Genomic DNA, 110,407 nt, shown 5'->3' with positions numbered 1-110,407 from the left:
CTTCTTTTGGTTATCGTATGGTTAAATTTGACCCTTTAAAGGATGATCTTGCTAGATACACATTTTGTGGTACAAAGTATCTTTTTAGCTATGAGGAACTCCTGGTGATAACTTGATTTTTAGATTAGATAGTCATAACACACATGATTGCAGTGCCCAACTGTAAGATGTTGAAGATTTCCTCCTGGTTTTAACCTCCTGATTACAATCCTTATCTGCAAACACTTCAAAATAATAAAACTACACTCTGTGAGCTTTGTTGAAAATTTAGTAGACCCCTGTACTGCTTTAAGGTAAAGATGACAGATTATTAATAATTGCCATAGCGCTGTAGTTCAGATGTGAGGGAAAACTGATGTAAGAACGGGTTTTGTTTTTAAGAACGCAATACGAGGTGGCCACTTGGGCCATCTACAGTATGTTTAGGGCGTAGTTAATAGATTTGAGGATCTCATCCAGCTGTTTGTCATAAGAAGCCAGAGTGTTGGCCTCAGCTACATGGCTGGGTAGCTTGCTCCATACTCCCCCAAACCTTTGTGTAAAGAATCGACTCCTGTCCTGACTGGAGGACCTCATTCAGCCATTTTATGACAGAACCCAGGGCCTCAGCTTTAACAACATAGATAAGTTGCTTGCTTCATAGTTTTGAAACTAAAAGCCTTTGATTATTGATGCTATGCATATAACTGTGGGGAATGCAGCAGAAATGCTTTGGGAATTCAAGCTAAGACTGTCCAAGTAACATTTTTTTTTTTGCCATCCATTTATGAAATTATTTTCTCTGTGGGTTTTTACGTGTTGTCTGGAATCAGAAATGGACACTGACATCACTGGCATAGCACGAGAGTGAGCACCACTGGAGGAGTGAGACATCTCTTACTCACAACTCCACAACCTCACAGAAGAGTGAGCATTCATTGTAAAAGTGATCTAGCATCACAGCAGAGTGAGCATCACTGAAGGAGAGATGCAGCTCTCGATGACAGCACTGTGAGATCACAGCAAAATTCATGCTAGCTGGAGTTTGGAGACTACTATCTGTGCCATCACTAAAATCGGGGCCCTGTGCAGCAACTGGAGAAGTCGCGCAGCTCCTATTGATAGCAATACAAGATCACAAGCATAGAGCACTGGAGCCCACCCAACTCCTGTGGTCCATGACAGAACATTTTTTTGTTTTTAAACACCTTTTAGAGGTGATTGCCTGCAAGTGAAGCCTGGAAACAAGTCTTCAAACCACAGAAGACAAAAATAGATTGAGATCTATCTATTTGGGAGGAAATGAAGTGAGGAAGTTGAGTTGCTCTTATCTGACAAGTTACGTTTCTGCAGATTGCGCCTGCAACTGTATGGTGCTGATGGTCAGGTGGGAGGGATTTTTTCTTTATTTCAGATGTAATCAGAAATAGTTTTTGAACAAAACCTTGGTCCACCAAGATGTCACATCTATCGGATGCTGCTATGTGCTATTCTGAGTCCAGCCACAGGCCTGCTCGCGACCCGATATGCTCTCACAGAGAGGCGAGAGAGCAGGTCTGCCAAGTGTGTTTATCTCCCCTTGCAGGAAGGAAGCTGGTGGTTTTGTCTTGAGGAATTTCCCAGTTTTCAAATCGCGACGACCGTGCGCGCACTGCCAAAACAACATCTGCTGATGTGACGGTTTTTTTTTTCCCTCCTTGCAGTTTTTCTTGAAAAACTGACAGTAGTGTAATGCGACCCTTCCAGCCCTCGACTTGTCTGCAAAACTTGTTTCCTGCCCTTTGTCTTGGGTAAAAGCTGCACTATCTGCACTGCACCTCTGTTGTTCTCGGGGGCTTGGAGTCAGAATTGCTGGGTTCATACAAATGTGCCATTTTGAAGGACCAAAGAGCCCGCAGGTGTGAGCTGCTTGTTTTAAGAGCTGTCCCTCCTGTCAGATTTGTGCTCAAAGAGCACCACCAGCTTTTAGTCAGAGCAGAAGCTGGGGTTGAAGTGTCCCCTCTGCTCCTTGTACATCGCTGGCTCTCTAGTTAATCAAAAGAACCATTATAAAAAAAACCCTACTATTTGTAAAGCCCCATACAGTTACAGACTGGCGTCTAATAACTCTGGCTGTACACTGCAGTCAGAGCACACCCAGAGGACACAGACCTCAGCTGGTGTCCATCAGAGGACAAACACCAAGCAGGACCTCGGTTATCCATAGGAACTTGGTCCCATTGCTGGACGGTCCCAATCTGTGATTCCTTTGAGCCCAGCTCCACTTCGTGATACTTTATTTGGTTATGCAATTGCATGTCCATTTCTACTGTGCGCCGGTTGAAGGTCCTCTTCCTTTGTCAACTGCAGTACACTTTGTAAGCCCGGGTACAATGTGCTGTACTGTTTGGGGCTCCCTGTTAGTGGGGAGTAAGAGCTGGCGCAGGACTGAAGGGGGAAGGGCGCTGTCCTCGGAATCTAGCCGTTCAGAAACGGCCGAGAGGCTGCCCGTGTGCAGCCGCGCGCGCACGGCTCCTTAATCTCCCCCTTCCTGTCTGCAGGAGCAGCAGGAGGAAGTGAGAGCAGGGCTGCGATCATCCCGCGCTCGAGTAGCCCGCCTGCTCTTCTGCTTTTCCCCCCCGGAACTTCCCAAAAGCAAGACACAACGTGCAGTAGCGCTTCTTGATTTCGATTCCGCTCCGAGCTGCGGTGGGGAGGAGCTCTTTAGCTATGGAGCCAGGGTCGTGCGACGTGTCCCAGTCCACAGAGAGGGAGTGGGTTTGGGCCTCGCTGTCCTGCTGTCTTTCTCTCCGCCTTGTCGGAGAGAGGCGATGTAGAAACGTGGCCAAGGTCCTGCAAACCGCACGACGCCTCCAGCTGTCCGACATCTTGGGGCAAACCGAGCGCCTGCCTAATGGTGTTTTTGAGAGCCTTCTTTCACACCCCTTCGTGTGGGGGCACAGGCGGCAAAGTCATAAATGGCGCTGGGGAAGTCGCTGACTAAAAATGATTCACACCAGTTACAAGCAGCTTGTTTCTTTATTACATTATTACTTTGAGTAATTGGCAGTTAAGGGTGCTTTTTAAAGGAGCATATTTCCAAGTTAGATTTCCTGTAAAGGATCACCATACAAATTTAAACTGAGGGAGTTGTGCTTAACGTGTCTAATGTGTAAGTGCATTATATAATATATACTGTACTGTACATGAGCTGTATAATGAGTAAATACAATAGTTGCTCACTTGAATGTGGTTTTATGTAATCTGACCTGCAGTGCTGAAGGGTGTCACTGTGGCTTGGTGGGTTCTCACTGATTCAAGAGTGGTGACTTTCTGTGTGGAGTTTGCGTGTGCGCCCTCTGCCACACTGTTGTCACTAAAGTGTCCGATACAGGGGCAGGGTGTGGCCCTAACCTGCACCTTGTCCTTCTGGGATAGGCTCTTGGAATGTTGAGGGAGTCTGGAAAACGGTACCCAGCCATGTTGTTGAAGCCGATGACCTGGAGATTCTCTGATCAATTAGCTACTAGGTACCGAACAGGCCAGATAGACTGAATGGACTCCTCTTGTTCAAGACCTTTCTTCTGTTCTTAATATGACACTTCTTGTTGCTTGAATCTTTTGTTTGATTGCTTTTTTATAAGAAAAATGACTTACTTTTTGTACAAAATGAGAATTGTTGCCATGTTGCAAATAACGAATGTAATGAAGAAAACACAATTGTATTGTTATAGCCTGCTTCCTATAACTATAGTTGCTCATCACTGGCTGTGAGCATTGATGAAATGGAGACAGCAAGCTGAAATCTGTCATGTTCCCCTCTTAAGAAGTAGCTCTTTAGAAAAAGTACCAGTTCCTGGTGCTCTTCCCTGGTCCTTGTTCCTTTTTCATTCCTGATCCCTTCATTAAAAGCCTAAATGGATGAGCAATGTGATCCATTAGACCTTCCTCGTTGTTTTCTGTAATTTACGATTATTTCCAAGTCCATCTAAAAACAGTTGCATTGCTGATAACACCTCAGACGGGTCTAATACCTTATTGGTGAAATCCGGTTGAGTTCATTTAAGAGCTCAGCAGGAACTAAAGCAAGAGGACACAGGGAGCACCAGGACCTGTACTGGGGTGTCCCACCTTAGTGTGAACAAGCTTCGTTAAGAATGATCGCTCGGAGACAAGGTGTCGGTTATAAATATATATACACTTTTATTGTTAAGACATCCAGGTGGATGCTGCACATTGGTGGTAGTGGAGGGGAGTCCCCATTACCTGAAAAGCGCTATGAGTGGAGTGTCCAGAAAAGCGCTATATAAGTATAAGCAATTATTATTATAATTATTATCCAGACACATCGCTGAAGAGACGTGTACAGATATCGGGGGAGCCTCTGCAAGCGATTGTCAGGGACTGTCGATTTACTGTACATCTCAGGACTCGCAACCCCTAAAGATACATTATTGCACTGGTGTCCTGTAATCTAAATAACGTAAATGTAATTTGTCATTAATGTCATGTGAATTTGATTTGCCATTGCCAAACAGGAAATGAGTCCTTTTCAAGAGCGTGATTGTACAGCTCGTGGCGGGACGTACCGTAGCTCTACATGGCGGCAGCCGTCAGGAGCCTTTCTGCCGCGGGGTTTTGAACAAGCCCCGGGGCAGGGCGGCAGTCCGCAACTGTCCGGTGCTTCTCTCCAACCGCAAACCTGACAAACTCCTCCTGGCGACGGCGGTAAATCGCCCCGAATATCAACAAACAAGGGGAAGACCAGGTCCTCAACGATTTAACGTAAAAACGGGTACATTTACGCCAAAAGCCTGTTCAACCCGACACGTTTTCCCTCTTCCCTGTTAAATGAAACTAGAAACGTCCTCACAAATGTCAATTCAGATAAGTTGTGTCGCCGCTCTCGGCCCAGTTTGCGACTGCTGATGTTGGGAAAATATTGATGCACAGGAAGTGGACGAGAGCTATTTCCTGTCTGCAGTGACACCAGTGCCAAATTGAAATATTTGTCCTCTTTGAAGGCAGGAGGGTATCTACACTTTTGCTGGTCTTGGCGGCAAAGCAATAGTGAACTTCAGATTCTTTCTTGCAAAAATAAGTTCAGCCTCTTTCTCTCAGTCAGCCCTAGCGGTATGTTGCAGGGATGAGTGGGATAATGATGTGTGAACATAGCTGCCTCTTGAGAACAATAAATAGTTCTGAGATTAATAAATGGTTGGTGCGCTTCACAAAGCTCTAGCTACATCTTAGTATCACAGCACAGGCCATGTGCAGACATAGAACTGCCCGAGATGCCAGTACTGGCAGATGACTCCCAGCACCGCACCAAGTGATCACAGTGGTTAATTGCATCGCACCTTCAGTAGTTTAGTTACTTAACTCTTCTCTCGGAGTGTTGAGTCTCTAACCTTTGACCTCCGGATAGCAAAATCAAGTTTGTTTTAGTTTGAACAGAAAGACGCTCACCATGTAACCCAGTAACAAGCCTCCTGCGGGGAGGAGGGTGAGGTTAATTACAGGCAACCCAACCCTTCGTTAACTGCCAGACCAGCGCGTCTCGCTCCTGTCCCAAAGAGTCCCAGCCCCACCTCTTTTATAGGGAGTCCACACTTTTTTTTTAGGGACTAAAAACCCGGAACCAGTTTGTACCTTCCCCGCTCTCTGTCACCGTCCAGAAGCTGGGCTCATGTTTGATGTTTCATCTGGGCAAATTCCGAAATGAAAGCTAAAGCTGATAAGATCCTGAGCTCAATACGCTCATAGCAACCTCTCTTCCAGAAGCTGTCTCATGTTGCCTACGTCAAGATCCGTCAGTCCTGGCCCGTGGACAGCAGATGCCGCGATCCATCTGATCTGCAACCCTGCCACTCTACGATGTGGAAACAGAAAGGCCAATGGGGGTTGTGGTCTCAGAGTTGGCTCCAGCGGGACCTCTTGATAGATCTTGATAGGTCTTGGCTCCAGCTGGACCGTTCTTTTAAAAAGTGGCACTCAATGCCACTCAAGATCCCTTGACCCTGGTGCTTTGATGGCGATTGTCGCCTTCAGCTGGAGACCCTCCATGGCTGGGCCTGCGTGACCCCACGCCCTCTGCAATCTCGATTTCTCGCCAGCCTTTCATCTCAGGGTCCAAGAACTGAAACCCAACTCTCCGCGTACACCGTTCCGCCCCCCCTGCTGGCCTGAACTAGAGGGGCTGTCAGAAAGACGTCCAGTGGCGGCGGCGGTGGTGGGAGGTATCCAGTCTTCCTGACCTCGAGATCCAGGGTAAGGTCTGAAGTTCACATTCCAGTACTTCTTGCTCGGTATTTTAGACCCGGAAAATGTCTGAATTTCAGTGCCGGTGGCGCAGATGTTTGGTTCAATCCAGGTAATTCCAACAGCAAGGCTCGATGGTGTAGACAGGAGGTTACGGAAGGGGCTCTCTCCTCTGTCCCTTTCTCCTGCCATGCTAAGAATGCCTCTTGCATTCCCCGACGTTTCGGGAATGTGGAAGGTCCCGATCCTTCCTGTCCTGCGGTGGGAATTGGAGCACTGGCCCTGCACTCTTCCCACGGAAAGAGCCCCATTCCGTGCTACAGACCCCCGAGACAAGGGCTGCTTGTGCAGTTTCCCTCTGCCTGGCAGCTGTGCGTCTCGGGACAGGTTTGAAACGGGATCTACCATTCCCTGCTTTCCGTAGTGAGAACCAGACGACGCCCGTCCGTCGCTCGGCGTCCGGTGATCCCTCTGTCCGGCTAGACGGGCGTCTGCGGCGACTCCACCGAAATCAGCCTCTGTGCAGCCGTCATGGCTCTCTCCCTGGAAGAAACAGAGGGACGACCCGTGAGACCCATGAGCCTCCAGCACGATCTGGGAGCGGGGTCGCTTTCCCTAACTCCTAGCAGAGGAAGACCTTGGCTGTGGCCAGAAATAGCAACCCTCTTCCCCGACAACCGCTCCACCTGTCCCCCAAAACTGCAGTGTCCCCGTGTGAGTTTCTGTCCCACAAGGGGGGTCTCATCAAAACCATTCTTTTGGAGTTTGGAACTTGATGCTCAGTTTCATCCAGCAGTCCAGAGACACGCTGGTAGGTTGATGGGCTTCTGGTCCTGGTGTGAGTGTGTATTTGTGTCTGTGTGTGCCCTGCAATGGACTGGCATCCTCTCCAGGGTGTACCCCGCCTTGTGCCCATTAGTTGCTGGGATAGACCCTGGCTCCCCCGCGACCCTGAATTGGAAGAAGCTGCGTGAAGATAGATGGATGATTGTTCAAGCGGGGAGCGGTGTTAGTGTGCTTTTCAAAACAAAAGCTGCAAAGAAACACACAAATGTTAATTCCACGCTGAAAAGTCCAAGAAACACAACGTCTTTGCTCTGGAGCTTTCTTCTTCAGCTGTGAGGGAGAGAGAGGAAGGCCGAAGGGATAGAAAGCACAGGAGAACAGAGGACCAAGCAGGTGAGAACAGAAACAAATGACGGGAGATTTGGAAGAGAGCAGTGAAAAGCTACATTCTGTAAATGGAGAGGATCTAAAAGCAAGTCAGTCGGTTACTGAGAGGAGGGAGAAGGTGAGATCCATGTTAAGGATGATCTTGACTTCTGATGCTATTCTGGAATAGAGCCCAGAAAGCTTTGTGAAGGGATGCTGAGAAAAAGCTCATAGAAAATCCTGGCCAGGACTGGTGAAGTGGGGAGCTGTCAGCTTAGACCTGTGATTCTCACTGCTCTGGCATGTTCCCTGAGACTGTGCTGATATTTGTCTAGCTTTGAGCATTTAGCAGACACGTATCCACAGACTAGGCCTGTGAATGTGGGATCCACTCAGGAGCATGACTCCTGACAAGCATGAGGTGAGGAAGCCTCCTCAGGGCACACAACTTTCTATGTAAAAAAACAAATAGCGTCTCTTGAACACAAAAAAGCCAGAAAGAATTTATTTGGGTATAGTTTTGCCCCGTGTGGTTTAATTTGAGTATTGGTTGGAAGAGTTAATAACACACGAGAGAAACTGAGAAATCTTCAGAAACATACAGTAGGAGTACAGATGGCTGTGCTGTGTGGGACGACTTCAAGGGACAGACCACAAGGACATTCAGTGGACACCCTAGGAGTCCAGGGCTGAGCTGAGCTGTGGGCCTCCAACCCAGAGCCCCCAAAAACCGTTTTGTGGGCAAGCACATTGCAAGGGATCCACTCTGTTAGAAAAAACACTTTTTTAATTTTATTTCTTACAACTCGAAAACTCCAAAGTCTAATAACAAAAATCACATCTTTCATCTTGGTGAGTTTAACCGCCAGATAAATGCTCAGTACGGTTCTGAACAGATCCGTTCCAAATGAGTCACTATACAAAGTTTCGCGTCTTTATCTTGATGATAAATCACGTGATTTAAAACCACGCCGTCTATCTTGGTTGCGGGCTTTTTCTTAACGGCAGTATATGGTACACAGTTTGTGATAGTTTGCGTTCGATGATGTAATTCAGGCTTGTGAACATCTGCGGATGTGTTTGTTAAAATCCCTCATTGTGTGCTGTGGGATTTCTGCAATGTTTGCACTATAATGCATTTATTTCTAGCCACATGCTAGTGTTGCTTCTAACTTGACTTGAAAGACGTGTTTGTCACGCATAACAGACTGAGATATGTGTAGCTGGAACTCAGGAAAAGTGAGGGCAAGCAGAGAGGCAGACATGCCACAGTGTGACAAACTACAGTGTTCGCTCTATGTAGCTGTACGAGTCCAGCCAATACTATCAATTTCCCATTCTGACATTGACAACTTCAGATTCTCAGCCATCTCCAAGCCATTTAAGAGCAGAAAGCAATGTAATGATTGGTTAACCCAATTCAAATTATAATTATACAGCACTGTGCCAATGAAGCACTCGGCTGAGCTACTGAGACACCAAGGGTTGGGAGAAGATTCTCCTTTAAGGCAAACAGACCCAGTAAACTTAAAAGCAGGAGTGGCCAGTCCTGGTCCTGGAGAACACCATCAGGCTGGTTTTATTGATCACGCCTCTTAAGTCTTAAAACTCGAGGAATAACTGTCTGACCACTGAACTGATAAGTTCATATAAGTAGTCAGAGGCTGTTTGAAATAATCTTGAACTCCAGTCATCCCAAAGATCTCTGTTCCTGTCTTAAACTGATTAACTTTCTCTGTTGATGAAAACCCACGTGTTCCTACTCGCCACAGATTTGGAACAGAGTCAAGGTGGTGTATCGGACCTCCTGGACTGTGGGTCTTCAGGACCAAGAGCAGGAATGGCGCCCTTCCCATCCCCCATTTGCCCCGTGTCCTTGCAGTGACAATCCAAGGTCAGCATGGCGTGCCGTGTCTGAGCAGCACTTTCCCATAGCTGGGCGGCACTGAAATCGTTATTCGTGGTTTTGTAGAGAACGGATTCCCAATTCCAGTGCTCAGGACCCCCCCCCCGAACACCACCTGTGCTTCAAGTTACAGAATTAAATCTTAATTGAACTAAATGAAAACCTAATTTAATGGTGATTCATCTGAGCTCTTGTTGTTTGACCTCTAAAACATGTTACATTAAGCTTCCCATGAGAGAAGGCCATTGAGCCCATCTAGCGTGTTTGCTAGTTAGTAGTTCACTGATCCATTGATTCTTCAAAGAAACTAGGGTATTGGCTTGGCTGGGCAGTCTGTTCTACACTCCCACCACCCTTTGTGTAAAGAGGTGCCTGCCCATCTTGATTGAAGGATCTCATCCAGCTCTTACTTGAAAGAAGCCAGGGTATCGGCTTCAACAACATGGCTGGGCTGCCTGTTCCGCACCCCCACAACCCTTTGTGTAAAGTGGTGCCTCCCATCTTGATTGGAGGGTCTCATCCAGCTCTTACTTGAAAGAAGCCAGGGTATAGACTTCAACAACATGGCTTTGCAGCTTGTTCCATGCTCCCTTCACTCTTTGTGTAAGGAGCCTCCTATTCTAGGTTTTAGTTGTATTTCTCCATAGTTAACGCGTGTGCCCTTTGGTTCATATGTCACTGTTCATTCTGAAGAGGTTCCGGGGGTTGACTGCACTGAAACTGAGTTACACAGTCGCAGAAGCAGAAGACATTCAAAAGCTTATTTTAGTGGATAAGCCTCCCTCCATAGGAGGAGAAAATGGGCTTCATTACTCCAGACAGGATAAGAACTGCTACCAGTGGAATTTCATCTGGTTGCTACTTCTAAATGCCTCTTTAAAAACACATATTCAAAATGGGGATTTGTGTCCAGATCATTTTTGCATCAGTGTTGCATCACTCTGAAAACAAACAAGCTTTTCAGCAAAAAAAATCCTTGTGATGAATCATCTCTTAAAAAGAACTGAATCAGTCCTATTGCATGGCGGTTGTTTTTATAATGGATGAATTTCCTTGAGATTTCCGTAAACAAATTAAAACTTCAATCTCCTTTCTTATTGACAATCTCTCCCAGTCTTCCACAGCCACCCAAATCTGAAACAATTACAGATATTTGCAGATTGCAGATAATTAGCTTTCACTACCCAGTTTTAAACGGGTGTAGTTTTACTCGCCATGACAGCAGGTCAACAGTCTTAATGTTTTAACGGAAGGGGTGATACGTATGTAAATAAAATAATGAATAAACATTGTAGACCTAGGGCTGCAAATTCAATTTTTGAGTTCTTTTATGTGTAACACATAAGCAGGACACTGTGTGGGTGTTCAGAACCTTAACAGGAACCATCTCTCCCTCTGTTATCGTTTAATTTAGGCTGCCCAGCCACAGCTGGACGAGACCTGGCATTTGGGACAGGAGTTACTTCTTTACACAAAGAGTGGTAGGAGGGTAGAACAAGCTGTCCACCTGTTGAAGATGATACTCTGGTTTCCTGCAAGAAACAGCCTGACGATCTTTGCATCAATCAATCTACTAAATACCAAACGAACCAGATGGGCCTAGTGGCCCCCATGTGTTTGTGACATTTATGTTCTCACACAGTTAAAGTATTGGCAAATATCCAATCTTTTTTGCTTGCAAATGTTGTGCTGATGGCTACTTCAGTAGTAGTAAGAATACAGGCGTGCATTTAATGGAAAGTTTAAAGAAGCCGATCTGAGCTTCTGAAAAGTCTAAACTGAGCTAAATTAGTAAAATTCACACTGTGGCCCCAAGAGGCCCCTCTGGTGGTATTTACTGTGAGTCAGCTGCCCTACAGCTCTGCTTTCAGTATTTGAGTATATGGAAAAGTATAATACAGTATCCATTACAGCATAATAGATAACACCGCCAGTAGGGGTCAGTATAGCAATTCCTGTTTAGATCTGGTGGTTCTTGTAGGGTGTGATCTCTTCTGAAGCCCCTCCACTGGGGGATCCATCCATGGGATTGGGTGTGGGGGTGGACAGAGGGCTCCAAGTTTTTTAACTCCTCCACACGACCCTGCCCCACTACCCAAGGACAGCGCCCCCTTGAGCTGGGAGGAAGTAGGACACCCCCCCCCTTCTTTCTCCCCATGCCCCCCTGTCCCGCCCTCCCTCCCCGGGCCCCCGCGGCCTTACCGGGGCGGGTGGCGGAGCCCGGGCCGGGCGGCGCGCACCGTCCACTCCAGCACCCCCTTCAGGTTGCAGTAGAGGCAGGGGAAGCGGTGGTGCATCTTCTCCAGCAGCTCCTCCTTGCGCAGGCCGTAGATGACGGGCGCGATGCACTGCGCCAGGCTGAAGAAGGCGAAGTTGACCACCCCGAAGAGCTCCTTGGCGCCGGCCTGCAGGTGGCCGGCCCGGTTGAGCAGGTGCAGGGCGAAGTTGACGAAGGTGGGCAGCAGGTAGACGGCCAGCTGGGCGCCGTGCATGACGATGGTCTTGCGGCCGATCCGGTTGCGCCGGCTCAGCACGCCCAGCCGCCGGCCCTCCAGCAGGATCCGGGCGTAGCTGAAGAGGATCAGGCCCGTGCAGAGGCTGAGCAGCACGATCTTCTGGACCTCGCCCTTCTTGAGCTGGTCGCGCCGGCAGGTGCTCGGGTCGGCGGCCACTGCGCCCGGCGGCAGGAAGAGAGAGAGCGGGATGATCAGCGCCAGCGCCCAGGTGCCCAGCCCCAGCAGCCAGGGCCGCTGCCGCCCGCAGAGCGCGCTGTACTTCAGCGGGAAGCAGATGGCGCAGTAGCGGTCCAGGGCCATGGCGGTCAGGGTGAGCAGGATGTTGGAGGCGCTGGTGACCAGGACGGTGACCAGGGTCAGGCAGGCCCCGGCCGACAGCCGGGCGCCCAGGTAGATCTGCAGGTAGAAGGCGCTGTTGACCCCGAAGTAGACCAGGCCCGAGAAGAGCAGGTGGAAGACCAGCACGAAGCGCGCCTGCCCGCGCAGCTCCTCGTCCCGCAGGATGGTGTAGTTGATGATGAGGTTGATGAAGGCCAGCAGCAGGAAGGAGACGGCGGAGGCGCAGGCCCGCACCGAGGCATACTCCTGCCCCGTGCCGTTGCCCAGCTCCTGCCCCGTGGCGTTCATGGGGGTGGCTGGGGGTGTCTCCCACGCTGTCCTGGCTGGGGGGTGGGGGGGTTGCTTGCTTGCTTGCTTGCTTGCTTGCGAGGTCGCCTCAGGAACGGGGGAGCAGGTGGCCTTTCTTGCGCCTCATGGCTGCTGGGTGAACTCCACGGCCCGCGCTCCCCTCCGCTGCTCGCCGGCGGCCCGCCTGCCCGCGACTCTGCTGCCGTCGGTGCCTCCTGAAGCCTGCGTCGAGCCCAGGGCCGCTGCCGGCGCTGTTCTGTTGACGGGAAGGTCTGAGCACTCGCTTACATGAGCCGGGAATCCTCCGGTGCCTGTGGTCCCTTCTCCACCGACACCGCCGGTCAGACGCTGGGAGACGGGCACGGGCGGCAGAAACAGGTCTCGCAATCACAACAGCCAAGGAGCAGATAAGCAGCGACGATCTGCGCTCTCTCCCTCTCTCTCGCTCTTTCACACACTGATCGCTGCTTCCGTTGTTGTTGAACCCTCCAGCGCGGCGCGAGCAGTCATAACAGGAGCGCGGACGAATTGCTGAGCTCAGAGGAAGAGCGCACACTAGCGCTGAGCACCGTTTCTGGTCTCCTTTGATCTTCCTCCCCCTGACAGAAACCTAGTAACAGTGACAGGGCCCCTGAGGAGGCTGCTGCTGGTGATGATGATGATGATGATGATGATGATGATGATGATGGTGAACAGGTCAAGGCTCACAGTTCATGAGAGCACATAGAGAAGTCTGCTGTAACAAAATGAAAGCCGGCTGTTTTTGTTTTTGGTTGATATTCCTAAACGTAGGTATAGGGCGGGGGTGGAGGTGTGAGGGGGGTGGAAACAGTCTTGATGAAAGGACGCTATATAAAGTTCACTTGTAGCCCGATAATAAAACCGTGGTGGTGAAGGGGGGAGGGGTGTCTGAGATCCTGTATTTGAACCTGAATTTGCAGAAACCTCAACTGTGTAAATTGTAGGTACTTCCCAGAGCATGGGGATAACCTGTTTTGAGAGAAGCAGAGAAGAGGAAGCCGCGAGACAAAAACAATATGTGCAACGTGACAGAATTTTTTTGAAAAAAGCTGGGAAGCCGGTGAGCTCCGCGGGGCCTGCTGGGCTGTGGCTCTGCGCTCAAGCTGCAGGCTGGCGCAGTTCCTGAGAACACGCAGCGCACGCCGTGGTACCTACCATGGAAATTTTCTGGTGATTCACGCCGCCACTCAGAACGAAAACTCCAAATTAGTCAACACACCCCCCCCAGCCTGCCTTCAAACAATAGCGATTGAAATTAATAAATCAATTTGACATCTAGACTCTTTCACCTCTTAACGAAGTTCCCGTTGGCTTTCAGCTCTTTCTTCTTTGCTGTCGGAGCAGATGAGGCTGCAGATGAAAGGGCACTGTCTGGCTCCTCCAGACCGCTGTGTGATAGTTCAGTAGCTGAGTGCGACTGAAATTGTGTCCAGGTTTCTCCACAGGGCCCATCCCCCAACAGGGAAGCCTGCTCCAGACCCCCACCACTCTTTGCGTAAACACAAGGTTTCCGTTCCCCTTCCTTGGTTAATTCTTTTATTGTCCTTTGTCCTAGACTGAAGAGATTGAGCTCCCCTGTATATGACGGTTCCCTGAGGCCAGGAATTTTTCTGAACGCTCTTCTTTGAAAACCTGAGCTTTCTGAACTGCGCTTGGCTACAGTGTCTCCACGATTGGCATCACAGTGCTTTGGCTATTGGCTACAAACTTTACTTTGTTCTCGCCCGGACTTGTGTGGCACTGTGTGTTTTCTGAGCTAGTCTGCAACAAGGAGGCTGAGAGTTGGGTGTTGGACGTTTCTCCCTATCTCAATGAGAACTAGTAAATGAAACTTTTTTTTCCCCTGAATTTCCCATTCTCAGGTGTCTCTCGGGGTGTCGGCCTGGCAGCTCACCCATCTGGGTCACGGTCCTGGATCGCAAACCACGAAACCTGACGTCCTCAGAAAACGGACTGCAGACAAGACGCCAGTCCCAGTCTGCCCGGTCTGCCCACTCTGCGGCCTGCCTGACCGAGTGTAGACCCCGAGTGTAGGCTGGGCCAGACCTTGCTCCAGCAGGCTGTTGTCCATGTTCCTGCATTTAAAACACGTTAGAAAGCCCTTCCTTTTGTAAGTAGAGTGGAGTGCATGTAACGCCAACACCTGGCACAGTACATTTGAGCGCTGCACTGCACTGCAGCTTGGCTTTGTGCCTGTCGGCTTGCACAGGGTCAGAAAGGAAGCTGATTCTTTTATGCAAATACCCTGAAGGTGTGAGAAAGGTGAACAGTTGAGCTGCGGTTCAGAAGGTGGTGTGTGTGTAGCAGGTTGAGTGCCTCCAAGCCAAGTTAATGTTCATTCCTCTCACTGTACATGTGACACCAGGCTGAGGTATGGCCTATAGTATTGTGGTATATATCATCACCTAGTGGTTACTGAATGCACATTACTCAGTTTGGACCTATGAAAGGACAATGGGAAATTTGGCCAGGAGACTGGGGTAACACCCCTACTCTTTTTTAAAAGCATCCTGGAATTTTTAATGACCACAGAGAGTCAGGACCTCAGTCTTCCATCTCATCCAAAGGACTGCACCTCTTTTAAAGTATAGTGTCCCTGTCACTATACAGAGGCATCAGGACCCACACAGACCATAGGGTAAGCACCCCCTACTGGCCCCACTAACACCTCTTCCAGCAGCAAGTCAGTGTTTCCCAGGAGGTCTCCCATCCAGACACTGACCAGGCTCATACCTGCTGAGCTTCAGTGGGTAGCCAGTTGAGAGCTGCAGGGTGATATGGCAGCTGGCATATTTTCTTTTACATTTTCAGATTTTCTTCACAGGTTCTTAAATTCAGATTTACTTCAGGCTGAGCTCTTGGCTACATCACTGTCCAACACCCCCCACCCCCCCTTTAAATTTCACTAAACATTTACCGACCAGTTGAATCATCAGTTCTACAATGGAGGTAACTAACAATTACTTGAGGTAACAATTACTTGATCTGTTCTAGCCTGTATTAAATGTCATGACCTGCTAAGAATTAGGTTCCGAATAAAGTGAAAATAAGTGTCAGTAATCCTGATGTGCTATCAATCACATTGAATTTAGAGTCCACTGCTCAACAGCGCCGTCAAGTGAACAATCTAAAAAGGTTGTGCAGTGCCGCCCTCTAGTGAGATGTCCCGAGAATGCAAATTCTGTGCCTCGTTTTACCAGATTTGGAAATTTTGCATTTGAATATCCGTATTTGAATACTGTGTGAACAGTCAAATTAAATGTCTCCAATATTACACTGTAGCCCATTGCATTCTCTCCAAAGAAGGCTTTTAACTAGCATGTCATGCTACAAAACTAAGAAGTAATCGGTTTATCATTTTCTCCTTTTTAAATAGTTAGCAATTCAAAGAACATTTATAGTTTCAACTCGTCTGTCAAGCACCATGTTAAAAAAGGTTAGAATGAGCAATTTCCTTCATTAAAGACCATTGTTGTGCTGTCTATTTTAAGCAAATGCATAAACCTGGAAAAGTATCAGGAAATTGGATTATATGTTTTGTTAAGACCACTATGTAGTAAATTAACTAAATTAACTATGTAGTTAATACCAGAACTGCAAAACAACACTAGAAATGCTACCAGTATCTCACATACGGACTTCAATAATATTTGAAAATGTTTTTATTTGTTAACTAAACAACATCTGAAGATAATATATTCCGTAGTGTGTTTGAATTGAAATGTTTTTACAATTAATGGATCCACAATCCCATCCATTTTCCGACTGCTTTATCCAGTCCAGGGTCTTGGGGGAGCCAGAGCCTAATCTGGCAAGCAATGCCACAAGGCGGGATACACCCTGGATGGGACACCGATTTTCCCAGAAGCCAATTAGCCTACCAGCATATTTTTGGACTGTGGTAGGAAACCAGAGCACCAGGATGAAACCCACACAAACATGGGGAGAGCATGCAAACTCCACACAGACAGTACCCCAGGGTTTGAACACAAGGGTAGCTCTGTAATGTTGCCCATTGTGTTAATTTGATTGCTGAATCCTAGCCAAAGATGCTATTGGAATAAGTTCTCCCGGGACTGAGGGTTTTAATGATATAATGAAATGTTCAGTAAAGTGCAATGATCACCTGGTAAACTAACAAAAAAACAAACTTTTAGCCTTTTCTCATTACCTAGTAATAACTACAATTCACATTTCACTTGCACATTACAAAGTCGTATATATATGTAGATTGAAGTTGAGAAAGTCATACATTTCAATAAACATCTACCTACATCTCTGGTAATATTTACAAAGCTACCCGTGGCTTCTCAAAGGCTCCTTTCACTGGCACAAACCAACACAGACACAGCACTAACAGATACGGTGGGTTTAATTGTTTATGCTGTTTGTAGGTGCGCCAATTTCATAGAGTTTTATTGACCCTATATACAGAAAGGTTTTTAAAAAGAGAAAATATATTCACTTATAGGTGAATCGCAGGCTGTGTGCAAGACCCGGGGCTGTGGAATGCTTTTCCCAAATACATGAGCGAAATCTGGCACTGTTTTAGTTGTGGTTCCACTCCCATCCCAGAGTTTTAAGTCTCATTCTTATTAAAAAAATATGCTTTTTGTTGTGCAAAGGGCCATGAAGGGTATTTGGGAAGTAAAGATTCTTATCTAATAAGAATAACTGAGCTTCAGAACAGGATGTTATTAATTCCCTTTTACAGAGTTAGACTCTTATCCGAGTTGACATTTTGGCCCGTTTCTGATTTTCAAAGTTTAACAAACAGGGACAAGGCTGAGAATAAGGCTTATTTGCTAAGCAGGGTAAAATAAGTCATAGCAACACGGCGTCAGTATACAGGTCAGCTGCATGAGTGGCTTCCAGTGTAACCGTTAGAAAACCAAACCATTTACTAAACCAAATATTTACAGCGTAGCTTACTGTACCTCATCGCTTACTAACCAAAACCTCCCTGAAATAATTATTTCTGAAGCCACACCAGGTTCCATAAAATTTCACTGAAAGAGAAAACACACCACGGGCTCTAATCTACTTTACCCGAATTCCTGTGTCCGTGAGCCCGGAAGCCACATAAGGATTTCTGAGCCAATCAATCGTTTTGATCATTCGATGGATCAATTGATTAGACAGCCCCATAAAGAATCTGGTTACTGGTTTCGGAACTTGAAAGGTCCCCCTGCAGTCATAGCTGGCACTATTTGTGCTTCGAAAGTGCTCAGGCAACAGTGCAGGGCGCCATGGTGCACGTGCCAGCCAAGAGACGTGCACACAGGTGATCGCAGGTGATTTCTGCAGGTACCGTCTGGGTGTGGACTTACTTGTGCAGGTAAGGAACGTCAGGGAAGGTATGCTTAAGCTCTGCAGTGCACAACTAATACTGTTAGGATCTGGTCATCAAGCCACTAAAAAGGTGTTAAAGCGGCTCAGAGTTCAACAAGCAACACAAATGATCCCTGGCCTCAGGGTCCTGTCGTCTATGGACAAGTTGAAGAAGCTTCATAGATGTTTTGGACATAGAAGAGGAAACACTTCCTCTTTACTCGAAGGGTGGTGGGTGTGTGGAACAGGTTTCTCAGCCAGGTGGTTGAAGCCCAAACGATGGGGACCTTGAAACGATGGATCCTGCACCTTGAAACTTTACCATCCAACAAGTTAGATGGGGCAAATAGCCACCTCTCCTTTGTCAGCATTCCAGCATGCTCCTGTTTGACAGCTGCATCCACAGATTTTTCCAGGCACAGAGAGAATAGCAAACAAATTAAGACAAATATCTCCGTTTCTTTGCAGACTTCCTGTTTTGAAAAATTAAGCTTTAGAGCCGCGTTCCAAAATTCTAGCTCCCGTTGAGAGGTAGCTATTTATTAATTCTGGTTGGGGTTATGACATGGCTTTTCCTGTCAGCTACTGTCTAGACTCCTCCTCTTCCCCCCACGTTTCTGACAACAGGGACCTGAGCAAAGTCTACAAGCACCACTGAGGCAACCTTCCTGCTGCTGTGACCTTTCCTGCTGCAGGGACTCGGAGCAAAATTTTTTTAAAAAAAACTGGTCAAGACCCTACAGGTGAGGAGCGCTATTTTTTTACTATGTTAAAAAGGGGGCTTTAAAAGACAGTGGAACCAAATGAGTGTTTTGTGTCATCGTTTCGCATAAAATCAAAATTTGAACAGAGCTTGGGGTCTCCCAGCTAGGAGACCAGAGCACACGAGAGCCTAAAAAAAGCTACCCAGGACAGAAGGCAATTCTGCCCATTCAGGGTGTTTGGCAGCTAGGAGCTAATTGAGCCAGGGGTGTCATCCTGCTGTGCCTTGAAAGAAACCAGGGTATCGGCTTCAACAACATGGCTGGGTAGCTTGTTCCAGACTCCTGCTACCCTTTGTGTGAAGGAGTGCTGCCTGTTCTCATTTTTAAAAGCTTTTCTGTGTAGTTTCCTCTTAGTTTCACTCGGGGAGCTGTGTTTTCAGTGCACTGTAGATGGAAAAACTGCTGCATTTAGACCAAGATTGTCTGCTGTTCTTTTAAGCTTCCTTTGCGATTAAATCTTTTGTATGTACGGTATATGGGTGTGTGGGATATTGTTTGAGCACGAGGGCTGAGGTCAAGGGGTGCATCCTTTGTTTAATTTTTTGATTTATTGAAAGATTTCACTGGATTTAAGTTTAATTTCACTCAGCTAGTTCCTCCCTGACTCCTCAGGAGGCAGCTACTTCTCCTTCTGTTTTTGACTTCCATCCGAGAGCTCAGAGTAGTCTTGTTGTCACATGAAAGATGGCATTATAGTCAATGAAAGAGATTTTAACTGGAAAGCACACAAAGTTCCCTCAATTCCCTTTTGCACTGTGTGCAATCAGTGACCTGTGGACATTTCCTGAGTGAGTCTTTGGCTCCGATCTTCTCCTACCATAACTCCTAGTGGATATTCGCCAAGAGCAGTGTGAGGAGAGAACAGCACACAGGAGAGAAGAAAAGTGACACAGGAAAGGAGCCCTGTCCAGTTTGCTTGAGTTGCTTGCTTATTGGCTGTGATAACATGGCTGGACATCTTGTCCTAGCCTTGGCCAGCCCCTTGCACAAACGGGTGCCACCTGTTCTTGATTCTAGTTGCACTTCCCATATTTTCCATTCTGGTTCCTGTTTCACTGTTGATTCTCAAGAGGTCCGTTGGGTCGTCTCTGACAGTGACCTTTGTGGTTTCTGAACTCTTGATTCATGTGCCCTAATCTGGTGTTCAAGACTAAAAATATTAAGTTCCTTTAGTCTGTTAGGGTAGGAAGCTCCTTTCAGCCCAGGGCTGCCTGGTGGTTTCTGTTACGTGTCTCTGTCCCTTCTTGCATTCCCACGCGCGCACCCTGTAACAAACGCTCATGCCGCAAGTAACACGCCAATCACCGTTCTCTCTCGTCCCTATTTAAGTTCTCCTTTTTCCTCATTTCCCTGCTCACTATTGCGGATTCTCCTCGAGCTCCCTAGTGCGTGTTTATCTCTAGCTTTTCTCCAGTACCTGATCTCCTTGCTTGCTTCTCGTTTTCGATTTCGCCTTGTGTTTTGGATTGTTGCTTTCTCGTTTTAATTCCGTGTTCCGACCTACTCGCCTGCTTCCTGGATTCGACTTCGCCTTGTGTTTTGGATTGTTGCTTCCTCATTGACTCTCTGTGTTCAGACCTCCTCACCTGCTTCCTGGTTTTTGTTTTTGCTCAGTGTCTTTCTCGGTCTCCTGAGTCCTGCATAGGATCCATTGACCAGATCAGCCCCATTCTGACAGTTTCTCTCTGGACAGTTGGCAGAGCAGCAATATCATCGTATGCAGTTCAAAGACTGACCGTCAGTAGTGTGAAACTAAAGCACACACATGTACCTGGAGGGGGACAGCTGTGAAACACTGCTGTTTACTGAACAAAAACGTCTCCTGTCTCTGTAAGTGTGCCTTCAGAAAGCATGAATCCCCCTCACATTTTTTTTCCCCCAATTTCTGTTGCAAGCAATAGATGTACAGTACATTTATATGGAATTCTGTCACTGATCTACATATGTGACTTTATAATGTCAATTTAGAATGGAAGTTCCGTCAAATGTTTAACAAGTAATTTAAAAGAAATGCAGCAATGTTAGGATGTAATAAATATTTATTTCAGTTATGAAACTCCAAATCGAGCCCAGGTGCATCTAATTGTCCTTGTAAGATCACTCTCAATCTTGAAGGGAGTCGTGCTATGGTCAGTTCAATTGGGTGGATGATTTCAGGAGACATACCCCTGTCGTAGACTGTCCTTCAGTTGACAGTATATTTCAGTGAGGGAACTCTAACATGAAGACCAGGGAGCCGCCTGTACAACTTGTGATAGAACTGTTAGGAGGGGTAGATCTGGACAGAGAGGTGTATAAAACATATCTAGGGCACTGAAAGTTCCCAGGAGCACAGTCAGGTCCATCATCAGGAAATGGAAAGAATATGAAGCTACTCAGACTCTTCCTAGAGCAGGCCGTCCATTCAGACTGAGCAAGAGGACAAGGAGGCCCTTGGCCAGAGAAGTGACCGGCAGCCCAGTGACCACCTGGACAGAGGTAACACAGTTCCACGGCTGAGATGGGAGAACCTTTCCAGGGACAACAACCTCTACAGCACCACACAGATTCAGCCTCTGTAGGAGAGCAGACAGAGAGAAACTACTCTTGAGAAAAGCCTACCTGGAGTTTGCATGTCCCAAACCCTGAGACACAAAAGATTCGCTGGTCTGGTCCAGTTAAACAAAACCTGAACTCTTTGGCGTGAATGCAAAGCACTCTGGCTGGTGCCAACTGAACACAGCTCATCACCTGTGTAACTCCATCCCTGTCATGAAGCATGGTCCTGGCAGGGGTGTGTTATAGTAATACTTTTCAGCAGCAGGGACTGGGGCTCTTGTAAGGATAGGCAATTAATAGAGGCAAATACAGGCAAATCCTTTAGAAGAACCTGATTCTAAAGACAAAAGACAAGGACTCCATGTATACAGCCATATCAACACTAGAGTGGCTACAGAACAAGAAGATGGATGTCCAGTCAAAGCTCAGACTTGAATCCCATTGAGAATCTGCAGGTCCTGTGCAAGGATTGTGTCCACAAATCCCAAGATGCAGTTGTGCAAAGCTATCACAGACATACTCAAGAAGATGCAGACTCATTGCTGCAAAAGCAAAATGTGCTTCTGTAAACTATTGACTTGAGTGGGCAGATTTATGAATGTCAGTAAATCATGTATTTGCTTTTCATTTTTCATGAGCTGTTGTTACACACAAAATATTTTGGTCCTTTTAGGTTGCTGAATGTATTGTGTGAGTGTAGGGAACGTAAATCATTTCAGTGTATTAAAAGAATCTGGTCGTTACACAACATTTTGCAGCTATTCAGGGGGTGTGAAGGCAATATTTTCTGAAGGCACTGTAGTTTTCTGGTTAAAGATGCCAGGTCAATTTTGCAGCTGGTTTCTCAGTGTACACAATAATACATTGTTGTAAATATTGACAAAGAGCTCTTCTGTTCAAGCAATGTAATAACATATTGACTATAATTTCATAATGTAGTAACCAACATAATTCCACACAGTTCTGCAGTAAAACCTTTGTTGCAAAGTCTAAACCTTACAGTACATATCTTAGGAATGCTTCCTAATTAAATTATGCATTTTCAAAATAGGCTTTAGACTGCCACAAGAGTCATGAAATTAACTGTGTTCAGTCTATTTTTTGGAGGATGAGAGTGGTTTTGCTTAGAGGAAATTAGATGAAGTCTTTTTGGGGGCTGACCGCATAGGATTTCCTGCATGATCTTTGATATATTATAGGGCTTGTAACCGCAGCATGATCTCTGCCTCAAACCAGGTCAGACATCCGAACTGAACAATGCTTGTTAGATTTTATGGAACATAAGACCATAAGTCTTTGGGTCTGAATTTCCCTGATCTTCCAAAGCCCATGGTCAAGGATGATGAAATGTTTCTTCTGGTACAGTCATGTGCTTTGTTTCCAAGAATTTGATCATTCAGTAAAAGATGGCTTTTGAAATGACACAGGCTCAGGCTCCGGCCTACTCATCTCAGACTCAAAAGCACTTTGAGAATAGTAAGAGCTTCTAGCCTTTTCTTTTCTCTACTGTGCCTGCTGAAAAAGCAGTTCACTGGTAACTGACTGCACAAAGATCACAACAGTAGTTTTTTTTTTTTAGTCTTCTAAAATCACTACCAGAAAGAAATTGTGTTGATGTCCCTTCTGGACCATCATTCATGTTAAGAAAAGCTTGTCATCTTGCAGGTTGTTGGTTTTCATATGCTGGCAGTGTTATCTGTGCAGTTTATTGGTGCGGACCAATAGAGGTGGTGAGATAGACTCTGTTGCTTCTGTATGGTGTAACAAAGTTTCACAGTCATGTCTGGCTGCTGTGCTTCAGAAAGGCATGAAAACACATTCGAGATGGTTCCTTTTTTTTGGCCCTTCTATTGTAGTTACTCAAGCGCAAACACCCGTTTTCTTGATCAGCGATCTGCTGCACCACAAGCTCCCAGATAAAGGCTTTTGCTAAACTTCAGCTTCAAGAGAATAGCCTTTTCTCCGCTCTGGAGATCTGTCCACTGACTGTGCTCCACTACTGCTGCTGCTGCAGTGATGTGTGTCATTGGCCTGTGTGCCTCATTGATGAGGGTCCAGTAGCCTTCCAGTTTGTGTGTTTGAGAACGTGTGAGGTTGGTGCTGGAATTTGACTCTGACTCTGAGCAGTGTTGTCCAGAGGCTGGCTGGTGTCACTGTGGGACAGTGAGCTTCAGGACCAGCTGGCTGAGGGGGCTCGTCTCTGGGCTCTTGGCTAGGCTCAGCACACTTTGTGGCAGAGTTCTGGTCTCTGCTTTTTAGGTGTAGTCAATATTTTATTGTATATATTTATTTGCAGTGGGTAGTGGCCAAATTCAGCCCTGCACACCATGTCTAGTGTTGTCCTCTGCACATGGAGGGTGTTTTTACAGAACCCTCTCTTGAGGGCTTCTATGGGGTGTTTGTCCCTGGTCTGTGAGTGGACCCCACACTTCACTGCCATACAGGGCAAGGGATTGAAAGATGCTTTTAAATATTCTGAGCCAGATTTTAGTGAGGAATTGATTATTGTAAAGCCTCCTTCTTGTGGCATATAGAATCCTGCACATCTCGTCCTTCAGTGCCCTCACTGCCAAGTCCAAACTCCCTGATGTGCTTATTCCTAGATCAAAGTAAGTGTAGCTGGGATCTGTTCTTCAATCACACATTACAGAGTTTTGGCGTTCTTCACAGATGTCACTTTGGTTTAATGGTTCTATGTTTTTTTGACAAGTTTTTAAAATTTTTATATGGACTGTTGCATTTTGGTTGCCCCATTCCACTGAATTTTGATTGATCCAGAATATTCAGTTTTTCACAGAAGTAATTTGGTTTGACTTCTCCATTTCTAACTTGCTGGCTTACGTCACCTTTTTTGTTTTCTTTGTAAGGCTGCAGTTGTGGTTGGTTATTATCTTGCAGAATCATGGGCACAGATCTGCGTTGTGATCTCATGTTTTAGACTTGAAAGTTCTTGCAGTGCTATTCTAGTGGTTCTGCCATCTGAATCAAACCATCCTTCTTTTGCTGTGGGTTCTTGATTTTTTAAATTGCATTCTTTGAATGTTGTATACATTATTTTGTATGTGTGAAAGCCAGTGGTTCTCAAACTTTTTGGACCAAGTACCACCCCTGATCAAACCAAAGCATCCAAGTACCGCCTCCAAGTCATCTTCCCATAGGAACCACAGAAAATCTCAATGACCAACATGAACGCGCCAACACACACTCAAACACAATAAATATTATAATAATAAACTTTATTTGATATAGCGCCATTAAAGGTGGCTTCTCAAAGCGCTTTACAGAATGACAACAGGAACAACAACAATTAAAAATAAACAATAAAAAAGCACCATTTCAGTGAGAGGGGTGAGCCTGTTTAGTTGAGCAAAGCAGATGTAAATTCATTGGTTGAGCCTTGATACAATTCACAACAGTCTTAACAGATTTTAAATCCTCAGGCATTTTCTTGACTGCCAAGGCCTCGCAATGCATGCTGCAGTGCGTCCACTTTGTATCTGGAGCAACCTCTGATTCGTGCAACTACACCGCTGTCGGCTTATCATCGCTCTAGCACCGTCTGTACAAACTCATTTTACTGCATTTTATCCAGTCGATGCCATTCTCTTCGATCAATTCATTCAGAAGCTGAAATATTTACTCTCCTATAGTTCTTGTTGGTAGCAGCTTACAGAACAGAAAGTGCTCATGGGTTGTGCCCTCAAACTCATATCTAACATGAATGAGCAAATTGGCCAAACAAACGACATCTACACACTCCTCTAATTGCGGTGAAACGCATCTGCTCCTTTTGACGTGCTCCATCAGTGTACTTTTGACATCATCTGCCATATCAAGAATTCTACAAGTGAATGTCATTTGAAAGGGGCAGCAGGTCGAGCTTTTTGGCAGCTTTTTCTCCACACGTAATACGTGTCAGCGCCTTTGCCAACAGTAAACAAAGTTCTCTACAAATAATGTGGGGCTTACCTGCTTTAGCAATCCACAAGCTTGTGTTTTCCCCGTTTCCATTTCAGAAGTCCGTCTCAGAAGTTAAAAGAAATCTTTATTTCATGCGCATGGAGCGAAACAGAGAGACGCTCTGTGTATTTTTCTCCAATTAACCTAGAACATTTCTAAAATATTTTTCTGTTATCTATCACGCTTTCCTGTCCGCAGAAGTTTGCCAGTGTTCCAAAATCACGGTCATTCTCCTACCTCCCTGTGCGCTGGAGATAACTTTTTTTAAATACAATTGGTCACTTACAGTACGTTTGTAGCACACATTCCTATACAATGTTATAGAATTACATAGTAGCTCTTGTGTCCACTCAAGTATTGGAGTGCGCTGTATCGCAGTACATGGGCTGCATATTTGACACATAAATTAATTTTATTAAAATATAAAATATGAAAACCCTTCCAATTTTTCAATACGCACAACAAATTTCCAGGGTCATGTGGTGTACCACCTGGGGGCGCTCGTTTTGAGAACCATGGGTCTAAGCTGTTTGTAGCCCCTCTGTGTGGCTGGGCTGTGTCAGTGTGCCCATGTGCTGGTGTACAGTGTAATCTGGAGGTGGGCAGAGAGGGAGGTTGTTGCCTGATAGTGAACACATGAATAGAGGAGGGATCCAGGTCAGTGACAGCATAGTCTATCATGATACTGGCCAGAACTAAGCTGGAAATGAAATCAAGGACTCCCCTCTGGACAGATCTATAGCACCTCATGTCTGCTCTTGTTGCCTTGGTGTTGCGTCTGTATGTGAGTGAAGTGACAAGGTGTGTGTTACACAGAAGATCGTCCACATGTACAAGTGCCCCCCTGTGTGCTGGTGAGGTCTGCCAGTGTGCATGCTCATGTATTGAGGTCTGTTGTGTAATCTGGTATTTCAAAGGCTGACTTTGACAGGCATAAGAGGGCTCTTCTGTTGTTGGGCACTTGGCTTTTGAGACTGTAATTCAGTTTCAGAGCCTGAAGAAGTTGATTGGAATCAATGAGAAGGACTCTATCTTTGTCTCTCTGCAGTAGGCCAGTCATCTCACTCTCCCTACGCTGGGCACGTCAACCCACTAGAGTAACCATGGCAGTAGTGCAGCAGGTGACTACCGTGACCACATCTCACAGCAGTGCTGAATGGAGCAGCGGTGTGTGTGACTGCTGCTCGGACCTGGGAGTCTGTGAGTATCGCCCCACTGTAGGCACTCGCATGCAGACACACACACACACACGTGCAGATGTTAACGCATGCCTGCATGGACCTGCAGTCCATATAGACGTGCGTGCAGGCATGCACACGAACACGAGTGGACACTAACGCACGTAAGCATGCACACGAACACAAGCGGACGCTAACATGATGCAGGCATGCACACGAACACTAGTAAAAACTAACACATGCAGGCATGCACAGGAACATGAGTAAACACTAACGCACACAGGCATGCACACGAAAATGAGTGGACACATAACGCGCAGACATAAACACGAACATGAGAGGATGCTAACGACGCAGGCATGTACACGAACACTACGCAGACATGAAGCCAAGCAGACGCTAACGCACGCAAGCATGCACACAGATGACGCAGGCATGAACATGAACACAAGCAGATGCTAACGCACGCAGGCATGCACACAAGCAGGAGTGGACACTAACACACGCAGACATGCATACAAACAGGAGTGGACACTAACACACGCAGACATGCATACGAACACGAGTGGACACTAACACACGCAGACATGAACATGAACACAAGCAGACACTAACGCACGCAGGCATGCACACGAACACAAGCACATGCCAATTCCGTTTTACATTCTACAAAGACAACATTTAATTTAGAAAAGCACTATATGCATGTATGTCCACATCCTGTTACAATCTTTGTGGCCACACTTGGTCTGATGTTCTCTTTATCTTCCCCCACATGAACAGAATGTGATCACGCTCATGCATATGCACACACACACTTGTTTTTTTGTCCGTCAAGATAGAAACTTGCCTTTGGCTTGCATTCAGTTGTTATTAAATAATTTTTTATCAAGAAACACCAGAGCAAGCAGTCACGGTGAATTATGAGAATGCAAATATTAATCACCTCTACAAATCACCTCTCTCAAGGGTGGAAGGCAGAACTGTATACAGAGACTTCCAATTCTGCTTTTGCTTCAAGTCAAGGTTAGCAGCCATGGCCAGCTGTTCACACTTAGGGTGACTTGGCTAACGTAAAACTGCTCAGCACAGCTGCTGCCTTTGATTGGCTTGAAATGTATTAAAATTATCTTTAGGTGGTTCTGCTTTCTAACTTTGTGAAACGGGTCAGAGCTAATTAAAAACGCATATTTTCTTAACTCTTCCTTTCTCGCTCTTCCTATCTAGACATCTGTCAATATCGGTAGAAGTGATTGCAGCATTAACAGTCAGTCAGCAGTTATCACTTGAATTGACTGGCATTTCTCTTGGCCAGGCTGCTGCGGGATGTTCTGTTTCCCCTGCCTGATGTGCCAAACGGCCTCCGAATTCGGCTGGTGCTGCTGCATGCCCCTGCTGGAGACCTTCTGCTTTGCCTACACTGGCATCAACCCCCTGCCCTGCCCTGTGTCCATCTGCCTACGGAGCTCCATGCGGAAGAGATACAGGATCAATGTATGGGATGCAGAGTTGATGACGGGAGAGACTGGAAATGAAGGAGGCAGAGAGAGAGAGGGATGGAATTTGTGGGAGGCAGAGAGAGAGATGGGAGAAGAAGGAGGCAGACAGAGGAATGGGAGACGAGGGAGGCAGGGAGAGGGATGGGAGACGAGGGAGGCAGGGAGAGGGATGGGAGACGAGGGAGGCAGAAAGAGGGATGGGAGATGAGGGAGGCAGAGAGAGAGAGAGATGGGAGATGAGGGAGACAGAGGGATGGGAGGTGACTGAGGCAGAGAGAGTGAATGGGTGGGAGGTGTGATGAGCGAGAGAGGGAAATGGCTGGAGATGGGAATAGAGTGACAGAGTGCCACTCAGGGATCTGTATTCATTAGGGTCTTCCCCTCCTGCCTTGCAGGGCAGCCTGTGTGGCGATTTCTGCACCCTCTGCTTCTGCTACTCCTGCACCTGGTGCCAGATGGCGCGGGAGATCAAGAGACAGCGTGGCAGTTCCAGCGCAGTCACCACCACCACCGTGACCCATATCTGAGGAGGTTCGGTTTTCCCCACCAGAACAAAGGCAGAGCATTCCCGCCTCCCTTCCAACGTGACGGACAGAGCTGGCTCAGGGCAGCCTGACCAGAACTGAGAGCGCCTGATATCTGCTTAAGACATGATTAACAAAATCTGGAAGTACATACCGTCTGCTTTAACAATAAAGGCATCCAAGAATATTCTTAGTTTATCATGTACCAAGGCTAGCAGCCCTGGCTTTACACCACATATGGCTTGGAATTGTACTGAAACTGTTCTGGATGGGTTTTCTGTTTATTTTGTATAAAAAGCGTCCTTCTGTATCAATGAATTGAATTGAGTCAGTGCTTCATCAGCTTTGGTTCCCGTGTGCACACGTCATAAAGGTAATTTTGCAGCCTACGCATGCTGACGCAGCTACCCACCGTGTCTCCTTTGTTGGACACAACACTATCATGATATTACCGTGATATTACAGTTCTTTGCAGTGCTTTTACCATGATTTCCCTGTGCTTTGCTTTTACCATACATTCTCTGCCCTTTAGACCTCTTTCACCTCCATGACCTAACACAGACACTCTCGTCCCAGAAGCAGAAGTGGTGATAACCTGTCTTCTGCATGAGTGAAGGGATGGGGTAGGCCATATTGTCTTGTGCTCCTGAGGGTACAGCGCTCAGAGTGACCCCCTTCAGGCCGGGGCTACAACTGCAGCCCTAGGTCTAATGTTTAGAGTGTGCACATTCCTTGTGAAATTTTGCATTCAAGCTTGAACTTTTAGTGGCTTAAGACTTGCCTGATTTCAAACCTAAGGTCTTAGTTATTTAGTTATTATGATCAGATTATAAGCATTGCCTACAGTACATCTTTTTTGGTAAAGATTCCCAACTCAACTTCTTTCCAGCTGTAATATTAAACATTTTGTATCCACATTTTTAATGACTGTAAATAACTTCCATTTATACATTTGTAAATTTGTAGCATAGGGCATGAAGCGAATAATAAATTTGCTATCTTGTGCTTATTGGGGCTCAGAGTTATTGTTAAGAGGAGTGGATTTATGTTTTTGAAAGGCTTTTATTTTACTCTTATTTTAAGAAATCTTAGCTAAAACCAGCTATCCCCACTACACTGTCTTCTTCCTAACAGACATGGGTGTCCAACTGCTGTTGATTTTAACAGATGTTTATTCAGGGGGCCAGTTCTCAAGTCAGTCCTGTCCTGATCTTGCTGTTCCTCCATGCCTCCCCCTCAGTGGTCCTCCCTGTGTGTGTATGCGCCATGCACAGGCGACCGACAGCCCTCCTCTCTCACTCCTCTGCAGTCCTGGCACCTGTGAGAGCTGCACAGAGCACACCCACGCCACCCCACACGCATGAGCGCACGGATGCACACAAGACCACACATTAAAGCCATTCCAACAACCACAGTTGCACATCCAAGTGCACACACAGGTATGCCCACAAACACCCATACACACACACACACAACACCGAACAATCATCCAGTCCAACACACATGATTCCATACACAACACCCCACACACATCCATGCATACAGTAGACACAACATGACACATGCATCCAGTCCATCACACATGATCTCACACACAACACCACAAAACACACGCAAAGAGACACAAGACCACACACACACATACGCGCGCGCGCGCAGCGGCACATCCAAGACCATGCAAGCAAACATGCACACACACAATGCCACACAAACATCCAATCCAACACATGATCACAAACACAAGCACACCCACAGACACCCATGCACACACAAAACACCACACAAATATCCAGTGAACACACATGATCACACACAAATCACACACAAAGAGACACAAAACCATTGTTGTTAAACTCCACAATCTTCTCCAGTATAGTGCAATCCAGTCCCAGTGCTGTGAACTGAGCTGTCCCTCTGTACTGGGTGTGGAAACAAGGTGGCCTGTTTCTCTCTGTGCGTACACCCACCTGCCTTTCAGTGTGAGTACCTGTCTCTGACGGCTCCCCCGTTGCTCAGTCCTGAGGCAGACAGGTGTCTGGACACCGACCGCATCAGCGAGCCCACGGCACTGACACTCTCCAGCTCCAGACCCAGCTGGCAGAACATAGAGAGTGTGCGCTCGGTCCTGGGAGAGGGGGACAGAGGGAGAGAGGCTCTGGCATACAGACGCCGGACAGAAGCTCTCACCGGAGGGTGAGAGGTTCCGTCAGGCTGAGACCTGCCTCATTCGGCGAGCTTCTCCCTCCCTCTCCTCTCATGCCTTCTTTCTCTCCCTGTGTGCACAACCCCTCCCTCTGCCCCCCGCCTGCACGCACAGCACAGCAGAACCTGACAGCTGAGCTGCCTGTAGGATACATAGGATCTAACAGGAGTTTGGAGCTGCAGGAGAAACGAGCCAGCTAAGATTATTCCCGAGGTGGATTCTAGAGGACTGTCGGGCCTGAAGTCTAGATCTCACCCCTCTAGACCTTCCCCTGTAGGGCCACCTGAAATCTGGGGTTTCGGGCCTCAAACCAAGCAGCACTAAAGAAAGGCATTTGGAACAGCTGCTCTCAGATCAGTTTCTTTCCTAGAAAAAAAACTCCCAACAACAATGTCTATTTGCATGGATGTTAAAGGTGATCAGTTTGAATACTACACTAATTTTGCATTGATTTTGGTCAGGAAGACCTCTTGCGTCCCACATTCAGTAACTCACTGATTATCAAAGGCAACAGCCCCTCTAGATGTGTTGCAAGTATTTTTGACAGTATTTTGGGTCCACATTTCAAAGTGCCATAGACCTGCAAGAGGCACCCTCTTTCTGTGCACTTCCCCTTCTTAAGAATTAAGAAAATATTGGCCAGTAGCCCACTGATATTGTACAGCGATTAGATTAGTGTGAACGGAAGAGGCTTAGAGAAGGGACGGTGTGAGAGCACCATGACTCACGAAAGGCCTCTTTCAAGCAGAAGCTGTCACTTTAAAAGGACACAACCAGCAAACCCCGATGCCACAGAAATAAGGTAAGAGGAGTGCTGGCTTTTTGTAGATGCCAGGAGTCCTGCCTGTCCGTTTTATATTCTGCTGGGCCAGAGTTTCTACTCTGTTTCTAGTCAGACTCTTCAGAGTAAAGGCTAACAAGCTGCAAGGACAAAAGGTTATTCGTAATCGTGGGATTTGTTCAATCAGAGAAGAGTACTAACAGGCTAAGAATATTAAACACGTCCCACTACTTCAAATACAACAGAATAAAGACTTGCCTGTCTTAACCCACAACCCACAACATCTGAACCCACAACCTTTCATCTTCAAACAAAGAGCCCTTACCATTATTCCACACTACCTGGAGTATACTCATTAACCTTATTATAATGTATATTATATACATTATAACAGAAGAATATGAGACAAGATTCACAGGTGGACCCTTTAAAGTAAGAGAAAGGGCTGTTTCCTGGTAATGAGGGGGTTAAGGGCTCTGTGATCTAGCCTACAAATAAAACCACTAAAAAGACTTTGTAAGGCTCACAGCACTTTGAGAGCCATACATCTGCAGACAAAAGTGTGTGAGGAAGCTGGGAGCAGCTGGGGACAGGCAGTTCACTATTGAAAGGCTGCGAGGTCAAGGAATAGGAAGTGAACACAAAGACAGTTAATTGAGCAGCACATCCAGTAAATACACTGAGAGGGAGGAACTGGAGGAGGAGCCAGCCAGCTACAGTACGTCTGCTGGGAGCCCCAGGAGCCTATATCACCAGCGCCACATCTCTTAGTCATAGCTGAAAGCTGGAAATGGAGATATGACCACAGGGCTGAACCCACATAAGCAGGGTGGAGGAGTGGTGAAGAGTTCCTGGTTTGCCGCATTGCGGCTAGGGGTACAAGCATTTGTCGCAATACCATACACACTGGCTTATTACAAATCCTTAGACCTTCGGCCCAGCAGGAGTAGTATAGAAGTACATTCTTATAACATCCTGGAATTTAAACAGAACCAGCCCTTGTCGGAGCTTACAGAATCAGAAAAGAAGAAGAGACTTAGGGAATCCTGAAAGTTACAAACCCTGTTTTTGTTTTACTGGGAGGAGTCACTACAACAATATAAGGTCAAATAATTATGGGTTTAAAATTTCACAGCAACAACTCAGGCCCAGCAGATAGGATGAGGATGTAATGGCAGGATGGCATTGAGGATCCGCGATATCCCCAGAAATCCGAATGTGTGAGCTGCTAGACAGCTGGAAAGAGTAGCAGGACTGTACAGGAAAGGCTGATCCCCCCCCCACCCCAGATCTGCAATTACAGGACAAGGGGGGGGAGGGGGGGGTGATTGACCAGTATACGCAGAAGGAGATGGGCAACAGGCACTGATGGATAGGACTGTCTTCTATAGCACCTGCACATGCTGGCAGGAGGAGCAGGGGTTGTCTGCTGCACAGGCATGTTCAGCACTTCCCGAATCCCGCCAGGACATCCCAGTGCTGAGCTCCTTCCCAGGTCCTCTTCCTGCCTCCGGCTCAGTCGTGGACCATACTCCCCCAGGACTTGCTGCTATAATTCCTCCCGTTTGCCCTTTCCACCTCTCATCCTCATCCTCTCTACATTTTTCCAACCCCATGTCAAGTTTCTGGGAGAGGGTTTTCCGCCGGAGAAATAAGGCAGATGAGGAGAGTTCTTCTAATGATAGAAGATCATTGCCCTCGATGGGTGGCAAAGAGATTGCTCTGTAACTTGTACAGAAGGGCTTTGGCCCCCGTCTTGAAGATGGTCAAAACCTTGGCTTTGTCCTTGAAACCTGCCAGGTTTACTTCTTCATTCCTGATCAGCACGACAAGAGTGTGCAGGTGTAGGCATAAATGATTATCGTGAAGCAAACGCCACACACACACAGAAGGCACTGGACTGGAGACCAAGATGCTTGGAGATCTCATTCTGCTGCAGGTCTCATCTGCCAGAATTGCCACCGGGATATTCCAGGCAGAACACATTCTTCTGCCCTTGAAGACTTCGTTGCCAGGGCCAGGCTTGCAGGAATTCAGTCTTCTGAGTAAAACAAAGCAGTTCCGGAACTGAAGGAGTCCTTCTATGCTTCACCCCGTCCGTACTGATCCTATGCTACTCATCGTCCAGGTACCTCTTTGAGAGGGCCAATATTTGCACTGCCTTTGACATGAATCCAAACAAGGTTGTCGGTTATTTGTGTTGTGAAACAAGGATTTTCCTCCTTCCCAGTTTTACTCCCAGTTTCTGTCACACTCTCTCCATCTCATCCCCACTCTTTCCCTTCCCCCTCTTGGTTCCTCTTTCCCTCTCCCAGTTTCCTGCCGCGCCCCCCATCGCCCACCCCCTCTCTCTGACTCACAGCTCGGTGATGTTCAACGTCTGCTCTTTCAAGCACTGCAGGCTGTGCAGAATGTCACTCTGCTCCCTCTGTCCACACTCCCACTGGTTGATGAAACTGTGGAGCTTGTCTTGGAAAGCCTTCAGGGCTAAGATGGCCTCCCTCCTCTCCTTCCGGTCCTCTGCACACTCCTCCCCCAGCCGGGCCAAGCCTTCCCTGTGGGAGAGGGAGGCGGAGTGGAAAAGGGGGCTGACAATCAGGGCAATGTAGGCCAAGGGCTTGTGCATACAGCTATAGGCCCTAACTATTAGCATGCAGAAGTAACCCCTTACCTGAGATCAGAAATGGCCTGGAAGCTGACCTCTCTTGCCCTGTGCTGCTGGGCACAGGTGGGTCCGGGGTGGGCGCTGTGATGGGGGTAGGTGGGTTGGGTGGCGTAGCAGGGCAGACAGGTGGCAGAGGGGCTCCGAGACAGGTGAGCTGGGGGCGGGGGATGGGAGGGGTGTGGGGAAGGAGGAATGGGGCTCGGGTGGGAGTGGGAGGAATCGGGCTCCGTGTGGAGGTGGGCAGGGTGGCTGGGATGGGCTGAGTAGCAGGGCAGGCAGGTGGCAGAGGGACGGCGGGCCAGGTGCGACTGAGGCAGGGGGTGAGGGGCATGAGGGGGAGCGTGGGGGTGCTGTGGGTGGTGCCAGGCATGGTGGGAGACTGGCACCCAGTGGTGGGCACATCTGGGACGCTGATGCTCCCCATTCTGTATCTCTGCCAGCCTCCGCTGCAAGGTCCGGAGGGTCTCCTGGTGGGACAAACAGCGAGGAGATATGAGGGGCAGGAAACTAGGCTGCCGATTGAATAGGCAAGGCTGGTTGGGCTCTAAATTTAGAATCGCCAATCATGAGCTAATAACACCCAGTCTGGAGTAGCCAGCGCCATGCTCTTCTTCGCCACAGCACTCAGGGAGGAAAGAGGAAGCACAAGCAGCCTCCTCCAATACGCCCACCTGCGACTTGCTTGGCTTTCAGCGCATCACTAGCACCACTGCCCCCTCCTGGAGGTCCAGCGCCATCAAGAGGAGCTCTGCATGCCCGCGGGAGTCCAGAAGGCCACAGGGAACCCAGGAACACCCAGGGCCATAACTGAATAATCCCACCCATCCCACCCTGGGTCTGTCCCAGCCAGCTCTGGACATGACTCAGGCTCGAACCTGTGCTTTTGTTGGTGGAGCTGCTCATGAGGCCCACGGGGCTTGTCCTTATTCTGATGAAATGTGTGTGATGATTTAGCCAGCAGAAAAGGAGGTGCAAGGCCCATCCTCATAAAGAGAGCACTGGTGATTCAGAAGGCGTTGCGGTGTGTGTGTGTGTCTGTGTCTGAGCTCGCGGGAGCGCTGTGCATGTGTGGACTAGTCAGTACGTGCCGGAGGCTTTGTCTGTGTCTGAGTGTGGGTGGAGGCTGCTACTTACCTGTATGGCCACAGAGCTGCGGTGAATGAGATGCATCTTCCACTTCACTTCCTCACTCTCCCTCTGCACCCCCATACACTCCTCCTGATGGACAGACGGACAGTTACAAACCCTCTGGACCCTCCCACCACTCCTCCTGATGGACAGACACAACTAAAAACCCTCTACACCTAGGCCCCAGGCACTTTCACCCTCTAAATGTGCAATAAGAGGGGTAAATGCCAATTGAATGACGTCAATTAACATGATGCACTTTAAACTATTCTGATTCTAAATCATGTGACAGACAGACCGACAGACCGACAGACCGACCCACCGACCCACCGACCCACCGACCCACCTCGAGTTCAAACAGGCAGTGCGTGATCTCAGCCGGCACCTGGCACTTGGGAAGGACTTGAAACCCCTGCGGATAAGAAGCATGGAAAAACAGAAAAATCATGCACCATCTGCACTGATGGGCACGGCAGCCAACTCTCCTCCCAGCCACCCAGCTCTCCTTCACCTGAGGCCCTGCTGGGGTCACGACGGTGGCACACATGCCTATACCCAGTGCCCCTCTTGCCCTCTTGCCCGTGGACTCGTGACACTGAAGGAGCTCTGAGCAAAACAAGAGCCCACTGAAGAAAACTGATTTCAGTAAGGCTTCAGTTATCTCATGAAAGTGGGAGGGAATAAAAACCAGCAGGTGTGTGTGGGTCACCAGGACTGGGAACCAGTGCTGTAGAGGTATACAAGGTGAATTTAAAAGTCATCCCCTTTAAGATCGAAGGCTTTTAAAAAGGTTATCGGGTTACAAGTTAAACCTGCGAACGGTTACTTGTCAAAATGAACGAGCTGGAGGAAATGGTTCTCAAGAAGTATTGTGGGATTTTACATTGTTACTAACAAACGAACAATAACCATGTTTTCATTTATCAAAACCAAACACGTAAACCATTGTTACAAAATACCGCCCGGCTGTACCTTTCCCCAACACCGCTCGCAATCAGACGTATGTACAGTACCTGGGTTCCACTGTTATCTTCTCCAATGGAGGGTACTGCCTTCTTCTCCTCGGGTATGGGTGTCCCGGTCTTCTCTTCCTTTTCCACATCCTCTTCCTCCTCTTCCTCGATACACAGCAACGACTCCTCCAGCTTCTCCAAGATCTCCTCGCCTCCCTCCTCCTCTTCCACTCCATCCGCAGTCTCCTTCCCAACTTCCTCCTCCTCTCCTTCTAAAATAGACGCTGTCTCCCAAGTCTCCTTCTCCTCTTGGGATTTCTCCTCCTCCTCATCGCGCTTCCCTTCCCCTCCACCTGGGGGCAGCGCGCCAGGGCTCTTCACTTCCTGCGCCTCCTCGGCCAGTAGGGGGGGAGTCTTGAAGACATCCTGGGCCTTGCTGGTCTCCTCTGAGGCACTGGGGGGCTCTGTCCAAAGAGTTTCTGCTCGCCGCTCGGCACTGGAATCTTGGTGGGGCGAGCAAGAGGAAGAGCAGAGGAAGATGATCAGAAAAACATGCAAGACCACGAGCAGATCATGGTGGTACACGCTAGATTTAAGAAGCGACTTGATACCACTATTAACTATCAACAGAGGTACAAGTATTAGAGAAAATGTGCATTCAGGCCTTCCTTTACAGCAGAGATCGCTCAGGATTGCCCCAGGCAAGCAAGTCCTACAACCACCCTAAACCACCTATTTCTAATGCTTGAGGAACAGCCCTTGGGTAATCGATCAGATAAGAAGTTATTAATAATTAGTAATAATTTGTCATTAGTAATAATGGCAAGCTCTCAACTTTCAAGACTGATACTTCTTGTTCGGACCCAATTGCTTGCAGGCTCCGAGACAGCAGATTTGAACCCATTTGCTCGTTAGCTATGTGCACAGCTCTGCTCTCGAGATAGTGGATTCGAACATGGTCGCTCAGGATCTCTTCAGGAGCTCTGAGCCCACACAGGTCCCTTCCCTGTGCAGATTCATACTCAGTTGCTCATGTGCTCAGAGCATCTCAGGATTGCACAGTCCGTTCCCTGAGCGGATTCGAACTCTGTTGCTCAAGGGCTCAGAGAACGCACAGCTTTGCTCCCTAGACAGAGGGTTCGAACGCGTTCACTCAGAACCGCACAGCTCCTTCCCTAAGTGGAATCAAACTCGGTTGCTTGTGGGCTCGGTTCCGTGCACAGCGCGTCTCCAGAGACAGCAGATCACTCCCCCACGGATCACTCCCCCATGCCGAAAGCCCAGGCCTCCGCTGCAGCCTGCAGAGAGGGTGAAGAGGGTGACATCGCTCCTGCCACCGGCTCAGGCAGGGGGCCGCGTCTCTGCCCCTCTCTTACCGGAGTGCGTGGGCGTGGGGTGGGCGCTGCCCTCCAGGCTGTCCAGGGACATCAGGCTGTCGGTGGCGCGGTGGCACAGCTCGTGGTGCAGCAGGTTGGTGGAGGCAGTGGAGCGGCGCACCCCAAGACTAGAGTGGTAGGGGTGGGGGTGGGCAGGGAGGGGCACCCTAGAAACACACAGAAACACATGGAGAGACCCACCCACGCTCAGCCAGGCACATTCTTAGACTGGGAACACTGGACCTGTTGAGTCATTTAATCTTCAATCAAACCATTTAAACAGATGAACATGGGTACAATCAACAGATGAAAGCATAACATGATCATCTGACAATTAGTTTTAATTACGCAATAATATACTAAACGTGACCCCTGTGACTTTTTTCTAAGGACTCCATTAGTTAAATTTCACTGATTCCAAATCACTGATTGTTCCAGCTGCTGGGGCACTTGTTTCAAACCGCGGAACTATTAAAATTGTGAAAGACTTAAAAAGGACAGTGGTAATGTTCACTTTGGAAAACAACAACAACAACAACAACAAAATAAAAACATTAAAACCCGTAGTAATGTGAAGAGATATTAACAACATATTAGAACTCCAAACCGATTTAATCGTTTGCTGAATTAGTATTTTCTTCAATTAAGGGACTCGCTCACTAAGAACAACCGCCGGTCAACCCACCTGTGAAAGGAGGCGGCCTTCCTGTGTCCGCTCTGGAAATCTGGAAACCTGACATGAACCAGGGCGCTCTCGCTGGCCTGGCGCAGCTCCCGGGACTGCCAGATAGTGGTGAACAAGGTGCTGTCGGACATGTCCGGCCTCGCTCGGCGCTCTCAGACTGGGTTAAGAGTGAGAGGTGGAGGGAGAGGAATTCTCCGTCTGTCGCTGTAAGCTTCCAGGTTTGTCTGCTTCCAGGTTTCCGCGTTTTCTGTCTTCTCGCCGCGCTGGCTCAGCTACCAGCTCTTCAGCTCCTCGGACCCCGGCGACCAAACCCCTCGCGGTCAGTGACATCACAGCTGAAGTCGCCCGTTCACAAAGGGGGAGGGGTGACGTCAGGGCTGGTCTTCCCGCGTCACATAAGAATATTAGTTACGGCTTAGTAACGGGCTTGTTTTCCAAAAATAACCCCCCCCAACGAATTCAAAATTTAATAAACCGAAAACAACCAACGCAATCAAAGACATCCAATTTTTTCTTCTTGTTTTTTCTGTAGACCCGACAAGGCGGTCTGATTTGTGAATGCTTCGTGCACTGTATATTTCATTGAAATTTTCTCGCCCAAATCCTTTGATATCCCTCCACAAGAATGCGACTATCGGTGTCGAAACTTGCTGTTAGCTCCGTAACAAGCTTGACAAGCTTTCACTTTAAAAATAAATGTTTTTCAGAGGCTTTGGGGTGTATGGTTTAGACCACTGGCATCTAAAAACATAAAACTGACCTGTGCAGAAAACTAATACTTCTGCACAGGACATCTGAATGCATACATGGCATAAATGCAAATAAATACACCTACATACTGTATATATAGACTTGCACTGTTAAAGTTGCATTAAATTATTTTAGTATTAAAGTATTTTAGTAATTAGTAAAATGAGAAAAATTGCATTGTTCCTCTTTTTACGAAGATTCATCTTCATGCAGAAACAATTCTAGAGATAACCTCTACAGAGGTTTCAAACAGTGTATACACCAAAGTGGCTTAGTACTGAGACAGTTCTTTTTCAGCAGCAAAATTATTTTTTTGCCTGCATAGATGTGTAGAATTGCAATAAATTCATCAGACTGGACAGGTGAAAGTGCTGCGTTTCCTACTGTAAAATGTTGTACTGGCTGCAGAGGCAGAGTAGACTTTGAACGGCGCTTCATCATGGAGTTGAAGATTCTGAGAATGTGAATTACAGTATCACTCAAAGACAAAGTCGATGAACTCTCACCCTACGTAAGCTGCATTAGAACAGTTGCTCTAATAAAAGAAAAGACTACTGGAGGTCTTGAGGAAAGTGTTGATGTTTGCAACACGGATTCCTGACTGTGTCTAGGGCTTCAGCGCAGCACTGGAAGTCCTGACACCCTGTATGGTACCCCAGTCCTGTCTCCTGCCATCTTTGCTGACGCTGACGGGCATCCTCTTCCATCACAGGCCCTGATGAGTTACCTACAGGAGGCCATGAGGTTTTGAGACAATCGAAATACCTCTGTGACTGAGGCCCGTCGCGCATGTAGACAACACAAGCCCACCTTCACCATGGTCCTGGACTCTGTTCAGCCTGGGCCAGCGAGGGGTGTGAGGACAGGGCCATGGGGGTTGGGGTGCAAGCCCATCCCTCATTCCGTGAGCCAGTAGCATTAAATCAGGGCACCATCCGCTGGGATGGTAAGTTGACAAATAAGTTCTGGATCCCAAGATTAAGTTTAAACAACTGAGTTTATTGCATGCAAGGAACAATAAGATCAAAGAATTGTTCGTAAATATAGGCACAAAACTCCAGTTTATATAGCAAATTTAAGCCATTTCTGACACAAATTGTTACCATGGTAATTGGGGGAGATCACCTGTGCTTGGACATTCCCAAGACCTTGAGCACTTTCAATGGCCGGGTCTCATCTTTCCTTAGTTAGGGAGTCTCTATCTTGCACTTGGAATCTCTTTATCAGTTAACCCCCATCCCTGCCATGACTCAAAAGTGCTTAAGCATGGAATGTCAAAGGAAGTCTTTGTGCAGAAAGAAATCCATTCACCATTTTTTCACATCTAATCGCTTTCTTCAACAGGGGAAGGGGAAGAGTGGAAGAAAGGAATCTTCTTTTTAACTGTTTGTGAGCTCAGATGCATGGACCCTTGAAGTACAAGGGATAAGAATGCAAATCGACATGGAAAAACCACTACAGACTCAATCAACTTTGGTTTACAGCTCAGAGTGCTTGACAACCTTGACAGAAAACATGAGACACAGAAAGGGTTAACATGACATTAAAAGCATAGGGACCCATTGTTACAAATTGTTTGAGTTTATCAGTAACTTACAGTGTCTGTAATCATTCAAAATCATTTAGTTGGTCTAAATGATCTTAGAAGATAATTACATGCTCGCTGTCTGATAAATCACAACAGATCTCAACAACAATAATAAAATGAATTTATAGAGTTTCATCCTAAAGGATTCCAAAGCATTTCACTGTATTCCCATAGAGGAATTCATGGTTTCACAGACTACTTGGAAATTGTGACATTATCTTAAAATGAAATTGTACTGCTTGTACACTGACTTCCTGAAAGATTAGAGAACAGAATGGTTTCATGGCTGCATGACCTATCCTGTCCAAGTCTCTTGCAGGACTGCATCCAATGCATTTGCTTGTGTGGTCCCATATCTCCATGGGCAGCAACCCTAACCCTAACCCCTGCGCTCCTCTCTCCTCACTCTGCTGTGATCTCTCAGTGCTCTCAGTGAGAGCTGCGTCTCTCCTCCAGTCAGTGCTCACTCTGCTGTGATCTCTCAGTGCTGTCAGTGAGTGCTGTCTCTCCTCCAGTCAGTGCTCACTCTGCTGTAATCTCTCAGTGCTGTCAGTGAGAGCTGTGTCTCTCCTCCAGTCAGTGCTCACTCTGCTGTAATCTCTCAGTGCTGTCAGTGAGAGCTGTGTCTCTCCTCCAGTCAGTGCTCACTCTGCTGTGATCTCTCAGTGCTGTCAGTGAGAGCTGTGTCTCTCCTCCAGTCAGTGCCCACTCTGCTGTGATCTCTCAGTGCTGTCAGTGAGAGCTTCATCTCCTCCAGTCAGTGCTCACTCTGCTGTGATCTCTCAGTGCTGTCAGTGAGAGCTGTGTCTCTCCTCCAGTCAGTGCTCACTCTGCTGTGATCTCTCAGTGGTGTCAGTGAGAGCTTCGTCTCCTCCAGTCAGTGCTCACTCTGCTGTGATCTCTCAGTGCTGTCAGTGAGAGCTGGGTCTCTCCTCCTGTCATACTTCAAATGTATCCATTTTATTATTGCAAATTTAGGTAGTTGAAACATTCAGGATGTGTATGTTTTTAAATGGTTAACTGTGGTAGTTAAAACATCCATGTGATTTTCCCTGGAAGTTGAGAGAGCCAGATGTGGTGTCCTGCATCACATTCAAGTTAAGCCCAGTTGTTCACATCCAGGGTCAACAGGGATCACTTCAGCCCTGCACTACTTCCAGTGGCCAGAAGGGTGTATTCAATATGGTCTGAATTTAAGAAAACACATGGCACAAACAGGGCTGGATTTTGGTGTCCGTAGGCCCGAGTCACTTTCACTGCGAAATGTGCAAATGAGGGGTAAACACCAATTGATTGACATGATGCACTTTTTAACTATTCTCATGCTGAACCACGTGATTGATGGAGCGAGTCGAGTGACCATCACTTCCATACTTCTAGTTTCTAGAACAGCTGCTAGAGAGCGTATGATTACTGATTTGGAGCACCTAGAGTTCATCGCAAGCGTGTTGTTTCAGCTCGTTTTTTGTTAGTCACTAGTGTTTCCCTTCTTCGTAGGCCCTAATAAATATAATAGGTCCTAGGCATTATGCTAAGTGTGCCAAGTGCAAGATTTCCCATTTGGCACTAATAGGCCATTCCCTGCCTTCATTTTTTCCACAAATTGCAAGAATCTGTCAAAGTATCAAGCCTGGACTTGAAGTGTCTCTGCCTCCACATCATTTCCTGGGAATTAATTTCATGCACTGCTAAAACACCATGTATAATAATAATAATAATAATAATAATAATAATAATAATAATAATAATTGCTTACACTTATATAGCGCTTTTCTGGACACTCCACTCAAAGCGCTTTACAGGAAATGGGGACTCCCCTCCACCACCACCAATGTGCAGCCCCACCTGGTTGATGCGACGGCAGCCATAGTGCGCCAGAACGCTCACCACACATCAGCTATCAGTGGGGAGGAGAGCAGAGTAACGAAGCCAATTCATAGATGGGGATTATTAGGAGACCATGATTGGTAAAATGAACAGCGTTTTCTATTACTGGAACAAAATTGGTTTTGAAGATGTTTTCAGTTCTGCCCCCGTGTGCTGCTCACTGAGCTCAACTTCAAAATGTCAAGTTGGATCTACAACCGAGTCCTCCTGGGCCCCCAAAGGGATGGGACTATCCTAAGGCAGTCCAGGCTTCGCTAGAGTTCGGTCTCCTTCTCCATCTCGAGCTCTTTCGTTTCTGTCTTGTCGTCATTCTGTTCTGTCTCTGGCTTCTTGAAGAAGCCCATCTGCACAGAGAAAGGGTAGCACAAGGCCATGACTTGGTTTAGTGGTTACAGGAAAGACAATCATGGTTGAGAACATTTGAAAAGTTAGAAATGAGAAGTGAGAGGAGCACACAGTGCCATAGCTATGACAGCTGTACTGGTGACAATCCGACATGAAAGGTACAATTCACAGCAGCCAATTACACTGCACCTAGATGTGCTGAGGAGATGGGAAGGTTCCTACCAAAATGTCCATAAAGTCTCCATAGAAACCTATAGGTTATATGTAACCTATAAAGTATCTTTGCAAAGTGTGCCAAAACAAGCTAGAGAAGAACGGCCTCATCTCGTTTGCGACCTCTCTTTTTAAAATGTTCATATTCGCTATTTACCTTGGCCATTGCCAATGAGATGATGATGAGGATGACGAGGCCACCTATAACACTGCCCACAATAATGCCCACCAGACTGTCTTGCCTTGGCACCTCCAGAACAGTGTTAACCTGCATGGGATGGGAAAGAAACATTGGATTATGTAGTTGTGCACAGACTTCTAAAATCCTCATCACAGAACCCCTGGCTGCTATGATATGACTGGAAAGTACTCCCAAACATCTTGAAAATTCACCCCCACAAATAGGTTCTGGTATTTCATCAACTTGGTACTCAAAGTTTTATTACAGAAATACCACTGTTGAATACTGCAAATATCCCGTGTGCACATCTTGCATTGTGAAAGAAATTAGTACAATATACAATGTGCTGTAAAACACCATTAGTAAATTGGCACCACATTGTGGCAGGTCATTTCATTGTAATCTTGAGCATTCAATGGTTTAGATAGATAGATAATACTTTATTAATCCCGTAGGGAAATTGATGGGGAAATTAGTCACTGGCATCAATAATTGCTATCACTTCACTGTGGTTTTACAGTGCCTTTGCTTTCCTGCATATCACTGTGGATTTACCATGATTGCACTGTGCTTTATTACAACTTCCTGTGCCTTTACCACAACTTCACTATTTTGTCCCACAGAATAGAAGGGTAACTAACTTCAGGAAAAGGGTCTGATTGGCTTTTAAACTGCCACGTTTTCTTTAACAATGGTACCCATAGCTGACCATATGAAAACAAGACTGCTTGACCTAGTCAAGCCACAGATTTCCACAGAACTGACACCTTATTGCTGTTTTGCAGGGATGAGTGCGTGTTGGAATTTGGAAAAGGCAGCATACTTACGGAAAATCGATTAACACTACTTGATGGGAACTGGATGTATTTGCGCTCATCAAAGGATAGGAAGCTCCAGCTTTCAGTTGTAACCTGCACACCATTCTTCTGTGACTGGACAAAAGGCAAAAGAGATTCATGCAATCAGCCAGCATATGTAGCAACCATTTTCCAGGTCTTAGTGTTTGGCTAATGATTTTAGCCAGTTCCATCATAATTCCCAGGATCATTTTCTTTCCCCTTCAAACTCAATACATGTTGAAAAATCTGCAGATTCTAAATGTTTTATTAATGCAACAGACAGCTATCAGGAAGGTTTACAAGAAACTACTTATGACTGATTTTCACATTGAAATGCAATCTGCCCATAGTCATTGTCAGCTGTAGTCACCAGTGTCATCAATCCATCTGATTTTCATTCCCATGTAATCCAGTAGAGCATCAAGGTTCCCTGGAGCCTAATCAGCCTAATTGGGTGCAAGGCAGGTTACACCCTGGATGGGACAGTCTATGTGAGGGGGGGACAAATGAGCGTTCCCAAAAGGACAACAATTTTGTACTCAAATTGTCCAAAATGGGTCTGTGATTCAATTTCTGCTGACACAAATCAAAATGGAAAAGAGCCCACGCCTTGTGATACAGTAAGTGAGGCCTCATCTCCTCATGCCCAATTTCAGGCACTGTCAGGGTTCTAGCCTGGTAGCAGGATTTTGGCCCTACCTCAGGGTTTCGGATGATATTCCCTAAAAACGTGAAGGTTACTTCTTGATTCCTGGTCAGCCGGTCAATTTTGCAGCCAAAGTGGAGGCAGAGGGTTCCGTTGCAGAACTGAGGAGGAGAACAAGCAGTAAGAGGAGACCAAGAGTATGGCTGTTTGAGAGAACATGGCATGGACTGCCTTATAGGTTCGTGGGTATTAGATCATCAGTAAAGAGGAGTGAGCCACTTCCAGAGGTGCCCAAACATGCCCAGGACTTGACACTCCACCATGCTTCAGAGCTTGAAGCACAAAGATGAATAAGGGCAATTTTGAAACATGAAGAAAAGTTTTACGGAGAGAGATGAGATCAAAATAAATTTTACCAAAGTGATGGGAAGGATAAAAAATAATTACAGATGTTGTGAAGAACACCACCCAATCTGTAAAGAGTGACAGTATGCATGGCTGTCAAAGGAACTGTCTCACTCATGTTTCTTCTTGACATAACTAATGATGGCAACAGGAATTCTGAAGGAACATTATCTGCTTAATTCTGGTTCTCAATCTTCAAGACACTGTGAGGTCTTTAGACTTTATTAGGTCTATGAAGAGTGACATAACTGACTTTTACTAGGCAAACAGAAATATACTGTATATCTATGTCCACACAACTACTCATCCATTCATGGACTGTCAACTCTTACCTTCTCTAATGAAGTGGTTCTTTTGTCATTCAAGGACTGTTCGGGGGTTGGATGAAGGTCTCCTAGTCTGATGCAATCCTTGTCCTGCGGGGACAAACATCTTTGGAGAGTTTCTGCGGCACATCTGAGACTTTGAAGTTGAAATGCCTGTTACTGAGCCACGTAGATCCTGGGGTACTTACAGCAGGAGCTGACACATTCCACACGAACCCCGATCTCAGCTCCACTGGAACTACGAAGGTCATATCTACAGGCAGGTCAACATCACCCACATTCTTCACCTGATAATCAAGAGATCAGAACATTGGCAACTTTTTAAAAGTGGCAGCATCTACTGTTGCTATAACCACCAGCGCACACCATTCCTCTCACTCTCCCAGTTCCCCAACAAGCTACCCTGCCTTGTTAAGAATGATACCCTGGCTTCTTTTACGAACCATCTGGACAAGGTCTTCCAATCAGGATAGGAGGCTCTTTACACAGTTAACTATTATCAAACAGTTTAGTGAGGCCAAATAGCCTCCTTACATATGCATTGGGCTGATCACAGCTCAGAATGCAAGAGATGAACCCTATACGGGTGACAAGGTTGGAAAAAAACAAAAACCAGTTAAATAGGTTAGTCCAGAACCAGAGTCTAAAGGCAAGTGAAAGTCCAAAAAGCAGCAGTTAGATTCAGTATAAAGCGCCAAAGACACGATCCAAAAATCAAGGTCAAGAGCCGGGTCAAAATCCAGAAAATAGGCCAGAAGCCAAGAAGGAGAGCTCAAGATGTTGAAAACAAGACTGAGCAAAGACCAGGGTTTAAGTAGGCTTGAGGAGGGGGAGGCGTAGTGATGTAAAGACACTAGGCAAACAGGGATTGGCTAATGCCATCTGCTTGATCTACGCCTCTTCTGAATGGATGCAGTAGACACCAGAGGTTAAGGTGCCGTGCCCCCTGGTGGCGGGATGCTGGGACTGTAACAGTATGTAACAGTTGTTACGTTGATGTCACAGTGATGAATAGGGCTGAGATGAGAACACAGTGAAGGTACCTTGTATGAATGCTCCATGTTACTGCTGGTCTGGGACGTCTCGAGAAAGATGATGTTGTAAGTTGAGTCAGCACTTGAAACACAAGACATGCAAAGACATGATGAAATATTCAGGCATTTCAAGGTATGAAGAAAGACCAATATAGCAAACCCCATTATTCATTTTAAAGCATGTCTATTTGGAACAACATTATTAAACAGGTTCACCCTGTGGCTATTATTAGTTTTCGATTGCCAAAAGCAGAATATTACAGCTCTGACCCCTCCCTATTAGAGCACTTACTCTTCTACTACGATGTCGACTGGTAGCAAGACAGGGACTGTAGAGCTGTCAAAATTGTCTTCTAAGGTCAAATTTTCATTTTTACTGCAAAGAAAAAATGAAAACTAATTGTATTAAATGCAACACTTTATTGGAATGCAGTTGTTAATTATTCACCCTGGTACCTCTGAAGACCTCTTGATCCCCATAATAGTGAGGGGCCTGGAACAAAACTCATCCCCATTGAGGAACCAGATTTGGTGGAATCCTGTGAGGAATGGCTGGATAAGAACCCTGGATTGCAATCAGACAAAGGAACAGAATGGGCCCCTCTTATCGGTCTGTACCTTACTGTTCTTAATACTCACCTCTGGACCGATACATTCAGCTGGAGGTGGTCTTCCAGGAGCTCTGGGTGGGATACCGTGAAGAAGGCCTGCAGAGTTACCTAAGGCAGAGAGCGAAGGATGTGCAATGGAGAAATGAGACCTGTCTTGTGTGACTGTTGCGGTTCCGCACGGGCTTGTGCCCTCGCCGCTCTACCCCGCCAGTTCGACCCGTGAACCCGGGTCTCCGTTGTAACGCGACAGGGAACCAGCCGAGTGAGCTAAAGGGGACCTCCCTCAGCCCAGGCGGCTAAGGTCCCTGCTACGTGCAGGGAGGGCGATGATGTCACCGTGTCCGAACTAGCTCCGATACACTTGCAGGAAAGTAACTTGCTCTGTCACCTGGCTTGTTTTAATCCTTTATACAATGTCCTAGGTCAGTTCAGAACAAGGCTGAAGCCCAAGGCTAGATTCCCCGCAATGTTACATTTTCCCTAGAACTGCAATCAGCATTACTTGACGAAATGTTTCAGAGCAGTTCTTGAGAGATAAGGAAAGCATCTCCTCACCATCCGAGACGCATCACCCTGGCGCACGCAGAATAAAATACCACACAAACAACGCCTATTTAAAAGCCCTTTAAGATTGTTCTGTTTCGAAGAGCGTTTGCATTGGACGGCTCTTTCAGGACTGCATTGCCCATTTGGAAAACGATTGTGTGCACTTGCCATGGCCCTTGCCAGTGAGCTTGTGCATGCGAGGCACTGAGGTCCTCACCTTGGCTCTCTCCTTGAGGACAGAAGCGCTAACCTGGCAGCTGGCCCTTCTCACCGCAGTGCTGTTCACCTGCCTGTCGTCCCCGGAGCAGGACAGACTGGACCTCCAGGTTGACTGGAGAAGAGAGATCAGGAATCTCAGACTGGGATCATTCAGGATTTAATTACACATTGTCAGTGTCCACACTACAACTTGATCACTGATCCTCACTCTTGGTCCTGGAGGCCAAAGTCTACTGATCTTTCTGTAACCAACCTCTTAATGAATTGGTGACAAATTTGACCAGAATTACTACAGTTTTCCAGTGCATGACCATGGAAGAGATGGAGTTGCTTGTTAATAAATGCAGACCTGGGAATCTTGAGAACCAGGAGAGAGGATCACTGATCTCGATGATTGGTCCCATACACCAGCAGATTTTCTTTTGTTCTTTCAGGAAACATGCAGCTAGGTTTTTTTCCCATTTGTTGCCACACCAGAGTGCTAGATTGGACATTCCTCATGCAGAGGGAGGAGGCTGAGAGCTCCAAATACCAGTCTACTGATGCTACTACTCATGTAGCCAATTTTTTCTTTCCTGAGCAAAACCCAGACTTGACAGACTATGGAGATCCGGGCAGGCCAGGCTTGAGGACAATGAGACAAGTGGATAGTCTCCTGCATTCTCTCCTGCTTATTTACTGACATCGCACTAAGATCATTGATTGCTGCACCTCTGCGCAACCAGGACAACTTACTGTATCTCATACACTCTGTTTTCAAATCCAGATCCTCTTGCCTGTGACTGTGCAATACCACCCCAGATTCTGTAATTATGGGTTTGTCTGCATGTGGACATCTATCCCCCCAAGCCATGTAGAAATCTGCAATTACTGTTGTCTTAGTCAACATACTATGCCATTATGTATTGTATAAACCCCATGCATTGTAATTTACCAGTTTATTCCAACATTAATGTAAAACTGTTTTGCACCATGTTCATTTAAGTGCACTTACTAATAATACCAAAAGTAAAAAAAAATATATAAAAGCAGCTTTTCTCGGTTCTGTGCTGTGACCTTAAATGTGCAATACATTACTTTCAACACTTGTACATGTAAGTGAGTGTTTGATCTAGACAATAGAAAAATCACTCTGTCAATCATAGACCAATTAGAGTAGTTTCGTCCTTTTATTGGAAACAGGATGGGACACTAATGCTCACCTGCGTGACGGAGGCCTTGGTGAAGGACAGGGCGGAGTGGTAAATCAGAGCCATTTCAGTGCCATAGGCATCCTCTCCAAGGTTAGTGATTGCTACTTGCACAATCACAGTATATCTTGGACTTGCTATGACCATAGGACTGAGAGAGCAAGGAACAGAGGTAAAAGCCATTACCTTTCTTTACAATAAGAACATATTCAGGCACCTTACTACAGTATACACACATCAATGCAAATTTGACTTTTTCAGGTATAGACTCTGTGTGGGAAAAGCAACAGCTCACCTGGTGAAGTTGATGGTTACTCCCAAATCGGAGACACACACCTGGTCCTCTCCACATACCTGTTCCAGGAGGACCTGCAACACACACAACTACTGTACCAAACTGAACACAAAGACTTGTTGGCGTGTTGTGCACTAGACTAGGGAGGACTTTGGATTGGCACTCATGCTCTTCATCTGTGGCAAAAATGAAACTTCAGCATGGGGGTAAAATAAACCTTAAACATGAGCTCTGTTGAAAAGAGTTTTTCCAAGATCTGGTTTTCCAAACAAATGCAATTGGCCTTGGGAGGACCTTCTCATCTGTTCTCACAGCATGTTTCTCAAGGGTTAGTGTCTTTATGTAGACACCTTCGTGAGTCTGCACACTCTGTATACCAGCACACGCATGCACAAAACACAGAAAAATGCACTCAAACACACACTAACCAAATAAGACATCAAAGATCCGGCAAGGCAGTAAAACCCGAAACAAATCGCACTGCTGAGTGAAGGGTCTCAAACTGACTAGCCCTGGACTTGCCTGGTCAGCAAACGTGGTGAGGCACCGTGGTGTTAATATGGGTCTCAGTCCATCTGTCACCTTCATCCTCTCTCCCTCCACGGTGAAATTGCCCGACAAGGGAACTGGGCTGTAGTCCGATATGCAGGCCTGCAAATAAAAACAGGACTGGGGGGTAATAAAGACGCCCTGACTTACTGGGTGCGGCGCAACATGCATCTCTCAAAGCTCTTGTACGTATGTATCACCACCCACGTGACTTTCCCCCAAAGCGATTGCCTGTCTTTTGTTGCAGTGCAATCTTTGGGTATGGTCATCAGTGTCCAGCCTAAAGCACACGAGGTGTCCAATAGGTTGCTGTCCTCTTTCGGCTGCTCTGTGTGCCACTCTGTTGCTGGTCCTGCCATGAACTGCGTTCTGAGGATACCCTGTAACTCTGCCTGAGATGCCCTCCATTCCTTGCCCCGCCTCCTTCATGTGCCAGCTTAAAGGCTGCAACTCCTATATATAGGCAAACCAACCCTTTGTGTTCTAAGTAGCACTAGGACACTGAACACAAGACAAGGAGAGGTGATATATATATACACAAGGATTCAGTGTGTGCATTTAAACAAAATGTCAGTGACACTGACGGACGCACAGGCAAGAGATGGGCTCGGATATTGACTGACAAGGATGAGCTCCGAGAGTGACAGGCAGAAACGGAGACTGACTGACACACCGGAACAATGATGCTGATGTTGTAGCAGGCGCTGTCATTTACGGTGCCGGTCCAGTAAGTGGTGGGGTCTCCGGGGACGAAGAGCAGTCGGCTGGTCTTGGCCTGGGGCTCTAGCCGTACTGACACATTTACACGGGCACTGAGGCCACTAGCTGCCGACACAGGAAGAGAAGAAAATCAGTCCCTGTTGTGTACTGTTAATGGAATATTATTCGCCCTGGTCTCAAGTCCAGGCCCACTTGCACTTTAAAAGCCTTGCAGAATTTGCTGTTATTTAGAAGAATGGGACCAAGAGGGAGGCTCACAGACTCACAGAGTTTCCCAGCATGCACTGCAGTGATGGCGATGCACACGGTTGCTATGGTGGCCGACTGGGTGGAGGACATGATCGGTCTGGCGCAGTGGAAGTTATTCTCAGTGATGGCCTTTGGGGTGAAGGTCATTGCCACTGACACATTTATCACAGGCTGGGATCTGGGGAGGCAACAGAAAATATATTGATGCCACAGAACCTCTTTTTTCTTGCTTTTCTTGTTCCAGCGCTAGAGGGGTACAATTCTGTGCTATTTATGTGTGTCAACACCTGGATACCCGAAGAAGGCTCCATGGCTGAAACGTTGTGTTTTCTTTCTTCTCTTTTCAGCATGGAATAAACCTCTTACTTGATTCTCTATATATGTTCAATATCATGAATAGTAATTTTCTTCCCATGTCCAGGCAATGGCTAAGAAAGGGTCGCTTCTGTAAGACCTGGGGTAGGTAAAGAACTGAACCCTTATGTAACCCGGGAGAGTGGGTGTGCAGGACCTCCCTCACCTGAGGACCACGGCCGCCCCCCGGGCCCCGACCGCCACGTCCGCCAGTCCATCCCAGCTCAGGTCGCCGGCGGAGTGGACAGACTGACCGAAGAACTGCAGGCCGGAGCGGACAGACGCCCCCCGCACCTTCTGTGGGACACAGAGGGGAAGAGCCGTGAACCAAAGGGCTGCAAAGACCGTTGTAAAGGATGTCAAGTAGAGGTGTAAAGGACTGGGGTGGGGGGGTTCTTCAAATATCTGCAGTGTTATTGTCAGCTTACAGCCTTCGTCAACACAATCAGGCTTTTCCCCCAGAGATTATCGGTATTAAGAAACACTAGCTACCATCCAATTCTCTGATTCTCTGCGGGTATCTATTTACTCCAAACCCCCTGTTTGGCACTTGTTGGCCTATTTGAACACTGTTAGAAAGACAGATAGATACTTTATTGATCCTGTGAGGGACATTGCAGTGCAACGGCAGCTTAACACAGACAACACAGTGTAACGAATGACACAATAATAATAATACAATACATACAATACAATCAGTACAGTGAGAAGTGCACTAAGAAGAGTTACTTACAGTCCAGGACACATAAAGAACAAACCAGAACAGAACAGTACACAAAAAAGTCATATTGCACAATATAGATATAAATATACAGTAAACGTATTGCACAAATGTATTGTTATATCCCTCTGGTGCTCTCTGACACTCCATGATACTCTTTCAGTCTATTTTATCTCTTTGAAATCTCTTAAAAAGATTTTAAGGAATTTTGGTTGGTGCTCTTTAGCAATCTTTGGCTCCTGTTCAGATCCTTGGTATACTCTGCCTGTCTTTAAGACAGGTGACTCTGAGACTGTGCCACTCTTTGATATTCACTGGCTCCTTGGCCCTGTTTGCCCTCGTTGGTGCTCTTTGAGCATTGCCTTGTGCCACTGCCGACCTGGCTGTGCTGTGTGTGAACGCCCCTGCGGTGCCCCAGGAAGATGTAGAGGCTGCCCCCCCTCTCGTCTTCATGAGGCGCCCCCACAGCCAGGTCTGGGATCCCATCGCCGTCCAGGTCAGGGGTGGCCGCGATGGCTGTCCCAAACCGTCCGTGCTCATTCCCTGGCGAGCCCCTCAGGGAGGTGCTGCAGTTCGGGAAGCCCTGAGGGGGAAAACAGAGCGAGAGAGGCACTGAGACAGGAGAGAGATAGAACCAAACAGAGAAAGGGGACGCACTGAGAGAGTGAGAGGGAGATAAAGGAGATCCTGGGAGGGGCACATGGAGAGAAAAAGAGAGAGAAGAGGGAGACAAAAGGACAACAGGAGAGGTTATCGGGACAAAGTCTGTATACAGTATGCATGATTACTTCAGAAGCAATGGTGCACACAGTGACCTCCCCCCCGATGCCTGGCTCGTGGAAGAGGGGCGCCCCGATCAGCAGGAGGTCAGTCCGTCCATCTCCGGTCACGTCGAGGACACACAGCTCTGCCCCGAAGTACGAACCCAGCTGACAGACACATGGAAAGAGGAAATGGATTGTTGCTGAGCTGTAAGAAAGAAAGCTAGGCATTCATGTAGCCTCACTACATTTGGTCAAAAGCCAAAGCAAAGGAAAAGGACCACAATTCTTGGGCCTATATCATTTAGAGTAGAATTCAAGGGAAATTTTGATGACAGTATGCAAAGCAGCAGCACCTGAACAGCTGAGAAGAGAGAAGCTGTTTCATTGGCCCAGGTAAGCAGGTAACATAAGAGATTATCTGGAATGAAAATCTAACAAATACACTGCTCTTCAAGGACCAGGTTTGGACACCCCCGGTAAGGAGGATTGTGGGAGTCAAGAGTTAGCACCCTAATCACCAATATGAATGTCTGGAATTCTTCTCCGAACAACTGGAAGAAATTCTTGATCATTTGGCTACTGGAAAACCAAACACAGAAGATGATCTCAATGGTCCCTTCTCATTTGGAACACATAGGGAAAAGGGTATTCCTGCACACTGGGGAATTTTCAAAGATAATGGGGATTTGTGCCAAATGCCTTTCATATCCCCCATCACCACATAAATACAGCCCCTCCAAAAAGATCCATCAGAATGTTTCACAGTGCTCACAGCTGCGTTCTAACACCATTACCTGAGTCCCATTCAAACGCCATGCCACTTCCCAGGCTGAACGGCCTTTCTTAAAACCCAGGACAGTGCCCCGGTGTGTGTGCCGTGGTGCCCCGGCAAAGTACACTCTTCCCTCTGCTAGCTGAGCGACGGCCAAGGCGTACCCTGCCACACAGAGAGAGAGAAACGATATCGCCCCCTGTCTTGCTTGGCATCTTCTTTTCACTGAGCTAGTCGGTAGTGACTTCTAAATGAGGCAATGTCCTAAACTGCTGTTAGGAGGGTACCATGGCTCTCTCAGTTCGAGTGCGTACTTTGTTTAACTAGGCTTGTTTGTCCAAAATATCCCTTCTACATTTATATAGACTAGTCATAGATATTACAGTATTTGTACAGTGGAATGTACATTATACCTCCACTAGCCAAAATATTATATACCCTTTGAATAACGCACTTAGCATCACAAGCAGCTGGGACAGTGATTGGGGGGGATTTCTCAAGGTTTTGAAATGCATGTACTCGTTCCATCCTTATAGCAGATTTGGATCACTTCCGGCTAAGGCTGTGATGAGGGGTAAAGGTACGTGGGATTGATTGATCAACAGGTCCCGGCCAAGTCAAAGTCGGTCTCCTGGTCCTCAGACCCTGCCATGCTCTGTCCTGTCATGGTGTCTACTCGTTTGATTTGAGGGGGTTCCTAATATTTCGGTTGGTGGGAACACATGTGTATCTTGGGGTGCTGAACGAATAACAGGCGAGAGTGTGGCAGACGAGGCCTTACCCAGGTAGGAATCTGCAAATTCTGGTTCTCGGGAGGAGGCGTTGATGAACGTGCCGTGAAGATCTCCACCCCGGATCTCCACAAATCCCCCCGACCAGTCGAAGGAGCCCACAGCTCCAAACAGGATGGACTCCTGGAACACGGGAGAGCAGAGGGCGGGAAAGAAGGAAGTGGGAGAGATGCAGAGGAAGAGACTCATCGGTCGTGCCAAAAAAGCTCTCTGAATTTCAGAAATTTGAAGTCTCTCGTGGAGGTCTAGCAAGATCTTAAATGGATGGACCTTTAGATCTGGCTTCAGTCCATTAGTTATTTTTTTAAATATGCATTATCATGATGTACAGTAAGTTATGCGTAGCTTTCAGGACAAAAACACATAATAAGTCAAGACTTAATTGTGAAAAAATACTTTAAAATGTCACTTCTCCGTTGTCCTCTGTGCAAACCCATTTTCGGCATGAACCAGAGAATTCACTAGGTGGCAGCAGACAAATAACATAAATACAGTTTTAGTCATAAGTGCTTTGAAAATTAGAAGCACTGTAAAATACTGCACATAGATTACATGCTATGGAAGTGGAGAGAATGAGTGAAATGAGCATGGTCAACTGACTCAAAAAACCAGGAGTGAAGCCTTTGACAGGGAGCCAATGAAATTTCCACAGGATGAGATTTACAGTATGTGCAAAAACAGACTAGTTTGATTCAGCACACCATCTGCGAAATTCTGGACACACTGAAATCTTTTTTTGAATTTGAACTTTAGCAGACACCCCAGTAAGCAGGGTGTTACAGTAGCCTAATCTTGGTTACATAAAATGTTTCAAAATTTCAGCATCAGATAGACAGAGAAACAGCCTTTACTAAGAATTGTTACGCAAGTAGAAAAAACCACATTTGTGATATGTCTGACATGGGTTTCCAGTGGCAGTGGATGGTCAAATGCAATGCTAGTGTTCCACCAAAGGACAGCAGCATCAACAACTACAAAGAAGTCAGCGACTTTGAGAACCTGGTGTTGGACGCCTATGAGCATAACCTCAATACCTCAATGTCACAGTTTAGTTCAAGCATATCATTTGTACACAGTACATGACTTTATATCTGACAGACACCCAGAAAATGTAGAAACTATAGTAGTAGTATCAGATTCATTAAACCGATCAATCTGTAGTTAATGTCATTAGCATAGCAGTGAAACCCAAGTGCAAGATGACAAACTCCTGGATAATTTTCCATGAGTTGTTACACTATCACAGGGCTATACTAGTTTCTGATTCTGAACTAAAAGAATTGCCAGGATCAATAGTAAGGAAAAAAATCACAATGGTTAGTGATTCCAATGAGGGTACTGTCACGTGCTGCATGAAACCGGAATAATAATTGCTGATCGGAAATGTATCCATATGCAGTAGCTGTTGCACTATACCGGGACCGATGTATCATTTTACATGATATTTGACATTTTGGCTTAGTCTGGAAGTATGGAACAAGCTAAGGATCTATGTTTTCAAAGCCAGTATCAAAATAGGTTCTTTTAAGAAACGACTGAATACAATCTTTGGATCAATAAACTACCTAGGAATTAAATGTGCTACATGGGTGTGTGTGTGTGAAAAGGTTGCTGAAGAAGACAGACACCTGCTGTGTGGAGAGAGAGAGGATGTGACAAGTGATGAGCGAGTATTTCTCTCGTAAATGAGACATTTATGGCAACTCAGAAGAATGTTCTGAGGTATAAGAAACTTAACGAATGCTCATGTTCAGAGCATAGCAGGAGAAGATCCACCTATACCCATGTTTCCCTTTCCTGGAACGGGCTTGTTCTTTGATCATACTCATTTCATAATGTCACTTCTTCCTTCCCTAAATGTTGAAAGGCCTCCTCTGGTTTGAAAAGCCTGTGTTCTTACGGACGGCTGCTGACACAGTGGCACCACTGTCTCAAGACAGATAGATACTGTACTTTATTGAGGGAAACTGTAGACCCTCCGGGTCAAGAGACCCTCTGTGATAAAATCCATGTAAACAGTGCTAACTCATCTGCGTGGAAAGTGCGTGTGTGCTCCTTGGCTAGACAGGTGTCAGGGAGGACAGAGAATACGGGGGACACTACTAAGTAAGGAGGAGGGCTGGTGGGGAGGTTGCACACACTGACCTCTGTGACGGCTGCACTGAACCCGCCTTGAGACAGCTCCAGCTGGAAAGAGGTAAAGTTGGACTTCTTGTTGGTGCCTGGGGAGGAAGAGGAAGAACAATCGGTCCTTTTGGGGAATGCTTTTATCCAAAATGTCTTGCTGAGAATGGGGCTGGGGGTGGGCACCAACAACGGCTGATGCTAAGATGCTAAGGGTATCTAAATTGAATTATCAAAGGGGGTAGCTCTCAGGATTGAGGTGCAGATTGTGTGTATTGGGAGAGCTTGAACCAGGGACATCCTAATGACAAGACATGGTAACAGGGTCACCAGACTACTGGAATGGCAAAGGCAAGGACTGGAGATTAAAGGATATACTGTAAGCAGTCCTTTAAATATTACCCTCAAGGTCCTTATGGAGCAAGCGGTCCCATCATCGTGACTTGGGAACATCATTGTCAATGATCATTAAAAAACATAACATTAGAAAAGCCAAGGCCACAGAGACTTATCCAACATAATGAGACACCATTGGCAGCTATAGCAACACATCATGGGACAACATGCCAGAGAATTCCATCAGTCATAACAAGCTAATCAATTAGGCAAAAGGGAGCAATTAGCACTGAAATCAGGAGGGACATCTTCAATGTTTGTCCCCAAATTTATTAAATCCTCCAAGAAGACATTATATAATAAATGGGGACCAATGAACTGTTGAGCTGCCAAAGAGGCAAGACTGAGTTCAAAGGATTTTCTGTTGTTCCTTGTTTTCCGATGTCCCCAGTTAGAATGAGGCAAGTAGATAGGTAATTGCATATGTCCATTGGACAGATTTCAGACAACATGGGTAAAGGAGAATTATAATAATAATAATAATAATAATTGCTTACACCTATATAGCGCTTTTCTGGACACTCCACTCAAAGCGCTTTACAGGTAATGGGGACTCCCCTCCACTACCACCAATGTGCAGCATCCACCTGGATGATGCGACGGCAGCCATAGTGCGCCAGAACGCTCACCACACATCAGCTATCAGTGGGGAGGAGAGCAGAGTAATATAGCCAATTCATAGAGGGGGATTATTAGGAGGCCATGATTGGTAAGGGCCAATGGGAAATTTGGCCAGGACGCCGGGGTTATACCCCTACTCTTTTCGAGAAGCACCCTGGGATTTTTTAATGACCACAAAAGGTCAGGACCTCGGTTTTACATCTCAGCCGAAGGACGGCGTCTGTTTACAGTATAGTGTCCCCATCACTATACTGGGGCATTAGGACCCACATGGACCGCAGGGTGAGCCCCCCCTGCTGGCCCCACTAACACCTCTTCCACCAGCAACCTTAGTTTCTCCCAGGAGGTCTTCCATCCAGGTACTGACCAGGCTCACACCTGCTTAGCTTCAGTGGGTTGCCAGTTGTGAGTTGCAGGGTGATATGGCTGAATTGAGTGGGTGAGCAGAAAAAGCTGATTTCCTACAAACCTTCAATGGCAAAAATCTTTTCCCCCAGCTGTTTCAGGATGGAGTTTAGGGCCTCAAAGCTGTTGACCTCAAAGACATCCTTAGGGGAAGAGGCGATCGTTTTCAACTCCTGTTGAGAGATCTGTTTGCCCACCTGAGAGAGAGATAAATTGAAAGTTGTGTGTTGGGGTGCAGGAGTGGGAGGGAGAGGAAGAAAGACTGAAGAAGGTGAGGGGAGAAGAGAGAGGGAGGTAGGGGAAAGAGAGGAATACAGATAGCAGAGAGCAGATGGGAAAGAGGAGAAGGGATGGACAGAATGGGTAAGGGAAGATGGAGGTTAGGATTACAGGCAACCAAATAAAGATGCCAATACTTAAATACTGAGAACTGCCAGTATCTTTATCTATATCAATCTATGAAGCCTATCTCACAAAACACAAACCACAGGACACATTTGTCCTTTATGTACAAAACAATGTGAGACTGGAGCACCAAGGTGCCCAGCCATATTGTTGAAGCAGATTCACTGGATACTAGCAAGCAAACAAGCAGAAAAGCTAGACCTTTCCTATGTTTCTATATTCTTTTGTACTCTGCCTTAGGATCATGTTGGGCTAATGTCAGAGTGTGCCTGCATTCTATTGTCTGTCTATAACCTTCTCCACCTATTACAACCAAGGTAAGTCTCAGAACAGCCAGTCACCCCAATGGCATATCTGATGATTCCTCTGCTCTCCGCCAGTGGGATGACGTTCTCAAACTTCTCTTTGGGGTCGTTTGATTTCCCATCAGTAATCACCACCAGCAGCTTCTTGGACTCCTGGCGCATGCCCTGCTCCTTGGTAAACACATTGTCTCTGTGGACGCAGAGAGAGAAAGATGCAGAAAGAGGCAAGCAGACTTCAGATGCAGCCTGCCCCCACTGTCCAACACGTTCTATGTCACACCTCTGGACATAAGAAAGGTCCATCAGGTCTCCACTTCAGTAGGTCAGTACCGAGGTTGTTCTGAGATTCACAGAATGAAAGACACAGAAGGAGTGATGCACTTTGGTCAGATTCTGGGGTCAGGTTTGATAGATCTCCAGGAGCTCAAACACAAGTTTCCAAGAACGGGGAGGGTGAACTTACAGGACATACTTGATGGCGCTGGGAGTATGCGTCTGGCCCTGCGTGTGAGGGACGTTTCTCAACAGGGAGTTTGGGTTCCGGTTCGACACAAACGTGTTAAAGCTGAACACAGTCCTTATATTGGTGGAGTACTGAGCTACGGCCACCTGCAAAGAGAGTCAGAGAAAGGGAAAGCAGCAGGAGGGAGCAGAGAGGGAGAGAGGGAGAGAGCAAGAAGTGAGTGTGAGCGAAAGAAGTGGAAGGGTGAAAATTGAGAGAGGAGAGAGCGAAAGAGCACAGAGGAAAAGCATGAGAGTGAAAGAAATGAGGGAGGAGGCTCAGAGAGGGAATGAAAGAGGAGAAGACAGACAGCAAAAGACGAGAGACAACGAGAACACAGAACAGGAGAAAGGGAGAAAATTTGACATACTTAAATAAATGTGGTGCCCTACCCCAACAAGTACACACCCCCTCCCATCATGTAAAAAGAAGGATCAGTCATTGTTTATCATGAGTGGAGCACACCACACTACTTAGGCACCTATTCTGAATGGGCTCTTTATCAGCACATGTTGCCCACTGCCCCCTATTTATAGAAGGAGCAGAATTTCTTCCTTCATGACGCTGTGGACAGGAATTCCGCAAGTCACTGTTCTCTTGGCCCACAGCAGCATCTGGCCGTGGCGCGGCGAAGACAGTTTGAAATCATATCTTCTCTGCCCCTGCATCCTGTAGGCTCGCATTTTGGAAAGAATGATGATTTATACAGCGATCTGGGCATGCATAATCATCTTTGGTCTTTGCAGAAAGGAAGGGGTTCATGCTCATCAGACAAATTCATCGGGGGCACCTGCAAAACATCTGTGTCTTGTGAAGTAGTGAGGACGTGCCTTGTAGGTACTGTAATGAGTGATATACTGTATATGGTGTGGCATTGGATTTAAACACCAATCTCAGGGTTCAGCTAGCAGAACCCGAACCTCAAAAGTCCAACTTTCTCTCAACTTCAGTGTTTGTTTTCCCGATCATTCTAAGAATGGAATAGAGGAAATACTGAATCCAAAACAGCAAGAGCACCAGAGGGTAGAAGAAAGATAGCCCTTGTCTGAATCTTTGCCGAGACAGAGAGAGCCCCACCTGTGATTTGGGGTCAGTGAAATTTCGGAGGACGTCCTTGATGAACTGGATCATGGTTTGGAAGTCTGTGTCGGAGATGCTTTGGGAGTCATCAAAGAGGATCACTGCATCCAGTCCAGAATCCCGGCATTCTGGAACAGGTAGCAGAACATGAGAAATCTCCCAGCATCCTAAAGTAGACTTTTCCCTGATCCAGAGCCTGCTCCTAAAAATGCTCACTCGTGTAAATGTCCATGAGATCCTTGCAGAATTCCCACCTATACTTCCTGGTTATTCATCTTACTCTTGGTTTTGCTCTGTAGAAGGTTCACACCCACTATGCTGTTACTCTGACTTCAGTCTGCATAACTACACTTTGCTCTTGTGTTATCGTGAGGTCACTGTATTGTATTGCAATGTACTGTGATTTTACCATGTTCTGACTTTGCCTTTCTACATTCCAATCTGCTCTATTAAGCTTTACTGTGCTTTTATCAATATAGCGCTGACTTTTACTACTCTTGGTTGTCATAGTGATACACTTATAAAAGTAGAAGATATAAACTAGGCTTCTCTCCATATGCAACCCAAGCCAAAGATACTGCCCTTAATAATTTATCTGACTGATTAAAGATTCAGAAGTTCAGAAAAGCAATGATGTAGGTTTTAGCAATCACCCAATATCATTAACAAATCAAACCAAGCAGTTTATTAACAAATCCAAAAAGTTTTTCCTACTATTACCATATCATTCTCTGCTTCTTTAAAACAAAAGTAACAACATGTTTTATGTTTGATGTTTTTTCTGACTCTGTAATCTGTCTGCTTAAAGGAAGAGATAAATTGCCCATCCTGTACTTCTGCAAAACTCAGAATATAAACAGCAAAAATTCGATTCAAGTTTCTATGTCACTAAATTCAATGTTTCCCTGTGGAAATGAGCATAATTCTGAACAGAGGAAGCAACTTCATGTAAACTGCATATACACTGGCCAAAATATTAGGAACCACCACCAACAGCATGTAGGGTAATTGCAACTGAACAAGAATGGTATTCCATAGGGATCTGAAATAACTGCAGTCCAGTCCTGGTACATTATCCTAGCAGGATCAACTCCAGTGGAGGTTGTATTGAGAGGTAATGGTGTCTGAGGGATTATACTGCACTTTTTACTGGTAACATGAATTTTAATTAGGATTGAAATCTGAGGCGCTGTTCCAGGTATAGACGATTATGGATGTTTAGTCCTTTCCTCCTATAGCTCACACCTGATGAAGGCTCCACGGACAAAATGTTGTGTTTTCTTTCTTCTCTTTTCAGCATGGAATAAACCTATTACTTGTTCCTTTGCAGCCTACGCATGCTGACGCAGCTACCCACCCGAACTACTTTCCTCCTGTAGCCCAACAACTCATTGCAGGCCACTCTTCATTTAACTGGACAGAGGGTTGAGAATAGGGATCCTAATACATCTAATATATTTGAACTTAGACTAATTTTATGTTTTGTATGTTACAGGCAAGCCCGTGAATCTTTAAGTGATTTATCATTACAATGTCCCAACTTGAATAAAACGTGTTGAACTCCACTTGAAGTGTGGTAGTGTTGTCGCTCTCAGAGATCTTACCAACAGGAATGACATATTTCCACGCCATAACACGGCATATTAAGTGTTGGGGGTACAGTAAAACAAAAATGCTATGTTTGTACTTCAATATAATTTAATAAATTTGTGATTTTCTTCAACAACCATTGTTTTATTACACAAGTAAGATATAAATGGGACATTCTGTACTTTGGCCAGTCCTTTTTATGCACCCTCTCACATTCAGTTAAACAAGCCTAGTGGGACACGTCATGATCTTAATGCATCTTCTTTAAATAAGATTTTAAATGCACATGGCTCAGGGAGAGGCACACAGATCGACTCTCCAAGCTGTCAGCTTTCAGGAAGTGGTCACAAGTCTTGAGTCGGTGTAAGGTGTGAGTGACGTACAGATGAGTTATCTGTTAGCAGTCTTGAGTTCTGGCAAAACCACCTTAAAATCAAAATGGGAAAAAAAGGCTGAAGTTGCAAATGAGCTGATTGCAACCTGACAAGTCAGGTGGGCAGAATGGATGCGAACTTTCTTGCATTCTGATCTCCTTATAATACCATGATCTAACACAGTGACACCACAGTCCATTTTCTATGTGCTCCCTGGAAAGAGAATACCTTAGCCAGTGGCTGGCCTCTAGGTACCTACTGTACCTTGGAAAGCAGGTCTCAGTGTCTCCTTCACTGCGAAGCCCGGTCCCAGCAGCACACAGAACCCATTGAGGTAGGGGATGGGGTCGCAGTCATGCTGGAGTTGAGGGCCACACACCTGAAGTTGTTTAGGGGGAATATTAGGCAGTAGACAATAAAACGCATGTAAAACCAACCAATCACAGGACACGATTTGTGGACATCTACTGTGGACATTCCAGTTCCTTGTATCTGGAAATTTCTTAGTGTGCGGATGGCCACTTATTTTCTATAGTCACTTTATCTCGTGGAGACTCAGCTCAAGCCAGAGAATTAAAATATAGGACTAAGTGGAATAATGCAAAGGCAAAAATTTTCCTGACTGTTCACGCTGTGCTCAAAATATCCCACATTAGGTCTTTCTGACCTCAGGTGACACGCTAAGTGAAACCGAGTTGACAAGTAAGATTAAAATGATTAAGGATTCTCTAACTAGTGAACTACTACACTTGAAGCTGTTGAGATAAAAATGAAAAGCTCGACTACAGCTTTCAACCCCTTTATTGCTGTGTTAGAGGTGTAAAAAACAAGAATGGGCTGAGCCCTGAAAGGGTGTTTTTAAGCCATGTGGCTGATTCGTTTTCTGTTGAGAAGGGCTTCCTGTTGTTGTGACAGAGCTGCCTCCGAGGCTGTGTTAATGCAAGATGTGGTGTTTCGCTTCTTCACCTCCCAGCTTCCTCCTATATCTCAAACAGAAGCAATAAGTGAAAGCAGACACAAAAAAAACACTTCTGCACTTTGAGCCTCACTGGGAAGCGTGGCTTGCAAAGAGATTCTTCGATTGAAAAAGTGCCTGGCACAGATTTGGTAGATGGTTATGGGAGGGGTTATGGTATACACCAGAGCTGCCACAGGAGCAGTCACAACAGGAATGATCCTCATTGTCAATTACTGCCATTTCGAGTGCAGTGATGGTCACAGTGTTAGAAAAGGACTGTGCTGCCTCTCAATATAGCACTTAAAGTAGTGCCACTAAGCTGATTTCACATGTATGTGAGACACGAAGAGCTTAAAACAGGGATCCCAGTGTCACAACCCAGCAGGTGATCTTTCTGGATCCTTGGCACCTTCAGAAATGGAAGAAAACATGATTCAATGAAGCCCACTATTTAGCTCATTTACATGACCAAGAGCTCAGGTGGAATGTACTGTATTCCCGTAAGTCCTGCAGCCCTTCAGGACTGGAGCTGTGCCTCCCTAGATTAGCATGATTTTAGCCAGGCCAGTCCCATCAGTCTTGAACAGAAGTGATTAAGACGGGGCTTGATTTGTTTAAAATCCTGAACGAATCCAGTTCAATGATTAGCCATGCAATTCGGACCAAAAATGTAAGACCAAGAAGAGAGGGTACTTCCTTACACACATCCAACAGTCTTGGTATAGACCAAGACGGGCAGCCCAGCCATGCTGTTGAAGTAGATTCCATTGGATATTTCAAGAAAAGGATGGATATGGGTCTTGAATGGACATTTTGTGAGGAAAGAGTGAAGTCTGACAGAATGGGGGGCCACCTCCTGACCTCTTAAATGCTTTAGATTCATCTGAAGGGAAGGTGGTGGCTAATTCAAGGGACAACAGAATGTATTAGGGTGAGAGCAGTGGGATCCGACTGGAAGCATCCAGATAACAGGCCCTTTCCTTTATCTGTTAGCTAACCAACTTGCCCCTTATCAATCCACTGTCCACTTGGTTCGGTTCTAACCCAGATCCCTGGGAGTTCATCGCATTTACAAGGCTGGAGATGTTAGAGTTTCCACACTAGCTGTGACGTTTCAGAAGCAACGTGAAATCTTTGTCTTTGGCAGTTTAAAGCAATGGAAACTAACAGGTTTCACCAAGTTCTATGAAACAAAGCTGTTATTTCAACAAATCAGTAATTGAGACCTCAGCATAATGGAACGTCATCAGCACCTACAGTAACCAGGACCATCAGGACTACCAGATCCAGCGAATCCTGTCTGATATCTCTTGGAAGCAAATGAGTTCCATTAAACTGTTCTGTGCTTGGGCAAGATCAATTATCACATGGAGGACCAAGTAGCTCCCATCCTTGGGGACCGGCATTTCTGTGGATAATTGAATTCGTGAATTCACAGCTGACTAAGATCTGTCTTCTGATCTGGTCTTAAACAAGCAATTAAGATCAACTATGTTAATGGTTTCATGAAACAGTTAATGAAACAAAATCCTAAGGACTCTGCTGCACCAAAGGCTGGAGCATCCCATCCCTGCGTTGACAGCAATCCACAATCAAGAAAGGACTTCATATTTAAAAAAAAAGATTTTCTCTCTGACTTTTGTGCATCTGGAATAAGGTCCCGCTTTACGTGCTGCTGCCTGCAGTTTGTGGGACCCCATGACGGATCGTGAGTGCAGTGAGACCTCCCCCCACAGCCCTTCAACCCAGATATGTGTATGACACAGACTGAGAGGATAAAGTTACAACAAAGCACCCCCACACATGACTGATGGGAAAATTACACCACAGGAAGTGAAAAGGCTGGTGTGGTTTCACCACAAATCATCTTCCTTCTGTGTACGTTATGACAGCATAGTGCACAAGTTTACGTCCAACTTTGTCCTTTTGTCCTATGCCACACTGCTGCCTTTATAACACCTCCTGTGCACATTGTTCTTTATTTTGAAATCTCCTTATGTTTTTCTTACATGCACATCCAATTGGCCATTGCCTCTTGTTTAAAGACACAGTGTTCTTTCCGGGCAGTGAGTCCTGGACCCAGCTCTGGAGAGAGTGAGACACCTCTGGACTCACACCACAGTGTCGGACCGGAGAGTGAGCACCGACTGGAGGAGCTGTAGTCTCTCGTTAAATGATAGATCAAGCCTGCAAGAACCCGACAAGTCCCTGTGCCATCACTGCGAGGGATCCTGAATGCAGCTGGCTGATGTCGTCGTTGAACTCGATTGCTCAAACCTCCGATGCTTGAATGTGTTTTTAGACAAATTAACAGTGCAAGTATTTATTGCCTTGTGCAACTATAACAGAGCAGACATGCAGTGGGGTGAGCCGATTGCCACCACCAGTTTACCGAGCCTCTACTTGCAGCCCTTCCAGTTCTCTCCACCTGTAGAACCACTGACCGGCTCGCCAATTAATCAATTTATGATTGCAACTGTAATTATTAAAAGGAGCAGCCCCTCCCAGCATTCACTAGAAGGCACCACAGACTGTGAAACGCTGCCATACACTCACCGCCAGTTGCTTGTTGTCACAGGCAAGGGTCAGTCCCATCGCTATCCCAGCATCCCCTGTGCCAAAGAACAAGACATGACCACCCCACTCACTGCATTTTGTAACGTTTATTTTTTCTTACTGTGGTGGCCTCTAAAGCTGCAAAAGGAGTAGCCGCTGAACTACCTGTGTTTAGGGTCTAAAACGATGGTGCACAAAGAAACTGAAGTGGGTGAGGTACAGCGGGGTGTGAAGATTTTGCAGATGTGCTAAAGTTTTTCCCCCCCAAGGAAAAACTTTAACAGCCCACTAACAGTTTAACAGCAAGAGTACGTTATCATTCACAGATCTTTAATTCTCTGGGGAGCTGCTCAATTTCTCCATTACCTTCTTGCAGCTGTGTCTCTCTTTATGTTCCTCAGAGCTGCACTCTGACTGAGATGCAATGCTCTGTGTGGGGGTTTCCATGTTAAGACACTAGTGATGTTAACTGCTGAAATGGATAGACCTACTGCATAATGCATTTAGTTTCTCTCCATCAACATTAAAGACCAATAAGGGTAGAATGTTAAAATACACCTGAGATGAATTGGCTTTTGAATAGATCAAGAACCAGAACAGACACAGAAGTTCCCCGGGGCATCACTGTTTCAAAGTGCTTGAAATTACAAAGCAGGGAGGGGATAAATGAAGGAAGTCATAAAAAAGGCAATGGACCACCCACAGGGATGTGTGGCACCATGATCAAAACATTCCAAATCCTACATGGCGGAAAATGGGGCCTCTACCTGGTAGGGATATCCGTTCGCACTGCCCGGTCCCGAAACGACAGCTGTACACATGTCCTGTTCTGTTAGCCTGCAGGGGTGCGCTGACCACAACACTGTAGAGAGGGAGGGAGAGAGGAGGACAAGGGTGGGGAAGAGAAAGAGAAAGAAGTAAAAGTGAAAAGAGAATCTTAATGCACTGCATGAGAGTGAGATATGGGTGACTGAGAGAGAGGAACTCAGTGGACTGACGCTGTACAGTATGACTGGTCAGTGCTGCATCCGTTCTCCAGCCCATCCTCTCCTTTCTGCTACAGCAAAGCGCTTGGCTTTTTCACTCAAGTCATTTTGGACAAAAGTTCACTTTAAAGGCTCTGCAACAGTGACAATTAAAAATGATCTCATCACCGTCCACATTCGTCCAGGTTTAGACCTGTGAACAATTACAAAAATTTGCTTCCAACAAATCCACCTGGAGAGGAATGAAATAAACTGGCAATCAGAACAAGAACAGAAAGGATCCGCATTCTCAGAAGAACGAATCTTGGAAAACATCCCCAAACTCTGTTCACATTGGCAGAACTGTCCTTCACAGATGTGAAAAAACAGACCATAAGCTTCTGAGGGTCTGCTCTGAGGGTCACCTCTTCCAACCACAGACCCGTAAGGTAATGGCAATAATTCCTTTAGCTACCATGGCTATGCTACACTAAATGAGGACAATAACATGATTTTACATAATACTTACTGTATGTTACATTGCACTGAATCTGTTAACCATATGAATTCTAATACAGTCTCAGGAACGAAAGGAAGAGGGAGCGATCACAAGTGATGCTCAGTTGAAAATACACATGAACGCTGTGGAAAGAAGGGACACCCAATGCTAAGCTACACCCAGCTCTGGGACGGGGCTCTGGGGGACGCAGGCAGACATACCTCTCATTGCCAGCCTGCCCAAACTGGCACACCTGGTGCCCGAAGTGTGCCGCGGCCTCTCCGTGGAAGACGAGGGGCTGCTGGGAGTCCAGGTTGAAACAGCAGCACAGGTGGGTGTCTGGAATGAGAATGGGACTCCGTGGTGGTCAAGGTCAAGGGCAGAGTTCTGGGTGGTCCGACCAGCCTCGTTTCTCCTTATTGTTATTGCTGCAATTGCTCTCAGCTGATCCAGAAATCCCAAAAGGATGATGACGAATCTGTGTGTTACTGCGCTGGACTTGTGTGTCAACGCAATCTCAACTCGGGACTCGTGTGTTTTCTTGGTTTTATTTCCCCTGAGACCTCAATTGCCTCAATTGAAATATTTCATTAACTGCTTAAACGTAATACTTCTAACTTGGTAACAGTACTTCTAACTGAAGTACCCTCGGCTGAAAAATCCACTGCATTCGTTGAGATTAAGCATTTAATTGACTAGTCGAGCTGTAACAGGAACCAGAAGAAACTATGGCTTTCTAGGACATGAGCCTCAGACCCTTGAGCTACAGCCTTGGGGATTCCCGTGTTCTGCTTTCTGGAAGCTGATGCCTTTGAATCATTGACATCTATGATCCAAAGAAGGAATAAAGTGGCCTGTGGCCAAACCTTCACTGGATCAGTTTAACCCTTGTCTCTTCTTTAGCTTACTGGATTGTTTAAAGGCCGCAGGATTCTGGATCCCCTGGGGGATAGCGGTGGGAACAGCTGAACTGGATCAAGGTGGTGCAGCGTTGATCCCGGAGGATCAGTCTGCAAGTTTCCACTCCCATCTTAGTGACCTAAATCGACTCATTGTGGGCTTTACTTGACCAGTTTACCAAGTGCTCCCTGTTCTTCAGGGGGAAAGACCTGCAGCAGAGACCCCAGGTCCTTAGAGGATTGGAGCTGAACGATTCTAAGAAAGATAATACTTCAGCCCTGATAGACTGCCATAGCCATCTCTTTACAGATGAATCCACATTATTAGCGAAATGATCATTTTCAATATAAGGTCGTAGAAAAGGTCAACGCACATGCGTACCACCTCTGACACAGGAATTCAAACTGTCAGTGCTAGAGCAGTGTGTTTTTTCCACTGAATGGCACTAGGCTGGTGTTTGTTAATAAGATCATTTAAGGTAATGTGTGAGACCACATCAGCAACTACTGTACACAGAGCCCCTAAAGAGGAACAACATTGGTTTCGAATTTGAGCTGTAACGCTCTACACTGTCAGTGGATATCTAACAAAAACAGTGTTTTGACTGCCTCCACCCCCACTCGGTTGAAACCACATAACTGAGAAACATCATTCTGCGTATCTAACAGCTATCATGTAAAAGGATGAGGTCGCATGACTTTAACTGTCACTCGCAGACACTGTGCCACAAGAACAGATGTTAATAGCAGTGAGCGAGCTGTCTTTTGCACCATTAAAATTCATTGGGGTGTCAGCAGCTCTGAGGGTCTTAAGCATCTCCAGCCCCCTGTCCCAAAAACTCCCCCTCTAACAGGTTCCATGGTCAAGGGGACTCGAGTTGCCCCCCGGCCTGACTTTCTCTACACTAATAACACGCTTTCACTGCACTTTACTGCAGTACACGATGCTGTGCTGAACTTACCTATACAACCGTGAGCTTTCAGAAAGGAAACCTATGTGGAGCTCTATCACATTTCTTTCAATTTCACCTTGAAACGGCCAGGAGAGGCAGCTCTTAATTTTGGGGGCAAACAACAGTGCAGAAGTTACAGCCTGGAAGCCGTTTTGCACTATTTTTAATGATATATGATACCTACACCATCTACCTCATTATAATTTTATTTATTGCACATCTGCAGTCGTTGTTTACATGTCTGCATTGTTTATTTTTTACTGTTTACTTGTACATTGTCTACTGTTTGTTTGTATATCGTCTTGATGCACTGTCTGCAGTTTCTGTTTTACGCTTTTTTTAACAATCAAGAGACTTTCTGTAAGTAAGAATTCCATTGTAGCAGTACATGTACCGGATACATACGGCAATAAAGTTCAAGTTCAAGATATAAATATAGTTGAACAGGCTCCAATAATTCAGACTGGTGTGTGTTGCTTTCATTTATTATTGGGTCCTACTTCTCTGGAAGTGGAAGACTTTACAAATACAGAAATCCGGATAAACGGCACCTTCTTCTCTGTGAAGAGAGATTAATCACCTGTGAATTTGGCGCTGTAAATATTGCTTGTTGCTTTGCTTTGCGCCTTTGTCTGAGATCGCTCCTCCAGAGCTAAATCAGCTCCCAGTTAACTAAGGAACAAATGGCAAAGGAACACTGTTGGGAACTACACGAGTAGTAACAGTGTAGAATGCCTAAAGCGATCCACTGAAGCCCATATATGGTCACAGGGTTCTAGATCAGGGCACTCTAGATTGGAGTTCTAGATCAGAGATCTCCTGCGCTGGTTCCCCAGTTTTCCATTCCAGCTCAGCACTCTGTTGGACCAGTTGAATGTCTTTTTCCAAGTTCCTGGGTGCAGCTGTTCCAAAAGAACCTAGAACACCTTGCAGATACACTAGACTCCTTCCAGGAACTGAGCTCCAGTCCAGGCCTACCGGCGCCTCACTGATGGAGCTTCAGATGTGAGGTTTCAGCACGTATTTCTTCCTCTGGAGGAGGTGTAGCAGTGGACTCATACTAGCGCAGTCCATCCATCCACTTTCTAACTCTTTTATCCAGTACAGGGTCGCAGGGGAGCTGGAGGCTATCCCAGCAAGCAACAGGCCCACGGTGGGACACACCCTGGATGGGACACCAGTTCGTCCCAGTGCACACGCAGATACAAACACACACACTCACACCAGGGACATTTTGTTCCAGAAGACAATTAACTTTCCAGTATGTCTTTGGACTGTGGGAGGAAACCCACGTGTTTGAACACGAGGGAAGCATGCAAACTCCACACAGACAGCGCCCCAGGAATTGAACCCAGGGCCCCAGCGCTGTGAGGTAGCAGTGCTCCCCAATGCGGCACCGCGCCGCTCCTAGCGCAGTACAACAATGCTACGAAATTCAGTATTATTCAGAAATCATACGGAACAGATCAGAATTACACCTCAAGAGTGTTTTAGTGACTGTTATTCTCTGAAAACTGTTTATTTTTTTTCCGAGACGACTATACATCCTTAATCCATAACTGAAAATTTGTGTGCGTGTTGACAAATTGTTAGAAATGTCATGATTTTCAGACCTGATTCTAAAACGTAGTAACACTTGCGGAATTTTGACTTGGCGAATATAACGCGGTGTCTTCGCGAATGGGGGTGATGTCTGGTTTATTATAAAGTAGCTGAAGTCTCCAGACAGTTCCACGCGCCTTCACTTGGTTACGCATGAACTGTGAACTGCGGTGAAAAATCACTTTGCCCCTCATGCCGGGTACAGTGAATCGCAATAAACCGAACTACAGTAAGAAAAGTCAAACAAGCGGGGAAAAGACGGCAGTGAAAGCGACACTTACAGAACAGGGGAACCGCCAAGATCCATAAGGAGCGCTTAATCCTCGGAGATGTCATCGCCGCAGTATGTCACTGACAATTAAAACGAAACGAAATGCAAATAAAGAAAGTAAAACAAAAAAAAAAGCATTCAAATTCGAGCGGAAGAGCCCTCCCGGCGATCCCAGACTCCCCGGTTGGCCGCCGCTCCTGCGAGCTCGAGGCGGCTGCTTGGCTCTTCTCAAGCGGCTCGCGCAGATCGTGTTTGCCGGGTCGGGGCAGAAGAAAGCGGACGCATCTGCCTTTTCGGAAAGCAGTCCAGTCCCGTCGTGATTGAAAACACGCAACAAAAAAAAAGAAGAAGAGGCGTGTCAATGATTGGAGCTCGGCCGGTCAGTCCATTTCCAAGTAAATTCACAGTATGAAGCAGAACGAGAAGCGCAAAATTGAAAAACTCGCTGCTGTGCCGGACAGCGAAACGTCTCTGGGAAACAACAACCAGCTGAGCGGCTGTACCTTTACCTACTGCAGCTGCGGAGACACTCATGACAGGATCCGTTTGGTGTGGAAGGACGGAGGCTCATGACTGGCTCAGGGTGACAGTGATTCAAGGGCAGAGGCGAAGAGATTGGTGCCAGAGCTTGCTCACACCAGTCACAGCAAAAGGTCTGCAGATCAGTTTAGCTGTCAGGAGGGATAAACTGACGATGTAAAGAGATGGGGAAAAACTGCTGGATTCCCAGTCCTCATGTCTGGATTTGGCATTGAAAGATAAAAAAGCCACATCTCTCCACTGTGACTAAGATAAGATAATAATAATAATAATAATAATAATAATAATAAAAATAATAATAATTGCTTACACTTATATAGCGCTTTTCTGGACACTCCACTCAAAGCGCTTTACAGGTAATGGGGACTCCCCTCCACCACCACCAGTGTGCAGCCCCACCTGGATGATGCGACAGCAGCCATAGTGCGCCAGAACGCTCCCCACACACCAGCTCTCAGTGGGGAGGAGAGCAGAGTAATGAAGCCAATTTATAGATGGGGATTATTAGGAGGCCATGATTGGTAAGGGCCAATGGGAAATTTGGCCAGGATGCAGGGGTAACAACCCTACTCTTTTCGAGAAACACCCTGGGATTTTTAATGACTACAGAGAGTCAGGACCTTGGTTTTACATCTCATCCGAAGGACGTCGCCTGTTTACAGTATAGTGTCCCCGTCACTATACTGGGGCATTAGGACCCACATGGACTGCAGGGTGAGCACACCCTGCTGGCCCCACTAACACCTCTTCCAGCAGCAACCTTAGTTTTTCCCAAGATAAGATAAGATAAGATCATCTTATTGGCCATATACAATTTCTTGCATTAGGAATTCGTCTTTTCGCATACCCCAGCTTGCTCTCCACGAGGCACAGAGACAGGGAGAGAGAACCTTGGGGTCAGAGCGCAGGGTCAGCCATTGTACAGTGCCCCTGGAGCAGCTGGGGTTAAGGGCCTTGCTCAGGGGCCCACCGGAGTAGGATTCCTCTGCCAGCCATGGCATTTGAACTGGCAACCTTCCAGCCACAGGCGCAGATCCTGAGCCACAGAGCCACCACTCCACCCTTAACATGGATCAGTCGTAGCTTGAATTTCAGGATGGAAAAAAACACTTTCAGCAGGGTGGCACAGTGGTGAGCACTGCTGTCAGGCAGCACTGGGGCCCTGGGTTCGATTACGGACCTGGGGTGCTGTCTGTGTGGAGTCTGCATGCTCTCTCCGTGGGTTTCCTCCAGGTGCTCCGGTGTCCTCCCACAGTCTAAAGACGTACTGCTAGGTTGAGTGGTTCCTGGGAAAACTGGCCCTGGTGTGAATGTGTGTGCGTCTCCAGCGTCCCATCCAGGGCGTACCCCACTGTAACGAACAGTTCTTTCCGGACCCTATGCGGACGACACAGTCCGACGGAGTGGGGAAACACTGGGGAAACGTCATGCAGGAATACGGGGCTGAAGACAGGGGGGCGTGTCCAAGGTGCGCTGGTGCACGGGGGAGGCGTGGCCGAGGCGAACAATCCAAAAGAGTAGTCCTTAGAGAATATCCAAAACACAAGGGTAAGTCCAAAACCAGGAGATCCATCAGAACAAGGAATTAAAACACGAAGGCCGGGTCGGAACCGGCAGACAGGGAACAGGAACGGGAACCGAGATTAAAACCTTAACGGGACCAGGCGCTTCCAGGTCCCGGACTCGCACGATACGGAAATCAGATGCAGAGCCCGGATGAGCGTCAGCGCCTGGCTTTTAAGGTGGGCTGGGAATAGGAATCAGGTGCGCAGCATAAAGTCTTAAGTGAAAGGGCTGGAGCACCCTTAAGGAGGGGGGGACTATAATCGTGACACCCCACCTTCTGCTCATGGCTGGCTCCCCCCCTGACCCCGAGTTGGAAGAAGCGGTTAGAAAACAGACAGATAGACGGGTCAGAAAACACAAATTAATCAGCAGTTGCCTCTTTAAATCAAGGCCTTTGTCACCCTCTGGTCAGACCTTGTAAAAAGGAAATGAGTAGGCGTCGAAGGCGGTTCAGGCCAATCAAAGGGAAAGGTTTTAATACTGTGTTTTTGTGCACCTAATATGGATCAAAATCAGTAGGAGGACCTAGATAGATCAGGGGTGAGCAAGCCTGGTTCTGCAGGGAAGGTGTGCCTGCAGGAGTTCTAGATCGCTTTAGGACTTGGGAGACGCTGTTCTACAGGTCTCATTTAGCCAATAACGAGAGGATTTCAACGGTGAAGAGGGGAGGTGGAAAGAAGGGGTACAGCTCCACTGGCCCCTTCCTGATCTAGAAGGACATTTCAGCAGAGATGCCAAAGACCAGAGAAGATCAGCAGGGTTTGCGGCCCCACACCAAGCCCTGAGTGCCAGGACAGGGCCAGGACAACCATGTGCACCATAGCAACGTTCCATCCATGTGAATGTGGACTGAGGAGTCCTCTATTCTATTCAGCTGACTCACAGGAAGCCAGCTGGATGTCTTGGTGACCAAGCCCCTACTCATCGTGCTCAGGGTGGGGAAGCTGACCTGAAGATTATAGGGTGCAAAGCTTGAGTAGCGGCTCCCACGCCACAGAGTTACGAAGCTGTGACGCATTGCCCACACCTCTCACACAGAGACAGCCGCTCTCCCCCGGGACCACAGAGGTGCAAGTGACCTGGTCAGAGTTCACTCAGTGAGCACTAGGACTTCGCAGTATGAATGATGACAGAGCTGCGTCCCTCCCTGGGGACAGATTTCTTGGTTCTGGAGAATCACAACACCTTAATGTATAAGAATGATTCTCAGTGAACGGGGATCTCTGTCAGGCTCATAGGACTGACAGGCATGGGACATCTGCACAATTCAGAGCCCATTATGCAGTGGCTAGCTTTGCTGTCTCACAGTGCTGGGGTCCAAAGATCAAATCCAGACCTGGGGTGCTGTCTGAGCTTGTGTCTTCTCCCTGTGCTAGCTTGTTTTTCCTCCGTCTACTCCAGCTGCTTCCCAAAGTCCACAGACATGCTGGTTGGTTAATTAGCTTCTGGGAGAACTGGTCCTGGTGTGATTGTGTGTCAGTGAGTGCTCCGTGATATACTGGCGTCCCATCCCGGGGCGTACCCTGCCTTGCACTCTTCGCTTGCCAGGAAAGGCTCCGGCTTCCTAAATTGAATGAATAGGCTAAAAATGGATGGATACAGTATATGCTGAATGCTTGTGCTATGCTGAACTATTGCCAGCAAGATACCGTAGACTCAGAACTGATTTATAGAAACGCTGACCTGCAGTGAAAGAGACTCTATGTCTCTATTGGGGCTTTCAGGCGGGGCAGGCGAACTATGGAGGAACAGTTCCCAGCAAGACTCTCCAGGCTGTTCTGCGATGTCATGCTGTGTGGGAGGGGTGCTGGCTGGGAGGTGAGTTGCAAAATGCCCAGAAGACAGAGCTGTTGCTTCACAGTACATGCAGGAAACTAACTGCTTGATGAAGAGAGCAGATCTGGGTCTCGCCTCGCGCTCCTACAGCGGAGATCCCCAAAACTCTCGAGACAGAGTCTTCAGCTTGTCCCCTCCAGCTGAGGTCCTCATTCAAGTTGGCCTCCTGCCCTATTATTCCTCTCTTCTGGTTGTCTTCATCAGTGCTCTGCTCCTTCTTCCACCTTCCTTGGACTTTTGTTCCAGATTTCCTCTGTTCTTCTTCGTCATCATCCATCTACTCAACCGTTTTCTAACCGCTTCATCCAGTACAGGGTCGCAGTGGAGCCGGGACCTATCCCAGCAGGCAATAGGAGCAAGACACCAGTCCAGTGCCGGGCGCCCATAGACACACACTCATACTAAAGTTTGCCCAAGAGCCAATTAACTTCCCACCATGTCTTTGCGCTGTGGAGAAAACCCATGCAGATATAGGGGGAACATACAGACTCCACACAGACAGCAACCCAGGTCCTGAATTGAACCCAGGGTCCCCTCACTGCGAGGCGGCTGTGCTGAGCATTGCACCACCATGCTTCCCCTCATCCTCTTAATTACCCAATCTCTTTCTGTTCTCCATCTCTTGACCTCGAACTTGAACTTTATTGCCATACTGTATGTAACCGGTACACGTACTGATACAATGGAATTCTTACTGACGGAAAGTCTCTCGAGTGTTTAAACAAGTGTAAAAACACAAAGTGCAGACAGTGCATCAAGACAACATACAAACAAACAGTAGACAATGTACAAGTAAACAGTTTGAATGTAAACAATGACAGGAGATGTGCAATAAATAAATAAGAAATCATAATGAGGTAGATGGTGTAGGTGCAGCCCGAGGGGCATGGCTAAATGCGTTCGCCAATCGCACTGCTTGTGGATAGAAGCTATTGAAGAATCTAGTGCTCAGTGTCCGTATGCTCTTGTATCTCTTGCCTGAGGGCAGTGGGGTGAAGAGCTCAATGCCCGGGGTGGTGACTGTCCTCTGTGATGGCCAGAATTCTACCATGGCAGCGGACCTCATAGAGCTGTTTAATCTCAGTGAGACCACAGCCGATGATCTTCTGGGCCATATTGACCATTCTCTGCAGTGCCTGTAAGGATACTCTAGCGAGGAGATACTGTATGGATGCTGTGCAGCCGCAGCAGTAGGTGGGAGGCACGGCAACAAGCAATCCGAATCAAGAGGCGGGTTCGCGGTCAGTGGGAGAAAGGGAGGTCGAAATCCGGCCCAGACACAGGTGGCAAACAATCCAAGTCAAGAGGCGTGGTCCGACGTCCGAAGGCAAAAGGGGTAGTCGAAAATCCAAAGTGACACAGGGTTATAGAATCGCCCGGTAGAGCTCACATGGAGTTAACTCAATACCGAGCAGCTCAATTTCCATCTCAGACAGAATTTAACTAAAATCTGCCATCTAGCGTGCCCTATGCAGAACAGCACTCCTATGTCCTTTGCTCAGTGCTGTGATGTTCCCTGTATTACAGTATAATAAATACGTTACTGGAATACATTATGCATATGCCTGTGTTGAAATGTGTAGTTATCTGTTGCTATGAATATAGAAACAAATTTGGAGAAAATGTCCCCACGAGGACTAACTGTCACGGACGTCCAAAGGGACTAACCGTGGGGAGCAGGAGAGCAGAAAAAGACCCATATGCGTAGCGGCGAGACGGGAAAAAGGCCCGGGCTCATAGTGCAAAGAGTTCAGGAATGCCGTATAGAAACCTATGCCCTCAGGGAGCGGACGTGGGGCGCCCTGGTGCTAGGCGGGTCTCAGGACATCCGAACGTCAATGCTGAGCGAGGACAGAGTGCAAGACCCGGAAATATATAGCCCAAGGGAAAGAGAGGGACAGGAAGGAGAGCAGACCGGAAACTAGGGACAGGACAGAGAAGGAGCGCCCTCTGGCTGCAGAGGGCGTGACAGTACCCCCCCCTTCATGGGCGGCTCCCGACGCCCATACAAAAAAAAAAATAAGCTGCACAGCACTGGGGGGAGGAAAAACCTCATTTAACTGAAAGGAAACCTCCGGGAATCCACGGCTGAGAGCTACCCCTTCCTCCGGGGTATACACCTTATTTGGGTGGAGGAAGGGGGGGTAGAGAAGAGCTCCGGAGACTTAAAACAAAAAAGTACACAAGCACAAACCCAACAGACAAAAACCTGGGAAAGACCAGGGAGACAAACCACACAAGACAGATAGGAACCAAAAACAGGTAGGAACCAAAGTTCCGAGACACAGAGAGCAGGGGGGACCAAAAAGGAGGGGAAACCAGGAAGAAAAAAATCAAAACAAAAAGGCAAAAAACAAGAAAAAAAAAACACAAAAACCCCGGGGAAAAATACCGCAGATTGGGCAAATGGCACGTTCACATTCTAACGCTGATATCGGAGTGGACAACCTGAGGAAAGCCAGACCGAAGCCCGCTCACAGACACAGATGCCCGGAATGATATCCAGCGAAAAGAATGGAGGAACGGCGAATGGGCACGTTCACATACTAACGCTGATATCGGAGTGGACAACCTGAGGAAAGCCAGACCGAAGCCCGCTCACAGACACAGATGCCCGGAGTGATATCCAGCGAAAGGCATGGAGGAACGGCAGAAAGCTTACCATTCTATCACTGATATCGGAGAGAGCCAGACCAGGAAGAGCCAGGCACGAGAACCCGCTCCAGACACAGAAGCTCGGAGTGATATCCAGTAATAAGAATAGGCAAGCCAGCTCAACATTCAATCACTGATATCGGAGTGATCTACCCGAGGAAAGCCAGGTACAGGACCCGCTCACAGGCACGGAAGATCGGAGTGATATCCAGTGATTAGAATAGAGGAACTGAAAAAAAAAAAAACAGCCCAGAGAAAAAAAAAAAACTGCGGCAAGACAAAAAAAAGCGCCGCTCGCGGGGTCAGTAGGTGGCTCAGCATTCTGTCACGGACGTCCAAAGGGACTAACCGTGGGGAGCAGGAGAGCAGAAAAAGACCCATATGCGTAGCGGCGAGACGGGAAAAAGGCCCGGGCTCATAGTGCAAAGAGTTCAGGAATGCCGTATAGAAACCTATGCCCTCAGGGAGCGGACGTGGGGCGCCCTGGTGCTAGGCGGGTCTCAGGACATCCGAACGTCAATGCTGAGCGAGGACAGAGTGCAAGACCCGGAAATATATAGCCCAAGGGAAAGAGAGGGACAGGAAGGAGAGCAGACCGGAAACTAGGGACAGGACAGAGAAGGAGCGCCCTCTGGCTGCAGAGGGCGTGACACTAACAATTTACACACAACGTGATTTCCTGAATGGAAATGACTTTTGACCCCTCCCACCCCTCCTATAACCTTTTTGCCCTCCAACCATCTAGGAAAAAATATCGCAGTGTACGGGCTAGCTCCACCTGACTCTGTAACAGCTTCTTCAGGCTGTCAGGCTCCTCAGCACCCTGGAATCTACTTGCACCCACCCCAATTCCAGAAACAGGGTTTAAATCCCACCAGTTGGTTGTGTATGTTGTATTGTGTATTTGCCGTGTAATTTGCACTATTTGCACTCTGCACTATGTGTATCCAGTCTACAATGTATATGTCAGTGTCCTGTCTGTCCTGTCTGTATTTGCACCGTGGACCAGAAGAAACGATATTTCGTTCCACTGTATACTTGTATATGGCTGTAATGACAAATAAACGTGACCTTGAACTTTTCTTTCATAAACCCAACGCCAACGTCTCTGAAATATTTAAAAAAAAAAGTTTTTAAAAAATCTTACATTTTTCCTATAAGGTGTGCTTCCACCCTGTGCGGACCTTCAGCAGAGTCGAATAAAGGACATAGAGGATAAAAGCAACAACAAAAAAAATACAAACACGAGTGTATGGGAGTGTATTGTGCAAAGGAACAATAGGTTTATTCCATGCTGAAAAGAGAAGGAAGAAAACACAACGTTTCAGCCGTGGAGCCTTCTTCAGCGTGTCTTCAGGAGCCTTCCAAACCTGAAGAAGACTCCGCGACCGAAACGTTGTGTTTTCTTTCTCCTCTTTTCGGCATGGAATAAAACTATAACATGTTCCTTTGCAGCCTCCCCAGGCTGCGAAGTATTACTACTTTCAGTACTTGTGGCTGAACCGCGCACAACGGTCTGTAGGCGGCAGTAGAGGGCCAATATTAATCGTGTTGGCGGTTTTTGCGCGGTGAATATTTTTAATGTTTCTGAAAGATTTTGGAAAAAGATCCTAGTCGGGATCGGGTTATCCCTGGTCTTGTAGTGTGTGCTTGATTCGGCTTCTTGGTCAAGGCGCTGAGCTCATTTCGAAGCGACGCACCCTGAAAAAGTATATGTGGCTCCGGATTAACTCTTCTTCTCCAGGCTTGGCCAGTGCTCACGGGAAGCACACACTACCTGTTTCCAATTCCCCTTTTGCAAAAAGAGAATTTCCTCACTTGCGAGATTTGTTCCCGTTTGCTGCGCTTGCTCAGTCTTTTTTTTTTAAGAACTCGTTTAAAACGCGCCGCGCGTACAGCCCCCCGCCCCCCGGGGATGGAACTCACGAGACACGAAGCCCACGGGGCACAAGGAGGTCAGGGGCACGTGGCTCACCACTTCCCCTCCCCAGCTCCTCGTGAGCTCAGAGTCCTCTGTGTGGCTGAGGTCTGGTTTCTGTTTAATCGAAACCCCGCCCCGTATAGAGCAGAACCCAGCAGGAACCCGGGCAATGTTCCCTCTGATTTTTAATGGCCTCTGTGCGCAACAATTTCAAGTTGTGCAAATTATTTCCCCAGTGACAAAAACTTGTGCGCACTAAATTGAGTGTAAGTAAAATTAATGTAAAAGCTGAAATTATTTTTTGGTAATATAGTCACTCTCATAGAAGCAGAGATCCAAAAGACCGGGACAGCGATTCAACGAGCCCAGTCATGGAGACCGAGTGTGGAGCGAGCATGAGCAGGGAGGTACGAGACGACGAGAGCACAGATATCTATGATCGAGTAGCAGTAATAACGCACACAGCCAAGTCGGGCCTCTCGCAGACACTCTCATGGGGTCAATTTAGCATTTTTCAATGGACGACCGTGTTTGTTTTATCATCATATTTTGGGGGGATTTTTTTTTTTGTGCGCAGTTCAATTTCCTGTGTGCGCTGATCTCATGACCTGTGTGTGCGTGCTTAGAGGGAACACTGAACCCGAGTCACCAGGAGACGGGCGGGGACGTAGAGTATGTGCGCGGACAAGCACTCTTTCTGCCTCAGAACGCGTATTGAGAGCGGGCATTGCCTCCTCGGTGCCTCTGCCGTATCGCCGCTCTGCTGTACTGTATATAAGACCATGCGCTCTGTGGTTCTGCACAGTGGAAGCCCTATGCGGGTGTAAAAGATCCCCTGCGCTCAAAAAGCCCGGGGTCTCAACAGATGATCGGTTTTCACCGCGCTGAAAGTGAGGCGGGATTTCGGCTGCGCTGTTCGCGGTGCTGAACCGAGACCCTGCGGGACCTTTCACAACACGTAACTCCATCCAAATGGTTTTCTAAAAAACAAAACACCAACTAAATAATAGCAAATGTACGACGGTCTTTACAGCCTTTGCTCTCGACAGAAACACGACTTTGTTATAGAAGTTGGACAAAATCGTTTCTTTTCTGTAACCATGACGACGATGACGTCGAGCACAACGGAGTCAGCGTATCGCACTTGGGAACAAGATTTATTTATAATAAACCCGAAGAAGGCTCCACAGCCGAAACTTTGTCTCTTTTTTTCTTTTCAGCGGGGAATAAACCTTTACTTGTTCCTTTGCAGTGACGCAGCTCCATGCCTGAATATTGCACTTTGAGCAATGTTGGAATTGTGTCACAAAAATAAATTCCGCTAAAATTATTGGGAAACAAACACAACGAGTACTTTCAGATTTTCTGCGTGTACTGATGAAAGTACGTGATCGCTTTAATCTGCTGCTGGAAATGGATTTTTCTGTCTGACCGATGTCGGGATCGTTTCTGTACAGAGGCCACCGTTGACTATGTCGTGGTTTATTTGTTGTTGTTGCTTTTTTTTGGTCCAGAAGTCATTAGTAAAATTAGTCACGGTGGGAGAATCGCGTTTTTTCAGCCTTTGGAAAGGCAAAGGCAGAGGAGTAATCCCAGCCCCGCGCTGGTGCCAACAGCTTTGAAAAGTGGTTTTACATTGCCTCTCCAAATCGCACGTAAATTATGAAAGCGGCAAAATATGAACTCATTCGAGCCTCCCACTCGTGAAATAAACGCTCGAGTTCTGAAGTGCTCACCAAAAGAGCAGACAACGCATTAAAGCACACGGACTACGATCACCTCCAGAATCAGTAGCTCAATCACTGAAATAGAAGATTTCAGACAACGAACGGCTGACGTTGGTTTTCCACGGGTCCGTGGCAAGAGGGTTTGTGGGCAGGGGCGGGCAGGATTCTGAAAGAGACACAAGGAGAGGCTCCGATCTCTGGCGTCGCGCCCTCCTACTCTACACCGCCGCGCCCCTGGACGCTGTATTTGGCAACTACCGGGTCATTTCGGAAGAGTGCCACCTATGGGCTGCCCTATATCACTGCAGGCACTGCGGTAATCTGATTTCCCATTAAGAAGCGCAAGAGCGGTGTCCAGACCTAGAAAATTCAGTATCCCCCGGAAATCTGGACCTCCCACCCCCCGAAATGCGCACGTTCCGTCATCACAGGGACGCCTGACTTTTCTCATCCTCCGCATGTAAAATGATTTATCCTTAACTCATAGGGACGAGAGGCGCGCATAGCCTTCGTGAGCTCTTATTTGAGTCTCCTTGCCTTGTGTAAAAAGAACTTAAGCTTTCATTCACCTGGTGGCGGTGATATTTGTACGTGACTATAATCCCAGGCAAACGCGTTAAAAACCGATGTAAACACACGCAGACACGGGGCTTCTCTTTTATCTGTGTCGTAATAAGCAAAGGCACAAACACATGCGCGCATGTATCGTTGATAAGTTTTACAGCGAGGTGTAAAAGAGAGAGAGGGGCCGATACAGCTTCCCAGGGGATCCCGACAAGGACGCGACGCCTGTCCCGAGCCTCGGGAGAGCTTTCCGAGGGCGAGGAGGGCTGGAGGCGCCAAAGCCCGGCGGGACAGAGAGGGGAAGGGAGAGCCGGTCTTCGTTTGCGCCGACTTCTGGTCGTGTGATGACGTGTGGCCGTGTGTCGCTTCGTGTTCTCCCTCCTCTGCGGCCAGAAGAACTGCTTAATTGTATCCGATACAAGAGAGGAAGTCGCCTGCCTCGCGTCTGTCAGAGGCTGTGGTTTCTCACAGCTCAACTGCCAGCGCGGCTCGGAAGCCAATCAGAGGCGGGGGGCAGAGACACGACCGGGGCTCGGGGAAGGAGAGGCAGCTCGCGTGGACGGACAGGAGTCCCGTGGACTCGGGGCCCCTGCCTGCACTGCAAACCTGCGCACAGCGGCCGACAGCACAGAACTCCGAGGAGCCGAGCCGGCGCTCGATTTTACTCTTCTCCTGAGGCTTTTAAAAAAGTGAACTGAGCCAGTGACAGGCGCGATTCTCCCCCCCCCCGGTTTGGTGGGATTTTGCGAGAGGATGGGCAGTCTTCGCGGAGGGTGGTTCTCTGCTTTCCAGCAGTGCTCGGCTGCAGAGCTGTCAAGGCAGGTCGTACCGGACACGACGTGTTGACAACCAGTGTACATCAGGGGAGTCTTAAGAGACAGAGGTCTCCTCTTTGGCTACGGATTTCTGTCGCACAAGCGTACGGCGCGGTGCCCCCGGGCTTAACAAAGACATTTCTTTTACTGTGGTAAGTACAGTCCGATTCGCCCCACCTGTACCTCGCGCGAGCATGGCAGGTGCGCCAGCGTCTACGAGACGCGCGTGCGGCGCGTTCCAGGCGCTCCGGGCTTTTGGAGAAGTGTTGAGCAAGTCGGTTTCAGTCAAGAACGGGCCCGTGTCAGCAATGAGGAAGGGGCTGCGATGGACAAATGACATCGGCCTGATTTAGCTGCGGCTGCAGTATTAGCTGATAACGCATGATGCCCCGAAGCAGTGAGAATAGCCGGATTGTCCATTGCTTTCTGCCCAGACTGAATTCAGACCTGCGGTTTGTGTCATTCCCTCGAGTTTCAGACATTTCTGGCACTTAAAATAATATGACTTATCAGTTCTAAACCACGCAGTTCAGGTGGGTAGCTGCGTCAGCATGCGTAGGCTGCAAAGGAACAAGTAATAGGTTTATTCCATGCTGAAAAAAAGAGAGAATACCCAACGTTTCGGCCGTGGAGCCGTCTTCAGGTGTGAGCCCCGAAGGCGGCTCCACGGCCGAAACGTTGTGTTTTCTTTCTTCTCTTTTTCAGCATGGAATAAACCTATTACTAGTTCTTAAACACTTTTTTTTTCTATTTCACAATTTGATTATTCACTATTATTATCATTGCTTCCACAATATAAGTGATTCTGCGCTGAGGAGCAGAAGAGTCAGTAGGTTTGCGCGGCTTCTACAAGAGCTTGTCCCACTTTCTGTTTTCAGTCAGTGCCCGGGGTCTTTCCGGTGGCATTCTGCACGGTAACCACGGTAGTGTGACCAGCGGTTTTTCGAAGCGCTGTGGCGCGGTTTCCGTCTTGACCCCAGCAGAAAAGGAAGGCAGGGGGCGGCGCGCCGGCACATAAGCGGCTGCTGTGAGCTCGGCTCAGGGACAGAGAACAAAAAACGAGCCGATGCCCTATCTGTGGAAGATTTATAACGAGCGGGGGGAAAGAGCAGGCGTGATACAAATAGAAAGAAGAAACAAAACAGCAAAAAAAAAAAACGGACGGATACAGTTTCCAACAGGGTCTGGCCGTCTTTACCTGAAGTTTCCTCCAAACGTTATGTCCACGTGTAGATCTCTCCGTCCATTCAGCCTCAAGCCTTCGAGTTTCCTCAAGCGGGAATAGTTAATTGCGAGTTTTAAAAAAATGTCTAAAATCGGCTTGACTGTACCCGTGGAGGGAACCTTTATTGTTATGAGGCTGTGCCGGGAGTACAGTTAGCTTAGTGCTGCATCTTCTTTGTGGGCAGGATTCGTACAGGTGACCCTGTCAGGGGAGCAGAGATAAATCACCTCTCAAGAGCACAGCTGCACTGGCTCCTTCTGGGACTTGAACCCACAACCCCCCAGGCAGTGCCACACCAATCATATTCAGCAAAGGGCTGGTAATGTTGGGCCCGAGGCATGTCCTCAGATGCATCTTATCCATGATTTGAACAGGGAAGATCCAGTGTCTGAACACAGGAGTGTGCAGTGACCGACCACAGCCTTTATTTGTGCTGTAAGAGGAGAGTCCAGTGACTGAACACAGCCTTTGTGCAAAAGGAGTGTCCAGTGACTGAACACAGCCTTTATCCATGCTGTAACAGTCCAGTGACTGAATACAGCCTTTGTATAACAGGAGAGCCCATGTCTGAACACAAGCTTCATGCTAGTGTAAAAGTAGAGATCCAGTACAGTAACTGAACACAGTCTTTACACTTGCTGTAACAGGAGGGTCCAGTGTCTGAACACAGGCTTTGTGCTTGTGTAACAGGAGGGTCCAGTGACTGAACACAGCCTTTGTTCATGCTATAATAGTAGAGTCCAGTGTCTGGACACAGCCTTTGTATAACAGGAGAGTAGAGTGTCTGGACACAGACTTTGTGCATGTGTAACAGGGGACTCTCCTGCGCCGAAAAACTGAAGTACAGGAATCAGCATTTTAATGCCTAATTTGGACCAGTTTCTGCCAACTCTACAGGTGCTGGTAATTTAAAGGGACCTAGAAATTATACTGCCCCACCCAATCCCTCTAGGACCAGAATTGAACATACTTATTCTAGAGGTAGTCCCAGAGAGATCCCAGCTTTGAAAAAATCTAATGTATAGTGCACGTGTCGCTGCTCTAATACGTTTTATGCATCACACCTTCAGCAGCGGCTGATCAGAAAGAGAACAGCAGGCTGCGAACTTGCCTGGCCATCAAAGCCCTGCCTTTCACAGATGCTGAAACAGAAAACATGTTTCTTGATTCTCACTGTGCTGCACCCTGTGGCACAGTGACTATAGCAGTGAATGTAAAATGAGAAACAAGTGGAGGCTGATCATTTTTGTGCCCGGTGTTTTGCCTCACCCCCATCCTGGTACGTGACAAGAGCTGCTCTCCTCAATGTGTGCGGGTGGGATGTCTGGCACTCCCAAATACTGTTCTTCTGTTGTTTGGATTCCAGGGTTTTGCTAGATCCTGCTGCAGGGGTGCCATTTGACCCCAAGTCTGAAGGAGACAGACTCATCCTCCTCCGAGTCCATCTTTCCACCTCCCAGCACCAAGATGGATGTCTACAAAGAAGCAGCAGACTACCTGAATGCATACGGCATAGGTACAGCAAAGTGTTTTACAGGCATGCTACAGCTTGCTCTGCTGGTGCAACACAGTGTTCCAGAAGCCATTCTGTAGCACAGCATTCTAGAACTCGGATCAAAGCTATTGCACGGCGTTCTTGAACTGGCATTATACAGGAGATATAACATATTGGTCTAGAACAGGCAGCAGAGATATTAATGGCACAGCTTTTCAGAACTAACATCAGAGGGTGTGGCACAATATTCTAGAACCTGCGTCAATGTAAAATGCAAAACAAATGCCGGGCTGATCTTCACAAGCATCTCGCAGAATTTTAGCACTAGCATTGCAGGCACTGTCAAGTGAGCTAGAACCTCCATTGCTGGTACAATCGCAGTTTTAGCACAGTGATCTAGAACTACCATCAGAGGCGCAGCGTGTCAGAACTAGCATCACAGGCACAGCGCAGCATTCTGGAGTGGGCCTGAACAGCAGAGCTTCTCTGAAGTAGCAGCAGTTATGGGCAGAGAGAGCCAAATCCAAAGACCCTTTGCACGCAGAGCCCTGACGGCCTTTGTCCACGTGTGTCTTTTTCCAGAGGTGCAGGAGCTGGAGCCGGATACTCTCGAGGATGTCTTTGCGATGGACAGCGAAGAAGGCTTCCTGCCCGTCGACACCTCCCCCTTCAGCCCTCAGCGCTCCGACAGCGTCGACTTCCCGGATACGCCAGTGAGTGTCCCCCGGCGGAGATGAAGGGGCTGTGGGCGTCCCCACTCCTGGTCATGGCCAGCCCAGTGAGGTTAAGGCCACACATAAAATGCGACAAGGAGTAACGTCCAGTGTGCTCCCTATTTGAGGTGTGAATTCAAGTCAAAATGTCTGATTCAGGAGAGGTCTGTTTCAGCTAAGAGGTTATGAAGTAACTGAGGTATCAGGTAAGGAGTGCAGGCGAATGGAGGTGAGGCAGGACAGGGAGCCAGGTCTCAGAGGTGGGGCTTCTCTTTACATGAACAGGCAGCACATTTGGGAAAGTAAGCAGGTTCCAGACTGATACGACACAAGGATCTTGTCCCTTTTCCACTTTTCCTTCTACCTCTGTGGTTTCTCAGTTCCAGTTGCTGGTGGCCTGCTGGAAGTCAGGGCTGCATTCCTCCCAGTCTCCCCCCACTCCCCATCCCCGATCCCTACTGAACTCTCTCCCTCCCTCCGCGGGGTGTAACCCTCAGGTTGCTTTGCAGACGTCACCAGTCACCCTCCCCGGCGCGAGCTGAATTTAAGCCCCGCTACCCACAGAGGACACCTGAGAGCCGGAGGTCTCTCCTGTGTTTTCCGGCACGGCAGTGGCGCGGGGCTGCCCGCTCGGACCCTGGGCGGGATCGGCGGGGTCCGTCTCTGCTGACTAACTGAAGGCGCCGGCTGAGGGGCTCCTGTGTGGGTGGAACGCCCTGGGTCTCCGCTGGCGTTTAAAAAGAAAAACAGTTTTCACCCTCTGCTACTAACCTAGGGGGGATGAAAACCTCTGCATTCCTTTTGATCGCAGGCTGTCTTGAACGCCGTTATCAAGCTTCACTAAACCGTCGAGGTCCCTAGTTGTGCATGTTCTCCTCTGCTGGAAGCCCGAGGAGACATGCCGGTTTGGTGGGTCTTGTTCTTTGCGTACTGCACGCCGGGGGGAAAGCCCCAGAGGTCCTGGGGTGGAGAGCTGTCGCCTGAAGGGCAGGTGGAGCCCGGCGTGCCAGAGGTGGCAGCTGGTGTGAACCTCACACGAGCTCGCTGGGACTGGGATTTTCCCAGAATGCCGCCAGAGTGCAGCTGGAATCGGTTGCCTAGCGCCCAGCCCGCTCTTGGCGCGACAGCAGGGGGTGCCGATCGGAGACGTAGCGCTGATCACGTGAGAGCTTGCTCTCCTTCTGGGGCTCTGCCAGATGCCTACTGCCTCCGGTGGGGGGGGTGTCAGCACCGAGGAGTCGAGACTTCAAAAACAGCGAGAGGGGCAACAATAAAGAACCGCTGATCGTCGATCGAAAATTAAGAGCGGAACGTTTGGAGATCCCCCCGTGCTTTTTTATTAAAGTCAAGAAAAAAAAAGAGTAAAACAGTTGTCGAGCATGGAGGGTCGGGACCCTAAGAGGTCCAAAACAGCTCTTGGAAGCTGGAGAGTTGCATCAGTTAAACCAGGCTCATATAGTTTGACACTTTCGTTGGCTGGCCTGCCTGTCTGTGCGTCATCATCAATTCAAGGCGCATTGAAGCGATGGTGCACGAAGCTGCTACACGCGGGAGCTTCCTGCCGTGCCGTCATCGAGAAACCACACGGGCCCGGCCTCAGTGGAGAGTGGGCAGATGGGCGGGAAATGGAAGGCTGAGAGCAGCCAGGGCACGTGTCAGTGAGCGACCGCGAGGCCTGACGGGTGTTTTCTCCCTCTCAGACGGACTGGGACCCGGACAGGATGCTGGAGATGAGGCTGCTGGTGCTGAGGAACATCCTGGCCAGCGAGGAGCAGTACCTGAGCGAGCTGGAGGCCCTGCTCATGGTGAGCATTACAGATCAGACCGCTGAGAGCACAGGCAGAGCCCTGCACTGCGGACGTGGCAGGTCTTAGCTCAAACTGGCAATGTCTGCTATCCAGGGCTCAACCTGGGTTTTGGGCTTGATTCCAGGCTTGGGTGCCTCGAAGCACAGTTTGCATGTTCCGACATTCACCTGGGTTTTCTTTTACCTCCATATGTACAGTATGCAGGATCAGGTCTATTAAAGGTCCATAAGCATATACTGTAGTATCTGGTCTTTAAATATGCAGGCTCAGGTCTATAAGTATGCAGGTTTGGGTCCATAAGTACGTAGGATTGGTTCCATAAGCATGTAGGGTCAGATACAAAAGTATATGATGTTGGGTCCTTAAGTATGTAGACTCACATCTATAACAGGTCCATAAGCATGCAGGGTTGGGTCCGTAACAGATCTATAAGTATGCAGGCTTAGGTCTATACGTACACAGGCTCAGGTGTATAATTATGTAGGGTCAGGTCCGTAAGCATGCAGATTTGGGTCTATAAGCATGCAGGGTTGGATCTATAACAGGTCCATAAGCATGACACTGCTGTTTATCTGTTCTGTGCCCAGAATTAGCTATCAGCCTTCCCTAGTGTCAACTATTCGATTACAAAGGAACATCTGATTTATTTAATTCCAGGATCCATTTTAGTCTACCTATGAAAGCAGAAGCGTATAAACAGACGAAGAACAGAAAAATGCAAAGGCATGTCTTCATTTTAGTTCCACACCAGCTCATAATTTATCACCTTGCTGTCTGCGGTTAAACAAATTGTCTTCACATATGTGTGAAAATCCTGTAGACTGCCATTTCCTAATTAAGTCTCTTCAGACAAGTTCTATAAAACATTGTGTATACAGAAATACACAATAAATGCATTGATATAATCATATAAAAGATTTGCCTTCTTGCAAAAGCTAAAGGAAATGGCAGAAACTGTACTGCTTTGCAAACAATTATGCAAACCTAATCACATTTCTTCAGGGTGTCATTACCTAATCTGATTGTGGCTTAGTACCTTCCTGGAGGACACAATGCCAGTGCTGTGAGGTTCCTTCCAAATGGAGCAGCACATCAGAGCAAAGGATAGGCACTGATGTGTATCTGTTGGTGAAGTACAGAACTTGAAATAGCAGCTCTGGGATTAGTGATCAGCATCACCGGTACACTTTGCTTGAGGGACTTATAGGACTAACACTGATGATCACAAGTGAAAAGCTGCTTTTCAGCCTTTGTGTTTTTAAATAAGAAACAATCTGCAAAGGGTAAGGTAAGAGAGGTCCCGTGACAAGAAAAAAACATGCAGAACAGTATTTGTTAGATGTCAGCAAATATAAATAAACTGCGACCTACTCACTCCTACACCTATTGCAGCTGGTCTTTGGCCACGGCTTCCTGCAATACACATCAAGCAGGCCAGCGTTCCATGGACTAAAATTAAGAAATACATGTTATACCTTGCTTCACTTGTACTACAAGATAGCTATTACAAGTATCTTATTACTATGTTTCAAAACATCCTTCCATCCATTTCTAACTGCTTTATCTAGAACAGGGCAGCAAGGGGCACCAGAACCCATGCTGGCAAGCATCGGGTGCAATGCCAGATTTCCCATTAGGCACTGCAGCCCCAGTGCCTAGGGCCTACGAAGGTTTTAGGGCCTACGAAGGAAGGAAACACTAGTGACCAACGAAAAACGAGCTGAAACGACACGCTTGCGATCGACTCTAGGTGCTGCAAGTCAGTAATCACGTGCTCTCTCTCAGCTGTTCTAGAAACTAGAAGTATGGAAGTGATGGTCACTCGACTCGCTCCATCAATCACGTGGTTCAGCATGAGAATAGTTGAAAGTGCATCATGTCAATCGACGTCATTCAATTGGCATTTACCCCTCATTTTGCACATTTCGGGGTGAAAGTGCCTACGGCCTATGAACATTAAAATCCGGCCCTGATCTGGTGCAATGCCTGACGCACTCTGGACAGGATGCCAGTTCATTGCAGGGCTCAGACAGACACACAAACACCCACACCAGGACTGATTTACACCAGATGCCAATTAACCTACCAGTTCATTGGGAGGAAACTGGGAGCGCTCGGAGGAAACCCACACAAGCACAAGAACATACAAACTCCACGCAGAGAGCACCCCTGTTCCACTATTGAACTCAGAGCCCTAACACTGTGAGGCAGCAGTATTAACCAGTGCACCACTGTCCCGCCCTGTTTAAAAATATCCTCTTCAGATAAGGAACAATTAGGTACGGTTTCAGTGATATAAAAATACAGTATTGGTCTACCTTTTCTCAACTTCCCCCCACATCTACAAAACCTAGTTCTGCATTTTCACTCGAAATGATTTGCAAAATGCGGAAAAAGTTCTTCCCCATATTTTGTAGATGAGAAGGTTCACAAGGGAAGAGGTTCATTATCACAGCCTAGTGCAGTGAAAATATGTCAAACTCAAATGAACACACAGAGAAAACAAGGCAGGGGAGAATACTAATTTGCAGTAAGAGGGTGGCAATGCCATGAGAGATCAGCAAAGCAGAGCTTTAATGAGGAATGTCTGGAGTTCCTGAGCAGCTTATCTGATAAAACCAGAAACCAGGAAGCCCAGTGAGGCACAGCAGGGCTTCTAACTGGCTCACTGTCATCACCCCTTCACAATCCATTCGTTTCTGGGTCCGTAACAAAGCTGTGCACTTTGTTTTGGGCTCAGGGCTCTGCAAAAAGCTGAACTGCGTGTGCACCAGATCAGACACTTGCAAATAATTCTGCTTTTATCATTTGGGCAGCTGCCCATATTTCTCAGCCGCAGTATAAAAAGAAAATTGAGAAGTGGGCACATCACAGTGTTCCTGCTGAATTGCCCAATCGGCTTTACTCAAGGCACTGTGGCGCTGTCTCTGAGAGACCCATCTGCTCCAGCTGCCCTGTGAAATGACACAGAGTCACTTCAGTTCACCAACACAGCACTGCAGGCCACAGGCAAAAGGACAGGTTTCCTGTGCCTTAGCTCGGCTAACAGAGAGGAACTGCAAAGCCTGTGACAGATTGCCAGTAGACATGGCAAAGACAAGCAATGATGTTTTCTGTGCTCCATAAAGCCACAGAAATGCACTTCAAATAGGTTTGTGTAAGGTTGTAACTGAGCATTAACTGGGATTATTTCAGCTCTTTAGCATCAACTGTTCATCTGCCCTTTACTCGAACACCGAGCTCACAACACATCAGAAGGAGAAATCCTGGGTCTGAATAGAAGCTCATTCAATTGCTTCTTGAAATGTCCCTTCGGGTAGCCCGGTCTTCCTTGTTTATCCCATGCATTTGTTTCTGGGAATGCTTGCAGTCATGTGGGGACAGAATGGTTTCCCTCCGTTTCCTGGTTTTCTTTATCAGGGCAAATAAAGTTCCCTTGACACAAATCGCCAGTTTTTCTCTAGTTCTGTTTTTTTTTTCAGGGTTTTCTCTTCCTCTTTTTCACTTTTATTCCTGCTCATCCCTCCCTCAAAAAAAAAAACCCAACTACAACAACAAATAAATCGCTCGTTTTCTGATGTTCTTCAGTGAAAGAGGAACCAGTGGACACACAAAGGGAATCTCAGGAGTAATGCACTGACACCAGACAGGAGGGCGCTAAAGGTTGTGGGATTTCAGCCATGTTGTCAAACCCTGGGTTACGTGAACAAAAGTCTGGATAAGACCGTTCAAATCACTTAGCTGCCAACAACCAAATAAGCTAGATGAGCCACATGACTTCCTGTTTGCAACCTTTATATTCTTGTTCTTGTTCATCTTACCCTGGCTGTGGTCAAACCTGTTGAAACAGCCAATGACTAACCCTCTTAGAAGTCCGATGACCAATAGGCATTCAGGTCTCAAGCCCTGACCGTGTCCTCTCTTGTCCCCCCCAGCCAATGAAAGCTCTCAAGGCAACAGCATTCACCTCCCAGCCAGTGCTGTCCAACCAGCAGATCCAGACGGTCTTCTACCAGGTGCCTGAGCTGAGGAACCTGCACAGAGACTTCTACGACAGCCTGAAGAACAGACTGGAGCTGGGGGACCCTCAGGCGTCAGTGGGGGACCTCTTTCAAAAAATGGTGTGCTGACAGAGATCCCTGCGCGCTAACCTGAGATATCTGCTGAGCTACAGCTATGTTCGACCACAGACTGAACCCCTTTATAATAATAATAATTGCTTACACTTATATAGCGCTTTTTCTGGACACTCCACTCAAAGCGCTTTACAGGTAATGGGGTCTCCCCTCCACCACCACCAATGTGCAGCATCCACCTGGATGATGCGACGGCAGCCATAGTGCGCCAGAACGCTCACCACACATCAGCTATTAGTGGGGACGAGAGCAGAGAGTAATGAAGCCAATTCATAGATTGCCCCCACATGATGCTCTTCTCTGATTTTGAAAAAGTTTCCATCATTTTCTAAAATAGATTAAGTGTGCAGGAGCAAATCACACACTATACAATATACAAAATTAATATATACTATTTCATACACACATATATGAAACCGTATATATTTACACACATCAAATTCATATACATAGTGTTTAGCATTGCTGCCTTGCTGCACTGGGGTCCTGGGCTCAGTTCCTGGGGTGCTCTCTTCGTGGAGTTTTGTATCTTTTCACTGTGTTTGCCTGGGTTTTCTCCAGGTGCTCTGGTTTCTCCCCAAAGTCCAAAGAAATGCTGGTAGATGAATTGGCTTCCAAGAAAACTGACGCTGGTGTGTGTGTGAGCGTGTCTGTGTATTTCCTGTGGTGGACTGGTCAGGGTGTATCCTGTTTTTTTTGCCCATTGCTTGCTGGAATAGACTCCGGCTCCCCTGCAGCCCTGAATTGGATAAAGCAGTTAGAAGATGATGAATATATACAATATACTATATATACCTGATGCAATACTGTACCTTTAGTATTGGAAAGAAAACAGAAAACTGTTTTTTGCAATCAAGAATTATTTCTTATATATACTCGCACAAGGTGAAACTTCCAGCCACAGTAATATCATCCATGGCAATGTGACGGAAATAATCCCTCACAAGGGAATGGAGCCCAGAACCCCAATGAGTGCTTGTGCATACTGCTTCTGCTGAGCTGTTCTCACACTCTCGCAGGAGAGAGCTGTGAGGCAAGACAAGGTGTCAGCAAAGCTGCTAAAACACCAGCTAAATCCTGTCTGCCACACTGGGCCCTTGACCTTGTTCAAACAAGCAGAAAATGTAACAATACAACTCACATCACATCACGTTGAATAACCGAATAACAGCTCGGGATCACGGTGGCCCAGAGTCTATCCCAGGAGGCACTGGGCGCAAGGTGGGGTACCCCCTGTATGGGATGCCAGTCTATCACAGTGCAAACGCAGAAACAAACTCACTCTCACACCAGGGCTAGTTTTTACAGAAGCCTCTTAAACGTCCAATATGCCTTTGGGCTGTAGGGAGGAAACTGCAGACCGGGAAAAAAAACCCATGTGAACATGAGGGAGAACATACAAACCCCACAGGGTCAGCACCCCAGGAATTGAAACCAGGGCCCCAGATCAGCGAGGCAGCAATGCTAACCCTTGCTCCACCATGCCGAATATGCTGCAATACATACATTTGCCCAGGAGCTCCAAAAACGTTCATGGAGATGCTACTGCAATAGGGAGGCAGCAGAACTGTGCTCTTCAAAGCTCCTGATCCTCTCCCGGCACAGGTCAGTCAGCTGGGAGTGTACTGCGGCTTCATCGACAATTACGAGAGCGCGCTGGAGGTGGTGCGGAAGTGCGCCCAGGCGGACGAGCGCTTCAGGACGCTGGCAGAGGTAGGACACGGCTGCGCCAGTTCTCAGCCCGCTGCTTGACGGCTCTGACCTTGGGGAGCTCTTTCACAGGCGCTTTGCCAATTCCAGTTGAACTGCAGGCCCAATTCCTCAGACCGGTTATTCAATCTTGGTACGAAAAGAAATTAGTTGATGGTTTTATATAATTTTACAAATTTTACAAAATTGTGAACTTTGTGGAAGTACTGGGAGGCCGCCATGCTGTCTACAACCCCTGGTCTATCCACGGGGAGAGAGTGAGAGTTCCCAGGCATTGTGACCTGAAGCAGCCCTTCCTGCTCACTAGTCCCTGTATTGTCCAATGTCACGTGATGTCGGAGAGAATAAGTACCGGTTGTGCAGCAGATATTTCCCCGCTGAAATGTTCCAACGTGATCTGCATGTAGATTTAACAAGTAAGTAGTGGTTGTCGGCAAAACGCCTCTCGACATTGAAAGCAATATTTCTATTGGATCAAAAGAGAGGTATTCACAAGCCTGCTTGTTTACAATGTAATAAGGCCGCTTCACCTCACCGGAGGTTTTGTTATCTTGTTCTGAATCGCAGAATTAGGTGCTGGCAATTCCATCTATTTTGTGATGTCAATTGGAGGTTTTACAACTGCGTACTGTACATTTTACTTCCATTGTGGTTTGAAAAGGACTAATCAATGTCGATTCTTTCTAACTCTGAAATATAAAAATAGCGTTGCAGTCTCCTTTAACAGCATAATTAAGATGCTGCCATAAGGGTTTGCTAGGAGAAATCCAGTCAGCTCCACCTGTGAGCCTGAGTCCTGCCGTGTGGTATCGTCATGGCCAATGTGTGAACCTCTAGCACCCACAATTCTCCTGATTCTTTTTTTTTGGGTGCTTCCCTGGAAAGAACATGATGTCTTCCAAAGGGTCTGATAACTCCCGGGCAAATCATACCTTTGAAGGTAAGACTGAACTCTCTCCTTTGCCCCGAGCTGCAGCTACACCACGCCTGAGCCATCACACCAGGCAAGCATTCTGAGTGCAGCTCCAGCGCTGTCTTGCTCTGCTCTTTTATCACCAGGAAGCTCCTTCCAGCGCAGTCTTCTCTGGAGCAGCGCCCTGTCTGCTTACCCTATGTACCCAAAGCTTCATTGAATACCTTTACCATAGTATTTTCATGCTTTTACTCTGCTTTTCCATCAATGTGGCTGTGGTTTTTGATGGTTTCTCATGACCTTACATTGTTCTTACTATACTGCAAGATGGGACTATGAGAATTTATTAGAGTGGTTCTGTATATCATGACTGTTCCTTGGTCAGGTGTAGTGGTGCATAGTGCCAGGGAGTTAAACCACCAGGAAACTTGATGTCATAGATAAATAGTGGTGAGTGTCTGGGAGACACCAGAGTTGAACACACCATGCAAATGCCATTAAGGGTGACCGGCAACCAATAATAAGGCAACACCACAGTAAGAGTGCAAAAGCAGTGTGGAAAATGCACCAGGGTGAAGTTTTCTTAATGCCTCTGCCTCTGTCTCCTGCAGCTCTACTGTACAAGCCTTTGGATCGTGTGACCAAGACGACACTGGTGTTACACGTAAGCAATGCACTGCCCATGTGTGAGCTCACCACTATCTACAGTCAAGAGGCGCAGAGGCCTCAACAGCAGAGCTGACAGTCACACCCTTAGGTGCACTTCTGTGAAGAGGGTGGCCATATGTAACACAAGTGTTCAATTTCTCAGACTGCTTTCACCAGCTGAAGTAAAGAATTACTGATCTGCTGAGGTGTTAGCCAGTAGTTGCATTACATTCGTTTTCAAGGTACTGATTACGCCACCAAACAAAACCTGTGGTCCCAATTAAACATTTGATTGTAATAGAAAACGTTTTGGATAAAAACTGAGAAGACAGCTTTGCAAGAGAGCGCCTTTCCTCTTTCTCTCACCGCATGGATCAGTGTCCTTTCCTCCCACAGGGTGAAGAGAGTCAGGCAACTAGTTTTCGGCTGTTTGATGTTTGCATCATCTCAGTCATGAATGTTCTAGCTTGCTCCTAGAACTTATTGGGCAAAAAGCTGAATAAATTGTTCTTTATACTGTGTGCGACTCTTTGGAAGAACACTTGTGCAAAGCCATGCCTCTCCCGTGATCAAAGCTGGTGAACTTTCGTGATCTGACCTTCAGCCCCACCAATAAAAAGAAAATAATGGGAAAACACTCTGTTTTATTGCAACAGAAATAAGTATGACAACGACCTTAAATCATAGCATTTGCACTTTGTGACTACATGACCACACAGATGCCTATTTTAAAATGATTTCCCCTCACTCTCCAGAGCTTCAAGTCCTTTCACACACCACTGACCGGCACACCTCTGGCTCATCAACCATCGCTATTTCAGTCAGAGTGCTCTATATTGGCGGCTGTGGCCCCGGGTTGTCGTCGGAAGAAAGCGGGGGGGGGGGGTGAGGGGGTTTAGGAGTGGCCACACACGAGAATGTGTTCTTAAAGCCAAAACACTAGACCCACACCACAGTCCAGGCCAGTCCAGCCCACGTCTGCAAGCACACTGAATACTTCGTAAATGTATTTGCGTCGCGTCCTGTCCTGAGCATAGACATTCACAAGCACAATGTAAACGTGCAAGCACTACCATAATCAGTCTCACGGAGTGACGTCAGTCCTCCCAGATCTTCTGCTCTCCCAGGGCGGGAGTCTAGCCTTTGGGCATAGCCAGCTCGTTCCATGGGCTACACCTATCAGATGCTCCGAGGTGTCTGAGAGACGAGGGGTCACATCTCCATTCAGAACTCGCACGCTGCACTGGCCAAGGTCTTGGAGCCTTACCTTGCAATCTCCCTCTTTGCTCCTTTAACATTTTCTTTCCCCTCGTTTCCCGCAGGATCTGCTGAAGCACACCCCCTCGGACCACCCCGATTGCCCCTTGCTCCAGGAATCCCTCCGAATATCCAGCAGCTTCCTGTCGGGGGTCAACGAGGAGTCCCAGAAGAAGAGAGCTGTCACTCTCAGCAAGGGCCAGGTGAGGATGAGGCCAGGGCCCGCAGATGTCTAGACCACAGTGCTGAGCCTCCAGATGAGTGCCTTTACTGATTCAGCCACACAGGAGCCCTTCCTAGGCTCCTGGGCTACTCGAGAATAAACCAGGTGGCACTTTTCACTTTTCTTGCCAAAGAGGGGAAGTAACATGAATGTAGAGAGAAGTGTGTATTGCAATGCAACCGCCTCTATCAGTAGAAACATAATGCTAAATATACTCTACACCGCTCTTGGGCCCACAGAACCGCCAGCTGGTGAAGGATGCGTTCCTGGTGGACACATCCGAGGGTGTCCGCAGTCTCCGCCACATCTTCCTCTACACAGACGTGCTGCTCTGCACAAAGGTGAAGGCAAGCTGGCCAGGGTGAGCACTGTAGGCACACGCAATGTGAAGTGGAACAATGCACATCAGTTGTGTGGGCAAGAGGGGTTTATCTGCTAGAGCATCTGCAAAGGACTGAGCAAAGTGAAGGCAAAGGTCAGCATTACAGTGTGTATTACTAACACAGATAGGGAAAATATACAATGTGTTCTTACTGCAGTAGACTAGATGTTGTAGATACAGTATTGGGTGTTACATTGCTCAGTTATTGCACAGAGAGAGGGAGCTTATGCATTGTAGCTTAACTGCTGGGGACTATGAGTAATATATAGTGGCAGATGGTATGATGCACAGCTGGAGGAGGAATTACATTGTGTGTCCTCTGGTAACTTTGAAGGTCTTGGTGCTGTTTTGCAATTCTGATAACCAAAAAGTAGTAGTCTGGATCCAAAGAAAGGTCCCCCCCCCTCTGCTTCTGCTCAGGAAGTCAGCCCAGTACCGGTTCGGCTGGTACCTCCCTTTGGTGGGTCTGAGGCTGCAGTGGGGCCGCGAGCAGGAGCTGCCTGCAGACGTCCAGTCGAGGATCAGCACCACCAGGCTGAAGATGTTCCAGCTCAGGCAAGAGATCCAGCTCCAGGCGGTAAGAGATGGCTATTGATGACCATGGCCTTGTACACTCACCCATATTTGATTCATACTGTGTTCAAAGCTTTAGCGTCTAAGGAACTAAGTGTGGATGTACGGCAGATCAGTACCACTAGGAAATAGTGGGAATATAACCAAAAGGAAAAGTGTTAAGAACAAGGGGAGACTACTCAGCCCATGTAGCTCTTTGAAAAGATCCAGGACTTTCCATTAGCTACGTCACAGGGCCTGATGCAGAAGGGTGGCACTCAAGTCACAGGCATTGAGTGCCTGCAGGAAAATCTGAGAATCCTGCTGGTTTTATTAAGGAGCTCATGCCAAAACCTGAAGTAATAATAACAACAGTGATTACTAAGGGGAACACATTTAAGAATGGAATGCGGAGGAATTGTGGAGTCTGTACTGGAGGGTCACAGGTTCAGATGCAGGCTGAGGAGACATCTGCTGTACCTTTGGCCTAGTGACCTACGTTCAAGATTACTCCAGCAAACCCACCTATAAACTACATAATTGGTATCAGAAAAATAGGCCATTGTAACATCTGTTAGACAGGTTGGATAAAGGCATCATCTGAATAAATTTCTTACTTCTTTAAGCAGAAGGAAAAGTGAGACTGAAACAGAGTCCTTGGGTTCTTTCAAAGAACAGATGGAAAATCAAAAAGATACCAGCAACCAACTGAGCATTTGCAGCCTTACTTTCTTATGGAACCTTGTGTTCTCTTAACCTTCGACATCACAAGGGAGAAACACGAGTTCCTCCATTCCGTCCGTCTGTTTCGCATGTTGATGCCCGCATCTTGTACGGGTGTGCCGGCAGAAAGGAGGCCGCGCGTTGGGAGCTCGGACCATGGACAGATCCCGCAGGAAGCTGCAGGAGTGTGAGCTGTGGCTACTCACCCATTCTCCCACAACCCCACTGGAGCTGAACAGCCCCAACGGAAAGGTATCCCCAAGATCCCATCCTTGTCATTCGTACCAATATCTCAGCAAATGCACAAGACTTCATTTCTGCACATTGACGTCTTTTAGTTTCTGGGTAATTTCTAACGGCCAGTACAATTTCATAGAGTCAAGGTATCATGCTACATAGGGTGTAGTTCAGGTCTCTGTATGTACAATAGATGCACACAATTGGCCACAGACAATCAACATCCAATGATCTGGATTCAAGCTGCTATTATATAAAATTTGGTACAAATAGCAGCTGCAAAATTGTTAGCGTGGCTAAACATTCTGTAGACATAAAACTAATTCAGGCACACCTCCAAACCAAACCTGAATGACTGAGATGCCATTTGGCTACATTGTTCTCCACATCCAGTTTGTACAAAACTTTTTGCACAAACAATAATTTCACTATCATTGACCTACATTCTTTCAATATCTAACATCTTACGTCGGCTCAGCTGCCATCTAGTGTTATCTATTCCTGCTCATTGTAAAAACAGGCATGCTTATGTGGGGTCTAATGCAGCTTTTCCCATCTAAACCAGTGTACAAAATCCTATTAAATCATTTACAGAAAATCTAGTGAATAGTGAATTTATGCTGGTAGTTTGTATCAAACTGTATATACAGTAGTAATATCAGAAATATGTACCTTTGCAACCCAACTAAACAACATTGCCTTCCTGTACAGTGATATCCTGAAACTACAGTATCTTGAAGGTAAAAGCACCTTCACTATTTCCAAAGCTATTTTATCAACACTGCATTTTGTGGTAAATAGTTCAATAACTATGCCATGACAAAGGACAGTATTTCTTAGGGATGCTTGAAAGGCTTCGTAGCAGACAGTAATGACTGTTGCGTCTTCTCCCTCCCCCTGTAGAGCCACACTCTCCTCCTGTCCTCCCTGCACGAGCTGTCCGAGTGGAGAGACGCCATTGAAAAGCTGAAAGGCGAGAGTGAGTCAGTCCAACCCCGAGAAACAAGGGAGACAGGGAGACACTGCTCACCAGGGGGTTGAACACTGAGGCCGGTTGTGCAATTAGAATAATTGGGATTCAGATACAGTATTTCCCGTTGTTAGTTACTGAGCTCATGCTTTTACCCCAGGGGGTGAATGGAGAATTGTGGGAGGTGAAAGATGTCATAGAGACCTGCTCTGTTCACTGAGACCATGGCAATACATACTGTAGTTCCTAAGAGAGAACACACTAAACCTCTACAGAGATGAAAGCCATATACACTTACTATATTTCCAGTACTACCTATTGATGTTAAATTGACATAATTATTGCTGAAGCTCAGGCCTGAATCGGGAAATTAATGGAAAAAAGACTTGCACTTCACGCCCTAGATAAGCCAGTTTAAGTATCCAGTAGTGTGTAGCAGTTCCAGAGGGGCTGGCGCCGGAGACAAGCTTGTGGTTTCTATCCATGCTGCAGGTTTCGAGACTGTCCCCCCCGACCTCCTGACCCTCACCAACTCCTGCGTCAAGCTGAGGATGGTCCACCACCCGCCCCTCCTCAGCCTCACCCCAGGTGAGAGCCCTGCCCCCCAGTCCTGGAGCTGGTTTTTGTGGATTATGCAACTTACTGTTGTCCTGTTACTAGTTAGACTTGGCTTTGTTTGCCTACAACAGCCACTGGTGATGTCGCTCATTCCACTGTTACTCGTCTTCACCTGCCTAATGTTAAAATTAAATTAAATTCCTTACGCTTACATAGTGCTTTTCTGGACACTCCACTCAAAGTGCTTTACAGGTCATGGGGACTCCCCTCCACCACCACCAGTGTGCAGCCCCACCTGGATGATGCACCAGTACTCTCCCCACACACCAGCTCTCAGTGGGGAGGAGAACCGAGTGATGAAGACAGTTTTAGACATGGGGATTATTAGGAGGCTGAGGCTGTGATTAGTAAAGGTTAGGGTAACACCCCTACTCTTTTAAAGAAACACCCTGGAATTTTTAATGACCATGGAGAGTCAGGGCCTCGGTTTTATGTCTTATCCAAAGGATGGCACATTTTTTACAGTATAGTGTCCCCATTACTACACCAGGACATTAGGAGCCACACAGATCACAGGGTGAGCGCCCCCTACTGGCCCCACTAACACCTCTTCCATCCAGGTACTGACCCGGCTCACACCCGCTGAGCTTCTGTGGGTTGCCTTAAGGAGTCCAGGAGTATTGCAAACCCAGCTCTGTCCAGATCCCCAGAAAGAGACTAGCCGAGTTAATTCCTGTGGGTCTTGCACAGAATTTTGACATTTCATTTTCTTGCTATGAAAATCGCTTTCCTCTCTTGTAGACTCTGGAGACAGCTCCCTGTGTGGCACTCTGAGTGTGGCTGTCCATGGGGCCTCCGGACTGCAGGAGCCCGCAAGTAGGTGCACAGACAAGCAGGAGACATTTTACTCATTTAACTAGAAGCTATCACTTTCACTCGAGGAGTGTATATCCCCTGCAGTTTATTTTGCCATAGTAAACCATCCACCTCTTACAGAACCAGTGTAAAGCAGAGACAAAATGGCGGGGTTTTGACATTTTAGCTTTTGCAGGGACGTGATCTGGCAGGGCCCAAAGCTTAAGGACACATATGCAAAGCCTAGGAAGACAAAGGTTAGGAATTTCCAGACTGGGTTTATTAATGTGTATACAGTATACTATGCATCAGAAGATGATATGCATGTGCAGTACAGCATTTATAACAGCTGCTGTCTTAACCAGGTCAAGAACGATTTAATTTGGGGTAATTATATTTAACCGACAGTAAGAAGACTGTACAGGTAATTATCACGTTTTAAACTCAGGGGCACCTCTGTGGCCCAGCTGATAAAGGCACTCACTGGAGCACTGGCTGAGCTCTATGATCCAGGTGCTGCAGGTTTCAAGCCTGAGTCATGTCAGTTGTTGACTGTGACCAGGATTCCCCCATGCTCCGGAACGCTATTGGCTGAGCATCGCCAAGGGAAGATTTGGGATCAGTTGGTAGGTCTCTCTGAACACGGCGCCCCCCTGTGGCCTCCCAGGTGCTTGCAGACTTGCTGTGCTCTCAGTTTAGGGGCGTACCTCTCCTCTGATCAGCACTGGACTTCCACTACACTGCCGAGTCGCCTCCGATGCGTTAAAAGACATTTCAAACGTCTGCCTGCATGTCGTCATTCTCCCCCGTGTGCAGTTACAGGGTTTGTAGCCGTGAATCGAGATGTGAAAAACTCACATCGGGTGGGTGCATCGCAAACAACAGCTTGAGATTCAGAATTTATTCCGTTGCCACTTACCCAAGATGCATTGAGAATAAGGGTTTGATTGATGTCAGGGGTGAGAACAAGGATGGGGAGAGTGGCCAGATCATGACGTGTTTGGAACTGCTCTCTCTCCTCAGGTATGTACATCTGCCTGGAGGTGGACGGCTACATGTTCTTTGAGACCAAAGCCCAGACCCGGGCGTCACTGAGCAGCGTGGCACCACAGTGGGATGAGGTCAGTCTGTCGCTATGCTCCCAGAGCTCTGTCAGGAGGCACACCCTGCAGCACTGCCCATCCAGAATTCCCTAAACACCAGGCTGTTCCTCTGCTATGTAAGAGGGATCTTGTAGCTGTGGGACACACTTACTGTACCTTTCAGGACAGAAAAGAAAACAGCAGGACAGCAGGAATCCGGGATCCAACAGCAATGCACCAATATATCAGGCCTCTCGAGTCAAAGGAGGAGAGAGAAATTGTATTTTATTATTCTCTTTTTTCTCTACATATTTATATGTATAATTTATGTAAAGTGCCTTGAGAATGCTCAGGGGTTGAAAGGCGCTTTTTATTAATAAAATTGATCGATGGATTAATTGATTGCCAAGAAGTAACCTAATTGAACTTTTATGTGAGCTGATAATCTGAGCAATTGGAAACTTTTCGATAAGGTCATCGATTCAAAAGTTGGACATTTCAAACTCCTCCTGATATTGAAAAGTTTAAAAGGACATAGAGAGCAAGTGATACCTTACAGAGCGCTCAGCTGGAACAGGACCAGCAGGGGCATGTGTGTCGGAGGGGGTTATCGCCTGTTTGACTCCCTGCCGTAGGGAATGTCAGGTGGTTTCGCTGGGGAGCTGCTGTGGGGTGAAGGAAGTGTTGACTCCCTCGCCATCTCTCCTTGCCGTGCTGCAGGAGTTCTCCATGCAGGTGGATGGGGCAAGACACCTGTGGGTCCTGTGTGTCCAGCAGCCAGAGAGAGGAAGCAGCAGCACAGGGGACAGGATTGTGGGCAAGACTCTAGTTCCGGTGAGAATGGCTTTCATATCACCCCAGCATATCACTCTATTACAAGACTCCAGCAAGATTTCCCAGCGTAACATTCCAGCATGACACGCCAGCATGACACTCCAGCATGATGCACCAGCATATCACCCCTGCATATCACTCCAGTATAGCACTCCAGCAAGATTCCCCAGCATAACATGCCAGCATATCACCCCATCATATCACTCCAGTATAACACTTCAGCAAGACGCACCAGCTCGTCACCCCAGAATAAAACACCATCATATCACCCCAGCACCACACCCCAGCATAATGCTCCAGCATAATGCCCCAGCATATCATCCCAGCATAACACCCCACCATGGCTAATTTAGAAAGCAATCAACAGCTACTATCTGGCAACAGCTCCACATAGAGACAGTACTCTCAGAAGACAAATGGAATTGAAAGCCTTGAAGTGAGTACTGCCAAATGCAGTAAAATGAGTTTCGGTCTTCAACCTATGCCACCAGATTCATGATGCAAAGGATTTCATACAAACACATGAGAAAAAAAAACATATTGGATTTTAGGTATTTAATTGACCCAGTTAATTGCTGAGACATGCCATTTTGTTTCAGATGGAACTGTTGCTTGAACCTTCTTGAAACAGTCATTTATCCTGAAGGCATTTGTTTAAATCTCTTTGCCTGTGAAATGTGGCAAAAAACATAATTTGTTCAGGCTATGAATCTACCCTTTTCAGTCTATTCCATTGCAGTCAGCACTTCAAGGCACTGCTTGAGTTGATCTCCACAGTATAAGACTAAGCTGAGTCCTTGGCAGAAGATTGTTAATTTGGGATGGGACGGAAAAACAGAAACATGCAAGAAACTGGACTTTTAGGATGCCTTCTCCTAGCCTAAATTGCCCCTTTCTTCTGCGGTTACGCGCTGCTCATCATCAACTTTGCCATAGCCAGAAATTTAGTCACAGCACAGGCCCTCTGCAGCAGCAGTGAGCAGTTCCTCTCTGATCCTAATCTTGTGCTGCTGCAGCTGGAACCTAATGTTCTGCAGAAGAAATGGAAGAAGATGACGGTCACTTTAAACCAGGTGAGCTTCACTCGTCTGGGGGGCAGTGGGTGGAATATTCACGTGCAAATCGCCACGCACCCAAAGCAATGGCAAACAACTGGTGCAAGTGAGGTACACCCCGGATGGGATGCCAGTCCTTCACAGGGCACAGAGACACAAACACACACACTCACACCAGGGCCAATTGTCCCAGAAGCTAACTAACCTACTCTGTCTTTGAACTGGGGGAGGAATCTGGAGCACCTAGAGGAAACCCACACAAACACGGGGAGAACATACAAACTCCACACAGACAGCACCAAGGGAGTTGAGCCCAGGGCCACTGTGCCATCCCAGGAATGCCAGCCATGTACTAGATTATTCATTCTGAGCATATTTTTCCATTGTGCAATGCAGCATCAAACGGTTGGTCGGTGGCCATGCACATGAAATTCATACCAAAACAATTTGCAGGTGGTGCTTCTGCAAACTGCTGAAGCCTCCCGCAGAGGTGCATGCAGAAGTGTACTAATTAGCTGCTGTACTTCCCCCCAGACTTTCTGCTTTCACGATGACAAAGCTCCCCGCCACGTCCCATCCCAGGAAATCTAGTCTCACCAGTGATGAGGGAAGGGAAACACAATGCTTGCATACCGATTGTGACTTGCACGAAAATATGAAAACAGGAAATTTATCTGAAACCCTGTGCACGGTATATTAAATATATCTTATAGTAGCTGAAGGGGCGTTCATTTCATTAAGCATGAGTTCAGCCAAAACCCAAATGCACGTAAGACATGATAAAGTTTTCGTGGACGCTCAAACTCAGGAGGCCCGTGCAACTTTGTTTGTGCCATGATTTCCTGCAGAACCCATTTGTACTGTGGGTCTTAACTTCACAAGGAATCCCCAGAAACCACGCACGCGCTGTTAGGGCCTGATTTTCCAGTCTAGGCAAGCCAAGGGCTGGCAGAGCTTCTGCCAGTCCGCAGCTGTGACACTGCTTCTGTGCTTTGCTGCTGCATCAGAACTGGTTTTTTTCAGTGTGTTTACATGTGCCCTACAGCTGGAAGTCTGCCTGTCCCTGAAATTCTGCGCACACAGCCTGGAGCCCCCCTGCCTGGTCCCCCCACCGCAACAGGAGGTCTTCAAAGTCCTCATTGGGACTGTCGCAGAGTGAGTCCAACCTCATGTGCTACTGTATCTGTTCTCCGAGTAACACTTTACTTGAGAGCTCTCCTGTTGCTTGTTAGTACAGAAACTGAAAGCAGTATTATTGTAATCACTACTCCAAACTAAGGGGTGACAGCCCTCTTGAGGTACTAAAGGATTTATTCAGCTGTATTACTGTATTTTTCCAACAGCAATATCTCCAATACATAATATGCTGCAACCCACATTCTGTCCACAGCAAGGTTGTCCTATAATGTTATCCAACTCATGTAAATCTATATACAATAAGAGTCTCACACAAACTGTCATTCTGCCAAAATACTACCACAGCTATGTTCTTTCACATCCCAAAACAGGTCCTTCCAAAAGTAGAATATATTCTCCTTGTAAAATACAGACTATTCATCTGGCCGAAATCAGTGAACAGGAATGTTTTGTTCATAGAATTGTATGTGTTTGCAGGCAGGAGGGGGCGCTAGTTCCTCACATAGTGCGTTCCTGCACCGAGGAGGTGGAGAGGAGAGGCCTGGAGGAGGTCGGCATCTACCGCATCTCCGGGGCAGCCAGCGACCTCCAGGCTCTGAGGACCGCCTTCAACACCAGTAAGAGGACACTTGGCGAGCCAGCACTGTCTCTGCCGCCATCTTGCTCATTTGTTGGACAGTACTGCTTGGATCCAAGGATCGCATGGGTCGGAACACCAGGACTGTGCTCCAGCAATGAGGCATAGATATCTGCTGCAATCAGTCCTGAAAGCACATTTTAGTTTCCACTAGGGTTCTTGAGAGCCCTAAGAATCGCTGGTTTTATCTGTCTTTAACATCTGTCTCCAGCAAGAGTCTACAGTGGGTCTCCTTGCAGTCTGGGGCAGCTCTGTGAGGTCGTCATGCTGTACCTGTGTTTCTCTCTCTGGGTCTCTGTGAAGTCGTCACGCTGTACCTGTGTTTCTCTCTCTGGGTCTCTGTGCAGTCCTCACCGAGTCGTGCTGTACCTGTGTTTCTCTCTCTGGGTCTCTAAGCAGTCCTCACTGAGTCGTGCTGTACCTGTGTTTCTCTCTCTGGGTCTCTGTGCAGTCCTCACCGAGTCGTGCTGTACCTGTGTTTCTCTCTCTGGGTCTCTGTGCAGTCCTCACCGAGTCGTGCTGTACCTGTGTTTCTCTCTCTGGGTCTCTGTGCAGTCCTCACTGAGTCGTGCTGTACGTGCGTTTCTCTCTCTGGGTCTCTGTGCAGTTGTGATGCTGTACCTGTGTTTCTCTCTCTGGGTCTCTGTGCAGTCCTCACTGAGTCGTGCTGTACGTGTGTTTCTCTCTCTGGGTCTCTGTGCAGTTGTGATGCTGTACCTGTGTTTCTCTCTCTGGGTCTCTGTGCAGTCCTCACTGAGTCGTGCTGTACCTGTGTTTCTCTCTCTGGGTCTCTGTGCAGTCCTCACTGAGTCGTGCTGTACCTGTGTTTCTCTCTCTGGGTCTCTGTGCAGTCCTCACTGAGTCGTGCTGTACGTGTGTTTCTCTCTCTGGGTCTCTGTGCAGTTGTGATGCTGTACCTGTGTTTCTCTCTCTGGGTCTCTGTGCAGTCCTCACTGAGTCGTGCTGTACCTGTGTTTCTCTCTCTGGGTCTCTGTGCAGTCCTCACTGAGTCGTGCTGTACCTGTGTTTCTCTCTCTGGGTCTCTGTGCAGTCCTCACCGAGTCGTGCTGTACCTGTGTTTCTCTCTCTGGCAGATCTGCGAGATGCTCTCTCTCGTCTCAGGGCTGTTGATGTGAATGCAGTCTCCGGGATCCTCAAGCTCTATTTTCGGGAGTTACCAGAGCCGCTCATCCCCTCGGATCTATTCCAGAGCTTCGCTCAAGCACTGGGTCAGTACACACACACGGTAACACACAACCATGCCCAGTCACACTATCCAAACACACAATCACTCCCAGTTACACTATTTAAACACAACTATTCCCAGTGACACTGTCCAAACACACCACCACTCCCAGTTACACTTACTACACATCTTTTCCCAGTTACACTGTCAAAACTCTCAATTGTGTCCCAGTGACACAACTGCAATGCTGAAACTTGTCAGACAGAAATATCAAAGAAAACATATAAAGGGAACCAGCCATGTTCCTCCTCGTAAAGCCGCTGTGAGTCTGACGGTTTCTGTGATCAACCCAGACCAGCCAGTCAGTCACATCCCAGGCCCCCGAGCCTGGCCAGAGCCAGCCAGTGCCCTCTCTGAATGTGACGCACGCCTCTGATCCCTAGACATGCCAGACCCAAAGGGCAGGATAAACCACATGCTGTTGCTGCTCGACTCCTGTCCAGACGTCAACCGCAACACGTTCCTCTTCTTGCTGCACCATCTCAAAAGGTAAGGCTCAGCTCTTCTTCCGGAAAGTCATTCCTCGCTTCCCGCACTGCAACACGTAACGGCACCACCTTCACAAGCTTCACAAGCCGTCCCAGTACCATCCCAGTGTTGAACTAGTCCCAGCGTTGATGCCTTCCTGTTCTCACCTGATACTCGCTCTTCTGTTCTGAAACTCTCTTGTCTGCACCCTCCCACATGCTCTCGCTCCAGAGTGGCGGAGAAGCAGGAGATCAACAAGATGACCCTCCTCAATCTGGCCACAGTCTTTGGGCCCAGCCTGCTACGGCCCCCACCCATGGTCCTGGGTCAGGCAGGACCCCAAGTGGACATATCTCAGGAGGTGGTGGTGCAGGTGGGTCACTCTCTGCTAACTACAGCACAATCTGGTTTAGATCAAACTGCACCTAAGAGATTAAATCAGCTTTGGGCAAGGAGCTCCACCTCCAGTGTCACCTGGACTAACCATGATCTCCCACAGTGCTGGCAGATCAGCAAGAATGAGCAATCAGCTGCTTCCTATTATTCATTCAGCAGACAGCAGTATCTACAGCAGGGCTGACTGTAGTCTGCACCCCTCTGACTTTCAAAATATGTTCTCGCGCCCCTGATCAAAGATCATCGAAGTAGGTCAGTTCTTTAAGCCTAAGATATATCACCACTATAGAATGAGAGAGATAGATATATATTCATTTCACAGTAAAATTAAAGAAAAAAATTAAACACTTTTTTCAACATTGCCTTTAAATACCAAGGTTTGATGAAACAAAGTACAGAAGTTGACGTGCCTGTGCTGAATTTGTGTTTCCGATGATTTACCTTCTGAAGAAATCTGGGTGTCTTGCACCCCAGGTTAAGAACCACTGATCTAGGGTGTACACTGTCCTGTGTTAATGATTAGTATCTCTAAATAGAAGTGACAAATGTAAAAGCGCACTTAGGCTGTTATTGATCCCCGGGGCTTTTTAGAAAATCAGGAGCCTTGTTCATAATATTGTTCCTAAGTGCTTTTTCAGCTTTGCAACAGAGTCTCCAGAAGCAATGTTCCTGTCTCTCTTCCACAGGTCCAGGTGGTGTTTTTTTACCTGCAGTGTGAAAATCTCCCAGCCGCAAAGACCACACATCTACTGGACTCTGAGGAAATACCAGACACGTGATTCCTGCCAGAGTCCACTCTCTGACAATGTTTTTTTTTCCTGTGATACAGCATTTATTTGTGTTGTAACTTATTTGATGCTTGGTATGTATATTTAATACAGGGCTGTTATCATTCTTCACTGACCCCTTCCAGATTTTTAGTATCCCAGGACTGATTATGTGTAATAAAGCAGGCTGAGTCCCATTCGTGGAGCATGCAGAGACTGCAGAGAGGAGAGCACTCCATGCAATCATTCACAGTGCCAGACAAAACAGGCAAACAGAGTAAAAGACTTATATTCCCATGGTGGAGCAGGAAAGACTACAAATTCTGCTCACATCTTCCAGCAGGGACTCTGCAGAGTGGAAGACCACAGAGAGTCGGGCTGTAGTGAGGATACCCTTTGTTACACACACTGATATGCACATTTGCGAATCCAGTGGTGCAAATAACACAGGCAATGGACTGCCGAGCAGTGGAGAAATGCGATATATGATAAGATCACTTTATTAGCCATATACAATTTCTTGTATTAGGAATTTGTCTTTTTGCATACCCCACCTAGCTCTCCATGAGACACACAGACAGGGAGAGAAGCTTGGGGTCAGAGTGTAGGGTCAGCCATTTTTACGGTGCCCCTTGAGCAGTTGGGGTTAAGGGCCTTGCTAAGGGGCCCAACAGAGCAGGATTCCTCCGCCGGCCACGGGATAAGAACCGGCAACCTTCCAGCTACAGGCACATGTCCTTAGCCACAGATCCACCACTCTGCTAAATCATCCTTCACCATGGTCTCAACAAACAGACGAGTGCACTGTGCTGCCAGCCTAAAGAGTCTAGCCCTGAGTGCTTGGTGCCAGCAGTCAAGGTTTTGGTGGCTTTGTGATGTTGTGGAGCACATGTTTCTTGGATTGTTTGGGTGCTCTCCATTCCTTAGAAGGCATGGGCAGCGGTAACGGCCACTTCATGGTACAGTGATCACATTCTCCCCATCATGCAGCATTCCTTTCCTGCCGGGAGGGGTGTCTTCCAGAATGCCAGCGCCCCCTTGATAGAGTGGTCACCCAGGGGTGTGACAAGTGTGACACTGCACTTGTCCCTCTCCGGTGGTCTTCTGTCCCACTGTCCTCCCACGTCCAGCCAAAATCTGCACATCCCTGTTCACATTTGCAGCCGTGCAGGCTGGATTGCTGTCTCTGGGACAGAGGTTATTCCCTGTCCAGCTCAGGGGTAGTGAACACGGTTCAAGTGATCCTCATTCCCACCAGTGAAGATGCTCCAGTGCTCCAGTGCATTGGATACAGGGGCCCAATGCTCAGTAGAAGTCCACAGCGCTGGAAACACAGGTACACCATGCTGCGTCTTAAATGATGTTAATTCACTCAAACAATCTGACTCCTGCTGGCTGGAATGAGGTAAGAGGGATTGCAGATCACTGACAGATCAGGGCAGTTCAGTAAACTGTTTGTCACACTGAAAGAATGAGTAAATAAGTCTCAGCCTTCAATTAGGACAGAATTATAACCTCCTGCAGACAAACCTCACATGGATTGATTGACTTATTGATTTAATGGCACACATAGCAAGAGCTGAAAGGAACAGGCTGGAGGAGAGAGGCAGTGTGTTAGTCTGCTGGATGTGGGGGGATCACTGCAAAACACCCATGGACTGGCAGCACATCAGCAATGGTGCAACTGGAGTGGTACTTGCCATCCAGACAAGGCTCAATAACTACAGCCTGCCAATAGAAGCTGGACACAGAGGGACATGGCCTTCCAGAGAGGACAGGCTCAGTGATCACAGTCTGGACATAGAAGCTGGACACAGAAGGACATGGCCTTCAAGAGAGGACAGGCCCAGTGTCCACTGACAGGAGAGAGAAGCAGAGACAGAGATGCGCTAAAAGAAATACTCGGGGATTAGGAAAAAAATCAACCTAAAATAATAATGTTTTATACTGCAAATATCTAAAGGTCTGTAAATGTCCTGTTGATATCTCCGCAGAGAGGGAGAAGCAGGGAAAGAGGCAGACAGGGAGTCTGGAAGATGGAGAAATGAAATAAAAACCTTTCTTTTTTAACCAGATGACTTCCTTCAGGTTTCCTTTTCATTTTTGATTACTAGACAGTGGCAGACCAGCCTCAGCCTAGTGACCCGTGACTAAAGACCGATAGCTAGAGCTCTGGTCTGTGTCACCTTTATCCTGAGCACAGGCCCGCGCTGGCAAAGTCCTGTCCTCA

At 47.2% G+C, this 110,407-nt stretch overlaps 5 protein-coding genes and 1 long non-coding RNA gene across 10 annotated transcripts; 3 read left to right on the top strand and 3 right to left on the bottom strand.

Annotated features, from left to right (window-relative positions):
• Positions 1-4,137: 4,137 nt before the first annotated feature.
• On the bottom strand, positions 4,138-13,243 carry LOC148672450 (odorant receptor 131-2). The gene is made up of 2 exons (XM_088628178.1): positions 11,480-13,243; positions 4,138-6,762 (listed from the first exon to the last, which is right to left on the bottom strand). The coding sequence occupies exons 1-2, from the start codon at positions 12,418-12,420 to the stop codon at positions 6,699-6,701; spliced, it is 1,005 nt and encodes a 334-aa protein (XP_088484304.1). The 5' UTR covers positions 12,421-13,243; the 3' UTR covers positions 4,138-6,698.
• A 658-nt stretch (positions 13,244-13,901) lies between these two features.
• LOC148672449 (uncharacterized) lies at positions 13,902-16,777 on the top strand. The gene is made up of 3 exons (XR_015935784.1): positions 13,902-15,390; positions 15,822-15,877; positions 16,220-16,777. It is a non-coding gene; the product is annotated as an uncharacterized LOC148672449 (long non-coding RNA).
• A 1,586-nt stretch (positions 16,778-18,363) lies between these two features.
• On the top strand, positions 18,364-29,244 carry ponzr1 (plac8 onzin related protein 1). The gene is made up of 4 exons (XM_088628179.1): positions 18,364-18,515; positions 26,083-26,234; positions 27,528-27,706; positions 28,107-29,244. The coding sequence occupies exons 2-4, from the start codon at positions 26,138-26,140 to the stop codon at positions 28,236-28,238; spliced, it is 408 nt and encodes a 135-aa protein (XP_088484305.1). The 5' UTR covers positions 18,364-18,515; positions 26,083-26,137; the 3' UTR covers positions 28,239-29,244.
• A 145-nt stretch (positions 29,245-29,389) lies between these two features.
• Positions 29,390-38,350, bottom strand: LOC148672447 (uncharacterized). Of its 4 annotated transcripts, XM_088628177.1 has the most exons (10): positions 38,027-38,350; positions 37,342-37,508; positions 36,026-36,468; positions 35,359-35,424; positions 35,019-35,102; positions 33,891-34,351; positions 33,580-33,774; positions 31,258-31,359; positions 30,223-30,360; positions 29,390-29,562 (listed from the first exon to the last, which is right to left on the bottom strand). In XM_088628177.1, exons 1-10 carry the CDS (start codon positions 38,155-38,157, stop codon positions 29,472-29,474), a joined length of 1,878 nt encoding a protein of 625 aa, XP_088484303.1. In that variant the 5' UTR covers positions 38,158-38,350; the 3' UTR covers positions 29,390-29,471. The 4 variants fall into 4 exon arrangements, with proteins under 4 accessions (XP_088484303.1, XP_088484301.1, XP_088484300.1 ...); XM_088628175.1 differs by lacking the exon at positions 31,258-31,359 and having other exon boundaries at positions 30,203-30,360; positions 38,027-38,349; XM_088628174.1 differs by lacking the exon at positions 31,258-31,359 and having other exon boundaries at positions 38,027-38,348.
• A 1,406-nt stretch (positions 38,351-39,756) lies between these two features.
• Positions 39,757-71,096, bottom strand: LOC148672446 (integrin alpha-X-like). The gene is made up of 30 exons (XM_088628173.1): positions 70,537-71,096; positions 67,023-67,140; positions 66,105-66,199; positions 65,338-65,393; positions 62,088-62,202; positions 59,857-59,987; positions 58,741-58,886; positions 58,314-58,467; positions 57,632-57,764; positions 56,167-56,243; positions 54,012-54,144; positions 53,253-53,395; positions 52,483-52,623; positions 52,074-52,277; positions 51,140-51,270; positions 50,637-50,797; positions 50,324-50,475; positions 49,624-49,752; positions 49,102-49,175; positions 48,819-48,957; positions 47,615-47,728; positions 46,880-46,959; positions 46,533-46,616; positions 46,250-46,322; positions 45,395-45,493; positions 45,213-45,296; positions 44,529-44,636; positions 43,818-43,922; positions 42,967-43,077; positions 39,757-42,595 (listed from the first exon to the last, which is right to left on the bottom strand). Exons 1-30 carry the CDS (start codon positions 70,589-70,591, stop codon positions 42,506-42,508), a joined length of 3,435 nt encoding a protein of 1,144 aa, XP_088484299.1. The 5' UTR covers positions 70,592-71,096; the 3' UTR covers positions 39,757-42,505.
• An 8,090-nt stretch (positions 71,097-79,186) lies between these two features.
• On the top strand, positions 79,187-108,307 carry LOC148672445 (active breakpoint cluster region-related protein). 2 transcript variants are annotated; one of them, XM_088628172.1, is made up of 24 exons: positions 79,187-79,451; positions 84,742-84,891; positions 85,453-85,583; positions 87,284-87,388; positions 91,327-91,512; positions 93,133-93,240; positions 94,123-94,177; positions 94,762-94,814; positions 96,121-96,258; positions 96,518-96,639; positions 97,081-97,237; positions 98,062-98,187; positions 99,076-99,151; positions 99,635-99,730; positions 100,502-100,576; positions 101,579-101,676; positions 102,358-102,471; positions 103,488-103,544; positions 104,572-104,681; positions 105,141-105,280; positions 106,395-106,529; positions 106,930-107,035; positions 107,246-107,387; positions 108,097-108,307. In XM_088628172.1, the coding sequence occupies exons 2-24, from the start codon at positions 84,843-84,845 to the stop codon at positions 108,187-108,189; spliced, it is 2,472 nt and encodes an 823-aa protein (XP_088484298.1). In that variant the 5' UTR covers positions 79,187-79,451; positions 84,742-84,842; the 3' UTR covers positions 108,190-108,307. The 2 variants fall into 2 exon arrangements, with proteins under 2 accessions (XP_088484298.1, XP_088484297.1); XM_088628171.1 differs by lacking the exon at positions 79,187-79,451 and adding an exon at positions 81,608-82,302.
• The last annotated feature ends 2,100 nt before the right edge of the window (positions 108,308-110,407 follow it).

This window comes from Lepisosteus platostomus, chromosome 4, assembly GCF_059453375.1.
Source record: "Lepisosteus platostomus isolate fLepPlt1 chromosome 4, fLepPlt1.hap1, whole genome shotgun sequence".
NCBI lineage: Eukaryota > Metazoa > Chordata > Actinopteri > Semionotiformes > Lepisosteidae > Lepisosteus > Lepisosteus platostomus.
This window is presented reverse-complemented; position numbering and strand designations above follow the sequence as displayed.

Excerpts from the sequence above, each read along its gene's own strand:
- LOC148672450 (XM_088628178.1), bottom strand. The coding sequence starts at position 12,420 with ATGAACGCCACGGGGCAGGAGCTGGGCAACGGCACGGGGCAGGAGTAT. Across the intron at positions 6,763-11,479 it reads GGGCTCCGCCACCCGCCCCG|GGAGAGAGCCATGACGGCTG; the intron begins GTAAGGCCGCGG and ends TGTTTCTTCCAG.
- ponzr1 (XM_088628179.1), top strand. The coding sequence starts at position 26,138 with ATGGCAGTAGTGCAGCAGGTGACTACCGTGACCACATCTCACAGCAGT. Across the intron at positions 26,235-27,527 it reads CTGCTCGGACCTGGGAGTCT|GCTGCTGCGGGATGTTCTGT; the intron begins GTGAGTATCGCC and ends TCTCTTGGCCAG. Across the intron at positions 27,707-28,106 it reads GGAAGAGATACAGGATCAAT|GGCAGCCTGTGTGGCGATTT; the intron begins GTATGGGATGCA and ends CCTGCCTTGCAG.
- LOC148672447 (XM_088628177.1), bottom strand. The coding sequence starts at position 38,157 with ATGTCCGACAGCACCTTGTTCACCACTATCTGGCAGTCCCGGGAGCTG. Across the intron at positions 37,509-38,026 it reads AAGGCCGCCTCCTTTCACAG|GGTGCCCCTCCCTGCCCACC; the intron begins GTGGGTTGACCG and ends GTGTGTTTCTAG. Across the intron at positions 36,469-37,341 it reads CCCCACGCCCACGCACTCCG|ATTCCAGTGCCGAGCGGCGA; the intron begins GTAAGAGAGGGG and ends CGCCCCACCAAG.
- LOC148672446 (XM_088628173.1), bottom strand. The coding sequence starts at position 70,591 with ATGACATCTCCGAGGATTAAGCGCTCCTTATGGATCTTGGCGGTTCCC. Across the intron at positions 65,394-66,104 it reads CGAACGGATATCCCTACCAG|GGGATGCTGGGATAGCGATG; the intron begins GTAGAGGCCCCA and ends TCTTTGGCACAG. Across the intron at positions 57,765-58,313 it reads TCATCAGATATGCCATTGGG|GTGGGCAAACAGATCTCTCA; the intron begins GTGACTGGCTGT and ends TCTCTCTCTCAG.
- LOC148672445 (XM_088628172.1), top strand. The coding sequence starts at position 84,843 with ATGGATGTCTACAAAGAAGCAGCAGACTACCTGAATGCATACGGCATA. Across the intron at positions 84,892-85,452 it reads CCTGAATGCATACGGCATAG|AGGTGCAGGAGCTGGAGCCG; the intron begins GTACAGCAAAGT and ends GTCTTTTTCCAG. Across the intron at positions 87,389-91,326 it reads AGCTGGAGGCCCTGCTCATG|CCAATGAAAGCTCTCAAGGC; the intron begins GTGAGCATTACA and ends TGTCCCCCCCAG.